This window comes from Meriones unguiculatus, chromosome 2 (assembly GCF_030254825.1).
Source record: "Meriones unguiculatus strain TT.TT164.6M chromosome 2, Bangor_MerUng_6.1, whole genome shotgun sequence".
In the NCBI taxonomy this organism is placed as follows: domain Eukaryota; kingdom Metazoa; phylum Chordata; class Mammalia; order Rodentia; family Muridae; genus Meriones; species Meriones unguiculatus.
Window position 1 is genome coordinate 94,447,852 of NC_083350.1, and position 144,179 is coordinate 94,592,030.

General features: G+C 47.4%; 2 protein-coding genes and 1 non-coding gene across 6 annotated transcripts; 1 reads left to right on the plus strand and 2 right to left on the minus strand.

The window, feature by feature from the left end:
* Nucleotides 1-38,363: 38,363 nt before the first annotated feature.
* Nucleotides 38,364-116,672, minus strand: Txnrd1 (thioredoxin reductase 1). 4 transcript variants are annotated; one of them, XM_060377839.1, is made up of 16 exons: nucleotides 116,359-116,672; nucleotides 108,575-108,664; nucleotides 87,736-87,796; nucleotides 60,400-60,522; nucleotides 59,085-59,157; nucleotides 58,361-58,480; nucleotides 55,748-55,890; nucleotides 55,155-55,270; nucleotides 53,135-53,360; nucleotides 50,948-51,040; nucleotides 50,382-50,458; nucleotides 49,885-50,041; nucleotides 49,694-49,801; nucleotides 47,649-47,744; nucleotides 46,001-46,135; nucleotides 38,364-40,048 (listed from the first exon to the last, which is right to left on the minus strand). In XM_060377839.1, exons 4-16 carry the CDS (start codon nucleotides 60,484-60,486, stop codon nucleotides 39,986-39,988), a joined length of 1,494 nt encoding a protein of 497 aa, XP_060233822.1. In that variant the 5' UTR covers nucleotides 60,487-60,522; nucleotides 87,736-87,796; nucleotides 108,575-108,664; nucleotides 116,359-116,672; the 3' UTR covers nucleotides 38,364-39,985. The 4 variants fall into 4 exon arrangements, with proteins under 4 accessions (XP_060233822.1, XP_021496611.1, XP_021496610.2 ...); XM_021640936.2 differs by lacking the exon at nucleotides 87,736-87,796; XM_021640935.2 differs by lacking the exons at nucleotides 87,736-87,796; nucleotides 108,575-108,664; nucleotides 116,359-116,672 and adding exons at nucleotides 62,147-62,487; nucleotides 77,139-77,229.
* LOC132652658 (small nucleolar RNA SNORA40) lies at nucleotides 62,961-63,088 on the plus strand. The gene has a single exon (XR_009590237.1). It is a non-coding gene; the product is annotated as a small nucleolar RNA SNORA40 (small nucleolar RNA).
* Nucleotides 67,586-75,988, minus strand: Eid3 (EP300 interacting inhibitor of differentiation 3). The gene has a single exon (XM_021640939.2). The coding sequence runs from the start codon at nucleotides 68,908-68,910 to the stop codon at nucleotides 67,687-67,689; it is 1,224 nt and encodes a 407-aa protein (XP_021496614.1). The 5' UTR covers nucleotides 68,911-75,988; the 3' UTR covers nucleotides 67,586-67,686.
* Nucleotides 116,673-144,179: the final 27,507 nt, after the last annotated feature.

The following is a 144,179-nucleotide window of genomic DNA, read 5'->3' on the forward strand; positions in this document are numbered from 1 at the left end:
AAGAATGCTCCTATGTATTTCCAGCTTTCCCTGATGAAAATCCAGCTCCTGGTGCTGATCTGTGGATTCTGGGTAAGCAGACTGTCTCCCGTCTAACCAGTCCCTATTCACAGCTCCTGGTGCTGATCTGTGGATTCTGGGTTAGCAGACTGTCTCCCGTCTAACCAGTCCCTATTCACAGCCGTTTGCCCTGGGTCAGCCACACAGGCCTTCTTGCTCTTGAACAGGGTAGACACGCTCCGCCATAGGGCCTTTGCATTTCCTGTCCTCTTTGCTGGAAGGTTCTGCTCTCCGTATCGGCATACCTATCACCCTTTTGTCCTCCAGGTCTCAGTGCAAAGGTCTTCTGCTCTGGGAGTCTTTCCTGGCCACTCGAATATCACAGTGCCCACTTCCCTACATGACTGTTTCTAGCCCCAACTTTACTGCTCTCTGGAGAACTTAAATTGCCATTTGGATTGCATGTGGTATACATATAGAATCTACAGAATATCGTATACGTATGCCTGATGTTCCATTTCAGATGTCTTTTTAGATGCCGTGATCACCTAGTCTGGGTTACAGGTCAATCCACCCTTGGGTCACACTCCCATTTCCTGCTACCTCATTGCTCAGGAAGGGAAAAGACTGATCCATCCCTGGTCGTTCCCTGCAGCTCAGCGTTCTCTCCATTCCTGTAGTGTGCAGCACCTCCCCTGTGGCGTTCAGCCCTGAGCTCTCTCCAGAATGGCCTCAGGGGAACTCTGCCCTAACCTAGGGCCTGACTCGTTGCCACAAAACAAGAATGGTCTATGAAGGTATTCCCTTCCCCTAAATCTGTTTGATTCTTTTTTTCTTGGTTGGTTGGTTGTTTTGTTGTTGTTGTTTTGTTTCCTAAAGCACAGGTGGTGAGAGAGACAATTTCAGACCTAAACCAGTGTTTTAGGCACTTAACTGCCACTGTAACGCACCCATCAAACTTAATATGACAACATCTTGATTTTCTAGAATGTTCGCTCTGGGCAACAGTTAGCTCCTCCTCGGCGACTTTGCTGTCTGTCATTGAGAGAAAGAGTTCTCTCAGACCACACAGCCTTCCTCACTGACGAACACACTGTAATAAGCAGCTCACAGTGTGTAATTATAAGTCCCCGCTCACACATGCTACAGGGAACATTTTCTTGGGTGTTAGACAACATTTAAAGACGCCTTTGTTTTGAGTGGGGTGGGTGTTAGAAAACAAGATTCTCTCCAGCCCCCTACCTAGACACATGATCGAGATGACCGAACTCCCAGGTGCCAGCTTGGTAGGGGGAGGGCGGGCTTTATTAGGTCCGTGGTCCCTAGTCAAGGAAGCATTCCGTGCCTCAAGAGCTTCAGCCGGGACTAGAGACGTGGCTCAGCAGTCACAAGCACTTCTTTTTGTTGTTGTTTGTTGTTTGCTACACAGGGTTTCTCTGTGTAGCTGTGGCTGTCCTGAACCCAATTTGTAGACCAGGCTGGCCTCAAACTCAAAGTGATTTGCCTGCCTCTGCCTCCTCAAGTCCAGGGATTAAAAGCATGTGCCCCACACCCAGCTTCAAGAGCACTTCTGCTCTCCAGAAAAGTTTGGCTCCCAGAGGGCCTGACAGCCACCTTCTGGGTGCACAGAAACGATAAACGATTTTTCTAGTTAAAACTTTGAAAGTGTCAGCCAACTCACTTTGCGTATCATTGATTTCATAAACAAGAGCTCATTTCTAATAACATGGAGGTGTTAGCCACAGTGCCACACGTAAGCTCACTGCTGCTGTTCTCTAGGCTAACTGGTGTTGATCAAGGGCACAATAAACAGGGACTTTCAGCCAGCACCACCAATAACCCAGCCCATCTGCTGACAGTTCATCATCTGCCCCCGGATTCTTACCTGCTGTAGCCTGCTGCAGAGGCTGTAATAGCAGCTGTACCCTGTCGGGGCTGGAGGCTGCAGATCCGGGCCTGGTGAATGCCTCCCTGATGGCTCTGACATGAGTCTTCTATTCCCGCATGACAAACAAACAAATACCTCTTCTACCATCCAAGTACTAACCAGGACTAACTCTGCTTAGCTTCCAAGACTAGGCATATTCAGGACGGTGTGCCCACAGATGAGGGCCCTTCCTAAGAGCACTAACCTTGCCCACCAGGCCCTCCCAAAGACCTCTCACCCAATGCCATGTCCTGGAGGACCAGGCTTCAGCGTCTGAATTTCAGGTGGACACTTTCCTTCTCCCTCTAGCATTAACACACGTTTATTTCACACAATCTATATACAGCTGAATGTCCTAAGGGTAGAATCCAGACCTTGTAAATATCAAGACCCTTGTTAAGTCCTCTCTTCCCCTGAGAGTCCATGCATAGAATTTAGGGGTCTGTGATTTGAAGTGAAGAAAAGTTACACCTTTTTACATTGACTTCCGTAATTGCAATGCCCATGACTTCCTCCTCGTGTGTCCTGTGTCATACCACGGCTGTTGTGTCTTGAGGCAGCGCCAACACTTATCGATTCTGCATTATTGAAGCCACTGGCCCGTCTTTCACTAACTATATCACGGGATCTCTGTACTCTATGTCAGTGCTGCTACTGTCCATTAATAGCTTGATAGATAGGCTTTAATCGTTCTGGCTCTGTGTGCATGTGTGTGCTTGTCTGCGCTTGTGAGAGAGCGTGTTACTTTTGGCATCTACAAGAATTTATTGCCAAAGGAGTTCGTAGCCCCAGAAATGCTCTCTGACAGGCTGAGAACCCTTGGGACCCACAGCTCAGCCACCAGCACATTGCCTCCTTTCCAGCCTCTGGTGGAGAATTAGCAGTGTAGTGTTTAAAATTCTGGCCCACCAGCAGCGCCTGATATTCTTATGGCTTAAAACCATCCTACCAAGATTGAATTGGGTGATGCAGACTCAAAGATGGTGATCCCACGGAAGAAGTTTGTAGAGAATCTGTCCTACAGGGTAGGATCCAGGGTGCGGAGTGGTGTTGGAGGGGAGATGTGAATGGTCCATACTCATAGCTCGGGTCTTGGCCTGTTGCATGCGGCCAACCCCAGGGAAGAAAATATTCCGGGGTGAAGCAGGGTCTGCAGGACTCAGCCTCAGCCAACCCACTGCTGGACAAATGCTTTGATCACACAGGGTCTTTGTGGTCCCACACCATGGTGCCTACCTCTGTCGGTAAATGGCTCACTCACCCTCATTAGCCCTCCGCCATGCCTGGCAGTTCGTACTCCCTCTACTACCCAACCACATAACAGATCCGAGGCTGGGAGCAACCGGAGAGGTAACAGCCTGGCTTCGGGTGTAGCCAGGACAGCGGAGGTTGGGCCTCCCGGAAGATCTCTTCCCTTCCTGTGCCCCAACATCTCAGGCTCCATTTCTAAAGCTCCACCTGTTCTTGAGGCTGTATTCCATGATGCAAGGCCTTTCTCTATCTCACCCCCTTTCCTCTCAGAATCCACTCCTCGATTTCACTTCCCATTTCTGATTCAAGCAGTGCCCTTTATGGAGAGCCAGCGATACCCCCTTGTACCCACGAGGTCCCTTCCACCCAGGCCCACATCCCAGCATCCTCCTAGCCGCCTCATATCTGGGCCCTTCAGGTCCTTTTCCAATGTCACATCAACTACACACCCTGGTTACTGCGACATGCCCCTGCTTTCTCCCTCTCTCCCCTGTCCCCACTGACCAAGTAGACACACCTTCACCTACCAGATGAAGCACCAAGCCCTCCCCAGCAGCTCCCTGGGAGGCAGACCAAGCTTGACACCATCTCCTGCCTCCTACACCCACATCAGCCCCGTGACTTCACTTCCTGTACCTTCAGGTACCTGAGCTCAGCCGTGGTTTGCAAACAGTACATGGAAAATCCAGAGCTGTTCAGAGTCGACTGCCCCTCTGAGCCATGTGATGGAGTCTTGTGAAGTCTCACTTCATGCTTCATGGGATCCAGGGCACACACACCCTCATCGGCCACTTCTCCATCACTTAGTTGCCATCTCTTTCATCATATCGACTGTCACAGTATTTCATACCCTTCTGTAGTAGCCCGATGCATTGTCTCGAGTGGTACTTACATCCTCTAATAACAGGAAGGGTGGGTGCAGCTTGGGAAGGAGGAGAAAGAGAGCACGTGCTTTGTTTATTACATTTTAATGCACACGTGTGCACGCGCACGCGCACGCACACACACACACACACACACACACGTGTGAGTGATGGTGGGGGTGGGGCACACAGGAGCTCAGAGGACAACTTTGTGGAGTTGGTTCTCTCCTTCCACCTTCCCAGGATCTAATTCAGGGCACTTGACTTGTGAAGCAAGAGATGCTGTCCCATTTATCTGATGATCCATGTGACCAGCCCTTCATTGTTTCAAATTCTGTTTGTCATTGTGTGTGTGAGGGCATGGTGTGTGTGTGTGTGTGTGTGTGTGTGTGTGTGGGCATGGTGTGTGTATGTGTGTGTGTGTGTGTGTGTGTGTGTGGGCACACATGCCATAATGACAATACAGAGGTCAGAGGACAACTTACCAAGAGTCCCTTTTCTCCTCCCACCTTCATGTGATGCCTGGGGGTTGAACTCAGTCGCCAGGCACCTGTACCACTGAGCCATCTTACTGACTCACTGGTACAGAGTCTCCTGTACCCCAGACTGGCCTTGAGCTCACCAAGTAACTGAAGTTGACCTTGCTCGTCCACTCCTGAGAGTGGGGACTGTGCACTTAAACAAGTGGCTTAAGCTGAGGCCTGAATGCAGGGCCTCGTGCGTGCCAGAGGCACCCCTCTCCTAACTGAACTGCACCCCAGCCCTAGCGACATAACTTTCCCAACAGGACACTGGTGCAGCTCTGCTTTCTCCTCATCTACCAGCTTCTTCTGTGTCTGCTCTATAAAGCAGGCTTCACTGGTCATGTGTGAGTAGGAAACACGGCACACGCAGAGGTCAGAGCCAACTCAGCTGCAGGCTTCTGCCGAGGTGATGGTCCTTACAGATGGGCCACAGCTGCTCTCTGCTCAAGACTCCCTTCACGTCCCCATCTTTGTTTCTGATCACTCTTCCCACCGCCCCCATCACACTGGACAAAGACACACGGTGCACTTACATACACACCAGACACAGACTTACACACACTCACTGGCACATACACCGCAGACACACACCAGACACAGACTTACACACACTCACTGGCACATACACACTCACTGACACACACCAGACACAGACTTACATACACTCACTGACACATACACACTCACTGACACACACCAGACACAGACTTACACACGCTCACTGACACATACACCGCAGACACACACCAGACACAGACTTACACACGCTCACTGACACATACACACACTCACTGACACATACACCGCAGACACACACCAGACACAGACTTACACACGCTCACTGACACATACACACACTCACTGACACATACACCGCAGACACACACCAGACACAGACTTACACACACTCACTGACACATACACCGCAGACACACACCAGACACAGACTTACACACGCTCACTGACACATACACCGCAGACACACACCAGACACAGACTTACACACACACCCCAACACACAGCTCTCACCCTCTCCATGTACGCCAGGACCAGCTGCTGAGTGTCCGTGACAGGGATGCCGCTGAAGGACAGAAAAGTTCTGACCTTCCCTTGGGGATAAAGGGAAGCTTGAGGCATTGTGAGGACCGTAAGAAACAGGTCGGTGCCTCTTGGGAGAGCCCTGCCTTTAGTGGAAACAGGTTCCAGATGTGTGCACCTGGAGCCCTGACAGCTTCCTGCTCCGCCCCTCAGCTCATCGGTTCAGGAGGCGTGAGGGAAATGACTGCTGGGGACACCCTCTGTGAGACAGTGGCGTGGGGACCTGCCTGAAGTTTTGGCGCTGACTGAGATCCCGGGGGAGCTGCCTGATGGCTGGGAGCCACACTAACAAGGACAGACAGGTGTGGAGCGCACCTGCTGTGGAGGCCTGAGGAGGCAGAGCTGCAGGTGTGCAGGGCACACTGGAGGCAGCCGGGAGCTGGGCAGAGAGGTCGGGGAGAGGTGGGGTCTGCGGCAAGGCAGGAATGTGCCTGCCTCTCTCCTGAGAGCACCCCTCTGGCCGGACCAGCTGGAGGAGAACACGCAGTTAACAGCCTCCCTGGGCACCTGTGATCCCAGCACGTGGGAGCCTGGATGGGCAGATCGGGAGCTCAGGCCCAGCCTGGTCTACACGGCAAACTTTCCCAACCAGGGCTTCATAAGCCCCTGCCTCAGGTGAAACCTCCTCCAGAGAGTCACTGACTCACTGGTACAGGGTCTCCTGTACCAAGGGGAGCTCAGCCCCACCTGCAAGGACCTTTCAGGCTGTGAAAAGAATTTGAAATTGGTTTGCCTGCTCCCTCTAGATCAAGGTCAAGTGCGTATTCTGGGAGCCTGTGAAGTATTCTGTGATCCACAGAAGCTCTGGAGCTTAGTGCTCTGTGTATAACCACAGCACATGTGACTCCTGGATGTCAGGGATCTGTGTCCATCATCTCCGCAATCTCCAACCCACCTTTCGACAACTTAACTGGAACAAGGGAGTGATCCGAAAACGAAACAGAAAACAGCACAGCATTGTGTCTGCCTACTTTATATGGAAGAATTGTTGCATCACACAGAATAATGAGCTGTTCCGGGGCAAAGTGACAAGCAAACTCAACTGCGTAAGCTAGAGAAAAAGTAAGTTGTCATTTTCCATACTGGGAAAGTATAGGAAAGTTAAGGAACTAAAAATCTTCAGCTATAGCTGGATCCAGGGGCTCCAACAATGGGACCAAAAGCCTACTTCTATTTTCTACTTGGCTTTGCTGTATCCAGCTTCAGCCTACACATTCACAGTGACAGCCTCTGTCCATCTGTCCAGACCTGGAATGTAAGGTCTGAGGCAACCTGAGGTAAGAAACCCTCTGCCTTAGTAACAGCCTTCCCTTCAGTCAAAAGGAGGGCCCCAGCCTGCCTCCCCCAGACAGGCTGGGAGTAAAAGGCTGAAGCGAAGCTCTCATCAGAAAGAGAGCAGAGAGGAGCCTGAGCAAAGATGAAGACCTTTGCCACAGCCATGAGACAGCCCCGCTGTGCCTCCTCAGCCTGCACACTGTAGAGAGCACTCGCTTGCCTGAGGAAATCTCCCGAAGCCCCGTGTGAAAACCGTGAACTGCAAAGCATTATGTGTCCTAACTCTACGTTGGAGACAAGCATGCATTCTCTATGATGCCTAAGTGCCTAAAATAAAGACAAGATGCTAGTGCAGTGTTCAGATTCCTATCCTGAGAACTAAGGGAATGCACTATCCTTTTAATATATGTAAGGTAACACATAATGTTTCCTGTGTCAGCTTGACTGTGTCAGCGTGCCCACCTGTTTGGCCCAACATGATTCTGGATGCTTCTGTGACAATTTTTTGTTGCTGTTGATGATATTAGCATTCAAATGGATGTGCTCTGAGTGAAACAGGTGGCGCCCCTAACGTCAGGTGACCCTCACAAAGCCACCGAAGGCCTTGGAGGACAAGGCCCCTGAGAAAGGACTTCTGCCGTAGCCTGCCTTTGAGCCTCAAGCTGTAATTCTTCTTTGGCTCTCCCTTAGATTTGGCCTCTACAGTCCTGTGAGCTGAAGATCTGCTTGGCCTCTGCAGGCCCCACATGCATAAACATACACTCAGACATACACACCCTGCCCTACACACATACAGACACACAAACATACATACATACATACACACACAAACACACGCTGCCCTCCCTTGGCTTCACATACATACATACATACATACATATGTACATATACAACACACAGAAACACACATGCCCTGCCCTGCCCTACCCTGGCTCTAGATACATACATACATACATACACACACACACACACACAAACACACACACTCTGCCCTCCCTTGGCTTCACATATATACATACATATTTACATATGTAATACACAACACACAAACACAAACACACATGCCCTGCCCTGGCTACATACATACAAACATGCACAGACACACACATACACACAACACAAACACATGCGCTGCCCTCTTCTGGCTCTACACATACTCATACACACACACACACACACACACACACGCACACACGCCCTCTCCTGTCTCCGAAGGCATCCACACACCTTACATAGATCCCATCCCTCCCTTCTGTGTCTCTTAGGCCCTTGTACAGTACAGCTCCTGCCTCCTTTTCGCTACTCCTGGGGGCAGCAGCAAGCATGAAGCCAGAGGCCAGCATCGAAGTCCTGGACCCCCTAACCGGCAGGCTTACCGCAGGCAAACCCATTCTCCGTGAGGCGGGATGCCCTGGCCTCTAACATGGATGGGGACCCCAGTCTCCACCTGGGGTGAGGGAGCTGCGGCCTGTGCTCAACGCTCCCCACCCCCTCCAGCTGGCTCCTATGTGCTGGCAGCAGCTTCTGGAGGCCAAGTGTCACTGAGTTTTCTACATGAGAAGTCTGTGTAAGACAAACAAACAAATAAAATAGAACCCTCTAGAGCTCAGAGCCTTTGCCACAGATGCAGAGATCAAAAGCAGCGCCGGCTTCATCTGCCCACTAAGGAACCTGAAATGGGAGTGGACCTCCTTCCTCACTTTAGTACAGAGCTAGGGCTAAAGGGGAGCAGGCTTGGTGCTGACAATCAGGCGGCCCTCCCTCTGGGGTTGCCTCCCTGCCTCTGGGGTGTGTGTGCGTGTGTGTGCTTGTTTTGTTTTGAGACATGTTCTCACTCTGTAGACTGGGCTGCCTGGAACTCGCAGAGATCCACATGCTTCTGCCTCTTGAGTAATTAAAGGCATCAGCCACCGCACCTGGCTGCCTGTGCTCTTCCTTTGTGCACTGAATACCTGCTACAACAGGAATACAAATACAACTGGAAGTGAGCTGTTCCCTGCAAGCCGCGCACCTGCGCCCCTGGCCCATCCTGAGAGGCACCCCACCTCTGTACAGGCAGAGGCTCAGGGAACTCTCCAGCAGTGTCCTCAGTTTCCCCATTCCCAGCGCTGCACATATTCTCTGGTGGCTGCAGAGCCACTAGGGTGACCCTAAGGGCCTGGAACAGGAAAAGTAAGCTGGAGGTGGGCTGCATGCCCAGCACTCAGGAGGAGGAGGCAGGAGGATGCTGAGCTGGAGGCTAGCCTCCAGCTTGTTCATAGCAAGACACTGTCTGAGAAATAAACTAGGCAAAGGCACTTGCTGCCAAGTCTCAGGGCCTGAATTAGCCCTTGGGAGCCCACATGGCGAAAGGTGAAAACTGACTCCCTCAAATTCTCCTCTGACCTCCACACTCAGCCTATGGCACTCCTGTGTGAGCGTGCACACACACACACACACACACACACACACACACACACACCAAATAGATAAATATTTGAAAAAAAAATTATATACCAGAAAATTCTTCCATGCCCTGTCCTTCAGTGGAACTGTTCTGATGTCCCCAGCCCCAGGACTGAAAAGAAACCCCAGGGCTTCTGCATGATGCCAGAATGAAACTCAGAGATAATTTCACCTCTACACACATACAGTCTCAGACAAATCAATAAAATGTGTCACTGTAACACAAAGGAAGAATAAAATAATTTGGAATGAAAATAACAGTGATTCAGGATAAAATAATACCCATGCATTCAATCACCCAACAAACATTTACAGGCACCTCCAGCCAGGCTCAGTAGCAGGCCAACAAAGCCAGCAGAAAGTGGGGTGCTTACACGCTCTGAGGGCAGGGCGCCAGCTCAGGCCAGGCCTGTTTGGAAGTCCTAGAGAAATGACTGGGTGCTTGAATCTCATAGAGTTGCTAAATCCCAGAAATATTGACGAGTGAGGTTGGGCCAGTTCTCAGGACTGGAAGTCAGGAGTGGATAAATCCCTTCCCTGTGGAATTGTCCCAGGCAGGACAGCAGGTAGCATGAGATTTTAAGGAGCTGGCAGTATGTGGAGACCTGAGAATAAGAGTGAGGATTGTTATGTATCCCTAAGAAACGGAGGTTGACAGAGCAAGAGAGCTGTCACCCAGGGAGGACCTGCTCTAGCTGTCTCAGGAAATGCCCTCAACACTCCCCAGACGCCAGGACTAAAAGCCACCCGCAGGCTTGTCAGCTCCCTCCTTCTCCACCCCAGGATTTTCATGGGCTCACGCCTACACCTCACACTCGTGGTGATGAGACTCCTCAGAGAAGACAGCCCTGCCCACTGTCCCAAAGCCCCTTCTGCTCCCCCTCACCCTTACCCCTCCTCTCTACCCATGGATGGTACCCTCTGTGCTCATGCCTCTGCTACTTTAGTCATAACTGGACAGGACCTGGGTCTGCATCTTGAGCACCCAGGTAATACACGTGTTTAAGATGTCACCCATATATATGTATGTATATTAATCTAGTGACATTCCAGAACCAGCTCATGAAGTTGTGACATGATCTGACCCCACAAAGGTGCTCCATGATGCTGTGTTGGAATCTTAAAGTCTGCCACAGCAGGAACATCGCAGGTACCTCACAGCAGACATAAGGAGCAGGTCTCCACTGTCAAAGAATGGTTCCCAAGAAAATGAGCCCTTGCTGGCTCTGCTGTGGTCCTAGTGGGCCGGGGGAGTGGCATACAGCCCAGCCAAGCGCCTTCTATTTGTTCTCCCTGCGCTCCATTTTGATACAAGTATGCAAATTAATTACTAATGACACCAGAGCCACCTCAGCTAAAGGATAACATTTTTTTTCAGTCCTAGTAATTAAAAAATGGCAACCGCTAGTCATTAAAATCGGGAAGCAGATAAATAGCTATGGTAATCATCCCATTTTTTTCCTTCAGAGAAAACACAGTCGTTTTCGATAAATATAGAAAATAACTAATTATTGCCAGAACTACTCATTAGGAATCTCTATTCCCAGTCTCATTTCTGCAAACACCATCCATTGTTTAAAATAATCACTAGGAAGGGCGAGGGAAACTTCTCATTACCCGCTGATGGGCACTGCTTGTAAGGAGGAATGAAGATGCCAATGAAGATGGGAAGATGGGCATCTCGGTACTGACCTTGACAAGTCACAGACGATCCTGCCCAGTGTGGAGAGAAAAAAAGAAAAGAGCACCCAGTGTGTCCCGGCGTGGCAGCCACAGATGGCCGTAGGTTTAGAGAGCTAATTAAGAAAGTGGTAAAGCAGTGGGCAGGTGGAGTGTCCCCTCGGCCACACTGATGTTGTTCATGTCTAACCTTGACTGAACCATGCTTCCCAGGAAGGCTGCCCCTAATGGATTCCAATGGAGCCATTTACGGCTCCCCCTCAGCTCCTGAAGCATTGACTCCATTTAAAGCTCCCGTATTCATCTCCATTCTATTAGGAAGCCAAGCCAGCCCTGGCTGGGGAGGGTTTATCTCTGCCCAAACGCCTAGGGCCATGCTGTGCTGCCCTCCCCCCGGCTAGGGCTAGGCTCCTCCAGGAGATGGGATGCCCAGGAGCCAGAAAAGGGCAGTTACAGGGGACAGTGGGACAGCCCTTAACACCATCCCGGGCCCCAGAGCCCAGCACACAGACCCTCGGTCCCTCATGATCTAAACAAGACACATCACACACTGACAACCCTCATCCCAAATACCTGGGACCAGAGGAGGTTCTGGGTGTGAACGCGCTCAGATGGAGAGGCTTTTGCATGTACCTAATGAGACATCGTGGATGGGAGTCGAGACCAAACACAATTCATGCTTATTGTTTACACATCTATACATGTAGCCAGAAGGTAATTTTATGCAATATATCACTTTATGCAATATAATTTTATACCGTGTCATGTTATAATATATTTATATAACTTGACCATGAAACAAAGTAGCACAAAACGCTTTCCTTGCAGCTCGATATTGGCATCCGAGCAGCCCGGGACTTGGGGTGCTCAGGGAGGCTATCGAGTGACTGCAGAGACCCGTGTCCAGATCGGGGCGCTGGCCCTGGATCCCAGCAGGACCCCTTCCTCTCGGGCCATTGCTTTTCCCTGTGTGAGGTGGAGGGCTCACAGTGGCACGTGGAAGGCCACAAGAACATCTGTGATGCTCACAGTACCTGGGGATGCTGCCGTTTGTGGGCCTCGCAGGGGCACGAAGGTCCTGCAGTGCTCAGGCAGCCTTGCACAAGCTGTCCGCCTTCTGTGTGACTGAGACACCCCACCCCTGTTCTTGTGCCCACGTGACCCTCTAAAGTCACTGGACTTTAAACTCTGCTCATCTCTGGCCAAGAAGTATTGCTCTCGGGCTAGTTTAGGCCCAGGAAAAGGAGTTTTATGCAAAAGAGTAAAATAAAAATGCTGAAACTGTGGTGGCGCACACCTTTAATCCCAGCACCCAGGAGGCAGAGGCAGGCAGATCTCTGTGTTCAAATCCAATGTAGTCTACAAAGCAAGTTCCAGGCCAGCCAGAGCTACACAGTGACACCCTGTCTCAAATATACACACACACTTCCAACACTTCTTAAATATGTTCCACGTAGCAGGTAATAGGCTGGCTTTGGGGGCACACCACAGAGCCAGACAGCATGGGACTCAAGGCCTAGTGTGTTCAAATCTGTGTTTCTAGAACAGACAAACATTATTATTGCACTACCTTGAAGTTCAGAGGGGCTGGAGAGATGGCTGTTCTAGAGGACCTATGTTCAACTCCCAGAACCCTGGTGGCTCTCAGGGGATATGATGCCCTCTTCTGGTCCCTGTGGCTACTGCACACATGTGGTATACAGACTTACAGATGTAACGCACACACACACACACACACACACACACACACACACACACACACACTGAAAACCCTGCTTGTACCAATAAGAACCACTGGGTACCAGGCTCACTCAGGACTCACACAGGACTATTCCAGCATCTCAGAGCTCAGGTTCAGCAGGGTGGTTAGCAAGCTGACAGGCCAGAAGTCCCGATCATAAAGGGATAAAGCCGGTAATGTGAGCAAGTGAGAGCTGCCGTCATCACGCGTGTGCTAGCCTGGAGAGCACTGCACATCCATGAGGGTGTGTCAAGGAGCCCACTTGCCACTGTTTCTCCTTGGTACCTATTCTACCCGGAACCGTTTCTGTTGCTGCTGCCATTTGGCTTTAGAGACAGGTTCTCAGTAGGCAACCCAGGCTGGCTTCAAACTCACCAACGTCTGCTGGGGTAACAGGTGTGCATCAACAGATCTGGCTACTTGGCCTTTTCATTTAGCCTGTTTACAATCATTAAGCCAGTCTTTGTCCTGAGCAATCACTAAAAATGTTAATGATAGGAAGTGGTTTTGTGGGTCTTAATACCATTGTTGTTTCAAAACTCTGTTGAAAGCCTAACTCCTGCTGTGATGGTGAAAGGCGAGAGGTTATGACTTGGGAAGGAACTGGGGCCCTGAGTGTCTCAGGAATGAGACTAGTGCCTGCGTTTGCTTCTCTTCTTAAGACTTATCACCCAACAGATGCAGTGACGGAGAGGCACACGTCTCACGGTTTCTGAGTGTGCCAGCATCGTGGGGAGGGGGCAGCTGCTTCGTGAGAAATGGCTGCTTGAATCCAGACGAAAAGAAGCAGTTGTGTATCATGTGGCTCCTTCCGTGCCTTTCTTTACTTATTTCCCCACTAAACTGTTTCCTACGGGTGTTACAGCACAAGAGAATCAACCTTTGGAATGGATCTATTTACACAAATACAGACTTCAATTTTACGAGAGACCAGAACTGCTAACCACAGGGGTCTCTTTTCAAGCTCGTCTCTAGATTCTTCTGGTCAATGTAATAACGTAAGCAGTAATACTGACAGAGTTGGGTCCCTCGTCCTGGTGGCAGGGTATAACACACGGTTCTTTCACTGCTCTGACAGTATTTACTGTGTTTATAACTTGCTTGAATGTACTACTAAAGGCATCTAGATTTATCTACATCTCAATCAACACCCCCTCCCCCGGATATCCTGTGCTTAAAAGCGGGGAGATGTCGGAACATGGTCCAAGAATGGAACTGTGTGAGGAGGTTTCTGAGAGCTTGTGAGAACAGTCCAAGAAAACGAGAGTCCTGTGACCTCAGTTTCTTCAAACACCGAATTGCTCTTGAAAAGTGCCTCCATGCCCCTCCCAGGCGTAGCAAACAGGAATGAGTTTACTCCGGATTATTCACTGTAACTGGCTAGAGTTTACTCCGGATTATTCACTGTAACTGGCTATTGTTATTTGTTTATATGCTTCTATGGAAAAACATGGGTTGTTTTGTTTTGTTTTCCCCAGGAAGCTTGTGTGTGGCTTGTCTGCCTCATGTCCTGGGCGTGAACATTTAGCTCACATGACTCCTCTTAATCCTAGGAGCGTTAACCGGCTGGCGCTCTGAATAGAGCTGGCTATTGCCTGAGACTTTAATCGGCCTCATTTATCGGGCCCATTCTCCCAGGTCCTGCCTCCTTTAGAGCAGTGAACATTCTGCTTTGCTTTCCTGTTGCCATGTTAGAGCAACTTGACCAAAAGAAGCTTCAGAAGGAAAGAGTTTGTTTCTTGTTACAGCTTATATCATCAAAAGGAGCCAAGGTAGGAGTACAGGGCAGGAATTTGCACAGAAACCATGCAGGAATGCTCTCCCAGGGTCACACTCAGGCCAGCTGGTTCCACCCACAATGGCTGGGCCATCCTACACCAAATAGCAACTTTTTTAAGTGTCCCACAGGACAATCTGGTGGAGGCGATTCCCCAGTTGAAGTCCTTTCTTCCCAGGCTTATTGACAACCAAGATTAGCCACCAGGTAGCCCCAGGATTCTTTCCATCAGCTAACGAGTGAGAAACAAAACAGCTAACAGATCCATTGCTTGGAATCCATTGATACGACACTATCTGAGAGCCCCAGTGCCAGCACGTGTGGTTTGTCACTGGTCGAGAGGAAAGGAAAGCGAGAGCTGGGACTGTCTGTCACGCCTCAGGAATTCCTCCTGGGTGAAAAGGAGGCTAAAAACGTCAGTGTCCTGCCGCAGGTGACATAGGCGTTACTAAGCCAAGCTGGGATCCACACCCAGATCAGACCAGCACGGCGGCCACCGGTTACCCTGCTATGAGGGTTCCTACACCCTCATGTCCACCGTGCTTCCCTCAGACAGGCTAACTGCGCACATGCTGAGTGCCTCAAGCCCTGCTCACCGTTTCTCATGTCCCCAGCCCCGACACCTTCTGCATTTCCTATGATACACAACAAGACCACTGATCATGCCAGAAACCTGGACTTTCTCCTAGGTCCTGGCTGCCAGGAACAGGAAAAAAAAAAAATCCCTCTTATAAATGGCTGGGACCACTGGAAAGTGCCCCTTTCCCTACAAAAACAAGTCTGTAAAATCAATTCTAAACCCAGAACTCAAGGCAGCTGGATTTGCATCAAGAACCTAAGTCCCTCAGCTGCGCTTTGGCGGCTTGATTCCACCTGGATCAGTTACTTTTCTCCCTTGCTGTGACCAATACCCGGCAAAAGCACCTTACAGAGGAAGGACGTTGGGGGCTCTAAGTTCAAGGCTGCAGTCTTCCACCGTACAGAAGACATAACAGCAGGGCTACGCGGCATCTGGCCGAGTTGCACGTGCAATGAGGAAGCAAGAAGAGGGTGCTGGGATACAGCTCGCCTGGGTCCAGTCCAGGACCTCAGCCCGCATAATGGGGATACCTGCGTTTCAGGTGGGTCTTCCCAGCTAAATTATAGTGCAACTAGAAAGTTCAGCCCAGACATTCCCAGCAGTTCTTCTCCCATGTGAGTCTGGTCTCCTAAAACGTTGACAGTATTAACCACTCATCAGTCACTAGTGGTCCCAAGATGGCTGCCCTAGCTCCATTTCATCACACACAGACAGCAGTGTCTGCCCGGTGGTCTCTAAAGACGAAAGCCCTTCCAGAAATGCCCAGTGGCAATTTCGTTCCTACCTCCTGGCCACAACCACATTGAATGCTGTTGCTAAACCAGTCATGGGTAAGGAGTTCCAGTGGGATCTTTAGAGTTGCCATGTGAACTGAGTTTCCTCTGGGGTTGGGTGCTCTTGGATTTGCTTCCAGAACCAAACACAAAATGATGCCATCTTGAGATGGAAGCTGGGGTGGGCAATGGCACTGCCTGAGCAGCGGCCCCCTCAGCAGCCTCCATCACTTCCTCCCTCATTTCTCCTCTGCCACTGCTTGAAGAGCTCATCTCCTTTGTTTCCTTTATTTCCACACTGGACTTTGGAGCTCCATGTAGGCCACCAGCTACTTAATTCAAAACCTCAGTAAGCTAGACATACTTCTAAGAGCGACCAATTTCCTGACCTACTGAGTGCTTCTCAGAGGCTGAAATGAAGTGTTCTTTCTCGGTTCCAATGGCTTTACTATCAAACCACTCCCCAAATCTTTCCCTTCTAGATATACAATGATCAGCTTTATCCTAGTTTTTGTGCAACCCTCCCCCCCCCCCTTTTTTCAGAAGAAAAGAAGTTTTAAGTAAGATGTTGACATTTTGTTTGTTGGTGCTGTATCTTGTTGGTTTCTAGAGATAATTATGACTCGAATTATTTTTGAAGCTGCCCTAATTAACTTTGGTTTAGAGTGCACCATGGAGCTGGAGAGATGGCTCAGTGGTTAAGAACACTGACTGCTCTTCCTAAAGGTCCTGTGTTCAATTCCCAGCGACCATGTTGTGGCTCATAATCATCTATAATATGATCTGATGCATGTAGGTATACATGCAAATAGAACACTTGTGTACATAAAATAAGTAAATAAGAACACTCTCAACCCTTAAAAAAAGCCAGGGTGCACCGTGAGAGAGACATCCCGGGTGTCAGCAGCTAATTGCCACTTGGAAAATGCACAAAAGATATAAACAGAAACAGAAATAGGTGTGTATTGCGCACAGTAAACCAAACTTGCGCTGCCCTCCTCCTCCACCGACACCCCCTCACCCACATTCATCCACTGTGTAAGTGGTCATTCCGTTCTTCCAGGTGCCCAGGAAAACCCTTGTGTGTTAATTATGAACTGCTCTGTAACATCTCACCAGTAATCAGAGACCTTGAAAATGTATGTATGGACTGCAGGCTCCTTGGGTGAAGAATCTGAACCTGGCCTGCCTGGCCCCCTGCTTTAGGACCCTCTCTGGTTGCAGTCCCACCCTTAGCAGGAGCAAGGACTCATCTCAAGGCTCAGCCAGGGCTAGAGCTGCAGACAGCTCCATGGTTGTTGGCATGACTCCGTTCTTCCTGTTACTGGACTGAAAGCCTCGATTCCTCCCTGGCCATTGCCAGGGGCTGCCCACCCCTGTTTCCTGCCACACAGACTCCCCTAAGGCAGCTTGTTTCCTTGAAAAGTGCAAGCTAGGCTGGAGAGATGGCTCAGTGGTTAAGAGCACTCGCCACTCTTCCAGAGGACTCAGGCTCAGTTCCCAGCACCCCATGCTGGGTGGCTTACAATGCCTGTAATTCCAGCTCTGGATCATCCAGTGCCCTCTTCTGCCTCTCCAAGCACCTGAAAATATGTGGCCACGTTCACACACATGCACATGAATAGAAATAGATCTTAGGAAGGGGTTGGGGTGAGCCAAGAAAGTGAGTGAACTTGCCACCGAGAAGGTAAGTGCCAAGTTTGTAATGGACGTGGGACCCCACTGACTTACCATAAGCTGCTCATGACAAGTCACTGAGCCCACTGCCAGCTCAGCAGATGGAAAGCCACACAAGGACCTCCCTGAGCTATGCCACCACTGGCTGCCAGGCTCCATGGCCTTCTCTTCTCTCCTCCTCTTGCAACCTTTCACACTTGTGCTACCTTCACAACCAGCTGATCCAGCACCTCTGGGTGTTTACTGCTCATTCCTGCCCTGGCCATCTGAACACCCTCTTAAAGCCACATCTGCCCCTCACCGTATCCACCTCTCCACCTTATTTTACAACACTCACCACGTCTATCCATAGTCTAGACATTCTGTCTTTTAAGTGCCTGACTTCTCATCTTAGCATGTAGGGTATTTTTTTGGTGTTTTGTTTGTTTTTGTTTTTGTTTTTCTGTTGTTGTTTGTTTGTTTGTTGTCTATTTTTCAAAACAGGCTTTCTCTGTGTAGCCCTGGCTGTTCTGGAACTCACTCTGCAGACCAGGCTGGCCTTGAACTCAAAAGATCCACCTGTCTCTGCCTCCTGAGAGCTGGGGTTAAGAGCATGTGCCAGCACCTCCTGGCTTGAAAGTAAATTTTAAAGGACACAGATTTTTACCTCTTTTGTTTACTGGTGTGCTCCTCATTTGAGAGAAGGCTGCTGAGCACGCACTACCATACATGGGAACGTGCTCTCTCTCTCTCCCTTTCTCTCTCACTCTCCCTCCCTTTCCCTCTCTCTCTCTCCTCTCTCCCTCTCTCCCTCTCTCTCTCTCTCTAACACCAATACAATGAAGAAAACTTATACAAGACTTATGAAGCCTCCATAAGTATGGACTCCACTTGCTCCACAGGTCCCCAAACCCCAAAGCCAGAACCTCACCCTCCAAATCAAGGGTGGTCTCTGGCTTCACCTTGGAAACCACACTACCTGGGTCTCCTTCACTAAAGCCTCACAGAACACCCTGCCAAGATGCCTGAGGCTCTGAAGACACTATCCATCAATAGACAGACGACGGTCAGGAATGATGACAGCCGGGGATGGCAGCCCAGGACAGAAGGAGCTGGGTGTGGTTTTCTCCTTAATGGCCAATGGCTGAGAAAGTAAATGGGGCTCTTTGTGAGAGAAGCTAGTCAAACTTTTCCATAGCAGCAGCCCCTCAGCAGACAGAAAATGACCAGCCAGCTCTGAGGACTTGACTTGTGGTGTCTAAGGTTGGCCAGGAAGCTGAGAGTTTGTCTACTCCCTTAAATTTTATTTTTAAACTCCTTGGTAACATAGCTGCATTTGTTTCAATACAAAAACAATGTTTTGCTTTTTTTGTTTTGAGATAGCCTACTATGGGGACCTACTACGTGGTTTTGAAATTTTTATATGTATTTATTTGTATGTATTTTCTTGTGTGTGTGTGCGCATAAGTGTGGAAACGTTCATGTCACAGCACATATGCGGAGGTCAGAAGATCACCTGCAAGAATCAGTTTTTTTCCTACCAGAATGTGGTCCTGGGGATCAAACTAGGCTGTCAGGCTGGGTAGCAAGCACCTTTATGCCCGACCCCAGGATGGTGCTAAACATTTGGTGCTGCCACCTCCACCGCCTGGGTACCAGGATTACAGGCTTGGGGTCAGGCACGGTCTCAGGCACAGTGATAATATTTTAAGTTTTCTATACAATCTTCCTGAAGGTTTCTGCTTCCTCCTCCTCCTGCTTCTCCTCCTCCTCTTCCTTGTCCTCCTGTTCCCCCTTCTTCCCCTCCTCCTTCTCCTACTCCTCCTCTTCCTCCTCCTCTGCCTCCTCCTTCTGTTCCTCCTCCTCTTTCTCCTCCTTCTCTTCCTCCTGCTTCTCCTCTTCCTCTTCCTCCTCTCCCTCCTCCCCCCGTTTCTCAGTCAGTGATTACACTGCTGAGACACCAAGAACTTTCCAGGGGTCTGGGTGAGGCTGGTGGCAGCACGTTCTCTGTAGCAGAGTCGGCACCCAGGGCTCCTTGTCTCTTCAAGCACAGACTCACTGAAAGCCCTCAATTAGACTTAACTTACCTAGGCACATCACCTGCTATTTTGGGTTTGTCTGAAGAGGGAAGTATGACTAAGAGAATTAACGATGTGATCTCCAACCCTTCCCAGTGGTTTTCAGCGAGGTCTTGTTAGTGGCCTTGGTATTTTTCCATACAGCGTCATCCTTGTGCCATCCATGACACTGAAGGAGGCGCCTGGCCACCTGTGCTTCCTGGGGTAGGGTTTCTCGAAAACGTCTGGGGCTCCCTGGGCCCTGTGTCATAGTGCACACTTTCAGTCTTAGCACTCGGGAGGCAGAGGCAGGTCAATCTCTGTGAGTTCAAGGTCAGCCTGCTCTATGCAGCAAGGACAAGCAGGACTACATGGAGAAACCTTGTCTCAATAAAATAAAAGTTTGTTGCTGGAGTTTTCCAGACTTGACAGAAGATATCAAACAATGGCAACTCTGTTATAAGTTGCTTCAATGACCACAAGTCAAAGATTGTAAGACATTTTGAAAACTCGCTGCTGAAAACATGGGGTGTGCGCATGTGTGTTATGTACATCTTAAAATCATGAAAGTGGCTTAATATGATTACATTCTCATAAATGCAGCAACCCAAACTTACCAGATTCCCACGGCCCAAGACTGCATCTAACAGCAAGATAAAGAACCCTATAATGGGATGCAAGAGATGGCTTAGCAGTCACAAGCACTGGCTGCTCTTCCAGAAGACGTGGGTTCAATTTCCAGCACTCACAGGACACCCACAACCTGTAGGTTGGTTCCAGGGGACTGAAGCTGCCTTCTGGCTTCCACAGGTGCTGCACGCATGTGGGACACAGACATACATGCAGGCAAAACACTCTACATGTAACATAAATAAACAAATTCAACCAGCTGTGCACCTCCACCCTGTCACTCACTGGGGCGCAGTGTAGACTGGGTGCTTAGTCTTGACTGAGATTAAGTTCTCGGATGCTTCCACCGAGGCTGGCGTGTGCAGGCCACCATCCAAGAAGCTGTGGGGAGGTGTTTCCCCAAGTTTGTCTGATGGTGAATTTGGAGGAGGGAGCAAGCTCAGCTGGTTCTTGTGGGTCAGCCCTTCCCTGATTCTTGGGGTGCTCTTGCTTATGCCTCCAGGCCTCCCCCCACAGGGTGTTACCCCCCTCTGCCCCCCTGGCTAGTGCTGATGCCCTCACCACGTGAACCAGAAGCAAGGATCCTGGGAGACTGTAGTCAACCCTTGTGTGGCTGTGAAATGAGACCAGAGAACGTGTGGGGCTTATTCGTTTGTTTGTGTGGTCTCACTGTGAAGTCCTGGAATTCCATATGTAGACCAGGCTGACCTTGAACTCACACAGATCCATCTACATTTACCTCCTGAGTTCTGAGATTAAATGTCTGTGCTACCGTGTCCCGCTAGGAATGTGTTCGTCAGAACTGGCCCTTTCCAGCTGGTTCTGACAACGAGAGGTCGCCTCTAACAGCTCTGAAATATGTAATGGTAGAAAAGTGAACTCAAAAGGGGTGTGTGTCCGAGGATGGAACACGACTGTGGACAGGGTGGATGAAGAGGGAGTGGCCGTCTCTGAGGAGTACTTTGGTTTTGTTTGTTTGTTTGTTTCTGATCACTGTTCAGAAAGCAGTGTTCTTTAGAAAACGTGAAATTCAGAGTCCACTGTGGAGCAAGCCTCTCGGATATTTTTTTAACTACTCACAGTCCTGCTGGCCTTACAAAGTGATCCTTTTTATTTACTAATTGTGGTTTTCTAAATATAAGGGGTTTTGGGTTTGTTTTGGGTTTTTTTGTTTGTTTGTTTGGTTGTTTGGTTGGTTGGTTGGTTGGTTGGTTTTTTGAAACAGGGTTTCTCTGTGTAGCCTTGGCTGCCCTGGACATCAGTCTGTGCACCAGGCTGGTCTCAAACTCCGCCTGCCTCTGCCTCCTGAGTGCTGAGATTAAAGATGTGTGCCACTACCTAGCCCTAAATGTAATTTTTATAACCAGCATAATAGTCACATAGCCATAATCACAACATGCAGAGTTTTATGAGGGCTTTTTTTTTCCTCTTAAGTGTTATTCTGTAAGCCATTCTTCACAGTTTATGATTGCCATGTCATTTTTAAATAACAGCAGGACTTTGCTTTTTATTGTCACACCAGAGCTTACATAACAAAACTCCAGGGTTTCCTCCATTCTGCACTGTCACTGGCTCCCAGGAAAATCTTTCTCCCAGCATTTTTAGACACTAACTGCTAAAAGGGATTTTCATTTTCTTTCTGGTCCTGTGGAAAGACTTGGGTTTTTTTTGTTTGTTTGTTTTTGTTTTTTTGTATTGCCTCTGTGGTGCTTTTAGAGACATAGAGGCATATGTTTTTTATTGAACCCAAAGGAGAACAGGAGAGAGGGTTTCCTGAGGCCAATCAGTCTCACCAATCAGTGGAAGAGTATCCGTCCTTCAGCCCCACACCATGCCTGGATGAAGAGATGAATGACAGCCTATCTATCCAGCACTGGTAAGCATCCTGGAATCCTGGTGTTCAGAGCCTCCCAGAATCCTATTTGGTCTCTGGAGTACCCAGGGTTGTACTGACTGGTTAAAGTATGGCAGAGGAGCTGGCCTCTCTGGGAAGCTACTGAACTATTTCAACTATGTGGAGATGTGTTTTTAAAGTCTCATTATGGGCTATCTCCCCTGCTTCCCAACTTCTTTTACTCAGCCCAGAAAGAATTCCAGTTAGTCATGGTCCATCAAGGATGCAGAGGTGAAAGAGGAAGAAAGCGAAAGAAGGAGGGGGAGGGGCCCTGATGGTCCCTGAGGAAGGAAAATAATGAACGTGTAAAACACTATGAAGGAAAATAATGAACGTGTAAAACACTATTTGGATTTTTTTTTTATTGGCTTCAATAACTAATGACACACCTGCTGCTCTTATCAGCTTTTGCCTTTATCAGGTTTGATCAGATTAGTCTGATCACCGCTTACACACTGAATATCAGTGCAAATGATCCTTCTCTGTCCTGCTCCTTCCAATGATGGCAGCCGTGGCAGTGCTGACGATGAGAGCAGTGGCAATAGTAGCTGCGATGGAGGTGGCGCTGCTGGCGGTGGCAGTAGTGACAATGGTGACGGTGTGGTGGTCAGATGGCTGGGCGTGGTGATATTCAGGGTGGAGGCGATGAGGGTGGTAATGATGAGGATGATGAAGGTAGCACACATGTGTAACAAGATATTGTCATTCTATGCCACTAAGCTTCGGCAAGCTTTCCCAAGCTCCTTTCCTGTTTGTGAGAGTGGACAGACTCAATCCAGTCATCCTCCACACAACGTCTCTCGATCCAGGCTGCTTGAGTCCATCCTATGGGAAGCTCTCCATGTCTCTGTCACTGTCACCACCGATGAAGAGGGAAGAAATGGGGACCACTGAGCACCAGTCAGCTCTGCCGTATCATACTCGTGGGCTTATTCAATCAGTCCATTCTAGGCCCGAAGTCCATGTGATTTTGACTCTGTAGCTCACTTGGGTTTTTGCATTACAATACATAGGCTAAGTGGCTGACAAATGGCAGAAATAGATTTCTCCACTTTCGGCAAACTGGAAGTCCTAAATCAAAATGCAGGCAGATTTGCTGCCGATTTTTCTGGCTCCTTGGCGGTGCCCCTGGCCGTGTCCTCAGAGTGGAGGAGGCGAGGATCTCTCTGTGGCCACTTCTTTATGGGCACGAGTCACACTGTCCTCTTATCTTCTTCCTGCTGAGACAAAATGCCTGGCAGCATGGCCTAAGGGAGGAGGGAGGTCTTCCGGGCCTGGTTTAAGAAGGGGCTGTGTGGGCATCATGGCCACAGTGGAGGCAGGAGCATGCAGCTGGGGCTCTCCATATCTTAGCGGATGAGAAGTGAGGGGAGGGTGGGGAAAACGCTAGTCCGTGGCTGCTTTCTCCTTTTTCTCTTTTCATTAGTCTGGGATTCCAGTCACTGGACAGTCCGCCCTCCTCCATCAGGTCTGTGCAGGGGTGCCCTTGAGTGCCTGCCCCACTCAGGAGCTTAGTGACCTCCCCCAGAGCCGCACTGAGGTGGAGACTTCAGTGTCTGAGCTGGAGAGGGAAGGAGGACACAGGCATTCTGACAGCAGGGCCTGGTGCCCTTTCCCAGGCGTGTCTGGCTAGCTGTGGTGTTGCAGACCTGGAATCCCAACACTCAGGTGCCAGAGGAAGAAGCATCATGAGTTCAAGACCAGCCTGAACTGCATAGTTAGACCTCACCAAACAAGCAAACACAAAATGAACCAGGGAAACCCAAAACATCCCGAGGTGCCTATTACCACATCCTTTAGACAGCTGCTGCAAAAAACGCTCAGGTGCGGCTCTCCCGAGAAGCCTGTCATGCCTGTGAGTGTGTTGCGCTGTCTCCAAGTTCCCTTCTTTCTAGCAACCCCTGTGCGTAAGCAACCCCTATGCATAAACCTCTGTCAAAATCGCTCCCTAGTTGGGTGCGGTGGTGCATACCTCTGATTCCAGCTCAGAGGGTTGCCAAAGAACTCCTTCCTTTCGTTATTTAGTAATCTATAGACAGGGTCTCATGTAGCCCAGGCTGGCCTCTAACTCAGTTTACATGGATCGGAGGATAACCTTGAACTTTGATACTCCTGCCTCTACCCGCCAAATGTTGTGATTATGGCCATGGGCCAGCATGCCTGGTTTTATGTGGTACTGAGGGCCTCCATCATTCTGCATTAGCACCCTACCAACTGGGCTACATCTCTAGTCTCCCTTCTGTCCCTCCCCTCCTCCTTCCCTCCCGCTCTTCCTCCAGTAAACAAGAATGGTCCCCAAGGCCCCCTGAGTGGGGCTGTAGGCAGTTAGGTGAAACAGTGGATCACAAGGTTGTGCATACAAGCTAAGATATGCTCCTGCCGCAGATGAAGTTACAGCCGTGTTTGTAGGACTCTCAGGCTCACAGATGGAGAGGAGAGAGGCTGTATACAGCCCGTAAGCATGTTCACTGCTTTTGTGTTTTCCTTTGAGACCACACTGTGAATGAATGCTCTGTGCAGACATCACAGCCAGTGCTGTGAACTACACTGGAATTCTTCCCTCACAGCTGGTGAGGGTTCCAATTCCTGAGCGACGGCTTCCTTTCTCTTCCCATGTCCCGTTAACTTACTCCATCTTTCTATCTTGCTTCTATTGTCCTTTTGGGCCACCTTGGAGTCCAGGAGCAACAGGATAAGTCTTCGTGACAAGAGGCTGAAGCCACACCCATCAGGCAGGCCACCCCCAAGTGAGCCTTATCCATGGTGGGAAGGCTTAATCCGAGAGCAGATTTGTCCCCTTCTGTGATCATTAACAACTTATCTGATGACCCTGCAGGACCTGAGCTGAGACAATGACAGGCCGGTGGGTACATGCCACAGGGCCCATGTCCCTAGTCCTCCTCGGACTTAGACCTAAACTTCCTGCATTTCCCTGAGGATCTGCAGTCCCTGGGCTCTTATCTGCCCCTCTCCCCAGGATGGCTGCCAGCCTCTCTCTGTCTTTCTATTTCTGTCTCTCTGTCTCTCTGTCTCTCTGTCTCTGTCTCTCTCTCTCTCTCTCTCTGCCTTTTGTCACTGTTCCTGCCTTTGGTGTGTCAGGACAGGTAGGAAGGCTTCTGTGCTGCAAACACCTACTTTAGGGAGTGAAAGACAAAATGAGTAAGAGTGACAACGATGCTATCCAAACACCCACCAAGAGCTTAGCTGTGTTCCTGCTTGCCTGAACGGGAACCCCACAACCCATGGAGGAGGCTAGTCTCACCTTGATCTTACAGTGGACTGAAGAGATAGCGCCCCCTGCTGACAGGGCAGTCAATAGTCCAGGTGGGATTTGAACACAGCCAGAATCTGGCAAAGATTCCATATGCATCTTAGCCAAGACACACAGCAGAAACTGACTCCAGTCAGCTGGAGTCCCAACTGAGCTCTCTCTCCCTGGATGAGCGTCTCACCGTTAACCTTCTGGCTTCTCTTCCCCACTGCACACACTTATATCGAGGGAGTAAATATTAGTAATGTCTCTTGAAAATGGTTTAGCTCTTAGCTATTTTTAAAAAGATTTATTTGTTATTTTAGTTTTATGTGTGTGAGTGTTTTGTCTGCACGAATGAATATTCTGAGGCCTTCATGCCTGAGGTCTGGAAGAGGGCAGGCCTCCGAACCTGGAGTTGTGAGCCTCTGCAGCCCCCCTTCCCACTGTTTTTAAGGACATGATGTTTTAACTGTTGCGCTGTTTTTCTATCCTCTTCCCTCCCTGTTACAGTGTTTGGCTGGGCAGCAATCCCCAGCTAGACAGGGGCTTGGAGGACACTTTGAGGCAAACACGCTTTGGTCTGAAGTGGGTGAAAAGTAACTTTTATTCGCCTGTTTCAGTTGTCTGGGAAGCTTACTGCTTTTGTCTGCTAACCTAGGGCTAGTCCTGGAAGCTTCCAGCCTCTGTACAATCTAACCTAGGCCTAGAATGTTTTCAGCCTCTGAGACTTACTGCTGAGTAAGCTCACCCTTTCTTGTTCTTGCTGAGCTCTGGGCCAGCTGGTTCAACTCAGCTGTTCTGGCTCAAACTCCTCTCCCAACTGACTGATTCAATCTGGCTTTTCTCTCAGCCTCTGAATTGCTCTGCTTGGCCTCAAACTAACTCCAGCAACCTTCTCCAATCTTCTGGCTATTTCTCATTCTCTGGCTCATTTGTTCTTCATCTGAGTTCTCTCTCTGCAACCTGTCTCTCTATTACTGTCCCGGTAGAACTGCCTCCCCTCTCTCTCTGCATTGTCCCTTAAGTAGCTTCCCTTTCCTCTCTCTTCTCATCAGAGTCAGTGTATCCTATTCTGTCAAGTCTTTCTCTGATTCTTCACTGTTTCTGCCACTCAGTTAGATATCACTTCCAAATATGGGTGCTTCCTTCTACAAACTAACTTTACCTTCATTGCTTGGGACCACCTGAACCTAAGCTTTTCTTTACCTGAAACTTGCTCTATACCAGAGCTGGCCTTGAACTCAGATCTGCTTGCCTGCTTCTCCTGGATTAAAGCTGTGTTAGTATTCCCACTGGACCACACAGACCTAGGTCTTTGGCTATGATCTCTCGCCAGAGAAGCCTATTTATCTATCTATCCATCTATCTATCTATCCATCTATCTATCTATCTATCTATCTATCCATCTATCTATATCTATCTATCTATCTATCTATCTACCTACCTACCTTCCTATCTATTTACTTATTTATAGACCCAGGACTTGCTTTGTAGACTAGGCTGGCCTCGGACTCACAGAGATCCTCCTGCCTCTGCCTCCCAGAGTGCCGCTGAGCCAGCCGGTGAGAGGACTCTTGTCTGGGAGGTGCTCTTCTACGCTGCTGACTTCTTACGGGCCTCCAGCCAGCATCACCTCTCCAGTTTCCTTTCTTTTGCTGCAGGAATGAAGTGCAAGTTCAGCTCTGCAGGGTCCTGGCCGATTCTAGTATTTCACCTGAGAATAAAATGCCCCACAGACCTTTCTAGCCCCATGGAACTGATCTGAACCGCAGGTGGCAAGTGTAGGTCCTGAGTACCACCTAGTGGTGGTACCCAGAATTTCGGTTACTGACGTCCTCTGCTGGTTCTCTAGGAAGGCCATGGAAGCCCTACCTGGCCCCAGGACACTTCAGGGATCGCCAAGGCTTGTCAGTTCTGTGAAACCCCCTGAGTTTTTGCCTGCATGGTCAGGATGGTGTTCTGTTTGAGGTCCAGACTGACTCCATCTGTGGGGCATCCCCTGGAGAGGGTGGCCAAGGCTTTGGGGAAGCAGCGTTCACTTTGATGGAAGAGGAAATTAAAGGAGAGTGAAGTTAAAACACTTTCTGAGAGCATATGTTTGATTGATAACTTAGAATACACCCAATCCTTGGAAAATACAATTCATCCCGTATGAACTATAAATTTAAATATAGCCACAACTGTTAAGGAAATTGAATTTAAAATTTAAAAACTTACAGGAATGAAGTTTCCAATCCCAGATGGTTTCACTGGTGAATTTACCAAATGTTGAAAGAAGAGTCGGCTCAATTTCTACACACTCTCTTTCAGAAAATAGAAGAGGGGACACTTCCAATTCATTTTACAAAGCTAGCATGCCTCTGAGAGTAAAGCCAGAGACAGTACAAAGATCTACAACCACAGCGGCCTGGGCCCAGTCTCATCTGACTTTGAAAGTAGGCTGGGATTTGGGCATGGTGGTGCTTGTCTTTAATCCCAGCACTCGGGGAGGCAGAGGCAGGCGTATCTCTGTGAGCCCAAGGCCAGCCTGGTCTACAGACAGAGTCCAAGGCTCCAAGACAGCCAAGGCTATACACAGAGAAACCCTGTCTTGGAGAAAACAAACAAACAAACAAGACTACCTGGCATCCACGGACCGAGCCCCACTGGCAATGCATGTAACTTTTCTTTGTATTTCTGAATTCTATTTAGTAAGCTTTTGTTAATGAAGTTGCATCCATATTTAATACTGGGATTACAGGCATGTGCCACTCCACCTGGCTGTGTGGCTTAAATAAGAACGGTCCCATGGGCTCATTAGGTGTGGTCTTGTTGAAGTAGGTGTGGCCTTGTAGGAGGAAGTGTGTCACTAGGGGTTAGGCTCTGAGATTTCAAAAACTCATGGCAGGCCCAGCGTCCCTCTCTGTGTGAGGCTGAGAAGGTTAACTCTCAGTTACTGCTCCATCACCATGCCCCCACCATGGCCCTCGCCATGACCCCCACCATGCCCCTGCCATGTCCCCACACAATGATAATGAGCTAAACTTCTGAAACCGTGATCCAGATCCCATTTAAATGTTTTCTTTTGTAAAGGTTGCCTTGGTCACAGTGTCTCTTCACAGCGACAGATCACTGACTCATAAGACAACTCCCAGATAAACGAGAAGAGGAGCATCTTTTCAAATTAATAAAGAGACATGGAAGAAAAACACCTCAGCCAACACACTCAACAGAGAAAGGCTGGAGCTTTGTCCAGAGATTGTGAAGGAGGAAAAGGGCTCACGCTCTCTCCACTCCCACATAGTATTTGGGTGGAATAAGGAAAAAAAAAAAAAAACAGACAAAAAAATAAAACAAACAAATGAAAACAAACCATGGTGCAGAGAGCAGAAGGAAAGGTGCATTTGCAGATGCGGTGTTTGTGGGTGGCAGGCTGTCAGTGCAATATTCAAAACCATCACAGCCAACGAAAACCAAACTAGCAATCAAGTCTAAGGAGGGCACAGTAGGTAAGGATACACAATAACCAATTGCAATTGAGTGTCTGAGTAAGGGACACAGCCTGAGTGCCAAATTGTTAAATACAGTATTGTTTGTGATTACACACCAAAGTTAAACACCTAGGTGTCAACTTATCAATACACAGTTCTTGGGTTTTCTTATGCCCGGGCTGGTCTCAGATCTCAGATCACTAATGTGAATGAAGAAGACCTTGAACTTCTGATCCTCACGAGTGCTAAGACCATAAGCAGCCTACACAGCACAGAGGATCAAATCAGGAGGTCTGTGTGCGCCAGGCAAGCAGCCAGGTCCCACCAGAGCCCACTCACAGATTTCTATGCTGACAACTATAAAATATTTATGAAAGGAATTCGAGAAGCTATAAATACATAAAGAGACGTCCATACTCATGATTGGCAGGTTTGTTGTGATAAAGAAGTTGGTTCTGTGGAAAGCTGCCAACAAGAATGCTTAGCTGTGAATATAATTCTAAACTTTATCTGGCAAAGAAAGGAAACCAGAATAACTCAGACAACTTTGAAAAGAAGAATAAAGCAGGAGTAATCTGTGCCCCCATTTCTAGAGTCATCACGACGTCAACATGATCAAAAGTGGGTGGGGCTTGCAAAGGAAGAGACTTAGAGATCAACGAGAGGGGACCCAAGAATACACTCAACAGACTGTTTGTTTGTCTATTGAGACAGGGTCTCACTATGTAGCCCTGGCTGGCCTGGAATTTGCTGTGTCTGCCAGGCTGTACTCCAAATCACAGAGATCTGCCTGCTCTGCCTCCCCGAGGGCTGGGATTACAGGCGTGTGCCACCACTTCTGGCTAAGAGAAAAAGCCAGTCAATTTCCCTGATGATTGGGAAGAAAACAAAAGGCAAGAGGGTAATGAAACGCCTCGAAGATTGTCAGTATTATTAGTACCGCTGAGTACTGTGCTAAGTCTCAAACTCAGGACAAATGGCTGAGGTGCCTATTCACACATCAAAGTGGACTCAGTCCACCAGCAGCTCCGAGCATCCTAAGTACCTGTGACAGAGTCCCGGCTCCTCAGAACCCTTCAGCCGTGCCTTCTACCCCACACCTCTGCAGCCCCTGAGCCTCACTTCCCTTACGCCAGCTTCTGAGGCCTCTGTGACAACCATTTTGACCACCTGCTCTCTTGGTTCAGCTCTTGGCTCCTCTCTTTGCCTTTTGTCTTGCTCCCTCTTCTCTTCCTCTTCTGCTCTCCCTTTCTCTCTTTTCTCTCATGGTCTGGTCCCTTCTGCTGGCTGTGCTCAGTCTGGACTCTCCCAGATGCCTCTGCCTGGGCTCCCCTCACATCTATAATAAAAACCTTCTCCCAAGCAGACCTAGAGGAGGTCATGTTCTCACTTTCATTCAATTGTGGAAATTAAAAAGTGTGTGCCTGAGAGAGAGAGTGTGTGTGTGTGTGTGTGAGTGATAGAACCTAGGGCCCCACACATGCTAAGCAAGCCCTTTCCACTGTCACGCACCTCCACCTTTTTAGCCTTCCCCTTCGGCCACCGGGTTAACAGCTGTGCTTCACCAGGGCGTGAGGGCTCTGGAGTCCTGGCTTTCTGTGCTAGAGCTAGGAAAGTCCCTTGCAAGTCAGGCACCATTCACTCTGCCAGAAGCTTCCTTTCTGCTTTCCTGTTAGATGGTAACCTGAAGGGCACAGGTGTGTTTTGCCTTAATGTCAACCTTGATACGTTAGACGCTCAATAATCACTTGGAGATAGAAGGAACAGAAGGAGGCAGAGGAGGAAAAAAGATGGTGAAGTCACCTTGTCTCCGGTACTTCCAAATTACTTCCTCCTCCTCTCTTCAGGAGAACCTTACAGAGCTCCTTGCACCACTGTCTGCTGTGAGCAAACATCCTGTGGTGACCTCTGACCCGACTGCGCCCTAGCTTGTGTTTGTAGGGTTTCTCTCAGCACACCCTAAGCTGGGCCCTCTGAGTGGCTGTCGTACAAACCGCACATCACCAAAAGTGTCGGAGCCCAGTACGTGAACAGACGGGTTCTGGGCACAGCCAGCCTAGATTCAAATCCTGGCCATGGGCTACTGGCCGTGTGACCTTGGACAAGCTGTTTTCATGCTTTCTACCTCAGTTTCTTTACCAAATACTACAAGGTCAGGGTCAGTAAAATGGCTCAGCAGATAAAGGCACCTGTCACCAAGCCTGACAACCTGAGTCCAATCCCTGGGGCTCACACAGTGGAAGGAGACAAGCAACGCCTGAAAGGTGTCCTCTAAGCTCCATACAAACCCTGTGACATGCTCACACGTGCGCACAACACATTCACGTGCGTGCACACACAGTCAATCAGTCAAATTCATTTAAAATCATACAGTATCATAGCCGGCACAGAGGTGCACACCTATAATCCCAGCACTCAGGGAGGCAGAGGCAGGAGGATCTCTGGGAGTTTGATGCCAGCCTGGTCTACAGAGTCCATGACACCCAGGGCTACACAGAGAGACCCTGTCTCGAAAAACCAAAATAATAATAACAACAACAGTAACAGTAACACAGGATCAGGGCTGGGGAGATGGCTCAGGGGTAAAATACGTGCTTCACAGGTGTCAGGCCGAGCCTGAATTCCTGGCACCCACAGAAAAGCCACAATCCGAGGTGCACATCTGCAAGTCTAGTGATGGGATGGGGTGGAGACAGGGGCATCCCGGAGTGTGACAGCCAGACAGTCTAGCTGAATAGCTGAGCGTCAGAGTGAGAGAGTCGACTCAAAGAACACATATGATGAAGAGTGATACAGAAAGACACCAACGTCTGTCCTCCACACACACACACACACACACACACGCACACGCACGCGCATGCACACACAGGCTCTGCCACGAATTTAACATGAGCTGCTACACGGAAGCTGTTTAGAACAAAGCCTGGATATAGAATGTTCGGTGATGTTAGCTAGAGTTATGTTAAAGACAGACAGACAGACAGACAGACACCTAAAACCCCACTAAAGAGGCTGGAAATGGCCAGCATGGTGACCTGACCCTGCCGGTGGCTGTGCATCCTGGAAGCCAAGCAGACAGTGGTTTCCGACAAATCTAAAGGTCAAGAGAGGAGAGGGCAGTTAGGGGTGAGGAAGATGACGCAAGGAGGCCGTAGGTCACCACTGTCTATCCCTTACAAATGTCCCGTTTCGGGTGTCCCCATTCGTTTCCAGAGAGACCAGATCAGCCAGTGCCCGTCTACAACTACACTGCCATGTACCTTGTTACTTGAGGGGGCCTGGGAGCTTCTGTTCACCACAGAGTCCTCAAAGGGAACTTTACACAGCTATTGTGATGAGACTACGTGTCCTGTTGGCCCAGTCGTCTATCAGTGCCCAGACCTCCTCACATCCTCATGTCCAGACCCGCGCTGTTCTTCCTGGTGGTTGGGTCACAAACCGGGAAGCAGAATGTCCAAGATGGCTCCCCTTCAAGCGTGTCCCCCGTGCTGTCCTTCCTCAGCCTCTGACCCGAGAGACAGCAGGGGAAATAGAGCATGCTGGATTCAAATCCGGGGTCCCGCTCATCCTTATCCCCATCCTTTAAAACAATGATTTCTCTATTTTTATTTTATGTGCATTGGTGGCTTGCCGGCATGTCTGTGTGAGGATATCAGATCACTTGGAACTGGAGTAAAGACAGATGTGAGCTGCCATGTGGTTGCTGGGAATTGAATGCAGGTCCTTTGGAAGAGCAGCCAGTGCTCTTAACTGCTGAGCCATCTCTCCAGCTCCCATCGCCATCCTTTTTGGAGAGCTAACAAAACAGTGGAATTCATATTCATTTTCTGTGCATCAGGTACTCAATAGCCTGGAACACACACAAACACACAAGCATGTGAACCACACACACTCACACTCACCCTCTACAACACACACACAGACATACAAACACATACACACACATAATTAGAAAACAAAAACAGGCTGTTTCCCGAACACTTGCAGTTAGGAATTATGGACCCTAGAGAGTCAGTCAGCTCCCTGCAAGGGACAGTGGCTTAGGGGAACAGAGAAGGTTGGTACAGGAGAGGGACAAAGTCTCCTGGTTATGAAGAAAACTAGATTCTGTATCTCAGTCTTGACTTGACCTTTGTCTTGACAGACTGGGCCACCCCAGCCAGTGGCTTGTTCTTGTGAGATTTAGTTGCAGAGATGACAAAGGACAAAGCCTGAAGGATGGTGGGCCTGGTGTTGAAGAGGACAATACTACAGCTCTGCCTGCCGTGCCAGGGTAACCAAAGGAACATGGAGAACCAATGCCCAGACTCTCCTGGAGCCACAGGACCACCACAGAGACCCAGGGATTTGGATGGAAGGTTAGCCAACAAAAGCTACTTTGGAGTTTTTCTCAGTGGCCTGAAGTGGCTCACCTGGCATGGTGGCCTGGGCACCCTGCTTCTTCGAAGCCTACGTGGGTGGGGCAAGCGTCCAATCAGTCCTGCTTGGACCTCCCAAGAGATCTATTTTCGCATGGCAAATGAAGGCCTACTCAAACTCAGGGGCAACCCACCAAGTCCTAGCCAAATACCCACAGCTCCACAGAGAGCCAACGTCTCCTCCAGGACAGAGGCAGTGTGGGAATAGGCAGAGGCTGGGTGTGGGGGAAGGGGCAGCAGGTCAGGTCTGCCAGGGCAGTGTGCTAGAGAGGCAACCCCGTGGTCCCCACAGACCTGGGAAAGCATACAACACCCGGCTGTTAGCAAGGCTGGGAGGAAGGGGGAAGGAGCAGAGCAGGAAACAGAACTCCCCGGAGCGGCCTGGGGTCTGCACTTTACAGCCTCACCCACAGACCCCAGCAACTGGCTTGCCAGGGGCCCTCTGCACTGAGGGCCCTTTCTGAGGGCAGCTGGTGTTTGCCAAAAATAACTGCTAGTCAGAATTGCTTTCCACAGAGAGGTGGAGAGACGGAAAGTTCCAGGAGACCCCTATGTAATGGGGCCTTTCATGACTCACCCAACAGATTCTGGGAACAGTAAACACTGGCCAGCTGTTCAGAAAGTCCTGTAGCATCCCCTTCAAGAGAGCTAAGCTGGAGTCAGGTGTAGCATGCTACCATGCATCTGTGTAGCTCAGAAAGGCGACCTCAGAGAGGCCATCTCCAAAGGCGCTGTCGCGGCTGGAGGGTCCCCAGTGAAGCTCACAGACTCAGTCCCCAGGCTGGGGAAATGACTCAGGAAGCAGGAAGACACAGGTCCCCAGAACCCACTTAAAAGCTCCTCTGACAAGGTGTGACGCTGAGGCAGGAGAGTACCAGGAAGCTCAAGGGCCAGTTAACTTGGTGTTCCCGGTGGCAGATCATAGGAGACCCTGCCGCCAAACAAGGCAGAAGGTGAGGACCAACACCCAAGGCTGTCCCCTGGCCTTCACACGTGCAACATGGGACACAAGCACCATAGCATGTGTGGACCAAAACTCATTCACAAACAGCCACTTGTGCATATACACACAACACACACACACACTCAAACTCATGCAACCACTTGTGTGTACACACACACATATATCACTATATAAATATGTGTGTACATCTCTATGTTGAGGGGGAGTGACAAAGTACAATTGTCTTACTTAGTGCGTGCAGGGGGAGGAGGGTAAGTGTGTGAAGGTCAGAGGACGACCTGAGGGAGTTCTCCCCTTCCCTCCTGGGGTCAGCAGGCTTGGTGGTGGGTACATTTCTCAGTTAAGCCACCTTGCCACTCCCTTAGTGGAACCTGTGAGAGGTGGCTGGGGCCGGCAGGCTGAGGTTTCAGTCTTCACTAACACGTCATCCAATGGTGGACAAACGGATTAGTGGCTGTGTCCTTGCTCAGTCCAGTGTTGTTCCCAGGGCAGACACCAGGGGGCAGGGCATCCGGGGCTCAGTAGTCACCAGTGCCACAAGCACGTGACTGAGACTCCACGGCCTACCAGGTCTTCACTCTCCATTCTGGATGCCCCCTTCCAGCGCTGCAAACAGCCCCCCCACCCCCTGAACAAGGAGCGCATCTCCAGGTGTGCGGAACCGCATCCACGGGCTCAACAGGCTGACATTGTAATTCTATCGGTCTGTGCTTTTACCTTCTGAAGCATTTTCAAAGGTTTTTTGTTTGTTTTTTTGTTTTTGAGGCTGTGGTAAATGGCTGGAGAGATGGCTCAGAGGATAAAAGGTTGTGGTAAATGTTGCGCTTTTGTTCATGGTACTTAGTGGTTGAGATGAGCCAGCTGCCCCTACCTCAGCAACGCTAACAAGGCTCGGGATGACATTCACCTTGCTGTGCAGTGACCCTCCCAACGCCAGCTCCCCACCCTCACCAACGCCAGCTTCCCCACCCTCACCAACGCCAGCTCCCCACCCTCACCAACGCCAGCTCCCCACCCTCCCAACGCCAGCTTCCCCACCCTCACCGACAGACCTGAGCATTAAAGGCGTGGCCACACAGTAGCACATATTGGGTTGGTCCACAATCTGATCAGAATAAAGAATATGAAGGGCTGTTAGAAGGATTTATATAAGCAATATAAATCTGCAAGAGGTGCAAGAAAATTGAGAAGGGGCAGTTGCCATAGCAACAAGAGAAAGGAGCATTACAATCTATGCCATGACAGTGTGCTTATTTCAGCCCAAAGAGAGTGTAGAATTCCTACCTGAGCCTGGAACCCCTGTGAGAGCTGGCTGGTGGGGGCGTGGGCAAGTCCAGGCACCTCTGAAGGACGCTGGCCGCAGAGAGGTTAAGACTGAGAAGTCGGACAGTGCTCCTGTCTTTCAGCTTCCAGCTCGCTGCTCAACAGGCGGATCTGCCTGCTAGCTTGCAAAATACTAGCTCACACTGTACAGACGGGGACCTGAGGCACAGGACATTGTTAGGCTTAGACGCCAGCCACGGCAGCCCACCAGCAGACAGAGCTGGGGTTCAAACCTAGGCTGCCTACGTCAGGAGTGAGGTGGAAATTCAACTCGCCCAAGCCAAAAGCCTGTCAGCTTACTGTCCTTGTTTGCTTTTTGTCGCTGTGATTAAGTACTAAAACCAACAGTCCCTCACTGAGGAAAGTCAGGACAGGGCCCAGGAGACAGGACCGAAGCAGAGACACAGAGCAGTGGCCCTCAACCAGTGGCGGCAACGACTATCAGTCATTTTCACCGCAATTCATAGCAGCAGCCAGGTGTGGTGGCACACCTGTAGTCCCAGCACTCGGGAGGCAGAGGCAGGCAGAGCTCTCTAAGTTCAAGGCCAGCCTTGTCTACAAAGCGAGCCCAGGACAGCCAAGGCTACACAGAGAAACTGTCTGGAAAAACAAAAAACAAAAACAAACGAAACAAAAACACAAAACCAAAACCCAATTCATAACAGTAGTAAAATTACATTATGAAGTAGCAACAAAATTTTATGGTTGGGAGGGAGGTCACCACATGAGGAACTGTATTAGAGGGTCCCAGCATTAGGAAGATTCAGAACCACTGTTCAGATTCAGGGGGTGCTGCTTATTAACTTGCTCACTGCCAGGTTCAGCTGGCTTCAAGGACCACCCAGTGGGCGGGGCCATCCACTCCAATCATTTGCCTCCAGCTTGTGTCAGCTGACAACACACACCAATCAGCAGTTAGAGTATGCTGGTTTGAAGGGTACAGCCCCCAACACACTCATGTGTCTGAATGCTTGACGCAGCAGGAGAGGCACTAATGGGAGATGTGGCCCTCTCCGAGGAAGCGCTATCACTGTGGAGCTGGGCTTTGAGGTCTCCTGTGCTCAAGCTACACCCAGTGGCACAGTCTCCTGCTACCTGTGGCTCAGGATGCAGAACTCTCAGCTCCTTCTCCAGCACCGCCTGCATGCCGCCACGTACCCTGCCGTACAGACCACACCTCTGACACTGTAAGCCAGAGCCAGTTAAGTATTTTCCTTATAAGAACTGCCTTGGTCATGCTGTCTCTTCACAGCAACGAAACCCACACCAAGACACCCAAGGCAGGACCTCCCTGGGTCTCGGCGCCTCAGATGGGGACTTCCGCCCTCCCAGGCTACTTCAGCTCCTTCACAGAACTCCCCACTCCCTTGCACCTCAGACGCGGGCTACACTTCCTGCTTGCCTGACTGGAACCATCTCTTGAGTTTGCTGGTCTGGAGCCTCCATCCTTCATTAACAAAAAGGGTCCCCAGGCGTCTTCTTGGGAGACACACAAGCACCCACATTTTGCCAACTATCTGGGCAGCTCTGACCCAGCCAAGGACTTTCAACTGCAGGTAGGAATAGTACATCTCACACACAGGTTCACACTTTCCTCTGTGGTAGTGCTGAGCACCGTACTCATGACCTTTCTACTTCCCAAAGTACAACGTTTCTTGGCCCAATCTCCTCTGTAGCCATCTCCCATGGGTCCTGATCCAAGTGGTACCCACCTGCCAGGCCAAACGCACCAACCTCCAAAGTGCCAGGCCTTTGGCTGAAGCTGAGCACACGAGACTTGAAACACTGGGAAGTTGATCTACCAGCTCCACTCAGTCCCTTGAACACTACAGGGAACTCTGGGAGGAGACAGTTGAGGCTGGAGCAACACAGAGCAAGTGACCTTTGAGGGAACCCAACAGTGTATTTGGAACAAAGAGGAGATGGCAAGTGCAGTTGGCAGAGTTGGACCTACATTACACACTGGAGACCTCAAGTGCTTGGGAAAAGGCAGTTTAGGCAACACAGTATGGTATGTTAGAGATGGCAGCAGTAGGAACTGTTACAGCATCTCAGAGTCCAGGTAGCACTGAACGAGGCTGTGAAATGCTATGTCCAAGGATTGGTGTGCAGCCCAGGTCTGATTCTGTAACTTGGTGTATCACAAACTGACTAAAATCCTGAAATTTGTGACTCACCTCCTGTCGGGGTGCTGAGGATCAAGCTAGCTGTCACTCTCCTGTCCAGGCGGGCTCTGTGAGCATGAAGGCAGCCAGGGTGTGTCAGGCCCTGTGCCTGGCCTTGCTTCCGGGGCATTCGTGGAGCTATGGCAGCCTGCAGTTGCTCAGGGTGAAAAGCAAATGGGAATACACGTGCTAAGGATGCGCACAAGCGGAAGCTTCTGCTCAAGAACGGATGCAGAGACGATGGGGTGCACACGAGCAAAGGATCTTCTACATCAGCTGTGCTACATACTCAGTGAAACCAGGCTGCACTCGGGGCTGCCAGGCGTTTAGCTAGGTGGGCATGCCTACCCTCACAGCCACCGAGCAGGCACCAGCAGGCACTCGGGGCTGGGACAGCCCGACTGTGACTGGATCCCAGATGAAGGCAACGGCAGGCCAGGGAGCACAGAAGAGCCGCCGCCCTGTCAGGAGGCCCCAGCTGATCCTGTCTGACGCCTCACAGGCCAGTTTTAGCCTTCAATGCAAAGGCCAGGGCCTACTCAGCCCCCTGTGGTGTCAACGAATCCCCAACCATCACTCAGTAAGAGAAGACATGCTCGTGCATTAACTAACACCTTTTACTGTTTCACATTTTTTCTTTAGAAAATTTGTAACAAAAATACATGGAATTGAAGTTACAGTACATTGTGTGATTACAAAATATAAACAACGAAGTATATTCCTTCTCGCAGGGCAGAACGTTTCATTCCACTAAGAGAATCACAACATGATTAGGCACAGTTACCCTACACTGTCTGCTGTTCCAATCTCAGAGACCGGCAAGTCTGGGAGAAAAAATTTAAAACATGTAAGACCCAACAGTCAGCTCCCTCGGGTCCCTTGTCCTTTCTCCTCTTCCCAGTGTCTTCACGCTGACAGGATGAGGCTGCGAGGGAGCGTCGAGGGGCAAGGCAGGAGGCAGACACAGTCCCTGAGGTGGTCCAGGAGTGCACAGTGATCGCCACTCCGTAGGGCAGGTGGAGACGGGGGAGGGCACGGGGCGGCCCCACGGCTGTGTGTGGCAGGAAACGCGGTCTGCAGCGCCCTCGGCCGGCGTGTTCAGGTCACACACCCCAGGGCAAACCCACACCGTGAAAGCCCGAGCCACAGCACCGGCAGAGCACCGGCCACCCTGCCGGGTTCCGCCTCGTTCATTGAACAGAAAAAGGAAAAACTATTTTGTGTTTTGTTTTTGTTTTTTCAGTGAAAATCCTTCATATCCACCTGTGTTCAATAACAACAATAATAATAATAATAACTTAGATCATGAACAGCTTCCTTTCACAAGTAGTTACCTCAGAAGATTTATGTGGCTGTGTGTGGAGATACTTGCCTGTGAAGCTTAAAACTAAATCCACCTCACAGAAACAAGTTCAAGGCAAATCAAGCATTTTCCATTGCGAACAATCTCAGCTCAGTCAACCCAACAGAAATCAACCTTCAGGAAAGGCATTTACTGTTGGCAGCCTGTGGGCAGCAGCAGCCCTCTCCACCACCCAAGGGCCATGCGATGGAGCCAGGCAGCTAGCCAAGTCACCGCCCTTCCTAAAGTGGCTTCAGATGCGCACGGTGGGAACTTGCAAAAGCGGACCACGGTTTTCTTTTGGACCTAAGACTTATTAAAGGAGACAATACTACACAGGTAGTAAAACAAACAGTGTATTTTAGTCATAGGGTAATCCGTCTTTCTCGGGGCAAACTTGTGTGGCTCTCATAAGCCAAGTCACAGACTGTGTGGATGGTCGAGCCACGGCATGCTTTCAGACAAAAAACTGATTGCTAACATTCCCTATCTCTAGTATCATTAACCCCATGGTGAAAAATAGAACCGTCATCAGACAGCTTGAAAACGATACTAAGACAATCTACAAGGAAAGGTTGGGCTGAACAGATTCGACAGCTGCTCCGTCACCGCCCACCACTTCGGCTTGAGGCTGGTGACGTCATGAACGCATCCCTGTGATGCACTGCCGAATGTCAGTCTGAGTCCGTCACGGTGACCCCAGTGTGATGCTGCAGCCTTCTACCTGCCACCTCCTACCCACAAGATCCTGGTGGCCTTAGGATTAGGACAGCACTTAAATCGGTGCCAAGAGCCGTCCTGAACTTCACCTGGACGCAGGCAAGGAAGCAAGGCAATGGTCTGTAGTGTAGGCGACAGCATCCACACCGGGGCCTAACCTCAGCAGCCAGACTGGAGGACACTCCCCCCGGAGCGCTTGGTCACCGACAACGTTGTGAATATCTGCGGGAGGAGGAAGAAGGCGTGACTTTCCCAACTCCAGAGCAGGCACGTCCACAGACCGCATCGCACCACTACAATGGCGCAGGCGAGTGTTGAAGTCAGCTGTGTCATGTGTGCACTCACCTGGTGGTCAGGAGGCACTCGCCACCTCGTTCTTACACACTGGAGAGCTAACGAGCTCCTAAGGGACTCACAACTCCACTCTGCAGGCAGCATTTCTTGTCGATCTCACCGGCTCTTTCCCTTGTTTCCTCAACAGCACTCCCACGTCCTTGTTCTGAGGCTACTTGGTAATAACTCAGATGCAGTGAGACCCTTTGGACCAGTCACCTTGCAGGCTGTCCTGCCTTGATGTACGAACGACAATGGCTGGACAGCTCTATTGGGTCCTCCTTGGCTGTTATGGCAGGTGCGCACTGCTGATTCTGTCAGCTGTCGGCAACAGATGCCACCCCCTGAGCCACACTCCAGCGACACTTTCCTACAAGCACAGGGTGCTGGCTGCAGTTCCTCCCTCCGGCTCTTTGTCTCACTACACACTCTTTTACGGTAAAGTTCCTAGGGTTCAATCACCAGGCCATCCCTTAACGACTTTGGTCACAGAGGTTATAGTTCTAACAACAGTTTACATCCCCTCAGTATTTCAAATGTCAGCACAGGCCTGGGGAGCTTTAAACCTGTCCGACCAGGCAGAGCTTCCTTAACGAAAGGCCACGGGGAACTGGGAGAGTGCCCAGAAGAAGCAGACATAGGCTGCATGGACCTTCATTGACACTCTGGAACAAACCTTTTCGACCAAATAATACCTTCATTGGTTCTAAAACCTTCTAATGGTTTCTTAAAACACTGGCTTATTTATTTGAGACAGGACCTCATTCTGTAGCCCACACTGACTTCACGCTCACAGCAATTCTCCTGTCTTGGCATCTGGAGTACCAGTAGTCACTGATGTGCCATTGTTTAGTAGAAGGAGATAAGTGCAAGAGACTAAGGTCATCTTGAGGTACATGGACCAGAGCAACTGGAACGAATACGTTCCTTCAAGAAAGGGGATTTTCAACCCTGAGAAAAGCCTTTGCCCTGGCTTAGCCTCGAGTAGAGACCCAGCTGCCTATAAACCACAGCACACCAGCAGCACCGCAGACTCCAGACCTAAGTACCAAAGGCCCGAGCCTTAAACTATGACAAATCCACATTCAAAACCAAGGAACTACAACAGGGAACTCATCTTTGTTAGCAAGGATTTAGAATCCCCAAAGTAGTCATCCCTTTTGTAACTACGTAAAATGTGCATTCACACCAAATTCCACAAAGCTCATTAGCACCCTCACAGTCAGCACTGACACTGTGCACCAGCCAAACTGTTTCTGAGAAGAAACACAATTCGTTAAAAAAAAAAAAAGCGTTATGGAAGAAGATAGGTGACAATGTGTAATAATGAAAATAGAGTAATGGTACTGTGTACAATTTACGAGATTATCAGATGAGCTCTTCTCGGTCTTAATGATGGGAGAAAAGAAATGAGCAAATTTATGTTTCGTTTTGGTTTAGAAAGATTGAGGTCTGGATAAAAGCTAACCCATCAAAAAGTGGGAGCATTAGCTAGACCCTGTGGTACACGCCTGTAATCCTAGTACTCGGGGTGGTAGAGGCAGGTGGATCGTGAGTCTGAGTACAGCCTGGTCTACAATGTGAGTCTAAGACAGCCAGAGCTACACAGAGAACCCCTGTTTTGAAAAAACAAACCAAACAAACAAAAACCACCCCGCCCCAAAGTGGAGCTGTTACCTATTTTCTTGTACTGATGGCATGCTATTAAAAAGAGAAAGTAGGGCCATCACTGACACCAGACCAGCGAAAGGATGGAAGGCTATATTTTACAGAGATTTCACTCACACACACTTGGTTTACAATCTTTAACTGTCTGCAAGAAAACACTGTGGAGGGCAGCACACGGAGACAGGACAGGGACACAGACAGAGGTCACCTGCTGCAGAAAGCTTTTGCCCGGAACTTTCCAGTCTTGCCTAAGCTCAGCTGTGCCCCAAGAGGTTCCTACCCTGTTTAGAATCAGGGTATACTGGACACTAAAGAACAAAACAACTCTGATGGGCTTTAAGACAGGCTTTCTTGTTTATTTTTGGAGAGAAGGTCTCACTGTGTAGTTCAAGCCAGGCTCAGCTTGGAATCCCCCATTTCCTTCTACCAGGACGGAGCGTGTGCTGCTGCAGCCAGCCTTGCTTTAAGACGTTCTCAAGGGATCTTGGGTGCTCTAGCCCAGACAACAGCAAGTGAAGTAAGTGGACCAGCTGAAACCACCCTGGGTATATCACTCAGGCACCACTGGACCCCCAAGACCTCCAGTCAGAACAAGAGCACAGTCGCCTACAGACTGCCTGAAGACGACCGCTCGGCTGAAAAAGGTGCCCATGTCCGTGGTAGTTACTCCTTTGAGGTGAATGATGGGCAACACCGTTTCCTGGTTTTCTTTAGAGGCAGCAGGAAAAGTGCTGCACTTCAAGGCAACCTGGATGCCATGGCCACTGGTGCCACGGCCATTTGTGAGGACTTCACGACAGCTCAGACCAGGTTCTGACTTCATCAATGGACTGGCATTTGTGAAATGCAGTAAAGCATATTAGGAAAATGAAAACTTGAAAGGCATGTAAGTTAGCCTCCAATTTTCTATCTATTTTTTATCTATAGATAAAACTGTCAGATAGCTCAGGACTCTCAAGTCTTCCTCTCTATTCAGCCCTTCTCTCACAGGCAGCAGCAACCGTGCCGAGGACCACCCAGGTAGCACGCCCGACAGCCAGTGTCCAGACACCTAGAGGCAAATTTCATGTTTCTGTATCAAGCCCTTTCCCCATAAGAGACTTCTGTAGTCAGAAAAGCCTTTGATTTTCCAAAATTTTAACCAAGCAGAGTTCACAGGCAAGGATGAAAAACAAAACGACAACAAAACCGCCAGAGGCAGTTGCACAAAACCCGCGTGCAGCTTCCATGGCTGCAAACACCCAGGAGGCCATCAGCCAAGCCGCACCTTCTGTGTGAAGGGCCTGGGGAAGAGCGGCCACCGCTGCACCGTCTCAAATGCTTGCATCCTGCATGCTCTGTGAGAGGCCTGTCAGTCACACACCAGACACCGCTCCCAGTTTAGCTAGCCTTGCTGCCGGCCAAGCTGAAGGCTAAGATGTAGCAGCCCTCACTGGGCAGCAGTTGCTGTGTGAGAGCACAACTCGGGCTGGGCAACCGTGGGCCACATCCTTGCAATCTGTCCTCAATGTCCTTGTCTGTCACCAGGAGATCCAGCCCTCAGCTTCCTTAGGAAAGGGACAGAGAAGCCAACTCAGGGAGAACACGGTGCCTGGCACACAGTAGGCCCTCGTGTGCCCAGTCAGTCGGAGGTCCTACCAACACTTCTTCAAATCTGTCTTCAGTGTCTCCGTGTCTGCCCGACACCACCTCGCCCGGCAGACACCACCATCACCTCCCCTCGTCTCTACCTCAGCAGCCACGTCACTGCACGGCAGCCACACTCTCATCATTTCACTTCCCAGTGTGGCAGAAGCAGCCTGGGGACACTTCTAGGCTGGTGAAGGTGGAAATGCTGGCGGTGGGCAAAGCATGGCCAGAATGGTGAGAGGATGTATTTCTAAAATATTTTTACTATTTATGTATACTACCTAAAAGATTATTTACATGTATATGCAAGCAAATGCCAAGTGTGTGTGGGCACCAAAGCCCCCTGAAGCTGGAGTTACTCATGGTTGTAGAACATCCTGACATGGGTGCTAGAGGCTGAACTCAGGCCCTCTGCAGAAGGGGTGTAAGCTCCTAACTGCTGAGCCATCTCGCCAGCCTAATTTCTGTTTTATCACATAAGCCTGTTTGTGGTTCATTGATACACTCTTAAAAAAAGAAGCAAAAAATTCGCTGGTACCTTCCCCATGCAGGCAGCCTGTGTCACCGCACTGAATGAAAGATATTGCCAAATGGTATTAATCTAAGCAGGGTATGGTGAAACATGCCTTTAATCCCAACACATAGGAAGTAGAGGCAGGTGAATGTCTGAGTTTGAGGCCAGCCTTGTCTACAAAGCAAGTTCTAGGTTACACAGAGAAAATATATTTTGAAAACACAGTAGTATGAATAGACTCTCATCTTTATAATTGCCTGAAGATTACGGTTTTTTTGTTTTTGTTTTTTAAATGACAAAACCAGCAGCTTCCGGTGGAGAGATGGCTCAGAGGTTAAGAGCACTGTCTGCTCTTCCAGAGGTCCTGAGTTCAATTCCCAGCAACCACACTGTGGCTCACAACCATCTGTAATGCGATCTGGTGCCCTCTGCTGGCATGCAGGTGTACATGCAGGCAGGACACACACATTAAACAAGCAAGCGCAGCTTCTATGACTTGTGCTCCAATACCTCTGCCGTGCTTGTATGGAGAAACAGGTTAGGATTCTGTTTCCAATCAAGCCAGTCGGCATCCACCTGGGGGAGGGTACCATTCCTAGTGACAGGAGGCAAAGCACACAGAGGTGCAGCGTGCTTCCCTGTCTGTGCTTGTTTGTTCTAAACAGTCTCCAGCCTTTGCTGTGTACAAATCCATTATGTAGCTGACGATGACTTTCAACTTCTGATCCTACTGTCTCCACGTAAGTGCTGGGATCACAGGTGCGCGCCCCCATGCCCAGGCTGTGGAGTGCTGGGACTGAACCCACGGCACGCTGAGCAAGCTCTACCAAGTTACACGCCAAGACTTTATGTGTATCATATGCATGGGTCTGTGCACACCCATGTGTAAGCATGCTTGTGTGGAAGCTGGAGTCTGACAGGTCAGCTACCTTCTTGGACTGATTTCCACCTTGTATTCTAGACAGCCTCTGCTGAACCTGCATCCATTCCCTGACCCTTTGACCTGGCCCTGGCCACACTCCCTTCTGGGTTACAGAGGCGTGCCACACCAGTGTGCCTCAGGTCCTCTTTCGTGTAAACAACTTTACACGAAAAGTTGTTTTCGATAGCTCCTCAGCCCCTCCCTTTCCATGTCTTTTAAAGCTGAGTATGTTCAACAAAGAGTTCAGTTGTACAAACACAACTGGAAACAGAAACCAACCAGTTATGAGCTGCAGATCATAGATAATCTAGCAAGAATGCATACACACATACCTCCTACATGTGAACACAGAGAACAATGTATGGCTATGGCACACAGATAAAAGCTGCCATTACTAACCCACACCTAAAGCACCTTGATTAAATCACCTTGATCCCTATGCAGTACAGTATTCAGGCCTGGATAATCAGTGACAGTGAGCCAACAGTGACACCCGGAGCCCCATACCAGGCAGTTTCCAGTTTCACCAGCATTTATTTACCCAAGTGTTTTAAAAGCATCACTAGCCAGTATTATTCTCGGATGTCCACAGGCTCAAGAGGCAGAAGCATCATCAGCCTTGAGGCTTTCCCCAGACAACTATCACAGAAGGTAAATAATCACCATGGAAATACTTTAGGACACACAGTAATAAAAGCTGTGGGGTTTTTCGTTTCATTTCCTCCCTTGAAACAAGGTCTCACCGTGTAGCCCTGGCTGGCCTGGAGCTTTCTGTATAGACCAGACTAGCCTCCAACTCACATCTAACTGCCTTTGAGTCCCAAATACTGGAATTACAGGCATATGCTACCATGACAAGTGATAAATAAAAGGCTTAAGGCCAGTTTAAGTCGCTCTCAGCCATTGTCTACCTATCTGCAGGACAAAAGCCTCCAGCTTTCACCAGCAGCAGTAAACACAAAAAAGGGGACAGTCAAGTCTCATCTGATGCCATCAATCTCCGCTACAGGTCAGGCCAAACACAGCAGCAAGAAAGCCAGTGAGTGCGGGCCTGCCGCCGAGTGGCAAATGTGGGCATTTTCAAGGCACTGGGAGCGCCGTGACTCACCTCGGCACAGACGGGGTGGATTCCGATTGTGCTGTCCAGCTGCTCTTTGGTCAGTCCACACTTGAGCGCAGCTGCGAAGCCCTGCGTCACTTCTCCCGCGTTTGGACCCAGTACATGAAAGCCCACGACACGCTCCTAGGATGCAGAACAGTGATCTGGATCAGCTGGTCTCTCTCTTCTCTCACAGCCCGGGCCCTTCTGTGGAATATTCAAAGAAACCCCTCACAGAAATGGCTGCCTTACGCTGTTAAAGCCTAACTGTGTGCTGTGGAAGGTGATGATCCCAACACGGGCAGGTACAGGAAACAAGGGACCATCAAGCAGGGGGAATATACTAAAGAGAGGAAAAGCTGGAGAAGTGCAGCGCCTGCAGCTCCTCGAGAGCAGACGGCAGTGTGCTCAGGTTCTCTGCTGGTCCTGGCGCCTGACAGACCATCTGTGGGGGCTGAGACTTAGAAAGTCACTCAACTTTCAAGACCATTTAGCTGACATTCTGGGCACAGAAAGAGCGACTCAGATATTGCCCAGACCCCTCCACAGGCACACAGAAGGAAAGTGGAAACTCAAATACCAGTGTGGGATGAGTTATTCTGGAGAACGTCTAAACCCTAACCCGGGATGAGAAGGCGTGTGCACGCCACTGTTCAGCACGTGTGCGACACTAAGCGCTGTTTAACACAAAGACACTGTCACTGTCAGATGACACTCATATGCACCATGCCTTGACCAAATGTATGTCCAAGGACAGAGAAAATGACGTCTGCATAGTTCATGAGGGTTAGCCTAGTACTTTCATGTACTGACTGCCTGCCTCAGTGATGGCTTTGGCATCCAAGGCAATGTCCTGAAACTTTGGTACTAAAAACAAAAAAGAAAAAAAAAGTCTGCAACTGTCTCATCTAAAAAAGTTTTTAAACGAAATAATGTGTCTTCATTACAGACAAACACTAAGATTATTTTAATAATCTAAGTAAGTTCTTTGGGTGTTTAACATGAAAGTTTGGCCTTATTCCTATTTTTCCTGAAGACATTTTAAAGCCAAGCACAGGCTACATTGAAAATAAATTGAGTTTCTGATATGATATTTAAGAAGGTGTATGTCTGTATACACACATGTGTTCTGGGATGTAACATAAAATGCTGCTTACTGTGTGGACACAGAGAGTTTGAAGACTACTCTGTATTCAACTGCCCACACTGTGGGCCTGGAATCACTGGTAGGCGGAGACTCTGCCCCCGGGCTTGGTCACTGCTATTCAGTGTATTTCCATCTCCACACGGAGCCCAGTGAAGTCAGGCCTCTTCCCACCACAGCCTTCTCCACAGAGACAGCTGCCGATGACCAAAGCGGCAGCACACCTGAGTGTCTTTGTGTTTTTGTTTGTAGGCAGCAGAGGACTGCACTGCTCCTCACTCATCAACACAAAAGAGCTCCAAACGTCCCTGTGTTCTGACTGCCTGTAGTGGGGCCCTGTACCAGGAAAGATGAGTGGACAGCAGTAGGAGAGCGAAGCCCCTTTCCTTAGGGGGGCTGGGGACACCAAGAGGTGAAACTCTAAAGGAATGGCACACACACAGCATGGTCACAGCTGAGCTCAACATGGTCTCAAAAGCTCAACATCCCCTCAAGGCTTGTCACTGCACTTACATTGTCTCTGAGATTACAGATTATTTTTGCATAACATCGGTTGTTGTCTCGGGACGGAACTGTCCATTCCAACGGCCAAAAGAAGCTGTGATAAACCTGGGGAGACACAGGCACAGTTCTGACTCGTTACCTGAAACAGGAAGCTGTCGAGCAGCAGATGCAGAGGTATGTAACAACACACACTGTTAATAAAGTTCACAAAATAAACCTGACTTGCTCAAAAGGTAAGTAACCTGTAGATGCCAAAGCCCCTCTGACTAATCTCACCTATTTCAACACTGGTAAACCTTAAGATATCAAAGGGACCGAGAAGACGAAGAAAGAAGCCACATGATCACTGTCTTACACCAAGAATACCAGCCAGGCATGTGGTACACGCCTTTAATTCCAGCACTAAGGAAGTAAGGGGAGGTGGATCTAAGTTTGAGCCCAGACTGGTCTGCACTGTATTGATGTCTCAAAAATAAAAAATAAGAAAGAAATAAAAGAAGCTAGAAAGGAAGGAAAGAAAGAAACCAGAAAAAAAAAAGAACGAGAGAAACATATACAAAGAATTGACCACCTTGTTAGCTTAAAGCAGCGGTTCTTAGCCTATGCACCATCACCCCTTTGGAGGTCACATACAGATATCCTGCAGATCATATATTTGCAATTCATAACAGCAAAATTACAATTATGAAGTAGCAATGAAATAACTGTATGGTTGAGGGTCACGACATGAGGAATTGTGGTAAAAGGCCACAGCAGTAGGAAGGTTGAGAACCACCGGTGCAGAGAATGACAGCTGTAAATGAAAGCCCAAGAAATGGCAGGGCAACTCTAGCAACTCTCTAGCTGCTTGTTCTCGTGTTCCTGTGTGCAGTAGCCTCTTCCTGGGACAGCACAGGAAGAAGGAGGTGCAGGGGAGCCAGAGGGCGGACTCTTTTTGAGGTGTCTCATGGATGACAAACAGTACTGTTCCCTCCTCTCCCCACCAGCCTCAGGATAAGTTAGGGCACTAGATCAGTGACGTGAAATGCAAAAGCTCACACGCCACAAAATGACACAGCGAAAGGATTATCATTCCCAACTGCTACATTACAGACAAAATCTGTGAGCAGTTGTTGCCTAGTTCCTTAATTAAGTTGTTCAGAATTTTTACAGTGCAAACATATCACTTTTGTAAGGAATATAGCAAATCAAAGTAAGAAAATCAGACTACCTATACGAATGTGAATTACTTACTAAAAACCTTAAGATATAAATACTTAAAAAAATTGGGGAGGTAACATTTTTGCAGGTCTGTGTGTGTGCCCATAAAGATACCGAAGAAGGCCACTATTATATACAACGTATTATCTATCTATCTGTCTGTCTGTCTATCTATCTAATACAGGCCACTATTATGACTCGCCGCCTTATTCTCTTGAACCTGGAACATGCCATTGTTTGGTGAGGCTAGCAGCATTCATCCTGTCAATACTGCTTGCACCCCCACCCACACACCTGGCCCAATGCTGGGTTTAGAGCAGGGCACACCCAAACCCAGCATTTTATAGAGTGCTGGGGATCTGAACGCAGGTTCTCACACTCGCACGACGCGCTTTAAGTGCTTCTAGGTTGACAATCTCTCCTCAAATGCACTTACAGAAATGGCCAATGGGTCAGAATCATTCACAGACTAGAACACCTGGGTTCACCTCCCAGCATCTCTTTGGCTCATCTACAACTTTTGCCTTCTAGTGGCCACTTGACATACAGCATATGAAGTTACAGAGAGGATGGATGAAGCCATCCTTGCACGCACCTAGCAGCTCACAACTATCTGTCACTCTCATTCCAAGAGATCTGATGCCTTCTGTCCTCCAAGGTACATACGTAGTACAGAGACAGAGGCAAAACATCCATATACGTGAAATAAAAACAAATAAACCTTTAAATAATAAACTAACTTTTAAAATATTTCATAAACATGCTCACTACTCTATTTGTAATTGCACTTTTCTGTACATTTGAAACTACCTTGAATCTTTGCAAAAAAAAAAAAAAAAAGGAAAAGAACTCACTTCAATATTTTCTTCCCCAAATTTCTCTACAGCTTTTTCTTCAGAGAGGCCGCAACAGCCATACTCCAAAGGAGTAAATACAGTTGTTGGGACGCTTTCATAGTCACACTGTGTCAAACAGAGAAAAAATAATTAAGAAGGCCACATGATGACAGAAACAGCCTCTTGGTGGGTGCCGGCCCAACGCTCACCTTGACAGTAGAGCCTCCGTAGAGCCTCTGGGCCAGCAACCTCCCGGCCTGGATGGCAACGGGCGTCAGCTCCAGCTTCCCCTCCAGGATGTCGCCAATGGCGTAGATGTAAGGCACGTTGGTCTGCTCCTCATCCGTGACAGGTATCTTTCCAGTCCTGCAACCAACCATCAATTGCCACTGTAAGTCAAGTAAAACTGTATCCTCTTCCTCTCCAGAACAATGCTCTAGTTACTGAAACCGTAACAGTGCACAGGACTCGAGGAGCTTACAAAACTCCTTGCCACGACTTTAAAAACCAAGTATTAAAAAAAAAAAAAAAAAACCCTGTAGCAAAGTGGTTAGGGGTGAAAATCCTAAGTGAGAACAGCCCCCCCACCCCACCCCCGGCAGTGCTGAAAGAAGAGCTTTCCAGGCAGTGCTCACTCCTGGGTGGACTAACGTCAAGAGGCAAAGGCGGAGAGCAGCAAGTCACCGCACCACGTCGGCCTCCTTACTTTTCATTTATCTTCACGCCCACAGTCTCTAAGCCGATAGTTCTCGTACAAGAATCTCTTCCAACTGCCAGCAACACCTGGAAAAATAATGAACTATTACAAACCACTGTGAGAACCACTTAACCCCAGATCTGGAAAGCACAGTTCATTAACAAAATTAATTAAAACCTTCTTTATTTTTTTAAAGTCTTTTGAACAGACACAGCAAACATCTCTTGGCATTTCTTAAAAGAGAGAAAGTTGCTGCCTTAATTAAGTTACACAAACTTAAAAAGAAGAGCACAGTCCATGGCTAAATCATTTCCTAAGTGACAGCCTGAAGAGGCAAAAAGAGAAGACCATGAACAGAGAAAGTCTAGCTCATGAGCAACGTTTGCCTATTTATGGCCACTTGACAGAGGGTAGGGTGGTCGAAGCCATCCTTGTGCCAAAATAAATCCTGGTATCAGAGAAACTGAGCTGTCTTAGAAGAAGCAAAGAAAGGGGCATTTTAGCAAGAGGAAAGTCATTTAAGTATGTAACAGCCACTCGGTAAGGACTGTGCTTGACCTGGGCCCATTCCTTACCGTGTTAAATTCGCCTTCAAAGGTCTCCTCACTGTTCGTGGACTGAGCGGTTACCTTGAATCGGCCTGGTGTCCCTGCTTCAATTTGCTCAACCTATAAAAATAATCAAGCGTTGCTATGAAATAGACACAGGCAACGGGGAGAATGGTTTCTTCCCTCTCTATCTGCTTCGTCCACAGTGGAACCAAACTCAGCCGTAAGAGGGCCTGACACCACCTCCCCAGTGCAGCAGCACCTCCATGAGCAGCTTTCCTCTGCCTTACTAACAGTTTGCTAGAGGCTTTTCCTCAAAGTCTTCTCTACCCTCCCTCAAGACAGGGTTTCTCTGTGTTTCCTGGCTGTCCTGGACTTGCTTTGTAGAACAGGCTGGCCTCAAACTCAGAAACCTGCCTGCCTCTGCCTCCCTTAGTGCTGGGATTATAGCAGTGTATCACCATGCCCAGCTCTCAAATAATTCTTAAAACAGAGAACTATGGAGGAAAAAAGTGGAAAAGAAGAAAGTGGAGAAAGCATAGCACATTCCCTAAGACGGATCCCATCACTCAGTGCTGTCTCCAAAGTTAATCATGATCTGGGAGCAACAAAATTTCAGAGCATCCCTTAGCACTTACAAATGTTCAGCTTTCACTGACAAAGAACAGTGAAATATGTGAAAAAGCAGAAGTCAGAGTTAAAAAGCCCTAAAAGAAAAATCAGTGGAAAAGATGTGTTTAAATAGAAGTTCAACGCTTGCTACGGATACAGGAATGGGGAGAGCAGCCTCCTGCAGAATGAACACCCCAACCTGCTGTGCACACACCGCTCCTGACAGCCTGTGGACAGACTAAGGGCATCACACAAGACCTGATGGTGCACCAGCTCCCTAAAGGGCTACAGCTTCTTGAATGCTGATGTTATTCGGGAAGATGCGATACTTGAGAAAAGCAGGTACTGCCCGCAGCTGTCTCCTGAAGCAAAAACATCTGTTCCTGAGCCAGTGTGCTCAACCTTCCTAACGCTGCAACCCTTTAATACAGCTGCTTAGGTGCGGTGACTCCCAGCCACAAATTCATTTTCATTCCTAATTCACAACTGTAATTTTGCTACTGTTATGAACCATCATCTGTGTTTCCCTACAGTTTTAGGCGACCCCTGTGAAAACGGTCATTGGATCCCAAAAGGGGTCATGACCCACAGGTTGAGAACCACTGACCTGTAAGAATGAAGTATTCTAACTTCCAGGAAATCCAAAGCTCAGCTCTCACAGCAGGGTCAGGCAAGCACGTTAGACTCACGCTGTATCAGTGTTCTAGCTCCTTACACACACATCACCTCACAGGAAATATGGAGCTGCTGCCCTTATTCTCAATTTACGAAAGAAACTAAAGCTTGGAGAGGGTAATTCCCCCTGGCCACAAACTGGCAGAGCATTTGACAAATGAGACTGGTCCCAAACTTTGTATCTTGTCAGCACTAAGAGATTCAGTCACACTAACTTTAATTCACTGAGAGAAAAAACAGCCAGCCTAGCATTTCTAAACTTTACCAAAACCAAGCCACTTTCCCGCTCACTGCTGGTCTAAGATGCTAATGGATGGACTTGATCTTTGTGTGTGCGTGTGTGTATGCGCGTGCCGGGTCCTAGTGTAGAGGGAACCTAGAGCCTTTTTTGCCCATTAGGAATGCACTCTACCACTGAGCTGCCCCAGCCCCACTACATCACTCTTCCACGGCAATGGTAACAAAGTCATAACATAACTTGGTGTATTTTAGATCCTTTAAAGCAAAAGTGAGGGAGCCAGCCCACAAACAATTATTTCCAAGAAAACAGAACCATATAACATAGTACCTGTGATGACAATGCACCCTCGGAAAACACTTTATTGCAGAAGGCAGAGAGGGGAGAAGGGCCACTTTAGTCTAGTGTTTAGGTGTGTGTGTGTGTGTGTGTGTGTGTGTGTGTGTGTGTGTGCGTGCACAGTTCAAGAGGGTAACAGTACTTAGCAAGACAGACGGGCGGGGGGGGGGGGAAGAATGCAGTAAGTGGAGAAGAAGGGAAGAGGGATGGATCTGAGACAGCCGTCCAAGCCCACGCTTGTGATAGGACAGCGCTCCTGACTGTGTACAGTCCTCAAATACCTGCACCTACCACCCATCTTGTCTTTTTGCCTGTCATAAAGCCAACAACCTCACAGAAAACCCACTTACTTTAACTGGAACGAATTGCTTTATAAACTTGATACCATGTTCTTCCATGTGTTCACCAATTTTGTTGGCCATGTCCTGGTCAAATCCTCTAAGGAGAATGGACCGAACCATTACTGTGACGTCTAAGCCGATCCCCGCAAGAAATCCTGCACATTCCAAAGCAACATAGGATGCTCCAACCACCAGGGTCTTACCCGGGCAGTAAGGCAAGGAGAAAAGATCATCACTGAAAAAGTTAAGGGACAAAGGAAAAAGAGGAAAATGGTCACATATGAATCATGATGCAAGTAATTTCCACTGTCCTAAGAAACGAGAACTTTAATGTTATCAACTTTGGGTAACACAGTCCGCATATAATGTGAGAAAACTCTACAAGGTCTTAGATACTATTATTTGTTGGAAATACCCAGCGGGTTTTCAAACATACTGGTGGCTAAACACAGCCAACCACGTGACTTCTGGTAGCAGACCATACCCGTCTCGTGCCATTTGGAAACATTAGCCATTTGCAAACCCAAACCCCCACTGACGTACCACTCAGTTTCATTCCTGGGTGGAAAATCTGTTTTGCTTTCTACCTGGATACCCAGTAGCAAGGGCAGGGGGAGGGGGGGAGAAACACTTTGAAAATCTAATCTAAAATTACAAAATTTTAACTCAACACCAATTTTATAAGTTGGAAATACAGTAACAGATAAGAGATCATAGAAGTGGCCAGATAGAGTAGTTTGCCTTCAATCCCAGCCCTTGGGAGGGAGAGGCATGAGGGTCTCAGTCTGAGGCCAGCGAAGTGTCTAGAGAAAGACTCTCTCTCAAAAACAAACAAAAACAGAAAAAAAAAAAAATATGTCCTGGGAGGTAGAAGCAGGAGGATTACGGCCTCAAGGTTGCTGACAGCACCGTACTGAGTTTGAAGCTTGCATGAGCCCTGCCATAAGCCATCTCCAGCCCCTCACTACCACAATGATGAGTTATCGGGCACAGTGGCACATGCCCGTAGTCTCAGCTCTTCAGGGTGCTGAGGCAGGGAGGCTACCTGAGCCCAGGGATTCAAGATCAGACTGAGCAGCAGAGCAAAACCTACTTCTAAGAAAATAAAAAACAGGCAGGAGCTTGCTAGGGTGTGAATGTCTGTGTGTCCAAACATCAAAATTCCTGAGAATACTCTACCAAGTGTGATTGGGTTAACAGGTTTTTAACAGAAGATTAGGGCATAAAAAAATTCAACTCTCAAAAATGAGCAGAGTCTCTTAAGAGAAGCCCAGAGCCATGTCTCTACCCTCTCTTCCATAGAAGGGTGTTGCCTGTAATGAACTAGGAGCAGCCCTGAGTCTGTACACCACAGGCAGCGCGGGCAGAAGCATCAGAACTGCCCCTCCACCAGGCGGAAGTGGCGCTTCGGAAAGAAGGAAGCCAGTGCATAGGCCGTTAACTCAACCAGAAAGCCCCAAGCCAAAAAGCACCCAAAAAGGCAGAGGCTGGCAATGTGTCTTAATGACTTTATAATTTAAAACAGTTTTGGTAGTGTTATCCCTTGATGGGGAAAAAAAATTGACACTCGTTTTGGAGGGCTCTTACACAGGGTACTGAAAGCACTGGAGGAGACGGGCACCGGGGCAAGGCCTCTGTGGATAGCCATTCAAGCTAATCCTTTCCGTTTCCACTCCCTGGTGTTAACATAGAACATGATTCGTGCTTTACAAAAAGTAAACTCACAGATACTTGACCACACTTTACAAATGTGCCTGAATACCCACCTAGTTTTTAAATACATAAATTAATTTCAACTGCAAAGAGAAATGTGACTATCTACATTATGTCAGTGGGATGGGTTAATCTCCATGGCAGGACGACCAATGCTTTTATTGGTCATCAACTTTTAAAATGTCATCAGTCCGTTACTCTTTCTCCAATACCCAAGAAAAAGCACGGCAAAGAATTCTTTCCTCCACCTGAGAGGTGAACTAAGTGGGCACAAAGAACAAGCAGAAGGTCAGCGTGTGCCACCAGTCTCTCCCACCTGCTGATGCAGTACTCTTTGTCTCCAGGGATGCCCAGGTAGCGAGGCCGTTCACCGGTGGCGATGAGAAACCGCTCTGCTGAGTAAATTTTCTCTTTACCCTTGTTATTTGTTGCCTGCAAAGGAAACAAAGTCAGCGCCACACAGGACTGTGCCTTAGAGCCTGACAGTCAGCACAGGGCGGCCACACAGTCTCCATCACACAGGACTGTGCCTCAGAGCCTGACAGTCAGCACAGGGCGGCCACACAGTCTCCATCACACAGGACTGTGCCTCAGAGCCTGACAGTCAGCACAGGGCGGCTACCCAGTCTCCTTCAGTTCTCACAACAGAAGAGACACTCAAGGCTGAGCAGATGAATAAAGAATGCTAGCAACAGATAGAAGCAAGCCTCAAATGCAGGTGATCTGGCCTGGGACTGTGGTCCACCAAGCCCACAGAAGGCCCCATGAAGCACTGACAATCAAGTGCTAAGCAACCACTGGACAATCAAGTCACAGTAGCCTTAACTTTCACACCTTACTTGACTTTTTAGAACACACCAATGAAAGCTGTTTCAAAAGCACAGGGGAGGACTGTAGCTTTATCATTACCTTAATCCTATGAGGACCAACGAATGTGCCGTAAGCATTCTCATAGACAACCTTCTTCTCCCGAAGAGCTACCCGGTAGCCCCAGTTCAGCGAGCCGATGTAATTCTGCACAGATTCTATCATTTTCTCCCAGCTGTGCTGAACTGTGTAAGAAGAGAGGCTGTTTAGTCCTTCCAACTGCCCACTGAGTTCCTCAGCGACTTCTCACCTGGAGCTAGGCAGTTCCAACCCAGAAGACGTTCTCTTGGAGCACAAAAGCCACTTGTCATGTTCAGGATTCAAAACCACAACTCAAATTCTCTTCTCCTCTATTGAGACGTGAACTGATAGTTTACTCTGGGTTATAAACTGGTTTGTGGTGTGGTACTACTACAGCGTAACAGCACATGCTCAGTAGGCACACTGGCGCCATGGGCCTGCTATCATTGTGATCAATCAAGTTTTACTGAAATCTGGCCAAATTCATTTACATATCATCAAGCTGTTTTCACACTATTCTGTGATTAAATTAATCCTCTGAGGCAAGACACTAAGTACTAGTTTCCAAATTTTGAACTGATAAAAATCCATCTTTTTGGATAGGCACGTGCCTCCCCCAGCACTTATGAGGGCAGCTGAGCACTGTGTCCCAGGCCAACTTGGACTTGAAAGTAAGACTCCAGTCTTAAAAACAGCATGACTGCCATACCTGGTGGCACCCACTCCAGCACTCTGGGAGGCAGAGGCAGAAGATCTGTGAGTTCAAGGCCAGGCTGGTCTACAAATCAAGTCCAGGACAGCCAAGGCTACACAGCAAAGAGCCAACAACAAACAAACCCCATGACTTTAATAGCAGCACTTGGGAGACAGAGGCAGGTAGAGCTCTGAGTTTGAGGCCAGCCTGGTCTATAGTGTGAGTTCCACAAAAGCCAGGGATACACAGAAAAGGCCTGTCTCAAGGAACCAAAACCAAAACCAACCACCACCAACAAAATCAATTTAGTCAATAATCACTGCTACTAATGACTTGAAAATAGAAGACAGACACACTCAGGAGATAGAAGACAAGCCCAGGAAAGCTGTGGTTTAAGAGGAAACAACAGACTTCTCTCATGAAAACAGTCTCCATCGCACTGATTAAGGAGCCTGCCATCGAACACACAATGGAGGCAGGCCTATGACAATTAACAGTCTGCTTCCTGAATTGGCAAGACTGCACAAAAACTGGTTTGTGGCTTTATGAGAATAAACTACAGACATTCAAGTCACACATGACAAAATGTAAGCACTGGAGCCAACTTTAAGAGATCAGCTTGGGAACTAGATATGGCAGACTACTGGCTGCGCTGCCTATGGGCTACATCTGAGCAGGCGTGTCTACATGGTCCTTGGTGGATGCATCAGTCGCCGCAGGGTCCTCTGGGCCTGGATATTTTGGCTTTGTTGGTCTCCTTGTGGAACTCCTGTGTCCTCAGGGTCCTTCTAAGCAATCTCCCCACCCCTGCTCTCTGCCCCAAGTTTGGCTCTGAGTCTCAGCATCTGCTTCTATCCCCTGCTGGGTGGGGTCTTTCAGAGGACATCTATGGCAGGCTCCACTCCTGTTCCCTCTCTTCCACCAATTCCAGTGTCTATCCTGTTTGCCTTCTAAATGAGAATTAAGGATCCTCCCTAGGGTCCTCCTTGTTGTTTGGCTTCTTTATAGATTTTAATATGTTTATCCTATATTATATGTCTAATACCAAGTAAGTATATACCATATGTGTCTTTCTGATTCTGGGTTACCTCACTCAGGATGATCTTTTCTAGTTCCATTCATTTGCCTGAAGTTTTCATGATTTCCTTGTTTTTTATTGCTGAGTAATATTCCATTGTGTAAATGAACCACCAATTTCTATATCCATTCTTCGACTGAAGGACATCTAGGTTATTTCCAGATTCTGGCTATTTTATGAACAAAGCTGATATGGACATCGTTGAGCAAATGTGGAGCATCTTTCAGGTATATGCCCAGGAGTGGTATAGCTGGGCCTTGAGGTAGCACTAGTAAGGAAAGCATGGGCTGTCTCTGACATGGACTCCGTTGTCTGCTCTTTGATCACTTCCCCTTGGTAGAGCAACCTTCCCAACCCACAGAGAAAGATGATCCAGGCAGTCCTGATGAGACTTGATTGGGTAGGGTCAGATAGTCCCTTTCAGTGGAATAGGGGTAGGAAACCCCCTAGGGTAGGGGGATGGGACCGGGAGGAGATGAGGGAGGGGGCTACAATCAGGATATAAAGTGAATAAATTGAATATAAAGTGAAAGTGAATAAATTGTTTAAAAAAAAAAAAAGAGCACTGGCTACTTTTCAAGAGGACCCAAGTTCAATTCCCAGCACCCACACGGCAACTCAGACCTGTTTATAACTCCAGATCCAGGGAATCCAACACCCTCACACAGACACATGCAGGCAAAACACCAATGCATATGATTGATTGACTGATAGAGACAAAATATATACAGAGAGAGATCTGCTCACTTTAGACTCAGGCCAGCTTGGGCTACGGTGGATCTCAGAACAAAGTTCCAGGTATCTGGATGGTATTCTGTAAGACCACAGCTCAAAAAAAGAAAGCCCCTCCTTTCCCCCACACCTGTGTCCTCAACACTCCAGCCATAGTTGCGTGAGTCCTTCAGGGCTTGTCCTAGCAAAGCTGCCTGGTGCATCAGTTTTTTTGGTATGCAGCCCACGTTCACACATGTTCCTCCGAGACCTGCAACAACACACAAGTCAGTTCAGAGCCTGCTGCCGAACCTTCGAAAAGCCAGGTATTAAGACACTATTATCACTGTTCTTGTTTTTACTGCCCCATCCTCGCCCGCAGTAGTGGGCGCCTCTTCAGAAACCCATCGCTCAAGCCCTCCTCTACCCGGGAGGTGGTCCCTCACCACTCCACACCAACAGTGCGGTTCTTAACTTTTGTTTCCCACTCAAGTGTAAGTTCCACAGGGGCAGGACCTCGCTCCACAGCGAGTTCACTGCTTCAGGCCCATGCTTCTGGTTCACAAGTGATCGATACACACTGAACAAATAAGCAGCCAACATGTAATTCATCAAGACTCAGAAAGGCTATGGCTGTCTTAGGTATCTGAAGGCAGGAAGTAAATCTGGAGAAGAATGCTTAGAAAGAGTCACACTCCACTGTATTACAGCAGATCACGCATCTACCTTCCCGCCAGCCTGTGGTCAGCTGACCCTAAATCCACAGCATTTAACCGGATCCCCTTAATTCAACTGACATGCGAGCACTGTGCTTTTGTCATTTTTAACCGTCGTTGTTTTCGGTTGGGTCTTAGTACGGCACCTCGGAAACTTACCCCATCTAGTTCCAAGAGGAGTTGGTGTGACAAAATCCAAGACCAGCACTTTCTTGTCAAATCTGGCTGCCTCCTAGGAAGCAAAATTATTTAAATGAGCTACAGCAGAAGTAATGGGACCGAGCACCCGGGCTGTTTCCATTACGCTCTAAGACTGGAAGTACACAAACAGCCACAGACCCGCGTCTGGGAAGCTAACACACAGTGCTGAGTAGTTCAGCTGCAGGGCAAGCACTGAGTCGCCCGGTCAGCCTCAAAGCTTACAGACTACACCTGTAAACTGTTAGGAACAGCCAGCAGGCCCTGGATGACTCCTGCATGGTTCCTCTCCAACAAAACCAGACACAGCACAATCCGAGAAACTTTTCCCCTTTCCAAGCAAGTGGTAAACACCTAGCAAGGCCAGCTAACTGAGAGCCCAAGGCACCTGTCTCACCCCGCACCCTGGGAGGCAATCTTTAAAGGACTTCTAAGTTTACCTAGTGCTAGACAAGCCAGAGTATGGGAGGAGCTTTTGTTTTCTTTGTCTGAAATCGAAGACTATTTCTCACAGAGTAGGTGTGGTATACTGGCCACTGAACCTGCAAAGGTTACTGAGAGCAAAGCTGTGTGTCCTTCATACGTGCCACAGCTACAGAACAATGCGCCAGGAGCTGCTGCTGCAGAGTCACTTCAGCCAAGTGACTTGCTTCAAGGCAGAGCCTGCCTGCTCCTGATCTGGGAGGCTTCACAGGCCACCTTTACTGGCTGATACAGGCAGCATGTTAGAGGGCTCTGACCACTTCCACCTGTTAAAGACCCTGCCGGAAAAAGCAGCAGGCCTGAAGATTGTTCACGTAGGCAGCTTTCTGCACCTCATGCCAGGGGGCCAGAAGCCTCACTCAAGTGACTTTCTTTCCTATTTGCAGATCCTCTTTCCAGTAAGGCCCAGGACTGACTGATCATTCTCAAATTACCCCATATACACCAGAGGCAAATCACTTTTAATCAAGTTAAAGAAATCTAACTCTTCACTGGAAAAGAGTAATTATAGAGAGATCATCAAAGTGAGAAAATCCCAAATGTTAGTTAAAAGAAAATGCATGTAAACTTTGAAGCATTTCCACACACCTTTACTATCCTTGAAAAGCAACAAAGCGATTTAAAATGAAACAAAGCATGCCCTAGACATCACTGGGCTTTTAACTTTTACAAGAAGATTCAGCATTTCAGTCTGGAAAAGCAGCTTACAAAGTGGTCCCTTTATACATCCTGCTAGTTAATGGAAAAACGCATGCCTGCCGCCACCCACACAGCACAGCACAGAGGGCCTTGCCTTAGCTGCTGCCAGGCCTCCCGAGCCTCCTCCAATGATGATCAGGTCGAAGTCATAGGACCCAGGAGGATCCTCAGGGCCATTCATCGTTGGCAGCTTTTGAAGTTGGCCTTTTTTATGGCGCTGCAGGAAGACAACGTAAATGAAAGCATTTAAGTGAAAAGTGGCAATATTCAGAAAGCTTTGAAAATCTTTCTTTAAAGAAATGCAAAGGCCACTTTCAAAGGGATCATGTCTCTCACTGCAGCTACATGTGGAAGGGGAATCAATATGTCGGTTCATCTAGGCCATTATCACAGAGCACTGCATCCCAACACCCTCTCTCCTATCCCTGCTACCTACTTTCAAGGGTCCACATTGTACACACTGACAGCCCATCCAAACCGACTTACAGCCCAACTAAGTTTGACACTTCTCTCCCAGAATCTAGTGTTTTACAGGCATGTCTGATTAGACGTAGTGCATTTCACTGTGATACGTCAGTATATACTGACGTTCCAGAGATATCTTTTCTCCTTACCTAATTTTATTTATGTATTTATTTGTGGGGGAAGGCATGGTTGTGGAGATCAGACGAAAATTTGCCGGAGTCAGTTCATCAGCTTGGTGACAGACACCTCTGTCTACTGAGCCACCTTACCAGGCCAGGCCCCCTTCACAGAAGGGGTTTTAAAATAGGTTTCCTTCACTTTGAGGGCAACAGAGCAAAACACAGAAACAAAAACCTTCTACTGAAATTCTCCCAATTGTTAGAGCTGTTAGATATAACTATTCTGCCTATTTTTTAATTTGTATTTATTTTTATTTTATATGCATTGGTGTTTTGCTTGTATATTTGTCTGTGTCAGGGCATTGAATCCTCTGGAACTAGGGTTACAGACAGATGTGGGCTGCCATGTGGGTGCTGGGAATCTGACCCAGGTCCTCTGGAACAGCAGCCAGTGAGTGCACTTAAGCACTGAGCCATCTCTCTAGCCCTCCACATGTTTTTAACAGTGCCATCAATGTAATTTAGCAATCACCTTTAGCTTCTAGTCAAAGATGGAACCAATGGGTTATGGTCGTAGAAGGGAGTTTAAATAATGAGCGCAATAATATTAACAGCAATGTAAAGGCGGCCAAGTTACAAGACTTTATCACGCTGTGTGGTTGAGACTCAGAATCCAAAAAACCGCTCCCCAGTATTGGTCTACTTATAAAGGTAAGTCTCTGCCCCCACAAGGTACTTTAGCGGTTTGGGGTTTTGCTGTTTGAGGCATGGTCTCACTCTGCAGCTCTAGCTGTCCTGCAACTCACTGTGTAAACCTGTCTCTGCCGCCCGAGTGCGGAGCTAACGGTGCGGACCACCGTGCAGAGCTTCAACCCCGTGCGCGCCTTCTACCACCAGCCCTTGAAGACATCTTAAACGGGACCCTGCCAAGCTCACTGCTTTACCCTACATGTCTAGAGTTCTGTTTAGTTTTTGTTTCCATATTAGTATGTATCGACTTCATAAATTTAAACAGGTGTTAAGAAAAAAAAATTCTTTAAATTTTAAAACACCTCTTCATTCTAGTATATACTGGAGTATAGTTTTATATGTAGCTATTTATAGTCTACATTGGTTTGGAACACCATTTTAGTAACACATTCATTATTAAAATAAAACCCTGGGCTAATGGGGTTAATGACTGAAAAGTCAGTAAGCACAATAAAAAATATTTTTAATCCAATTTTACCCCTGATAGCTAAAAAGCCCCAAACTTACCAGCCCAGACTGCGTATTTTTCTCCTGCCTACAGTCAGGTGTAGAGGGTGGAGGGCAGAGTCGGGAGTGAGAACAGGACATCTGGGGAGTCTGGGGTGTGGAGGGGGGTGCTGTCGAGGAGCGTGAGGTAGGGAGCGCAGGCCCTCGAGTGGCCCTCAGCAGCACAGGAGGCGCACACAGTGGCCAGGGCACTGCTGGCAGAAAACCTGGAAAGCCCCAGCTGGGGTGGGTCTGCGCCACCCAGACAGCCTGCACACAAGGTCTAACTCGAGAAGCTGGGAAGCACAGCCAGCACTCATCAACTGGCATGACGACCAGGGCTTCTCCTTCAATGCAGGCCACTGTGGGGGGAAAAAGCTGGTAATGACAGCCACTCGGACCAAAGGTTTAGGTGAAATCACACAGCCAGTGCGCCTCCTCCCCGGCAGGTCAACAACAGCGTGAGGCCCATTTGTTGCTTTTAAAGGATAAACAAAAACAAAAACTTAGCAGATGTTCTTTTTTAAATATAATTATTGTGGTGCTGAGGCAATAGATGACCAGTTGAGTGCATTATTTTTTCGGAGTCTGGTTCCCAGACACCAGCATTCTCATGCATGCACACACACACACCTGTTATACATGGGGGGGGAGGGTGGAAGGGGGGGAGCAGTGGTTAAAACACTAGCTGCTATTCCAGGGGACCTGGGTTCAATTCCCAGCACCCACAAAGCGGCTCAAAACTGCCTGTAACTCTACAGACAATGGGCAGACAAGTAATACAGACATCCATGCAGGCAGACACCCACACACATAGAAGCAAAATAACTCATGTAGCACTTAAGTGTGCTTTTGTTCAACTGGTGGACAAAGACATAGAACACAGGTGCTAAATTAATCCTCTTCTGCAACTGGGAATCACTGTTCAGTGTGAGTTTTAAAACATACAGGAATATGGACACAGAGAACAGCACAAAGTGAGGTCAGTGCTGATACTGAAGTTAGTGACAGGAATAGTTTGTAATTGTAACTATAGAGCGTGGGTAGCGGCAGTGGCATCTGCCAACATACGGACACAGCATTGTGAATGCAATTGGAATGAACACAGCCTGAACTTAAGAGAGCATCAGTGTCAGCAGCAGTCAGACTGTGTGAAGCAAACTGAAGACGCTAATGCAAAAAGATCTCTGATGGAGAACTCTGAAGCTGTCACAGATGTCTGTCCCCAATTCACTCAGATAAAAGAATCCAAGGGTTGCAGGCTGGTGACAACTAGATCAAGCCTTGGTTCTTTGAAAAGGGCCATTTTAGAAATCCTGAGTGCCAGTGACCTCAATTCACAGCAAGGCTATCACATTTGAAACCCCATAAATACTTACTGACTTAAAAGATTAACTATAATAATCTCAAACTCACTTTAACTGCATGTTCTTAGGGAAGATGGGAAGAGAAAAAGAAAAACCTGTTGTCCTTGGAGCCAACCTCTTGCAACACCTAAGCAGAACAAGTGAGAATAAATGCACTCCTCCCCCGCCACCCCCAATCCTAAAAGGCCATAAACTGTCTCTTCCAAAGGTTTATAGTGTTCTTTACCAAAACTCTGAATCTAATATGGGATTTTTACAGTTCAAGCTTAAAGTAAGATTGTATCAGCCAGGTTTAAACAAAAGCACAAGGGAATCTCTAAGGTGTAACTGGCAAGCTGTGGGCATGTGCGGCATTTAGCTGAGCCTAGAACTATCCTTTCATTTTAACCCCACTTAACAACTGGCTGTCAGCTCTAGCTAAATGGTTCCCCTCAAAATGTAATCAAATGAACAGCTCCCCAGGACAGCTACCACACCTGCTGATATCCTGATTTTGGTCTAGCCAAACTCATTCTGATTAGACATCCAGCCTTCAAGACAGCTTGGGTAGTCCTGTCTTGGGTATTGGGTGTTTAGCGATTGGTTACAGCAGTAGCAGCAGGAAATCAGCATAGCCAGGACACTGCAGAGCCCATTCTCGATGGCAGTACTCCACCACTCTCCTCCAGAGACCAGAGCAGCGCAGAGTGGGTATCCATCGAAGTCAGCTAGCAATGTGCATTTCAAATCAGTTGACGATAAATCCCCCCAGAACAAAGAAAGGTGGTGGCGCACACCCTTAATCCCAGCACTTGGGAGGTGGAGGCAGGCGGATCTTTATGCGTTCAAGGCAGCCTGGTCTACAGAGGGAATTCCAAGACAGCCAAAGCTATACAGATAAACCTAAGAAAACAGACCATTACAGAGAAGTCAACAGGGAAGGAGGCGGCACTGTAAAATCTGCTGAGTGTCCACAATGTGACAAGATATTGTACAAGACATGTTTTGTGCACATTAAATCCCATCAAATCCTCAAGATAGTCAGATGTCATTTTTATTTCAGATAGGACAGGCTATGGCATTAAACTTGTCCAAGCTGGTGAGACAAATCAGCAGCCACCAAGCTCAATTTAATTATTCCTGGGACCCATATTGTGGAAAGAAAACCAACTCCAAGAGTTGTCCTCTGAGCTCCAAATAACCAAATAAATTAATTAAATCAAATAAATTAATTAAAATGTTTTTTTTTAACATGGAAGAAACTTGCCTAATGGGACAGTCGTAAAAGTGCTTGCTGCACAAATGACCTGAGTACGATCCCCAGATCTCACAGTAAAGGGACCAATTTCAAATGCTATCCTTTCATAGTGACACAGGCTATAATCTAAGCACTCAGGAGGCAGAGGCAGATGGAGCTCTATAAGTTTGAGGCCAGCCTGGTGCACATGGTGAGACTTGGTCTCAAAAACAAAAGGCTGTCCTTTCACTTCCACAGACAGAAGCCTGTGCACACACATTCACATACATCACTCTCAAATACACCTTTCATCTCTTGCTTTTTCTGATATACCTAGTAACAATACTTAATCACACACACTTTTCTAATTTAATCCTGTATTCTATATTTAGTTTTCTGCCTGTACATGTGTGTACCTGGTGTCACCAGAAGACAAGTTTCAGATCCAATAGAACTGGGTCAGGTGGCTGTGAGCTACCATGTGGACACTGGGAACTAAGCCCAGGTCCTCTGCAAGAGCAACAAATACTCTATAAGCGCTGTCTCTCCAACATCAAGAGGAAGGACTTGTACTTGGCAAACCAAAACCAGAGTCTGATAGCTGGGGGGTTGCCTGATCTACAAAGGGAGTCCAGGATAGCCCCAAGGCTACATAGAGGAACCCTGTCTTGGAAAACCAAAACTGGGATTTAAGGGAGAATTGTCTGGAATGGTTTTTTTTGGTTTTTTTTTTTTTTGCTTTTTATATCCTATTCCTTTGAAGTTTACAGTTTAGGGCTGATGTAAGTCCTTTGATCTTAAAGGGCCTTTTTAATCAATAAAGTTCTAACTTGGCAGCTTCTTTGAATCTTCTAATTTAAGATGTTGAAAGCAGATTTGCAATCTGGTTAATTTCTGTATCTCCTATCACCCAATTCTCTTTCAAAGGTACCTAGTTTGAATCCAAAATAATGCCAACAAACTGCAACACCACAACCACCAAAGGCACAAGCAAGAGGCCCAGCTGATCTTTATCAGAAAGTCTCTCTCCGGAATGGCTTAATTTTCTGTTAATGTTTTTTGGGGGGAGTGTTACTGTTGTTTGGTTTTTTGAGACAGGGTATTTCTGTGTAGCGTTGGCTGTCCTGGACTCACTTTGTAGACCAGGCTGTCCTCAAACTCATAGCGATCCACCTGCTTCTGCCTCCCTGAGTGTACCAGTGTGCCCAGCTTCTGTTAATGTTTTTAAGCCATCTCTGTATGTCAAAAACCACAATTTGGCAAAGGCATCAATAAAGCAAGGTGCTGAGGACGAACTGTCAGGGTTCTTTTAACAATGGCAGTATATTCTCCTTCCAAGAGCTATCTCCTGAAAACCCCAGGAGTCTGCTGAGATGCCAGCATGAGCAGCAGCAAGACCAAATGATGCTCCTTCCACCTTAAGGGTGGCCAGTGTTGGCAGAGGTTAGCACTTCTTCACGCGAGGAAAGGGGGAACCGCCACTACAGAAAGTCTGTTCCCGAAAGGCTTGTTCCCCTGTATTCTCTATACATTGCTGGTATTGTGTGGCATTTCTCCACATACAGGTCCTGGTATCATTTGGACATTGGCATTTCCTCCCCTGCACTACACCTTAGATTTAGAAGGGAAACTTGTTATCAGCAGCAGAAATTTTCTACCAACAAAGACTTAAACTCAAAAAAGGACACGAAGGTGCTCATGGACATGTCCATTGCCTCTTCTGGGGTGATTTTAATAATCTAAATTTTCTACATTGACCACCAAACAATTTACATGAAAGCACTAACCAGTGAACCACATCCCCAGTTGTCCTGTGCTTTACAGTCTTAAAACTGTAGCACCAAAAGAAAGAAAACAGAAGTTCCCAACATGCAGTATCAAGAGCATGGCCTCCTCTGATGCTGTCTTCCAGCAGCAAAAGGCTACACTTGTCAGTACTCGTCAGTACGAGTGCTCAAATCCCATTTCCATCCCGCAGGAAACTCAGGCCCACAGGAAACCAGGCATTTGTGGCACAAGTACTCGGGGTGGATGAAGAATTCTTGCTATACAGGCCCAGATACAGAGCAAAGCCCTTTTTGGGTTTTGTTGTTGTTTTAAAGTTAATGGGACAAATATTTAGAGTTGTTACATGTTGAAACTGATTCTGAAGCACACTCTGTGCTGGTAAAATCCAAAGAGAAAACGTGGTGACAGATTAACCAGAGTTAAGTCTTGCAACTAGATTCAATAAACACCGGCCACCCCTGCAAATACTGGTGAGGTGACTACTGCCAGCTTACATTCAAGTTTTCTGCACATTCTCTCCTGTCATAACTTGTCAGTTCCACACATAGACCCTTAGTTTCTTACCTAGAGTGCCTTTCTGCCCAGTGTGGTGGCACACAGCTTCAGCCCCAGCAAGCAGGGAGGCAGAGGCGGAGACAGAAGCAGGCAGATCTCTGTGAGCGCCAGGACAGCCAGAGCTACATGTTGAAGCCGTCTCAAGACAAAACAACCCAGAAAGCCTTTCCCTACTATCAAATGTGGACACACTTTTCAAGCCTTAGTTGTTTGAGTGTAAACAGTACACAAACACTTTACGTTCATTTAGCCAAAAAAAAAAAAAAAAAAGTTTAGAATATGGTGATCTACTATCTGAAAGGAAGTATGGCATTTAGGTTTTTCTAGTCTTAATATTGCTTAATATTAACTACTGACTGATTTTGTCCTTTTCTCACTCTTTCCCACATCACAGTGAGTCCTGGGTTTAGTTTCTAGCAAACTGGCTTCCAAGAAACTCAGGGGTTTTCAAAAGACTTCCCATAGGCACAATAGTGAATTTTTAAGATTACAACCTCATACGCTACCAAGGAAAATACACTGCACAGTAGACAATTTGCTCACAAAAACAGTTTACTAGACTATGTGCTTCTGTTTAGATTCTACTTTGAGAAAGTTAGTACAAGACAGAAGTCATACACTACAAACAAAAGTCTTTAGTATGAGTTTTTGATCATAGCCTCTGAAATTTCAAAAGTGGAGACAATATTTTTCCAGTCCTGCAAACTCAAAGATATAACCCCTTGTTTCCTGCCATAAGAACAGGAATCATTTTCTTCACCCACTTGGTTGACATTAGTTGGCTCTAAAATTGGCAGTCTGTCTTGGTCAAGCCTTATTCTTGCGAAGCCATCTCTAATGATAAAAGAAACATAGAAGATATTCTCCACAGTGCGAGAAAACGAGTTTGGATCAATCACAAACTCAAAATACGATACTGGAGTATCAGGGTACTTTTGAAAGTAGGTCTGCAGCAACCCCAAGATTCTTTCTACTTCTTTTTCTGTGGTCTCCTGATTAGCATGCATGTCCAGCTTCCTCAACTTTGTAGGCATATCTCCATTTCCTTCCATTTTGCAAGCTCTTTTGTGATGGTCAAGCCGGGGCTTTCGTGCAGAACGTTCTGCCTTGAACGAACCAAAAATGAAGTGGAATGTTTCGGCTCGCTGCATCCAGGACGTGGCCTCCTTCTGCAGCGTTCCCCAGAAGGAACGCGCTATGCTTTCGTCGCACTCGCTCAACTCGCCACACTCTTCTTCCACCCAGTTCAGGCCCACAAACACCAGCAGCGCGTCACAGAACGCCACGTGATTAAAAAAGCTCATATCCGAGTTTAACTGCTTTGCTTTTTCTTTACCCAGATCAGAGGCCAAAACCAGGAACTGGGCATCGAGGGCTGCCTCTCTGGTCCGGCTCACTCCGTCGAACAGCACGTTGGCCTCCTCCAGGGCCTCGGTCAGCGAGTTGCTGGCTGTGTTCACGATGTCCTCGCGGTTCTGCTGCACGGTGTAGATGAGCTGCCGGTACTGCCTGCGGATGCTGCGGCACTTCTCGCGGTCCACCGCCAGCTCCAGGAGGTCCGGGTGCATGTCAGAGGCCCCGGGGCTCAGGTCCTCAGAGTCACTGTCCAGGCCTTCCTCCTCGTCGTCGTCGTAGTCCTCATCCTCCTTCTTCAGCACCTCCTCCTCCTCCCCCTGCTTCACCAGGTACCGCCACGCCAGGCTCCTGACCTGATCCTCTCCTTTCTCCTTGCCTCCAGTCAAGAAACCTTGTCCTTTAGACATGATGGTGGCGCGCAGGTAACAGCTGAGGGCAACCAACGGTGGCTGCGACGGCAATGGCAGCGGTGGAGACCGTTGGAACCGCTGCTTTCTGCACATGCGCTAGAGGCCCCGCCCCTCACTCCGTGACCACGCCCCCAGCTCCGGACCGGCCCTCTGCCTGAGCGGAAGTCCATGCTAATTCCCGCTCACCACGAGGGACGTACACAAAAGCGATCTTAGAAGCGTCTCCACTCAAAGTGGAAGAACAGTGGGCAGGGTTCTGCAAGGGAGCCGTTTCTCTGGAAACCCGCCAAAGGCTAAAGAGAGGCTTTTATCCTCTACAGGGGGGCAACCCCTGAATCCTGGGCACGGGAGCAAACCATGAAGATTTTCAGCACCATCTGTGCTATCTGCTGGCTGAATAATATGCTTTGGAAAAGCTACACGCCAGCTCACTGGAGACCCAACGGGTTATCAGGGCACAGCGAGATAACAAAGGAAGGCGTAAGGAATATTTTGTTTCTAAGTCCAACAGGCACATGTCCAATTCGCAGCCTGGGGTCAGTGGCTGAGGTCCGGGCACAAACAACTATGAGGAGACCCTTTTTCTTAAAGCTTGGGGGAGGTTGTTCAAAGTTCCTTGCAGTGAAGATCAAAATAACATCTATAATTATATTAAATCATTCCAAAGTCCTTATTCAACTGCAATAATCTCTTTTATCCAGGAGCAACTCAGAATTACTGGGGTTGGGCATGGTATCAGCACAAGCCTTTAATGACAGCACTTGGGAGGCTGAGGCAGAGAGAACGAGTTCAAGGCCAGTGTGGTCCCTAGAGGAAGTTCCAGAACAGACAGAGCTACACAGAAAAACTCTATCTCAAAAAAAAAAAAGAAAAGAGAACAAAACTTTTTTCTTAATTAAAAAGTTATTTTGTACATGTAAGCATTTTGCATGTATGTATGTGCACCACAAGCATGCCTGGTATCTGAGGTCAGAAGAGGGCATCAGATTCCCTACTTCCCAAGGAATAAGGGCTCTTTGATGCTGAATCATAGTTCTAGCCCTTAAGAGTTCAAGCCATCCTGTCTAGAGACATGTCTCAAAAGGGAGGAAAGAGAAAAACCACATAAAATATAGCTCACCCTTCAAGAGTCTTCCCAGCACTTCCAGAGAACACAGGTTTGGTTCCCAGCATCCCTTGCCTATAACTCCAGTTCTAACACCTTCATCTAGCCTCCATTGGTAACCATGTACACACACATACTTAAAAATAAATCTTTAAAAGGCAAACCACTGAAAGTGAGAAAAAAGAACCAATCCAACAAATTTGTCCTCTGAGCTCCACACACGGACCATGGTGCTCTTGCCTGCACATGCACTGCCCTCTGAACTCAACATACAGACATAGTACTTAAGTCTACACATATACCATACACATACCATAATTTTAATTTTTAATGTGCTGGAATAACTAAAAGACATGGTTCAGAGAATAAGAGCACTTGCAGCTCTTCAGGAGGACTGAGTCTCACAACTCCCTGAAACTATACCTCAGGGGATCCAACCTCTTCTGGCCTTTGCAGGCACCTGCACATACATGGGAGACATTCACACCATCACAGATGCAGACACATCCCTAATTTAAAATTTACAACAGACTGGAGGAAAGCCTGTGTCCCAGTCTTCATCTACCTGGCACTGGCTTAGACAGGCTGCTACACCTTCAAGCCACGGCTGTGCCTCATCTGTAAAATGGAATTATAAAAGTACTCAAAGTACAAAAGTAAGATTATAGGGGCTGGAGAGATGGCTCAGTGATTAAGAGCAGCTGCTGGTCTTCCAAAGGTCCCAGGTTCAATTCCTGGCACCCACGTGGCAGCTTACAACTGTCTATAACTCTAGCTCCATGGATTCTGACACCTTCATACCAAGGTATAGAGAATAAAATTAAATAAAATTTTAAAAAAGATTATAAAATCAATCAGTGGGGTTTTAACTACTGAGCAAGTACTTACTATGTTCCAAAGTACCTCAAATAGATATACATCCCCAACCCGAGACAGGGCTTCTGTGTAACAGAGCCCTGGCTATCCTGGACTCACTTTATAGACAAGGCTGGCCCCGAATTCACAGACATCCACCTGCCTCTGCCTTCCAAGTGCTGGGAATAAAGGTATATGGTACAATGTCTGGCTGTCTCAAAGATACTTTTACATACAAAGTAGTAGTAATTTACACTTGCCCAATATGCACAAAGCCCTGGGTCTGAGGGATCCTCAGCACCAGGCAAGTGCACACCTATAATCCTAGCACTTGGGAGGTGGAGGCAGGAGGATCAGCTTCAAAGACAGCCTGACTCAAAAATAAATAGGAGGAAGGGAGAATAATACATTTCAAAGGTTAAACTGTCAGAGAAGAATAAACACAAGCATATTCTTCTGTAACAAATGTATTGGTGCAGGAAGAAAAACTGCAGTAAGAAATTGAAAGAAACCACTAAGGTTTCAACCAAAAAAAAGTATGCTGAGAACCCTGAAGAGTAAACCCATCTGACAGCTATTCCAAAGCAGATCCAGAGTGTCTGGGTTTGCACAGAAAGGTGTTTTTTCTCATGGCAGACTCTAAAGTACCGTAGCCAAAGAGAGGTTGAGTAACTTCTCTTACACATAAAATGGATTATACTATTGTACGGTCGGTGCTGGAGATCAAACCCACGGCCTTCCTTACAGCTGTCAACCACACAGCCAATGAGCTGTACACACCCAGGCACAAGGCAGCCGTGCACTCATGAAACAAGATAAAATGAAGATCAAGTCACACTAAATAACTTGCATCTAGACAGTGAAGTATTTTAGAATATTTAAACCTCTACCCTTCCTTTGTGGTAACAGTATGTACTTCTTGACACTTTCAAAACCAATTACAACCCACATACTCTGGAGGTCAGACACGCCAAGAAAAGCATCATTCTGGTCAACACAAGAGGTGGAACACTGGCTGTCTGTTGGAGAATGCAGAAACCAGCAGACCTGGTTTCAAATCAAATACCTGCTCTGAAGGGCCACAGAGACGGCTCTTGCAGAGAACCCTTGGTTCCTAGAACCCACGTCAGAGGACTTGTATCTATAACTCCTGCTGCAGAGCTGATGCCTCTGTGGTCCTCAGGCCCCTGTACTCACACACACATGTACACGTATAAATGTGGACATCTTAAAAAAAAATGCTTTCTTAATTGCCACTTAATTTTCTCTCTAGGAGTTTTGAGTCTCCTCATTTGCAAAGTCAGTCTACTGGGCATTCCATTCTACCTTAAAACCTGTTACTTTTTTTTTCTTTCCTTTTTTTCAGTTATGGAAAAATATTTATTTGTTGGCATACATTTTCTGGTAGTTATGGACTGGAGCCCGGGCTTGAGCATGTGAAGCAGTCCCTCTACCACTGAGCTACACCCTAAATCTTAACAGAAGTGTTCTTAAGTGCATATATTACCATACGGATCTGTGTTAGAGATAAGAGGGTAACATAGCTTGACGCTGACTGCAGAGTCAACTAGCTAAAGTGACCTCTTTCTTCCTGACTGACAAAGGCCCACCTGCCTGAGGTGCTAAAGGCACTGAGACCATCAGTTATAAAGTCCTAAATTGTGTCCCAATGTGCTACTCAGAACCAGTTCTCACAGCTCAGAGTTAGGTGTCCGACAACCCATCTTCAAAGAGATCAGAACCTTCAAACTTAACTCCCTCAGGGAGCTATGTCCCCCGCCACTTAGAATGAATACTTACCAAACGAGTATAGGAATGAAGCATTAATGTGTGGAATGCCTATGAAGAGCTAATAGAAAAGTCTATCATCCTTATTTAGTAGGCACAGTGGAATGAAGTCTCACCCAGCAAGCCTCACATGAATGGAGGTCTACTGTATGCCAGAACTATGCTAGGAATACTGGGATCTACGTGGGCTCCATCCTGACTCATGAGCACATGCGTCAGACCTAGAGCAGCCGTGTGTCTCAAAAGCAGTAACAAAGCCAGAGAGGTGTGAGCAGAGCAGAGAGTGCTGTACAGCCCTGGGGTCTGGCCCCCTGCAGCCCTGCCTCTGCCAGCTATATGATCTCGGCGTGCCTGTGTGATCTGGAGGCCTTCATTTTATTTTCTGCAAGACTGGTGACACCATATCCATCTCGGGCAGCTGTGAGAACTTAGAACCCAGCACACAAACAGCTGTTACTATCACCAATGGGCGTATCCATTTAGATGGGGTACTAACATACCCTTGGAAACACGGGAATGTAAAGTAAGCCTACCTCTCCACCTTGATAAGCAAGCCAGAAAATCAGTTTGTGGGATTCCTAAGGATTTGCAGAGGTGCTGTGGAAACACAACTATTCTCTGAACAGGCACTCACCTGGAAGAGTGGCTTTGGACAGGAAGAGACACCAGGAATTGAAATAAAGAAACTGAGTAGGGAACCTAGGGAACTGCAGGTGTGACTAGTCCCAGGAGCCTGGGAGTAGAGCAGACGAGAAGAAAACCCCGCTGGCCCTGGCCCAAGAAAGCACATAACAGCTCATTGAAAACTCAGCCCTTTATGGTAGAAGATCTGGCAGCAAGCAGCAGCCCTGAGAAAGGCGGTCCAGGGCAGGTAGGGAGGGAGTGTTCAGGGGTGATGCTGCCTGCGTGAGAGTGTGAGGTGAGCTGGGCCAGAAGAAATAAGAACCCTTCTCCCATGACTGTCAGGAAAAGCCAGGCTGGTGCTAATCCAACAGGGTGGGCTTGGGGACTGGGGACTGACCACAACTGGGCTCCATGTGCTTGGGTGGGATTCTCTACCGCCTGCCTGCTCTCTCTTAAAGAAACTGAATCTCATGCAGCCAATTTCAGTCTCATCAGCTCGGCCCTCTCCTCAGACCTCTGAAGGCTTAACTGTGGTAGTACTCCAATGGGTACCGTCTCACTGACCCTGCCCTTTCTTCTCAGTTCCACCAAACAAGAGGCATTTAAACAGGTAGTTCCAAAACTCTGGCCGTGGAGATGGCCAGTGTGGAAAGCACCAGCCACTATGCCTGACAGCCTGAGTGCAATCCCTGAGGCCTGCATGGTGGAAGGAGACTGCATCACACAAGTTGTCTCTGACCCTTACACACACCAGTAAGTGCACCTGCATGCACGCACACAAATGTAGTAAAAAAAAAAAAAAAAAAATTAAAACCTCTGGAATCTCAAATTCTGATTCTTGTAGTCCTGCCTTAAAGATAAAATAAAATGCTGCCAGGCTTGGCAGTATACACCTTTAATCCTAGCACTCAAAAGGGCAGAAGCTGAAGACACTTAGTAATTCCATGGCCAATTTAGGCTACCTAGCCAGCCTGATCTACATAGGGAAACTGCCTGAGAGAGAGAGAGAGAGAGAGAGAGAGAGAGAGAGAGAGAGAGAGAGAGAGAGACCGTGTATGCTGGTGCATGCCTGTGATCCCAGCACTCAGGGAGGCAGAGGCAGACGGGTCCCTGTGAGTTTGAGGCCAGCCTGGTCTACAGAGTGAGTCTAGGACAGCCAAGGCTACACAGAGAATCCCTGTCTCAAATAAATGAATGAAGAAAGAAAGAGAGGGAGGGAGGGAGGCAAAGAAGGAGAGAGAGAGAGAGAGAGAGAGAGAGAGAGAGAGAGGGAAGAATAAAATCTACAACAGAAGAGCTAGGAATGCAGTGTAGCTAACTGGCGGAACACTGGCCTGTGTAAGTCTGGGTAAGGCCTGGGTTCTACCCCATATCACAAGCAAACACACCAAGATGTTGCCCTGGGGATAGCTGTATGGTAGAGCTCTTACCTAGAATGTTTCCAGCTCTGTTCAATCCTGGCACATGTGCACGTATGTATGTACACACACACACACACACACACACACACACACACCGAGGGAGGGGAAACATTTGGTCAAATTCCCCTTTAAACTCCTCACCTGTGCCTACAGTCCTTCTGAAGTTCGCCCTCTCCTCTTCTTCAACACTCACTGTGGCAAGTGGCTCAAAGTTCTCAAGCCAAACATCTTACCTGTCCCCTCCCATTCTTTAAGAAAATACAAACTACAACAGCTAGCTGACTTAAGCTCCTTGTATGTAGTAAACGTTAAGTATATATGAACGCCATTCATGGCTCTGTACCTCACCAAACCCCTGAAATTAGAGGGTCATCTGAAATTGAAAAAGCCAGAGAGGCATGTCAATAAAGTTAATTCCAAAGCTTATAGAAGTGTTTTACTCCCACTGCATGGATAAGATCATATAGGAACACATGATTGTAGCGTCTTAATATACATTTACAATGCAGGTAGTCTCCCAGGGGAATGCAGTGCTCGGCCTTTGTGTTCTTTCACTTGCAAACAGGTCTGAGTGATGCAACTACTTTAACTAAGGTAAAAGCTTTCATCCTCTTTTAACTAGTTCACACCCATTTGCTATTAGCCTTTCAAGTCCAGTTCCCTTCCCTCATTCACTCTGTTAAACTGTGTTTCTTTTAAAGCAGGAAAGACTTTTTAAAACGCGCAGTAATTGCTAATATCCTTGAGAGCACATACATCTGTTTTTTACACTTAGCAGGCCTCGTGTTCACTAAGAAAGCAATGTTCCAGGATGTATTACTTTTGGAATTCACAGAAGGGCTGGTGAGATGGCTCAGTGCGGGAGGCACTTGCTGCCAAGAAAAGAGTCTGGAGTTTGATCCCCAGGATGCACGAGGGGGAAGGAAGGGAGGGACCTCACAGTGTCCTCTGACTTCAACACACTGCCTGGTGTCTCATCATGCATTTTTTGCAATTCTGCAGCCTGTCACCCCTCCAAAAAAAAAGGGTTGTCCGGCATACTTGCCACTGAAGTGTAGATCTCCGTTCCTTTATAGCCACTCAACTGTTAACTCTGAGCTAGAGAAATGCCTGATGGGAAACAAATGCAACCCAAGGGATTCCTGGTTGCTCCATGCCTCAGAGAATCAGGAGGAAGGTGATGCGGCGGCCTGATGAGGGAGGGAGGGATAAGCATTTCCTGATGCCCTTATCTCAAGACTTCCCCATGCCACCCACCTGCCGCTGTAAGCTGGGAAACCTGAGCAAAGGGCACTTTGAACAACCACTTTAAACGGAAAGGCTTGTCTTGGCTCTTCCTGGTTCAGGGATCTGAGCACGTGGGTCGGGAGCCTGCAGTGGGTCGGGAGCCTGCAGTGGGTCGGGAGCCTGCAGTGGCCCGGCGCCGGGGCCGGGGCCGGGGGCCGGGGATCGATCCCAGCGCCTACCTTCAGGGCTAGACCGTGACCAGCGGCCTGCACCGGTCACGCCTTCGGCCGGCTCACCACCTCCCGCCGCTCTCTGCTCGCCCGCGCCGCCCTCTGTGGCACAAAGCAGAGCGGCACTGAGCCTTGCTCCGGGCGGGGCTTCCGGGACGACCTCGGGTCGCTCCCGCCAGCGGACTCCGACCCGCCAGCGGCCGGCCAGCCGGGCTCCCGGGCCCCAGAACTCGGAAAGCTCCCAAGGGCGGCCACAGAACACTGACAGACCCACTGTGGTCTGGTCTGGCTTTTGGTCGCGACACCCTGGCTTCCTGGAATCTGAAACCGCGGCCCACAAGGATGCTACCCATCCATGCTAAGGATGAGATCAGGGCAAGACGGTCCTATTTCAGAAAGGGGAACTCGGAAAAGTCTGGGGCAAATGAAAACGGAGCCACTGACACCAGCAGTTAACATGGCCGTGGTGATGTATAAACATTCAGTCTTTACAACTGTACTTCTACATGCAGTACCACGTCCATTTCACGGGTAGGGAAACTACATGCTGCCAAACGACTTGAGCAAGTTGGAGCAGCCGCTCAACACTGCGCAGGACTCGAATCCAGAGTCTACGCTTAACCGCGAGCCTGCACTGCCTCCTTCAGTTCGGGGAGGGCTGCGCTGCAGTCCCGGCTGCCCTGTTTAACAGCCTGTGTCAAGAAGGCCAAGCCACTTGGAAACCATGAACCCTACACATGCGTTGACAATTTCAGAGGCTTAGGACGTGGAAACACTGTAAATGCATATTCCTCACACTGCCATAGAACTCAAAAGGGGCATCTACACCCATGTTCTCTAGCAGCCTGCATGCCACCAGCAGACAGGGGCCAGGCCCAAATCTTCTGCTTTGTGACCGGGCTGTCCTCTGCACCCCGCCGAGACTTGACCGTAGCTCGTTCCACACAAGCCCCAACCCTTTCGGCTACTCCCCAGGCATCTCCAAATCACTACACCGAAGGGATGCTCCCAGCAGCCGTCCCCGGCAGCCCCGGCCCCCAGAGGTCAGCTCGACGCCGACACACAGCTTACATGAACAGAAGAAAACAGCAGCTTCTCTCGCCCCGCGGCGTCGGCGTCCCACACCTCCCGCCTGCACGCAAGGCCTGACGGAAGCAAACTGAGGATAAAGAGCTGCTGGCTCCTAGTGGCTCCAGGAAACCACGCCCTACTCTCAGTAGGCGGGCGAACTGCCAGTGTCAGAATGACAAAGCAGAAATCCAGTCCCCGTGCAGCCCTGGCGACCTGTGCCCGGCGGCTCGGCAAAGTGAGAGCTCCTAATTGGACGGACCCACATCCTGCTCCTCGGAACCGCCCCAGACCCAAAGGGCGCCACTGCTATTCAAAGAATGTTGGGAACCAGAGGGAGTAAGGAGAGTTAGTGTGACGTAAGCTAGCCTGAGCCCTAAGGCGCTGCTCTCTACACAATCTTGCACAGTCACATAAGGAACTTTGGAAATATTGACGCCTTACACACACAGACACACACACTGATGTTCTGATGCCCCTGTATTGGTTGTGACCCTGGCGACTAGGTTTTAAAAACTCCAAAAATTATTCTAATTGACAGCATAGTGACCCACTGCCCTAAGGCGATGGATTAGTCAAGTCTGGTGATTCCCTAATGGAAGTTCCCTGGCTTTTTAAAGCTGTGTACACTTCATCCTTACTAACCCTGAAAAGAAATGACTAATTCCCTTACAGTACTTCCTCCTCGTCCCAGGCAGGCTTGGGGTTCACTTTAAGGAAAACAGTGTATTTAGCACTTGGCACACCACCCCCAGCTTCTGCGAAGAAGGCCTTGTCCTCTGTGCCTCCCTGCCCCTAGGTTACTAAGAGTGCTTGCTGAGGGCATGAGGAAGTGTCGGACCCACGACTCTGGCTAACGGCAGGGTGAAAGAAAACTGGTGAGAAGGTTGCTGGCTCCTCACAGCCACACCCCCTGCTAGCCGTGGGCCTCCTGTTCCTTCTAGGATCTGCCAAGGGGAAAGTCAGACACTTGCCCAAGACACTGCCCTGGCTTACCAACACTTGTCCCGCGCTTCTCACTACTCTTCCCGAATGTGTGCTTGGACCAGAGCAGCCCGTGATTCTCAAGTGTTGGGGCTGGAACAAAGCACTGAGCTCTGCAGTTTTCTGGACCACAGAACGGAAAATGTGAGGAAAGGAAGCTGGGACTCGGGGATAGTGCCTGCCTTTACCCTGGAGCCTCCATGCCAAGCTCTAGATTAAGCCTTCCAGTTGCCTCCTCTCAGGTATCCATAAAGATCATGAGATCCTTATCCTTTTCTCTCTTTGGTGTTTCCAGATAGGGTTTCTCTGTGTAGCCTTGGCTGTAGACCATGCTGGCCTCTAACTCCCAGAGATCCATCTGCCTCTGCCTCCCTGAGAGCCCCTCACTCTTAAAAATATAGGCAGTGCAACTTATTTCATGAGCATGCCGGAGTAGGGAGAGGCTTTTAAGTTGCTGAAGTCACACGATATACCTAACGAAGGCCATGATTATAGGACCCTAATAGCTTGGCCCTGGAAACGCCTTCCATGGACTGAACAGAGGAATCACAGTGGGGATTTTTCTAACAGCATATTAGAAAAGACGACACGACATAAGCCATTTCAACTTCCCATTGCTCTTAAGATAGGCAAATTATAATGCAGGCAACTAGAGAGCTTCCCCTTTGTGGGGAGACACAGCTCTGGCCGGGCCTTCTTTAGTTACTGGCTGAAGGAGGCTCACCGCTGCCACGTCTCCTGTTATCACCAAACACCTCACATCGTTTTGACCGGGCTCATGCTCTGAACTTTCTTCCCTGAAAGCCTGTATAGTCCATAGGCCATCAACGGTGGAAGAGTCACCTCCTCATTCCCTCTGTAGCCCCAAGTACCTACTAATAATGACATATTTTCTAAATCTATCAAAACTTTTGAAAAGCAAGCCTTTGTTTGGTTTCTTGTTTCCTGAGAATGTGTTCCAGAGTAGATATTTGGAAAATCCCTTTCTGTGTCTGAACTGTCATCTCCGCTAAGACCGTGCCATAGGTCCCACTACATTAACAGTGCTCCGCTTGTAAAACGTCCACCTACAGAACACGCTGAGCTACAGTAATCACTGTTCAGCTTCTCTAGACCCCTGAGATCAAATCCAGGCTTCTCAATAGTACAGCCTATCCCACCACCCCCCACCGCCACGTTTTGGGTTTTTGTGTTTTTTTGTTTTGTTTCTTGGTTGTTTTTTGTCTTTTTTCTTTCTTTTTTTCTTTTTTTTTTTTTTTTTTTTTTTGGTTGGTTGGTTTTGTCAAGACAAGACAGCCCTGGCTGTCCTGAACTCAAGCAATCCCCCTGCCTCTGCCCTCTGCCTCCCCACACCACCACCTGAGACAAACTTTGTTATTGCTGGCTCTCCACATGCTCTGTACCCTGCTTAGGCAGCAAAACATTGTTGGAGAAACACATGGGGGTAAAGTGATTTCCACTTAAAGGTCAAGGCCACAAACCTCAAATCCATCCTCAGCCCTGCCCAACAATCCTTTCTCCCTGTCATATTTTCCCTGCCACAACGATGCTTCCATTTTCTTCTTTTCTCCAATTTCTAACAGCACTCCCTCTGCTCATAACCTACTTTCTCCTCCAAGAAAATAGGACTGACCAGACAGAACTTCCCGGTATTTCCTCACAGTCAGAAAGCTACTGAATTCTTTCCCATGGCTCCAGGTAGAATCAAAGCAAGGTCCTTCCTGCCCTGTGTGCAGCTCTCACCAATTCTTGCCTTTTCTATTCAACAACTTTTTTCATTTCTTTATTTATCATCAATCAATTTCTTGTTCTGTACCTGATCATTTCATCACACAAACATACTATACATTCCTTATTTCATAGAAGAAGCCCTCATCGCTTCCTTTCACGAGGAAATGGGGTGAGGTGAGTATTGAAAGAGCTCTCGCCATAGAAGGGAGTAGGAAGGCAGTAAACTATAAGAATATGCCTGTGGGGTGAGACTACAGAGAAATGAGGGCCCAGCCCACGGGAACAAGCTCTGGAAAACCTTTCTAAAGAGAGGAGACAAGAAACAAAGAAGCCAAGCTGGGAGCCGGCTGCACTTGTCCAGCCAGGGAGCCAGGAAGAAAGGACAGAAAGGAGGCACAAAACCCAGGAGGAAGCTGCTTTGGTGTTTGAAGGTGGAAGCCATAAAGGCTTGGACTAGTGGGCGTAAGCTGCATCTGAAGGTAAACAGGTTTGCAAACCAGTGGAATGAGAGCTGTCACAGGAAGGCTGGGCCTTGGCGGTTGGGTACATTGGGTAAGTGGTGGCACTCTAGGACAGGGACCGTCAAGGACAAAAACTGACAGTGTGCAGTTGGGCACGGTGGTGCATGCCTGTAATCCTAGCACTCTGAGAGGCAGAGGCAGATGCATGTGGATGTCTGTGAGTTTTAGGCCAGCCTGGTCTACAAAGTGAGCCCTGGATAGCCAAGGCTACACAGAGAAACCCTGTCTCAAAAAAAACCAAAACCAAAACAACAACAAAAAAAAAAAAAGAAAGAAAGAAGAAAAGTTATAGTTTGGTATAAATCTATAGTCTGACTTGAGAGTTCAATTTTTTTTTTCTAAATGGAGATTTCCAGTAGACAACTGAATATATAGATCTGGAGATCAGAGCTAAAAGTAAAACTTGTAGAGAAATTAGGAGAGTCCAGTACAAATTACATCACCTACTATATGTACTAACTGGACTTGGTGACATATGCCTTCAATCCCACCGCTAATGAAGTGGAAACAGATGTCTATGAGGCCCAGCCTGGTCTAAAAAGTGAGTTCCAAGCAAGCCCAGACTAGCCTGTCTCAAAAACAAGTAAACAATAATATTAAAAATACTACATATATTGGGATTTTCTAGAAAAAAAAAAAAACAATCAGTGTATAAGGGGGAAATGAAGTTAAAAAGAAAATCAGCCAACTGGGCACTTGCCTGTTGTCCTAATGTTTGGGAAGTGAAGTCCAGAGGGTCAGGAGATTGGGATTATCCTTATCTTGGGAGTTTGAGGCCAGCCAAGACTACAGGAGACCCTGTCTCAAAGTGCAATAAAGAACTGGCTCAGTGATTTAGAAGGCCAACAAATCTACAGCCCATAGGCTGGGGAGCCAGCTGGCACTCTGCAAGCAGGCTGCCTCCTCTTCGGTGGGCCTCTGGCTTTTCTCTTGAGAGCGTGAGTGGGACAGCGCCCAGACATGCTTTACAAGATAATCTACTTGACTCTGAGTCCACTGATTTCAACATTAATTATACTTTAAAACACCTTCATAGCAATATCTAGTATTTAGCTAAACAAGCGGGTGACCATCACTAGGCCAGGTTGACACATAAACTTAATTCTCATGCTGTGGTGCAAGATGAAATCTCCCAGGGAGTTCATATATCTAGGGAAATGATGATGGCCCAGAAACAGAGCCCTGAAGACCAAATCACAGAGAGAAAAAGGAACCGGCCAAAGGGAAGGAGCTTGAAGGATGGGAAGTGCCCTAGTTTAAGGAGGGTGATCTACTGGATCCAGTGCTGCTGAGGAATCCTGTGAGATTGAAAACGATAAGGAACAGAACAGGAGCTGCAGGTGGTCAGTAGAGCCATCTCTTTCATTCTAAAACAGGGAAAAGCAGGGAGTGGGGAATGGGGCCTGGAGACAGATGTGTGATGGGCCAACAGTGTTGGGCTCCTCTGTGGTTTTGTTCCTCCAAGAAGGAGGTGATTATAGCATGCTGTCATACTGACATACTGAGGGAATACTCCAGACCTGGTGATGTGGCTGGTCTGCAGGAGAAAAGGACAAGGTGACTGCAGAACCGACTTCTTTGAACATGTACATATTATTCAGTGGGACTCTGAAGTAAAACCCAGGCTCTGTCTAACCAGAGACAAACTCTTCCACTTCCCAGCTCCTTTATCTCCTTCCACAGGATCCTCTGTGGTCCTTCCACCTCCTCATCTCACACAGACCTCCCCTTCACCCCAGTCATCAGCCTTCCATCATCCCTTTAATTACAGTGCCTCCTCTCACCACAGGGCTTTGCTGACTCCCAGGTGCTCCACAAACCCAGTTCAAACCTGTCTCCCTTGAGGATGCCATCAAAGAAGCCCAGTCCTATGAAACGTGCTCCATCACTGGACAGTCATTCTGCCTGATACTCACATAGTTGCAATTCTACTTTATGATCAATGATCAATGGCAGCCTCCTCTGGTATAGTGCAACTCTCTCTGTGACAGAGATGTTTATCTGTACTCACTCTCCCACCTCAATGCATGTGTGACTACTGAGCTCTTAAAAGCCAGGGCATGAATGTGGATCTGTTTATTTGGTTTCAGCTTGACTGACTGAAGTGTAAATAGCTGCAAGTGATTAAGGGACTACAATTACTGCTCTCACCTCTCTACACCCAGCACTTTCAATGTCGTGTGCACACACAGTAATCAGTCAGTAAATATTTGTCTAGAAATTAAATCTATAGGTTGAGGATATTAGTAGTTAATTTATAAAGGTTGTATCTTTTCCAAAGAGGGAGAAGACATGACAAACGTCAGGGGTCTCCTGTGGTTCTAGAGGGGTGATTTCACTTTCAAGAACTTGATCTATCTCAGGGGGAAGCTGGGACAACAGTGAAAATATTGGGTCATCTGAATGAACCCCCCTCAGTAATCTGTTTGGGAAATATCTAGGCTGTGGTGAGTGCACAAACGTGGTGGTCCACAAGGTCCGATGAATGCGCAGAGGGGAAGGAGATACTCCTGTGGGATCGCTGTTGAGGACTCATCGGTCGAACGGCCTCAACCCATAGCCTGAGTTTGATGTTCTCCACTGGAAGAGGGGAAGAAGACGTCCTCATGAAATGATCAGAGTTACCTTTTCAGGTGGAGAGCTGGCTCCGTGGCTAAGAGCACTGGCTGCTCTTCCAGAGGACTCGGGTTACTTATTCAACTCCTCCAGTGACTTATTTAACTCCTGGAGCCTTTCCTTATCAGCAACAGCAACCTCTGCTCACAGAACTATGATTAGCTCAGTGCTTACAGAATTTACAGCAGGCTTGTGGCCATCACTGTTTGAGGCTTCCCTCTATTACTACTATTCTGTGAGTAACAAGAGGTAATGAAATACAACAGAACACCATTCCAGCCAGGTGTTATGACACGGGAAACACTGTTCTTCACCAAAACCCCAGAAGCACAGCTTTTCACTTCTCAAGTTGGTGCACAGTAACACTTAAAAGCCTATCTTTATTTCTTCCTGCTCACTAAGAACCAGGAGGCCATTAACCTTGTAGGGTTATTATGTACTGTTGGGCTCAATGGCTCCAAAACTTCAGAAACGCTCAGACTTAGATTTAGAAACTGATCCTAGTAGTCTGTTCCAAGAAAATAATCCTCGATGCAGCAAGAATCTACATAAAATAAAAATACTTCCTTCCTGTTATTGTCATGTGAAAAAGAAAAGGATGCGAAACGGCATGTCGGCTCACACCTGTAATCTCAGCACTTGGGAAGCTGAGGCAAGAGAATTGAGAGTTCCATGTGGGTCTGGGTTTGAACAGTGAGCACTTGTCTCAAAACCAAAATCCTGGGCTAGAGCCTTGCCTCAGTGGCCAAGAACACCTGTGGCTCCTCCAGAGGACCCAACTTTAGTCCTAAGCACCATGTCGGGTGGCTCGCACCTGCTTCACCGTAACTCCAGCTCTAGGAGACCTGACACCCTCTTCATACCCCATAGTGCGGCACGTGCGTGCCCTGCACATGGCATCCAGATAAGCAGGCACACGCATACATACACGTAAATAAAGTTTTCATTTAGAAAAGGGGCACGGGGTGCTGGAGAGATGCCTCTGTGGTTAAGAGCACAGGTTACTCTTCTGGGAGTCAGGGGTTTGAGTCCCAGAACTAACACGTTAGCTCACAACTGCTACTCCAGCTGAAGGCAACCTTTGACTGCCGTGGGCATGCAGGTGAGGCAGACATCCAGACAGGCAAAACACCCACACACATGCAAATGATAATAAAACAAAAATTACCAAAAAATAAAAGGGGCTGGCAAGATGGCTCACTGGTAAAGGCACTTGCTATATGAACCTGATGACCAAGTTCTATCTTAAGAACTGCTGTAAAGGCAAAAGGAGAAAACTGAACCCACAGAACTGTTCTCTGACAGGAGTGTATGTTCCAGAGACCCGAGGAGGGCATCCTCCACCTCACCCCTCTCAGTAAACCTGGAGATAGTCTGCTAGCCAGCAAACCCAGCAGCCCTTTGTCCTCCCCCACCTCCCCACAGCACTGGAATGACAGCTAGATGCCGGTCATGACCAACTTTTCATCCCTGACCTATTGAGCATCTCCCAAGCCCATCTCTACTTTAATAAATATTTGTACAAATAAAACCTCAATATTCAATGACTGTGTTGCAGGATATTTGACTATTATACACAGAAAACCTAATTGTTAGCAAAACATAAAAGCTTAAATAGATGTCAGATGCAGTTAGGTGTGACCTGAAGAGAAGCAGCTTGGGTGTGCCTCTGAAAGCCTCCATGTACAAGTCTGCTAGAGAATGGAACGTTCCTATTTTAGGGCACGTTGCTCGGGAGCAGTCCTGTGGTCTTCGCTCTATGACCCTGAGGCAAAGCCAGCTGCACGGCCTGGAGCTACCCCACTTTAAAGAACACTACTGACTTAGCTGGAGTCACCCACCAAGACAGTAACATGGTGCAGCTGCCAAGAGTACAAGGGGGAGCTAGAGACCTCTGTAGCAGTTAGAGCTGTGAGAGCTCTGCCTTGGCCTGCAAGAGCCCACAGGAGGACCGCTGAGGAAGAGACAGGGATGTTCTCTCTGGGCTGGCAGGACAGCACAGAAGAATTCTAGGAAGAGAAACGGAGACTTGCTCGGTAGAATCACACAGAGATTTCTAAAGAGCTTTCGGTGTAGTTACAGAATCAGTCTTGTAAACAGATATTTTGTGTTACAGTTCAAAAAATAAAGTTACCTCACTGAGCTCACCTTAGTTCACACCTCCCGTGTCTCTATTGGTATAAATATTAGATAATTTAAACGGATATTACAGACTATCTTAAGTTTCATTTTAAAAAAATAAATTACACCGAGAACTGAAGAGATGGCTTGGGTAAAACACTTGCTTCATCAGCCTGACCTGAATTTAACCCTTAAAGCCCACAAAAAAGCCAGTTGTGGTGCCACACAGCTGCTATCCCTCCACTCCTACAGAGGGGTGTGGCAGAGACAGGACAGGCTGCTGAAAGCTCACAGGCTGGTCTGGAGCAGGCTTCACAAGTGCAGAAACAAGAGAGACACCACTTCACCAGGGAAGGGGGACAGTTCTCGGAAAAGTTGTCCTCTGAGCACATGTACTATGGTGCACAAAAGAAGTAAAAATTCATAGCTAAACCCAACTTCCAGAAATCCTCACTTCTGCACGATAAAGCCCCCGGCTGCCTCCCTACCCCCTCCTCTTTGATTCACTCCCAGTGGAGAAGCCATGATACGTTGTTACAGACAGCAGACTACACAAAGACTACCAGGGAGACAGATACTGACAAGCTGGATGACTTTAAGAATGAGGTATGCCTCGTTCACCTCTCCTCTATTGCCAGCTCGGGCACTTGAGCAGATGCCCAAAACACATCTGCTGAAGGGACAAACAACTGCGTGGTGAGGTCAGAGCTCTGTTGGGGTGCCTGTGCCTGGGGGGAGCTTCATTTGCTTACGGAGAGCAATCCCTGCAGAGGCAGCCCTGAGAGCAGACAGGTCTGGGCCTGATGCCCGCAAGAGAGAACAGGTTCCTCAGCCACCCGCATCTGCTTCCCCCGCTGTAAAACAGAATTCAGTCCAACAACCACATAGTCTGTTGTGGGGATTAGGTGAGAATGAGAGGCCCTGAGATGAAAAGGGGAAAACATCAAAGCAGGAGCTAAGGGTGAGCTACACAGGAGCCCTCAAGCTAGTGACGGGTAGTGTCTGGGCAGATGCTTTGGGCAGTCTGTCACTCAAGTACTCTCAAAACATAAATCTGCTTTCCACACTTAACAGCCGTAAGAGGCAGCCAATGTGCAACAATATTAAGTTCACGTTCACTGATATTGACAGTCTGCCTGCTCTTCAGGCTAAAGACACTGGAATACTCCACCAGGCAGAGCCAACGCTTCCTGTATCAGCAAGCCATTTGAGGGGCATCTCATCCACAGGCATGGCTGAGATGTACCTGGCATGGAGGCCTACTGCCCAACCTCCAGTTTCAAACGCCACCATGACTTCCAGGAACACCTAACACAGCCCCAATAGCACGAGCATCATGCCTAAGGCAGGGGGGGTGCGCCAACGCTAAGGTAGGTGGGATACTATAGCAGTCAGAGGAAGCTACCAGCATGCTCCCGGGAGAGCTAGCCACCATGCACAGTAATGTTCTACATTTCATTTCCTCATCATAAGCAGGTGATACCACCACCCACGCCACTGATGGCATTTCCAGGACTTAGTCGGAGAACATGCACAAGCCTCTGGCACAGAGAGGATCGTGTCAATGATTGAGCGTGGGTGCTCAGAACGTAACCCGAGTCCTCTGGAAGAGCAGCCAGTGCTCTTAGCCACGGAGCCAGCTCTCCACCTGAAAAGGTAACTCTGATCATTTCATGAGGACGTCTTCTTCCCCTCTTCCAGTGGAGAACATCAAACTCACCATGCAGGCGGTATCCTCTCCTCGCTTTGCCACCGTTGCTTTTGCACAATCAAAGCCAAAGCAGTAAAAATGACAGGTAACATGTCCTGAGGGTGGGTCTGAGTCTGAGGGTCACCAGAGGCCACGGACACCCCCAGGGCTCTGAGAACCATACTCTACCGAGCCTTCTTTGTTCCCACAGCAGCCTGTGCTCACACCAGAGGGATAGGTGGAGGAAGACGAACACTGTTGCTTTACTCCCTCCACATGCCCAGGCCTCCACTTCCCTTTGAACTACTAGGCACAAAGGCTGGTACTTTCTGAGTACTGGGCATTTGGCTGAATTCCTACTTTTGGCTGGAGTCCTTGGACTATCCTGACCCATCAACAAAGCCATAGCACCATGGTTCTAGAGGCAACTTTCTATTTTCCTCCACCAACCGTTCTTGCTGTAAGAGTGTAGAATCACACAACAGTTTCTCATGGCTTCTTCTGTGGAGCTTGAGCTTGACTGATTTTCATAAGACCCTGACAGGACACCTGAATCCATCTTAGTTTGTGTTTGAGTCAAATATTTTTCAGAATTATTTCTAAGAGGGAAACAAGATTTGTAAAATCAGTTAAGTCACACCATGAAGGCAGCAAATACTGCAGCAGGAACTAGGTTCTGGATTATCAGGCAGAGTAACTTCAAGAACAGGAAAGACCAAGTTACACCATGGCTACACTAGGTAGAGGCTGGGGGTAATATGATTCTCCTGTGGGAGCACCTTAACAGTCACAAAGAGGAGTAAGTCATCAGCCAGGAAGGCCTCAGCCAACAGTAAAACCCTACCAAAACAAACAAACAAGCCCACAAGCCAGGCAGAACAGAGGACATAAAACACACAATTAGCATCACGGTTTATAAAAACAAACAGACCCTTACCTGTTTGGTCAAGTTGAAGCAAAAAACAAGGGACACACATAGATTTAAGTAACGTCTTTTCCTGGAAGAAGTTGAGAAACGGGGAGAATGAATGACAAGCAAGATCACAACCAACAGAAAAGAGTCTCACCCAGCTTTGTGCCTTCCTCTGCGCCAGCCTTCTCTAAGAACTCTCAAGTCCGGTAGAAAAGGCTCACCATACATCCTTATTCACAGTGTCAGGATGCATGTGTGTGGGTCAGAAGACAGCTCCGTGGACTGGCTTCTCTCCTTCCACCAGGTGGGTCCCATGGATGAACTCACATGGTCAGGATAAGTGGCAAGGGCCTTCACTTGTAGAGCCCTTCTGCCCACCCGCTCTCCAGCTCATTTTTATGTAACTCAAGAGATTCTCCCTATTGACAGTAATGATCTTTGATAGAGCATTTGAAGTATGTTGATTTTATTCTATTGTATTTAATTACCTATATGGCTTTGTAAATGACATTTTTACATGTTTGGGGACTCAGTGGACCCAACCATGAAATGGGTTTATAATGAGAATGTTTTTTTGTTGTTGTTGTTGGGTTTTTGCTTTGTTTTTTTCCAGACAGGGTTTCTCTGTACAGCCTTGGCTGTCCTGGACTTGCTTTGCAGATCAGGCTGGCCTCAAATTCACAGTGATCCACCTGCCCCTGCCTCCCAGAGTGACAGAATTACAGGCGTGCGCCACCATAGCCAGCTAATGACTGTGTTTTTAAAAGCACTAGGATACTTAGTGTTTCCCAAACACTATATGATATTCCAGGAGGGAAAAACACATCTTTAAAACATTCAAATATTCATTTTTAATATTTTGGCCAAAAATCTTCAACCAACACATCCATTAAAAAATCATATGCTTTTCTAACTATGGTGATGCATGCCTGTTAACCCAGGACTAGGAAGGGTGAACAAGAAGATTATTGTAAGTTCAAGGTCAGTTTGAACTTCATAGTGCCTTCCAGGCCAATATGGGCTACATAGAAACACAAAACAGCGTCTTCAGAAATGGCTCAATCAGTAATGTAATTGCTCTGCAAGCGTAAGAACCTGAGTTCCGGGGGCTGGAGAAATGGCTCAGAGGTTAAGAACACTTGCTGTTCTTCCAAAGATCCTCAATTCAATTCCCAGCAGCCATATGGTGGCTCACAACCATCTATAGTAAGATCGGGTGTGCAGGCAGAATGCTACATAAATAATAAATAAATAAATAAATAAAAGAACCCAAGTTCAGATCTCCACAGCCCACACAGTAAACTCAGCACGGCAGTGCAAGTCTCGATCCCAGTGCTGTCGAGGCAGAGACAGGCTCTCCTGGAGTTCACTGGCCAGACGTTAGAGCTGATCAGTACAGCCCAGGTTCAGTGAGACCTGTCTCAGGAAATGAGAGGGAAGCCAGGCGTGGTGGCATACACACCTTTAATCCCAGCACTCCGGAGGTAGAGGCAGGCTCTGAGTGAGGCCAGCCCGGTTTCTACGAAGGGAATCCAGGACAGCCAGGGCTACACAGAGAAACTCTGTCTCAAAAAAAAACCAACCAAACAAACAAACAAAAAAAAAAAACGAAAGAAAGAAAGAAAGAAAGAAGGAGGAAAACAATTGAGAAAGGCACTTGGCATCAGCCTCTGTCCTCCACACAAAAGCTCCTGTGCATATGCATATATGCACACACACATATACCACACACCAACACACACACCACAGAACAGAAACAAGCCAAAAACATGAATGCTCAAGACTGTGAAAATTATACTAGTAAAAAACAACATTTTACTAAATAAATAAAAGTTACTTTTACCAAATTTACACAACTGAATAGCATTTGAATTTGTGATAAAAAAAGAGACTGCTACAAAGCATTTACATACAACCCACAAAGAATCTATCAGTAATACTTTAGGAAACTGTAGAATCATATCCTTTATCACACAGTAAAAAACATTTAAAGGCCTAGAGTTCATGGAAATCATCAGTCAAGGGGAGCGGGAGGGTGGCTCAGCAGTGAGAACACTCGCTGCTTTTTCAGGGAGCAGAGCTCAGTTCTCAGCACCCACAGCAGGAAGCTCGAAACTGCCTGCAGCTCCAGCCTCAGGGGATCTGACCTTGCTTGCTTCCTTCACAGGCAGGAACATACAGCACACACGAGAGAAACCCTGTCTGGGGGGGGGGGGGCCAGGAAAGGGCCAACTGAGGTTATAGAGTGAAACTCTCGTCTTGAAGAAGAAAGGAGGCTGGGCAGCGGAAGAGGAAGAACAAGTAAAGAGCTGATATTTAGAGAAGCAAGTTGGGCAGGCAGCTTAAAGCGCTAGCCGTGCAGTCCTGGCAACCTGAGCTCTGATCTTTACAGCCTGCAGCAAGTCAGAAGGAGAGCACCGATTCTAAGTTGTCCTCTGACTTTATACCCACATGCACCCATACACATCACACACAGTGATAACACATTTTTAAGAGTTCATGTTTGCCAAGACAAAACCAGAATCTATTTGTCCAAAAGACTTGGGATTACTCAGATACGGTATTTAAAAAGGCTGTCAAGGAACCTGTACTTTCTAAGTACATACACGATGAACACTGCTTTACAGGAGAACGCCCTCGTAACAGACTTATTTACAACAGGGATGAGTAAAAGGGCAAGCCCCAACTAAGTGGAGAGCTAGGAAATAGTGACATCTCTAGAATTGACGGATAGGAGATACTAAGGATGAAAGTTATTACAGGTCAAAGGTCGGCAACAACTCCCTGAGAATCCACCTACCCATCACTACTAGATCATCCCTAGATCACGACATCCAGAGAAGTAGCACAGCTTTCACAAAGAACCAGAGCGGGACCGGAAGTGGTCAAAACCTGAAGCTGTCCCAGACAATAAACCATTCGAGGCAAGCGCCCAGGGTGGCTGCTGATCCCTTAGGGACAATTGTACTTGGGATTCACTATATTTGGAATTAATGCTGATTGGTTTTACTTGGATAAAACCCAATATTGAAGGGCCTGGGGAGGTGGCTCAGTCTGTACAGTGCTTGCTGTCCAAGCCTGAGGACACCCGACACCCACTGAAGAGCCTGGCTCAGAAGGTTTGGAACTCTAGCACTGGGAAGATAGAGAGGGACAAATCCCTGGAGCTCATCAGCCAGCCAGGCCGGCGATTAGCATCAGTGAGTGAGAGACCCAGTGTCAAGAAATAAGGTGGAGGCGAAGGAGGAAGACACCTGATCCCGCCTCTGGCCTCACACACACACACACACACACACACGTACGCATGATCAAACATAAGCACATACATGTACTTCACTCAATGGTCAGATATTGGAATTAAGTCCAAGACTTTCGTCCTGATAGGAAAGCAGAAAAAGTACGTAGTTGTTTTTTGGTTGTTTTTAACAAACACTTCCATGGCATTTTCTGTGTGCCAGGAGTATTTGTGGCTTCTATAAATATTAACTACTTTAAACTCACACTAAAATCATGACATAACTACTATTACTATACACATTTACTGATGAGGAAACTGAGGCATACGAGGCTTAGCCATGATCACAAGGGTAACAGCAAGCCACGAACCAAGAGCCAAACTCTAACTTTGAAGTCCAGGATCAAACCTATTATTTGGTAACAAATAAGATCAGAAATCTTAATAATTATAGAGCTAACAGAAACCAGTCATCTATTAGTCTAGGGCCATCACCTTTCAGGTTTTTTTTTTTTAAGGTGAAGGGTGGAATCTTCAGGCAAGGTAAAGCAGGGTCGCCAGAGAGAGATAGCTAGGTGAAGACTTCACAGCAGAGTTCCAGTTCTCAGCCCTTGTCTAACTCTCACAACTTGTACTGCCTGTATCCCTCATTCAGTATTCAGCATGCTATCCTCTCTATGCATTCTCTCTCTCTCTCTCTCTCTCTCTCTCTCTCTCTCGTGTGTGTGTGTGTGTGTGTGTGTGTGTGTGTGTGTGTATGCGTATGCACGCGTGCGTGCTAGAGTAGGTTTGGAGGCCTGGGGTCAGAATCAAGCATCTTCCTCAATCACTCTTGCTTCCTGCATCACCATCATCACCATTACTATTATTTGTTGTTGTTATTTTCAGACAGGGTCTTACAAAGTAGCTCTGATGGGTCTGATGGGTCTGGAACTCACCACAGACCAGGCTAGCCTTGGACTCACAGAAACCCTGCCTCCGCCTGCCCCTGCCTCCCAGTGCTGGAGCTAAAGGTGTGGTGGTTCTACCTTATTTTTTGAGGCAGGGGCTCTCATTGAACTAGAGCTCAGCAGTTAGATCCAAATGACGGGCCAGCGAGCCCAGATCAGTCCAGTCTGTCTCTGCTTTCCCAGCACATGAATTATACACAGCATGAGGCTTTTTACATGGGTGCTAAGCGTCTGAACTCAGGTCCTCAAGCTCATGTGACAAGCACTCTACCAACCCAGACGTCCACCCGGTCCCTACTTCCCTTTTTAAACCATACATTCTACCTTCTCAGTTTGCTGACAGCCCCTCACAATGGGATTTATGTCTTCTACCTGTTAACTTATTCTCAACACACTGCGCCCTGCTCCCTCCTCCTTCCCCCTCCTCCACCCCAGGATCACTGCAGCCTGAGGTGGCAATGACACAGGCTGTGCTCCCAAGAAACAGATAAAAAGATCCCCTGAGCACAGGTGTTCTCAGTCTGTACACCTTCCATTTTTGTACTTGGAAAGAGAACACACACATTCACACAAATACCCACACACATTCACACACACATGAGAATGAGAAAGAGAGAAAATGAAAGAGAGAGAATGAGATCATGCAAGTGCACATCAGTTCCTAAGACCGAACCTAGACAGATGGTTGGGCTCAAGAAACCACTGGCTTGCTAAGGGTTATGGCACACACTTTTAATTTCAGCTCTTGGGAGAGCCAGAGGGAGGTGGTTATCTGTGATTTTGAGGCCAGTCTAGTCTACTTAGAGTCCTAGGACAGCCAGGGCTACATAGAGACACTCTCTCAAAACAAAACAAAACAGAAGCCACTGGCTTGGGTGGTGTAGGTCAGAGGATCAGGAAGTGGAGGTCCTGCTTGGCTACATAAAACTTTCAAGGCCTGTCTCAATGTGACAGTGACAAACACAATTCCTTTGGGTCTGGGAAGGGAGAGGAGACTGTATGAAAGTGAAAAGTCTTGACACTTCAGCACCCTCTGACACAGCAGGCCAGCTTGTCCTGAAGCCTCACCTTCACCCTTCTCTCTGTGGTTACGGCTACTCCCAGCTGGATTAAACCAGCTGCCCAGGGATGTGATCACTGTCCCTTTCTCCCTGATAAAAATCTAAGCTTATAAACCAAGTAAAGGCACCGGTTTTTTCATAAAGTCACTTTCCCCACAATAAGCCAGAACAAGAGATAGTAGAAAAAAAGCTGAAAGCACCCAAAACCTTAGTACGTATTCCCCAGCGACAAGCTCAGAGAGTATGCAAAGCAACCCCACCACCTCCCTAGCCTTGGTGGCCTTTACCACACTGCGCTTCGAAAAGGCTCAGAAAACAACTGCTCACGCAAAAATTTATCCTCAAGTCAATATTCACGATTCCACTGAAGAGAGGTGCGCAGCTGCAAGCCCTTTCAAAGATGCAGCCCAGTTGTTCACACTCACAAGCCTGTCAACTCCCCAGCTGAGAACGACTTGGCTGACAGCCTTACCTCAGGACAGCGTTTGCTGGTGGCCACAGCACCAGTGCTCAGCCGCCAGGCTCTGGAGTCTGGAGGAGTGCTGGTGGAGCCTGCCAGGTTTTGAATGAAGTGATGATCCTTAGCTACAAGCATTGTGAACAAAGATGGTGATTATCAGGAAAGAAAGCAGGATGACACACTGGCTAATACCAGGGTCAACCTGAGAGCTGCACAATTTCAGCCCAAGGACAAAACACTGGATGCAAGGAAGGACTCCAGCGAGTATGGTCCATGGAGCTGTTCTTCCCTGGAGACCTCTCTTCGGGGTCAGCTTGCCACACTCTGTCACGAGAGCCTGACAGGCCGTGATATGAACCGCCCCTGGGAGCCTTAGGGAAGATCTGAAGACCTGGGCTGCACTGTCCCATCAAGCTTGGGGGTGAGTGCAAAGAGGGCAAAAGAAAGATGCAGAAAAACAAACAACTGAGTCATGATTTCCCCCAAATGACTTCTAGACAAACTGAAAGGATCTTCAAACTCCCGGGAGCAAGACTGAAAAGCAAGACAAAAAAATAAACAACAACAACAAAATGCCTTCCATTTTCCATTTCCTCCCCAGGATGCTGACAAGGCCCAATAAGGCATCAAAGTGAGCAAGAGGGACAGGGAGAAGGCATAAGGTGGTAGAGTGCCTACCACACAAACATCAGACCCCCAGCACCCACGTAGAGACGGCACAGCCTGGCACATGTCTATAGGCGTTGTACTGCAGTGAATCCCTGAAGCTCACTGGCAGGCCAGCCTGGCCAAACTGGTGAGGAAGGAAGAGGCCAGGAAGAGGCTGTCCCAAAAAGCAAGCTGGAAAACAATTGAGGAAGACAACTCTGTACTCTACACACATGTGCACACACATGTGCAAGTGCGTTCACATGAACACATGGACATACCTGCATCCACAGGCACACACGCGCGCGCACACACACAGGAAAAGTGAGCATGGGGCTAACAGGATTGGCTCAGCCAGTAAAAGCGCTCGCTGCCCAGCCTGACAGCTGGGTTCCATCCCTGGAACCCACATGGCAGAAGAAGAGGGCTGATCCCCCCAGTTGTCTCTGACCTTCATATGTATACTGTAACTCATGCATGACGGCCACACACACACATGCACACACATGCACACGAACACAGTCAATCAATCAATCCTTTTTCTAAAGTAGGCACAAATCCAGCTTGGTGACATGTCACTGCTTCACAACGACACTGTGGCCCAGCACCGTCAATGCCTCTGACAGCCACCTCTGGCTTGTAAAAACCTCTCTTCTTCTGCCCTATCTTTAGTCCTTGTCTGGGGTGATTATTTTTAGAACTGGAGCATTTTTCTTCAGTCTTCTCAGTATTTTCATAGTTGATACTTGTATTTGCTCAGACCTATGGCAGTAACACACACCAGTTGGGACTATAGCAATGACACAGCGAGTGCCTCGCTTATTTTCATGCCAAGTAATATTCCCTTGTGTGGTTGTATCCAATCTATCCGTCTGTTCAGTTAGTTCGTGGACAATGGGGCTGTTGCTGCTTTAGGGCTATTATGAATATAGCTGCTAGAAACATCACCTACATGAGCCTTTCTGAACAGTGTTTTAAATTCTTTTGTGAAAATGCCTGTAAGTAGAATTTCTTATATGATAACTGGTAAACTTCTCAAAGAACCCGAACTGTTTGTCAGAGCAGCTGCCCCGCCTGCTTCCATAGCAGTTTGTGAAGCAGTCTGCCCCACCCTTTCCAGAACGAATTGTGTTAGTTATTATGGCCAGCCTATCCACCCGAAGGCTGCGCTCCCGTCGGTGTTCTGAGACAGGGGCTTACAGGTCCAGCCTCAGACTCACTCTGTAGCTGAGGGCGGCCCTGAGCTCCTGACCCTCCTCCCTTCTCCTAGGTGCTGGAATTAGAGGCACGCGCCACGACGCTGACTCACTGTGGTGCTGGTTCACCTCCCTCAATGGCGAGTAATCTAAACACATTTTCATGCTTTTAAGATTTGCTGACTCTTTGGAGAAAGGTCTGTTTGTCTTTGTCTTATTTCTCTTGTGTCACTGGAGTTCCTCATGTAGTCTGGACCCAAGCTCTCCATTAGAGAGATAATTTACAAATGTTTCTCATACTCTATGTCTTTCCATTGCATTTGATGATGTCTTTATAAGGTTTTGGTTTTTTTTTAACTTTGTTTTGTTCTGTTTTGTTTTGTTTGATACAGGGTTTCTCTGTATAGCCTTGGCTCTCCTGGACTCACTCTGTAGACCAGGCTGGCCTTGCACTCACAGAGATCCACCTGCCTCTGCCTCCCAGAGTGCTGGGAGTACAGGCACATGCCACCTCTCCTGGCTTCCGCCATTACGCCTGGCTTTTTGTTTTGTCTTTGTTTTTTATTATTTTGATAACATCAAATTCACTTATTTTCTTTTCCTTTTTTGCTTGTTCTTGCTGTGTCATGTCTAAAAATGACTGGGAACCAGTCACAAAGGTCAAGAGTTCTTTACTGCTTTTCCTATGAATTTTACAGCTTTATTTTCATATTTAGGTTATGGTCCATTTGGGTTAGTTATTTTTATCTAGTGTGAGGGAAGGGATCTAGCTTCACTTTCAGTGTGTGGATTACTGGTTTCTTCAGTATGGCTTATGGAAAAAAGTTCTCTGTTGGCATTTTTGCCATCCTTGGTGAAAATTAATTAGCCATAAATGAAAGGCCTATGTTATTAATCATCAGGTACACCATAGCTTCACTTAGGCTGAATTTAAGCCAAATCAGGTCATTTTCTCCAAACAGGAAGCCAGACTTCCATCTTTCATTATGTACTCTCTAAAGTATGTGTTAGACTATGAATATGTGTTGTTTTTATAAAAGCAATTTTAAAGTTAACTAATTAAAAATAATCTCTATCACCCAAAGCCAAACATTAGGCAGAGCTTGGGGAACCCTACAGAAGAAAGAGGTAGGAGCCAGAAGGGTCAAGGACACCTGGGCTCACAGGAGCTCACAGAGACTGAACTGAGCTCACAGAGACACCCAGGGAGAGCTTGAATGGGTTTTTACACCAACCATTTAAAAGTACTAATACTCAAACTATAGAGAAAGGGGCTAAGGAAATAGCTCAACGGGAGACACCTCGTACCTAGCATAGACAAGAGTCTGAATTCAATTCTTGTTACTGTAAAAAGCAAATATGGATGGGGGGGTGGATGGACAGACAGACAGATTGATAAAAGTGCAAAGTGACATAGAAACTTTCTTGGACCTCAGATACTGGTGATGTAGTTTAAATGTTTATGGAAAAATGTCATATGTTGAAATGTTTACTGCTCAATTGAAGGTTATCAGGAGGCAGGTGTCAGTGAAGTGAGTAGGCCCCTTAGGATACATACTGGCATAAACCCCTACGTGCTCCTTGTCCCTTCCCACAGAAGGACACAGCAAGACTATGAGCCAGGAATCAGGAATTGGGACTTAATCAGCCATGGGATCTGCCGAGACACCGCTATTGGAATTCCTAGACTTCAGAATGTAGGGAAAGAATGGCACTGTTTATAATGGCACTTTACGGTAATTTGCTATAGATTAGGCCTGAAAAGCCAAGACAACAAAAAATGGATTCTCAAAGAAAAAGTAAAATCAATCCCATTTAATGACAGGCTCCCAAGGAGCAATGCGGCTTCTATTTGTCACGGAATACACCAGCTCAGACTCTAGTGTCGGTCTTGCACAGCTGGGACTGTAAGACAGGCCTTTCAACACTTGCATCAGTACAAGCATGGCTCCCTGGGTCTCATCACAACCTCCCGAGCCACAACTGCAAGGCAGGAGCCCACACGCATGTGCCCTTGTATGCACACACATGCTTGTGTGCAGGTATGCATTCATTGTATTTTCCCCAGATGTTCTAATCCACACTCTTAATCAAGAACTGTCAGGCTGTCCCACCGATGACACCCCAATTTTTAAATTAATCTTTGGTGTTCGTTTCCTCTTTTTCACTTTGATTATGCAGAAGACAACACAGAAACAAGGGCTTCTGGTGGTGGCAGCTATGGAAAGAAGGTCGTGGGATATCATCCCTGGAGAGACTTTTGGAGTCAGTAGGCCAACTGCTCCTACTGAGGTCAAGGCAGGTAATTAGCTGGTGTCAGAATTTGCTCAGCCACTCAAGCTCCTAATTCCATTATGCCTGACTGACTCCTCCACCTGATGACTGACTCTGCCAGAGGGTGATGATTCCTTACATAGCACCCTGCCAAGGACACTGCCCAGCTAACTATTAAGCTTGGATACCTGCCAATACTCAGATCCTAGCACAAAGGGACATCACAAGAGTCTATGATTAAGAAAAGCTGCAGTCTCGCTAAGGAGAGACTGTCTACCAAAATAAAAGGAAAACAAACAGATGATGGATACACTTACTTGTATGTCTACCATCTCTCTATAAATCATGTTATTCAACTAATTAAAATCACTAGAATTGTCCCTTAAAATTTGCCTGTAAAACAAATTTTATGAGTTTGCCACTTGTTTATCATTTTTGTGTCCAGATTTTTCATCAATCATTAAAAACAATTTCTATTTAATCTTTAGAAATTTCGCACATGTATATAATATATATTAATCATTTTTTTTCAATTTGAAATAAAATTCGAAGCAGCATTTAAGGAAATATATTAAGCAAATGTTGTAAGAACATCATAGAAGCAGATGGTCAGAAAAAACTGTAATTATGAACTTTTTCTCTACATTTTTACTCACAATCAACCTCTAATACATTACCCACTTCTAAACCCAAAGGTAATAACAAAATATGCTCCATAATCTTATTTATAAAAATCAGCATGGAGATCAACAGAAGAACTTGACTAGCTCAGAAATAGACAAATACAGAATAACTTATGTACAAAGCCATTAAGAGGAAATGTGTAAGGCTGTTTGTTTTTGAGACAGGGACTTGCTAGCTTCACACCTGTGACTAGTAGTCATAGGCTTCGGCCTCCTAAATTCAGGGATTCTAGGTATGTACAAGCACAGCCACATCTGGTGAGAAGCTGAATTCTTAAATAATATGGTAATAACATGATGATTTGCTAAAAAGGCTTTTTTTTTCTTCATTTCAGTGGCTTAGAGTTAGCTTTTTCATTTATTTATTCACTTTACATCCAGATTGAAGGCCCTCTCTCCTCTCCTCCCAATACCCCCACCTCTCCCTGCCCCCCCTTCTCCTCAGCAAAGGGGAGGCCCTTCATGGGTACCAACCTGCCCTGGCTCACAGCAGCAGGAGGGGGCACATCCTCTTCCTCCCCGCTGAGGCCAGACAAGGCAGCTGGGCCGGGGGAAAGGGATCTAAAGGCAGGTGACAGTCAGGCCCTGCTGCAGTTGTCAGGGGCCCACAGGCAGACCAAGCTGCATGTGTCTAGGTGCAGCCATGCATGCTCTTCTGTTGGTGGCCAGTATCTGGGAGCCCTCGTGGGGCCTTCTTTTTTTTTTTTTTTTTTTTTAACCTTAGTGAAAAACTATATAACTAGGAAACTTTCTCTGGGTTTCCAGTAACTAAACACGTGACTGGAAGCCTTTCCTAGGTAAGCTTCTAGACAATAACTTCGTAAATTTAAAGGAAAAGAACAGCTACATCAGTGAACTTCAGCTGAGCAGAGGTCTCTGGAGAGCCCGCAGAGGTCTCTGGAGAGCCCGCAGAGCTGAGCTGCTGTGGCCCTGGAAGCCCCAGGGTGGAGAATCTGAAACCTTCCCAGCCCTAGGGCAGCCTCAGAAAAGTGTCTTCCCATGTGCAAACTGTGCGAAGACTTAAAGGTTCTCTCCAGGACAGCGGAGAAGAACTGAGCAAAAAGGGCCCAAAGGTAAGCTGACCTGTCAAGGCCAATACCGCAGCCGTTTTGTGCTCTGATCTGCTCTTCTCAAGCGCGGTTAAAGTAACAGCGCACAGCTTTGGACAAGCTCCCGTTTAATCTGCTCCACAGCTGGATTCCATTTTAGGAATTCTTCTGTGTTTTGCCTCATTTTCAGTACACAATCATCAACACAATTGCCACAGCCCACGAGATGCCACCTTTTTTTTTTTTTTTTTTTTTTTAATTACATCAACTGGTTTTAAAAAAAGGGCCACAGGCCACAGTGCTTGTGGAGGTCAGAGGACAAGCCACAGAAATGAGATCTCTCTTTCCACCATGAGGACAGAACTCAGGGCTCAAGCCTTTAACCCAAGCATGTGAGAGGCAGAGGAAACAGAGCTCTGTGAGTTCAAGGACAGCTTGGTCTACATCATAGTGCGTTCTAAGCCAAGCAAGGCTACACAGTGAGACCTTTTGTCAAACAAAACAAACCAAAACCCAAACAACAACGACAAAATCTCCAGAGGACTATTACCTGCTGAGACATCTCCCAGACCTCTAGTTAATCTTTTAAACTTTTTGAACAATATAACTTCAAAAGATACCAGAACATTCATACACACACACACACACACACACACACACACACTCAAATGTGTCTTTCTTCACACACAGACATATGCCTACTTTTTTTTTTTTTTTTTCTGATACAGGGTTTCTCTGTGTAGCCTTGGCTGTCCTGCACTCACTTTGTAGAACAGGAACAGGCTGGTCTCAAACTCACAGCAATCCTCTTGCATCTGCCTCCCCAAGTGCTGGGATTACAGGCGTGTGCCACTGCACCAGGCACCAACCCTTAAAACTGCATTAAAAACTGCTTCTTGGGAGCTGAGGAAATGGCTCAGTTAAAGCACTGGCCATGCTGATGAAGAGCAGAGTTTGGACCCTAAACAGAGTTGCTGGGGATGCTGAGGACACAGGAGGATCCCAGGGCTTCCTGGCTAGTCTTGTTAAACCGACGAGTTCCAGATTCAGTGAAAGGACTTGTCTCAAAAGGTGAGGTGGAAAGTTAACAGGGGAAGCGTCAGGATCTGATCTCCACACACACACACACATTTACATGCATGCATGCACGCACGCACGCACACACACACACCAGCTTCTAAGAAGCTCCAACTTTGCCTCATAAAAAATATGCAACAGGGGCTGGGCATAGTGGCGCACACCTTTGATCCCAGCACTCAGGGAGGCAGAGGCAGGTGGATCTCTGTGAGTTCCAGGCCAGCATGGTCCACAAAGTGAGTCCAGGACAGTCAGGGCTATATGAAGAAACCCTGTCTTGGAAAAAAAGAATGTGCTGCAGATTATACTGCAAAACCCTAAGAACATTTGTAAGGTAAAATAAAAGAATAGGGAAAATATTTAGGATAAAAATAACTCAAGAAACAATAAACTGGCCACAATGAATATAAAATGAATAACAAATAAGGACAGTTAATTGATCGGAAAGAAAATAGTAAACTAGGACAAAAGAATCTATTCTATCTTATTCGAAGTGAAAATTAAAATTGACAGTAAAATGCAAACTGCAAACTGGCAGTGTTGGCACATGTGTGCTGAAGTGAGTCTCCAGACCCAAGAGGGTGGAGGCGACAGCCACTGCGCATGCCCATTGTCTTCCCGGATGCAGGGACAGAGTAACGCTGCCTCCAGCCGGCTCTCTCCTTCCCAAAGCTAAGTAACAAAGCTGCTGCCCCAGCTTTCCAGCTCTTTTCACCCTGTCCCCGGTCCAGCCCTCAAGCTGTTCTTCTTACATCATTGTGCTGACAATTTGGTTACAACATCACTTGTCATAAAAACAAAACAAAACAAAAAACTCTAGAAATGACACATGCCTGGCTTAAGGCGGATGGCTAATTACAGAAGTCTCTCGAGGCACAGTCGTTTCCAGTGCTGTAAACAGCTCAAGATTCAAAAAACGGTGGGGATGGTTTAACGCACTGTTAGACAGCACAGAATCCCAGGTGACAGACTCACGGCCCTGAGAAGGTCCTACCACAGAACAGTCAAGCCTGGGAGTTCCCAGCACAGTGCGCTTCTGAATAGCTGCCTGCTTCCTCTAACTTAAACACTGCAGGGTGTGAAACACCCTCTTCTGGACACTCTTAATGTCAAACTGTTCTCTCTGATTTAAGTACGCACAGAATTCATTCACATCTTTGTTCGGGAAGAGAGAAAACAAGGCGACCCAACTACACATGTACTAAAGGAAACTGACTCCAGATCGCTCCTACTCAAGGACGAGGCTTCCTTCTGTGTCTTTGTTGTTCTGTGTCTTTAACACCATCCCCCATGTGTCCCCGCGCCTGACCTGATCTAGGCAAATGCAATACAACTGAGCTAAATGCTCAGCCCTGAGGTTCAAATCTTTTTTTTTAAAGATTTATTTATTCATTATTTATGCAGTATTCTGCCTACAGGCCAGAACAGCACACCAGATCTCATTACAGATGGTCGTGAGCCACTGTGTAGTTTCTAGGAATTGAACTCATGATCTTTGGAAGAAAAGCCAGTACTCTTAACCGCTGAGCCATCTCTCCAGCCGGAGGTTCACATCTTAATGCTGCTTCCCCATACTAAAATGAGTGTTTAGCCCTCATGGCTGCCACCCATGAAAGCCTATTAAGAGCCAAACAGTGGACTAGGCCCCCTTGAGTGAGTCTTGGTCAGACTGAGCACATATACACAGGGTGGTGAAACTGCTAACATCTCTCGAGATACCTGGGTCACCCCTCGCTGGCCGTGAGGAGAGGCCCTAGCTCGGCAATGCAGGGCCTCCCCAGTCCATAGCCTATCCAAGACATTGAGGAACTAGAAAACAAAAAGGTGCTATTGGGGGAACGTTTACCTCCTGCTATGAACCATCCCTGAAGTGTGGAACGGAACCACACTAAACATGCACTCTGAACTTGTGCAAATTTTGAGTGCATCAGCATAGCTGAGTTTCCAAGGGTGAAGGGGTCAGTGACACAGGAGAGCAATCCAAATGTTGGAAGGGGTCTCCTTTGAACTAGTCATCTTCTATGTAATCCTGCAAAATATAATAACCTGACCTGGGCACGATGGTGCACACTGTAATCCCAGCACTCGAGGAGGTAGAGACAGTCTGTGAGTTTGAGGTCAGCCTGGTCTACAAAGCAAGTCCAAGCAAGGACAACCAAGGCTACACAGAGAAACCCTGTCTCAAAAAACCAAATGTATATACATACATGTGTATGTGTATAATACCAGCTACAAACTAAAATTTGTGAGGCTTAGTTAGATTGTGGATCAAAAAAATTGAGGGAGGACAACTGAGTGAATTTTGATATAGGTTATATTTGACGATGTGATTAAGGCAACATTAAATTCTTTGGGATTATGTAGAACATTACAGTTCTTTGGAGACCTGCAAGGATATTTAAGGAAGAGAGCTCTGATGTCTGAAATGCATTTCAGACGGCCCAGGAAGAAATGTCTGTGTACCTGTGTGTGAGCGCAGAAAAGAGAGAGAGAGAAAGACAGGGTGGGTACAAACAAGGAAAATAAACAAATGCAGTAAAACTGGGTCTGGGTGAGGACAATATGGTGCTGACGACATTTGCAGCCCTTCTGCTGACTGAATGAACTGCCAGAATTGCTGGCTGGGGCAATAAACCTCAAAAACTTTCCTAGCAAGCTCACAATGACACATTCTTATTCATATCTTTGGGAAAACCCTTCTTCCATCTCCCCAGCCACAGCCCTCCTGTCTGGGTTGAGTCTGGAGAGCTCTGAACTGAAAACCTGCAGGCGTCAACTGAAAACCTGAAAACTCTCTAGGAGTGATCCTGGTTTTCCACGGCAGGCATCCCGGTGAGTTCTCATAAACACCTGTGCCAGTATTGTCACCTGGACACCTAGGAGGCAGGTCTCCGTGAAGGGCTGTCTGGATTAAGGCTGGCCTGAGTCTGTCTGTGATGGGCTGTCTGGTTAGGTTAATTGATGTGGGTGGGCCATTACCTAAGCAGGGAATCACAGACCTTGCAGAACAGAGAGGGCAAGCCGAGCATCAGCAAAGCGCTTTCTCTGCTTCTTGGCTACAGAAGCAGTGTGACTGTTTCGAGCTCATGCTGATGTGGCCTCCCAACAAGGACAAGCTGCAAACCAGAACTGTGAGCCGAAAGAACCTTTCTCCCCTGAGTTGCTTTTGTCAGGGACTTTTATCACAGTAGCAGGAAAAGAAACTGAGACAGTACTAAGGATGAAAGTTTGAAAACCATTACCAAAAAAGCTGGACGGTGTCACACACCTTTAATCCCAGCAATGGGAGGCAGAGGCAGTGGGTCTCTATGAGTTCCAAACCAGCTTGATCTACAAAGGAAGTTCCAGGTCACGCAGGGCTACATAGCAAGGCCTTGGCTCTAGAAACAACAACAAAAAAAACCCTAAATAACCTGAAAAGCTCTTCTCTTGGATGTAAAATGAACACCAACTCACTTTTCTTCCAAAGTTCCAAAGACTAACTACAATGCAGTGCTCTAAAATACTCCCCCCACTCCCGTGATGGATTTTTCTACTGTTAAGATTTCTCACAGGATCACGTAAGACAAACGCAAGAGCAAAAGAGCAACATCACTTCACTCCTAAGGAAGAGATTCTTCAGCACCTCCTCTCTCTTGACCCCGGTCCATCTCTGAAGGATTCAAAGCAGGGGTACTTGGGAGGAGCACCAAAGGACCAGGGGGTCTGTTTTGTGATCTCGGGAACTAACAACAGAACAGAAATCCAGTTAGACATCATTAGAGTCACTTATTAAGACTTCTCGGAGGACGAGGTAAAGGCCAAAGGCTTGGGCCTCTCCAAGGGGAGAAAGAATTCCTAGATTCCCAGCTGGGAGATGAGGGAGGCAAAGGGGAGCCCAGCAAACTCACAGCGGCAAGGCTGCACTTGCTGGAACTTGTGTGATTACTCCAAGTGTGATAAAATTTTTAACAGCACCCTGCTCTGTTGTCACGGCTTTCCAGCTTGTAGGTTTGTCACGCATGTATTTTGACTCTGTTGCCTACGGTGGAAAGCATCCAGACAGCAAGAAGTCAGGAGAAATGAAGGATTTCTGGAGTCCCATTGCCCCTGAAGGGTAATGTCTCAGTTCAAGAGCAAACAATTCTGCCCGCACATGGCTGTTCTCAGAAGACTCCTCTTACCAAAGTGATAATGGTAATAGAATTTTATTCAGCCCACAGACACACTACATATTATTACTTTTGAGTCTAATGAGGCCCCATGAACTGAGAGGTCGTTCCATAAAAGACCTAAGAGTGGGGAAGCTTACACGGATAAGCATGGCCCAGTGTACAAAGTGAAGAGGGGGTAATTATACACGCACCTTAAAGCCTGCAAGGGATGAGACATACTAGGAAAAGAAAACAGAAATAGGCATGGCAACACAAGGAGGAGGGCCAAGGACTCTGTAATAGGCACGAGGTTGAATTCTGAACGCTGAAAATAATGAGTACATATTAATGTTTGCATTATTTGTCTATTAAGTTGGCAAAATGCCTTAGGACGAGTTTCTAGACTTACAACAGTTTTCATCCTTACAAAGAACTCATCAGATTAAGTGCTGACTCTGTCAGAAGCAAGCTCCATGAGGACTGCAGTGGCCTGGTTATAGCTCTTGAGAGATCTCACTGCAGGTTAAAACTAGGTTGTACTGGGATAGGCCTGGCGGGAACTTCCCACTTGATAAGCCTGTTCTCACAAGATTGCAGCCCAAAACCAGAACTCCATGGCTGCAGATCAAGAACATATCCAGAAAGGATAAGCACTCTTCCAAAGAACTGGTTTGTGAAACTGTTAGCAGTCTCTCTCTCTCTCTCTCTCTCTCTCTCTCTCTCTCTCTCTCTCTCCCCCCTCCTTCCTTCTCTGTCTGTCTGTCTCCCTCCCTGTCAATGTCTCTGTCTTTCTGTCTGCCTGTCTCTCCCTCCATCCCTCCCTCCTTCTCTCTTTATCCTTCTCTCTCGGGAGGTTGGAGGGTTAGAATTTGAAGGACCAAAAAGAAGGAAAAGAAAAACAAACTTCCATTTATCTGACTAAATTTTTTTTGGGGGGATGCGTGTTGAAACAGGGCTTCTCTATGTACCCTGGCTGTCCTGGCACTCTCTCTGTAGAGCAGGCTGGCGTCGACCTCACAGAGATCTGCCAGCATCTGCCTCCCGGGCTCTGGGATTGAAGGTGTGCACCACCACTGTCCTGCTAACCTGGCTATAAAATTAATGCCAAGAAGATGTAATCATTGTAAAGGTAACACTAAAGAACTCTGTAAATGTCAGAAACATGAAAAATTTAAATAAAATAAATAATTAAAAATTTAAAGTATATCACCTTTTAAAAGCATTTCAGAGAGCTGGACAGTGGTGGCAGGTGGATCTCTGTGAGTTCAAGGCCAGCCTGGTCTACAGAGTAAGTTCCAGGACAGCAAAGGCTACACAGAGAAGCCCTGTTTCAACCCCCTGCCCCTCCAAAAAAATTATTCAAGAGGCTGGAGAGATGGCTTAGCAGTTAAGAGGACTTACTGTTCTTGCAGAGAACCCAGGTTTGGTACCCAGCACCCACATGGTGGCTCACACCCATCCATAAAACTCCAGCTCCAGGGGATGTGAGCCTTTCTTCTGGCACGGCACACACACAGTGCACAGACAAGCCGGCAAGACACTCGTACACAGAAAATGCGAATCAAATGCAGAGAGATGGCTGAGCATGCAGGGGCTCACAGCACCAAAGGGAAGACTAGAGAAAATAAAGAGTTTATTCATAAATAAAGAACTTAAATTTTATTTCTTATTGTTTGTTTATTTTTGAGACAGGGCATCTCTGTGTAGCCCTGGCTGTGCTGGAGTTTGTAGTCCAGGGATTGTAGGCCTCTGCCACTGCCACAGTGCCTAACTAAGGGACTTAAATTTAAGGGACACTCCCTTCAGAAAATGACCCCAGATAGAGAATTTTAATTTTTACAAATCATTCCACCCAGATCCTTTTCAAATACATCTGACAATATTTGTGCTTCCATGTGTTTACCGCTGTAAAATATGTCCTTCCTTGTTATTCTGAGTTACCGACTTGCCCACATAAAATGAAGTGGGTGAGGTGAAACCTTAGTTGTTATTCAGACAGGCATCCTGGCAGCCAAGATGGGGGAGGGGCATGTCTTAAATAATTTAAGTGAAATTACTTTGAATATTATGTAACTTATAAAATACTTGGTATTTTTATTTGGAATTATCATATTCATTATACCTAAATTTAGGGGCATGGTTATTTGATTCTCTTTTTGTCGGATCTAGAGAACCTGAAAGGCTTCCCCATCTTCTTCACCTGGCTGGTGCAGAGACCATGCCCCAGGGGTGAGGAGACCACGACCTGGAGGTGCTCAGGAGCTCGGCTAAGGCCAAGAAGCTGCTTGACGGCTGTGTCAGGGCTGGAACTCCATCCTAGTAACCCTAATTTTCTTTCCACACCATCACATGGCTTGTACGTCATAATAGGGAGTGGTCATATACAAGTTTTCTGGAGAGGCGGATGATATCAGAGCAGCCTTAAGGGCGACCTGTTTTCTACGAGGCTCCTCTCGTTCAAGGTTATGTCCCAGGGCTACAGCTGAGGTGGTGGACATGAAGAGACTGAATTCCCTCTGCTTTCCAACCAAAGCTCAGCAATGCCAAGCAGCACTCAGGGCGCTCAGACCCTAAACCAGCGGTTCTCAGCCCGTGGGTTGCTACCCCTTTGAGGGTCATAGATCAGACATCCCGTATATCAGATATTTACATTATGATTCATAACACTAACAAAATTACAGCTAGGAAGTAGCAACAAAATAATTTTATGGTTGGGGTCACTAAAGAGTCGCAGCATTAGAAGTGCCTTCAACACTTCTAAGCCTAGTTCTTGGTCATCCTGTCACCAAACATCAGGTTAAAATGTCCTGATGTGTCCTCTTACTCTTTTCCAGGTTCTGGCCCATCTCCTCGTCTTTGGAGGGGCTGGAGGAGTCCAGGCTCTCGTCAGCTCGCACGCTTGCCGCCTGTATGCGTGTGATTAAGAACCGAGAGCCGCTGGACTTCTGAGCCTCATCTTCCTCCTCTGCTTGTTGCAGTGATTAAGTGACCTGACACACGGGCTGGGAGACGGCTCTGTGGTTAAGAGCTTGTTGCTCCTGCAGAGGGTCCAGGCTTGATTTCTCAGGACCCACATGGTGGTCCTCACCCATCCATAACTCCAGTTCCGGTGAGCCAATGCCACCTTCTGACCTCCATGGTACCCAAGAACACTCACACTACACAGACATAAAAGGCAGGCAAAACACTCACACAAAACATCAATATAAACAGAAAATAAATAAGGATTTAGAGGAGTTTGTATATGTAAAATGCTTAGTGTGGAGACTGTGTCATGGCACATTCTTGACAAATCTATTGCTTTTCACTGAGTCCCTAAAGCTACACATCACTCTAGGAAATGACTGTGCGAAGGCACACTCACTCATCGATACCCAGCACCTTCAATACTAACAGGTGGAAGATTCCTAAGTGCTGAAGGGAGCTAAGGCAACAAGACTAACAGGACTAGACTAGTACTGGGAAGTGTGATGTCACATATGTCAGAAACACTCCAACGTCTCCAGCCTTGGCTGGGATGGCGCTTAGGAGGCAGAGGTGGGCAGCTTTCTCTGAGTTCAAGGTTAGCATGGTCTCTACATTGTGAGTTCCAAGCACTGTCAGAGCATCAAAATAAATAAATAAATATGAAAAATAAAAAGCAGCCAGTGGTGCGCTCACCTAGTGCTCAGGAGGGTCTCTGAGTTCAAAGCCAGCCTGGTCTACAGAGCAAGTTCCAAGATAGCCAGGACTACATAGAGAAACCAACACAAACAAGACCAACAACAAAAACAAAACAAAAAAAATTTTAAAAAGAAAATTCCCATATTGGCCTGGGAAAATGGCTCAGTAGATGGAGCACCCATTATGCAAGTATGAGGACCTGAGTTCAAATCTCAAGAGCCCATGTAAAGCCCAGTATACCCACAGGAAATAGGAGGCGGAGGCAGGAGAATCCCTAAATGCTCTCAGGCCACCCAGCATCTCATATACAAGTGCAAAATAAGAAATTCTGTCTCAAAGAACGTAGAAGGACCTGCAACCAATGTTGTCCTCTGACTTCAGGTAAGCTTACTCTTGCCCACGCGTGCACACACACAAACTCCCCACTCTCTTACCTTCATTATAATGTCAATTTGATCTGTGTGAGCTGTCCCGTCCACAGGAACTCAGGAGATCCGAAGCAAGAAGGGTAGATAAAGAAGTTTCTAGAAAACAAAAACAGAGGTTCCTGGGTTGATCACAGGGGAAAGAAGAGCAGACAGAAGGAACAGCCCTGACTGTTCAAACATTCCCTCATCTGCTGTGCACCATGCAAGACCCAAAGAGGAAATTCCCCTTGCCCCAAGAGCTCAGCCAGTGGTATGTGCTACACTGTGTCCAAAAGTGCCACCCAGAAAGGGCAAGACTCCTGCTCTCTGGGGAATTACAAAACTGCCATTGAACTAGCCTTTATATGGAGGTCAGTTTGCCTGGCAAAGAGGAGAAAAAGAATAGCTTAAACAGAGGAACTGAACATTCAAAAACTTAAGTGAGCCAGAAGGTGGTGGCACATGTCTTTAATCCCAGCAGAGGCTGGCAGATCTGAGGGAGGCCAGCCTGGTCTACAGAGTGAGTTCCTCGACAGCCTGGGCTACACAGAGAAACCCTGTTTCAGAGAAACAAACAAACAAAAAACTCAAAACCATGAGTGACAGAGGCCGGAAATGTCAGAATTTGGGAAAGTGCAAGAAGGAACTGTTTAAATTCACAGGCATGTCCAATTTTTTGACATCCATCTACAAAGTCCAACCTTAACAATCATGCAACTGAGTTACAAAAAATTAACTAAATCACACACAAAAATCTCAGGTATTTTTTAATGTATATGGATGCTCTGCTTTCATGTATGTCTACATGCTACCTGTGCATGCTGCCTGCCTGTGGAGGCCAGAAGAGGCTACTGGGTCACATAACTGGACTTGCAGACTGCTGTGAGCTGACAAATGGGTGTTGGGGGCTGTGGAAGCGCAGTGCTCTTAACTGCTGAGCCATCTCTTTCAACCCCACACTCCAAGTCTTACAACATCGCCAGTAACAAAGTTCACTGGCAGTCACGTTTGTATTTAATCTACTGAGAAAGACTATTAGCTAGTGCTGCAAAAAAAAAAAAAAAAGAAAAGAAAAGAAAAGAAAGAAAGAAAACGAAAATGATCTCAAGCAATTCCCTCTCAACTGACCTCTACCTCCTCCCTCCCTCCTCTCCCCACACCGAGAGCCAGAGAAACCAGGTGCCGTTCCTACGTTCCTACCGATGCTTCACAGACACTGTGGCGCCAGGTGCAGTGTCGCATTCCAGCACCTGGAGCAGAGGAAAAGCAGGAGGTCTATGCAAGACTGGGGCCTGCTGGGTCAGATAGAGTTGCAAGCCTGCTAGGGCTAAGGCATGAGACCATAATTTTAAAAAAATTAAAGAGGAAAATCCCAGCAACAAGCCCAGGGACCAGCTTGTTCCTGTCTTGAGGACTGTCTGCGAACGAAGCTTGCCCTAGCAGGTGATCCAATATAAAGTTTCTGATAAATGATACTTGGGGGTTGGAAGTTCACTGCTAATTTCTTTTCTTCTCCCATTCTGTCTTGATCTCTCCATACAAAGGAGAATAAAATCTGGTCCTGGCCCCAGAAAGCTGATTCCTTCTGCACTCTTAAAGCAAAGCCATGCTTAGGAGCACTGTGGCTACTTCTGATGCTATCCTCAGTAACTGATCCTGACACTAGAGAAGACAGCATCTTCAACAAATGCTGCTGGTCAGCCGGGCATGGTGGTGCACGCCAGTAATCCCAGCACTCAGGGAAGCAGAGGCAGGCAGAGCTCTGTGAGTTCAAGGGCAGCCTGATCTACAAAGAGTCCAGGACAGCCAAGGCTACACAGAGAAACCCTGTCTCAAAAAACTGAAGCCAACCAACCAACAAACAAACAAACAAACAAACAAAAAATGCTGGTGGTCAAACTGCAGAGCTGCATGGAAAAGAGTACAATAGACCCATACCCATCATCCTGCATAAAACTCAACTCCAGATGGAGGACCTTAACCTAAGACCAGTTACCCTGACTCTGATAGAAGAAAAGGTGAGGAATAGCCTTGAACTCACTGGCACAGAAAAGAACTTTCTGAATGGATACCAAATAGCACAGTCACTAAAACCAACAATTAAAAAGTTGGGCCTCGTGAAGCTGAAAAGCTTCTGTATGGGAAAGGGCACCACGATCCAGACAAAGCAGCAGCCTACAGAACAGGAAACATTCTTTACCAATTATACATCTGACAGAACATTAGTATCTAGAATACATAAAGAACAACAACCACAAAAACAACAATACTGAACATCAAGGAGATAAATAAACCAATTTAAAAACGAGGCAGAGTTCTCAAAAGATGAAACACAAATGGCTGAGAAACACTTAAAGAAATGTTCCACATCCTTAGTCATCACGGAAATACGAATAAAAAAATACTCTGAGATTTTTATCTCACACCTGTCAGAATGACCAAGATCATTAAACAGATGACAGCTCATGCTGGTGAGAATCTGGGGTAGAGGAACACTCCTCCATTGCTGGTGAGTGCAAACTGGTATAGCCACTATGGAAATCAGTGTGGCGGATCCCCAGGAAGCCACGCATCAACCTACCTCAAGATGCAGCTACCCCACTCTTGGGCACATATCCAAACAACTCTCCATCCTGCTACAGAGACACTTGCTCACAGTGTTCACCAATGTTCTGTTCTTAATAGCCAGAAACCGGGAACAGCCTAGATGCCCATCAACTGAGAACGGATGATGAGATTGTACTGCATTTACACAATGGAATATTAGTCAGCTGCTAAGAAAAATGAAATCTACAGGAAAATTAATGGAGAAAATACCCTCCTGAGTGAGGTAGGCTGCCCATCCTTCTCCCAGGTCAGCGTACTGCTTCCTGCTGAGCCCGGCTCTTCCTGACACAGGGGCATCTGAGGTGAATGTCTGTGCACACGCCTTACGCAGCACTCACCCACGGCAGACGCCTCTTGCACCTTGCTCAGTGTTGGCGCATACTCAGGGTGGCGCTCCAAACACAGGTGAGAAGTGGAAGCTGAAAATCATCTCACCGTCGGTTAAGCAGACAGGCATAAAATATGCGCTTTAAACATCAAACATTCAGGCAGGTGAGGGGGAGCAGGAGGGATGAGTTAGAAGTAAAACAATGACACAAGGATGAAAACGCCATAATGAAACCTACCGCTTTGTATGCTGAGTAAAAAAAAGAACAAGAAAGGATGTGGTGGTGTATGCCACTGGTCCCAGCACTTGGCAGGCAGATCTCTCCGAATCTGAGACCAGCCTGATCTACTCAGAAAAGTTTCTGGTGCAATGACTCAGCAGATATGAATAGCAGAGGCTCCTCAGAAGTCCTGAGTTCCATTCCCAGCAACCACACGGCGGCTCACAACTGATGCCCTCTTCTGGCATGTGGAGCACATAAAGATACAGCACTGATACGTAAATAAATAAATCTAAAAAAGGAAGGAAGGAAGAAAGAGAAAGAAAGGGAGGGAAGGAGGGAGGGAGGGAGGGAGGAAGGAAGGAGAGAGAGAGGAAGGTAGGTAGGTCCCTGGTTGACTTGGGTGGTGGCGCACGCCTTTAATCCCAGCGCAGAGACAGGTGTGAGTTCCGGGCCAGCCTGGCCTACAGAGAGAGTTTCAGAGTTACACAGTGAGGCCCCAGGTTCTCTCCTCAGCACCCAGATGGCAGCTCAGAACCATCCACGTGTGATTCCAGTTCCACAGTATCTAATGCGGTCTTCTGGCTTTCATGGGCATTGGGCACCTGCATCGCCCACGTGCAGGCAAGAGAGCCACACACATAAGATAACAAAGTAACTTTCCAAAGAGATAAGAAAAATTATTTTTAGAGTAAACGCCCACTATCACTTCACATTAATGGTTAAAGATTAATTTCACCAGAAGCTCGGGGCTAGAAACCAAGCTAGAAGGAATTCTCACTCAATTGTTCCCTGAAAGAAAGGTACACAGAGCTCCAACTCCTCCTTTCAAGAATTTAATCTACTATAAATCTAAACTGAACCTTCAATATTAAGTAACTTAAAAGCTCTAAGTAGTCTGTGCACATACAAAGAATCAAGTGAAAGGGTCAAACAATGGGCAAAGACTTATTTAAGCTACAACATTAAAATAGGTGAAAAAGCACCTCTTTTCCCAACTGCCCAGCAGATCATGCAATATTAACCTCTGACTGGGGTTCCCAGTGAGTAGGTCAGGATGTGTAGTTCCATGCCAGCAGCCCATTTCCTCTCTCCACCTCTGCTTCAATGAGGCTCCCTCATCACCATCCCTATCCAAAGCACCCATACCCTGCCTTCCTGGCCCAGCACCTAAGACCCAGCTAACAGGCTCAGGAAAGGGAGTCTGTAACTTACACATCCCCACTCACATGTAATTGATTTCTGCGAGTGCTCCTGAGGTCATCTTTGAGAAACGCTGCCCCTGCCTTGCTGGAGAAGCTGGCCAGTGTTAACTGAGCCAGGTTTTGGACAGGTCCTCACTTGTAAGTACCCTTCTCCAAATGGAGCGCATGGATGCCCTGGGGCCCCCCAGTAAGGCAGTGGGCCAAGAAACCGTGGGAGTTAAAGTCAGTAAGCACTGAGATGCATTCCTGACCCCTGAAACTCCAGCAGGAAACATTTTTACAAGCTAATTAAGAAGGAATGGGACATGTTATAGCAAAAACGCCTGCAAAATACTAAGCAAAAAAATAAATTAATTAATTAAAAAAATCAACCCCCTCCATCCTTCTCCCCAAGCTGCTGGGGGGGCCCTCTCCCTTCCTGACACACCATGACATTGCATTTTCTCCAGACCGTATGTTCAAGGGCTGAGGTCACGCCTTGTTTATCTGACAGTGCCTGATAAATAATAGATGCCTCGGTGCAGAATCATCCAGTCACTGAGACACTGTGTCACCGGCAACCTGACCCACACGGCAAAACGCTCCACGGAAGATTCCGGGTGCTCACCTGGGTACCAGCTTCTTGGGGCTTCACACAGCTGAGAGCACATCCTGTGCGTCAGCATTTCATAACGTCCCTAAGCAGCTCGTCAGCGCATTCCAGGGAAATGGCATTTAGAACTGCTTATAAGTATACAAGAGGCACGTCTGATGCTCATATATATGTGAGGACCTGAGTTCAGGTCCCCAGAAAGAGGAAGAGGAGAAGCCAGAGAAGTGGCTGAGAGACGATGAGCACTCGGTGTTCTTACAGAAGATGTGGGTTCGGTTCCCAGTACCCATGTTAGGTACTCACAATCACCTGTAACTCCAGTTCCAGGGGATGGGATGCCTGCTCCTGCCTTCTTCCGGCTTCTGGAGGCACGTGGTGCACATACAGACAAGCAGGCACACACACATACGCGCGTGCACATACACACACACACACACACGTAACTGTGATTCTGGCAAGAGGGAGATAGAAATGGTCTGGGATAGTAGAAAGAGCCTATCTTAAAAGATGGAAGGTGCCTGAGGACCATCACCTGGGGTTGTCTTCTGATCTCGTGTGCTACACACACACACACACTCCTACTATATATACTGTTAGAAATCAGAGAAGGTGGAGGCTAGGGACTCACCTCTATGACAGAGTGCCTAGCAGGGAAGAGGAGGAGGAGAAACAACTACAAAAGGAGAGGTGGGTGCCCTGGCATGGAGGCTGTAAGGGGGGGGGGGAAGCACTGTTCCCTGAACACGGCGGCCGACTGTACTATAGCTACATAAATGAGCACACCTTCCTGTACGTGCAATACCTCAGTCAACAGCTACTTTATAAACTGAACACACCAGTCCTGTAGCTCAGGGCTCCCCTCAGCCTGGGCCAGAGCCTCTCTCTGCAGTGGTCCACAGTCAGGGCTCATAAAAGGTCAAAGTGCTGAGGTCTCAGCCCAGTCAGTCATTCATCAGCACACACTCACGCACGCACACACCACGGCTCAGGGAGCATCACTGAAGAGAGGTAAGAAAGAATGTTAAGAGCTGAAATATCCTCTGGACATGACCTGACAAGGAGCTGTGAAATACTGCCCCTTGGACATGACCTGGCCGCTGCCCTTAAGAACTCACTGAAGCAGTTACCTGCACAAGGTCAGGTCAACACGATCAGTCAACATTCCAGCAGAGAGCACTAATTGGACTCTGGGGGTTATACTCGGGGGCTTGGGAGAAGGGGGAGGAGTCGGCAGTGAATATGCTCTGAGATACATTATTTGCAGGTATAGTTATCAAAGAATTAACTGAAGATATTCAATTAAAATGTGAATTTGAGAGTGTACTTCACTGGGTGAGCACTTACGAAAGGCCCTGAGTAAAATCCCCAACGTTGCCAGAAAAAAAAAAAATCTGACTATATTGAAAGGATAAGCAAAATGTAATTTAGACTAAGAACGGACTATTATTTAGACTAAAAAGGGAAGGAAATCTTGTCACACAATATAGATTAAATGGAAAGACATTCTGTTGTTAAGTGAAATAAGCCAGTCACAAAAAGACTTTATCTTTTTCCTGGACAAGGAAGTGGTCAGGTTCATAGAAACAGGGAAGAATGCACTGAGTAGAAACTGACCAGAGGGACCAGGAAATAGGAAGCTTCCTCTCATCGGATTGCAGAGTTCCAGGTATGTTTGCCACAGTGCAAATTCACTTAACACTATTGAACTAACTACCTCCACATGGTTAAGAGAGTTTCTTTGTTTGTTTCTGTTTTGTTTTGTTTTTGAGACAAGAGTTTCTCTGTGAAGCCTTGGGTGCCTTGAACTCACTCTGTAGACCAGGCTGGCCTTGAACTCACAGCGATCCACCTGCCTCTGGCTCCCTGAGTGCTGGGATTAAAAGCATGTGCTACCATGCTTGGCCTCTTAGTTAGGATTTCTATGGCTGTGATAAAACACCATGACCAAAAGCAACTTGGGGAAGAAAAGGGTTTATTTCATCTTAACAACTCTCAGGTCACACTCCATCACTGAGAAAAATCAAGGCAAAAACTCAAGACAGAAAACCCTGGAAGCAGGGACTGCAGGGTGGCCGTGGAGAATTTCTGATTACTGGTTTTTTCACCACTGCATGCTCAGCCTGTTTTCTTATACACCCGGGACCACCTGCCCAGGCCATGGTGGCACCAACAAAATGCTATGGGCCCTCTCGCATCAATCATTGACTAAGAAAATGCCCCACAGGCCAATCTTAAGAAGGTATTTTCTCCACTGGGGTTCCCTCGTCCCAAATGACTACAGCTTGTATCAAGTTGCCATAAAAACCAGCAAATACAGTCAGTAACTGTGGTTTTGTTTCCAACTGTATATAACAATATTTAGGGCGCTGGAGAGATGGTTCAGCGGTTAAGAGCACTGGCTGTTCTTCCAGAGGTCCCGAGTTCACTTCCCAGCCACCACATGGTGCTCACAGCCTTCTATAGTGAGACCTGGTGCCCCCTTCTGGTGAGCAGGTGTACATGCAGCAGAACACTGTACACATAAAAAATAAATAAATCTTAAAAAACAACATTCACAGACAACTAGTCAAGTGACAGCTCATGGAAGTCAGGGGACAGGCATCGTGAGGTACCTCACAGAATGCGATGTGGAACTCCAACTCCCTCAGGGTAGGGGGGAAGAAACGGAAGTGGTGGCCACATTAGCTACCTGCCCTTCACGGGGGAACTCGCCCGAAGACCTCCCCCTCCCCATCCCAGACGCTCAAGTCTTCTCCGTCCAACATGCTCTTCCTCCTCAGTCACCCTGCCAACCTTCCCTCGCCGGCTCTGCACTCTCAGGGGCCGGGCACGGGGCTCAACTCCCCTTAGGGAACTTACAAAGACGGGGGAGGCGGGCGACCAATGGTCACAGCCAGAACCCCACAGCCCAGTGGCCTCGGTCGGACCCGGGCGCTGCCCCGCCGGCTGGGTCAAGCTCTGCGCACGTTTCCTAACTCCGCGCCTCGGTGCCTTCGCCTGTGCCCGGGTGACCGGACACCATGGCGGAAGGTGCTCGCACCGGCCGGGCGGCGGAGGCCGCGGCGGCCAGCCGGCCGAGCCACCAACGCCCTCGGGAACCCGTCGGCGGCCTGCGCCCCTCTCCGCGCCGCCCGGCCGCCGACCACCGACGCTCCGGGCCGCTCCCAGGCGTCTCCGGAGGGCGCGCTCCCCGGGGCGGCGTGCAGGGCGGCGGCTCGGCCGTACCTGACGCACCCTCGCCGCTCCGGCCCTCCGCCCACCGTCCCGCCTCCCCGCTCGCGCGCTGCCCCGCACGCGAGGGGGGGAGGGGGAAGGGGAAGGAGGGGGAGGGGAGGCAAAAGAAGAAGAAGGGGAAAGGAGAGGAGAAAGACAGGGGAAAGGAGGGGGGAGGGAGAGGGGGGAGTGAAGGGGGAAAGGGGGAGGAGGAGGAGGGGAGGAGGGGGAGGGGAAGAGAAAGAGGGGGAAGAGAAGGAGGAAGAGAGAGGGGGAGGAGGGGAAGGGAAGAGGAAGAGGGGGAGGAGAAAGAGGAAGAGAGGGAGGGGGAGGAAGAGAGGGAAGGGGTTCAAGGAAGGGAGGGGGAAAGGGGGGAGGAGAGGGGGGAAGGAGAAGAGAGAGGAGGGGAGGGGGAAGACGGAGAGGAGGAGAGGGAGGAGGAGGAGGAGAAGGAGGAGGGGTCTGAGCATGCCGGAGGATGGCCAGGTGGGGTGACGCGCGCCCCTGCCGGCCAGGGAGAGATAACGGCCAGGGAGAGATAACGCGGTGGACAGGCTAGCCCGGAGGGTGGAGGAGAGCGGAGAGGGGTTGGGGGAGGATGGGGTGGGGCCAGAGGAGAGTGGGAAGGGCGGCTGTGTTTAGGTGGCGTCACGTACCCTTGGTTTTGTTTGTTTGCTCTGGCTTCTTAAAAATTACGTGTCTTGGTGCATGTGTGGAGGTCAGAGGAAAACTCAGGCCAGGCAGTGGTAGCTCACGACTTTAAACCCAGCTCTCCCGAGGCGGGGCAGGAGGATCTCTGTGAGTTCCAGGTCTACAGAGTTCCAGACAGCCAGGGTTACAGAGAGAAACCCAGTCTTGGTAAAACAAAACAGGACAACTCAGGAATTAGTTTTCTCCTTCCATCATGTGGCTCCGGGGATCAAATTCGCTTTTATTACATACTGAGCATGGTCTAGCCCTGTTTTGTTTTTGTTTTTTTTACTTGTTTGTCTTTTTGAGGAAGGGTCTTGCGTCTAGCCTGGGCTGACCTTGTAAAGCCACTCAGCTACCTGCTTTCTTTTGTCACCACAGCCTCATCCAGTGTTTTTGAAAAATAAGCTGTATATTTTTATGTTTATTTATGGAGACAGAATCTATATAGCCCAGGCTGATCTCAAATTAAGAATCCTCTAATTTCTGCCTCCTGAGTGGCAGATATGGTTACAAACAGGCATGCACTATTATGCTTAGTCTTGATTTTATTTTTCTTTGCCCTATTGGGGAGAAGTGGATCACATGTGTGCACACAGCGTCCATGAATCCAAAGATTCATGAATCCAAAGGCAAGCATCTGAAACCTTGCCTTTCAGTAACCCACCTACCAGGGGCCCTCAGCAATGACGCACTGAATGTTTTGATTTATGACTATCTAATCATTAACCCGAGACTAGAAACGTTTGCATAGCAGATTCCACTCTGGAACATGTTACTCCAGGCTAGCTGTGTTCTCTGAGCAGTCAGTCACACTGTCTCGTTCCCTTTCAGGTAAAAGTTGGGTTTGCATTGACCACAGAGAACCTTGTAGTCGCCCCTTTGACCTCTGACTCCTATGGCCATTCCTTGATTCAGGAATATAAACCTCAGCAAAATATCATCTTTGTGCTTTCGTCTTTGATGAATTCCAAATGCCTAGAGAGAAGGCCTAGGAGAGTACAGGAATTTGGTATTGAAGGAAGGGAGAAGGAAATGCTATTTTCAGTAACAACGATAGACTGGTCCGCATTCTGTGCTGCATCTCAGCTGCCCATTTACGGTTTAAAATGTCGACGCTTCGTATCTGGTGTTGATTCTCCCTCTGGTGTGTGTGTGACGCGTTTATGTGTGCACGTTCCCACGTGCATGCAGGCACCTTCCTCACCAGCCACCATGTTTTGGTGTTTTGGGGCAGGGTCTCTCGTTCCTGCTGCCCGAGGCTGCCTGACAGCCTGCTCTGTTCCTGAGATTCTCCGGTTTCTGCCTCCCATCTTGCAGTGGGGCGTGCGGGGCTTGCGGACACTCACCCTGCCCTGCTCTGCTTGCCGGGCCGGTGCAGCACCTTTCCCGCAGCCGTCTCCGCAGCCTCTTGGTTTTCGGTGTTTTAAGATGGTTTCGCTGTGTAGCCAGGCTGGACCCAACCTTGCAAGCCTCCTGCTTCAGCCTCCCCAGCGCCCAGATATTAGGCATGTGCCATCTTCCCTGCCACACTGTCGCTCTTCTCAGAAGATTGCAGATCGAGCGCAGTGAGCGTGTCTGTGTCTGAGGCTGTCCTGACACAGTGCCGAGGGGGTGCCCCATCTGTGGCCCCACTAGTGAGGAACGGGAGCGAGTTCTTGACCTCAGCCCCTCATAAGAGCCCTCAGGCACAGAATCGCTGCCCTGGGCCCGTTGCGTTGTCTTGTTTTTCTGTCCTTCATTTAACTGAAGTACATTAAGCCTCAGCCCTCCCCACCCCACCCCACAGCCCTGCTCTATTCAGGGGCAGGAAAATGTCTAGCTCAGGCTCCCGGCTTTTAAGGAGCTTCCAACCCGCTGCGACCTCCTGAGCTCACGCAGCCACCAGGTCTGCGACAGGTATGGGTTTGTGCCTGGGCCAGTGTCCTGTTTTTTTTCCTGGACCATCCCAGGCTCACAGAATTCTTAAAAACACTGGGTGGTTGTTTGCTTAAATACAGAAAGCAAATACAAAGCTGGACCACAGCTTCTCAAAATAAAAACGTACTGTGCAAGGGAAAAGCAAACCTTAATGATGACCTCACGCAGGTGCCGGGCGGCTGTTAAAATGGTAGCTGACATTAGGAGCTAGGACCTTGCAGAGGCAGCACTCCCTGCCTAGGGCTACATCTCTTGTTCCGTGCTACATCAGGGCAGTGGCTTTAGATTTTTTTTTTTTCTTTTTAGAGATGGAACCTCAGAACCTCTATGTAGCCAAGGGCGACCTTGAACTTCACATTCTCTGAATGTTGGGAACTGAACCCAAGGCTTTGTGTGTGGGAGGCAAGCACTCTACAAATTGAGCTACTTCCTCAGACCCTATTTTTTCATTTTTAACATTTATTTATTTATGTATTTATATAATATAGATGTATATTATATATTAAGATTTATATAGTTATAATGTTCTGTCTGCATGTACACCTGCACGCCAGCAGAGGGCACCAGATCTCATTATAGATGGGTGTGAGCCACCGTGTGGTTGCTGGAATTGAACTCAGGACCTCTGGAAGAGCAGACAGTGGTCTTAACCTCTGGCCTTCTCTCCAGCCCTCATTTTCAGTTTTTTGAGACAAGATCTCATGAAGCCCAGGCTGGTCTTAAATTCCAGATCTCTTGATTGCAGGCATGCATCACTGTAAGCCAGCCAGAGATTTCTTTTTTTTAATGCAATTTATCCTAAGATTACAAATATCAAAATTCTGATTGTGACTTTTTTCTGTTTAAAAGATACATTTAACTAAAATGATGGCTTTTCTGTTTTTTAAGTACAGAGACAAAAGTAACAGAGAGTCATGTGATAACCTGTGTCATCCATCGTTTCTTGGTATGTGTAAGCCAACAATTCTTTGGATACTTAAAATGAGGCAGTACCTTACAAAGCCTTGTCCTGTGTCACCTCTGAGACCACTAGTACTATTCTTGTTTTGCCCAAGAATTCTGATGGTTTGTCCTTGGCCAGGATCCCAGGACTCCACACTTAAGTCCAGATCCATTGACCTCCATGAGACCTATCACAATGTCTGCCCTCTAACCCGGTGATTCTCAATCTGTGGGCTGCTACCCCTTTGGGGGTCAAGCGATCCTTTTACAGGGGCCACATATCAGAGGTTTGCATCGCTATTGTAGCAGTAGCAGAATTATAGTTATGAAGTAATTTTCTGGTTGGGGTCAGAACAATATAAGGAACTGTATTAAAGGGCCACAGCGTTACAGAGGCTGAGAACCGCTGCCCAAGCGCTAGCATGAGAAGCCCTCCTCCTGGAACATTTGTTTTGACTTTTAATTTAATTATAAATGATTTGTTTAAAGTGCATCAAAAGCCAGGACATTGCTGTTTCGCTGTTTCACGCCAACATAATTAATTCTCAGTTACAGACCTGGCCTTGCCCCTCCTTGGAATGACATGCTCCCAGGGGACCAGCTCTCAGCTTTCCCCCTGCCATGCCCAGGCTGCTTGTCAGCCTCCTTTGCCATTACAGGCCAGCTTCCTTGGCACTTGACATTGAAACTCCCTGAGGCACAGTCCTTGAGTCATCTGGCCTTCAAGCTTTAAATGTCATCTTTCCAGTAATGACTGCCAAATTTTTATCTCCTGCCATGACCTTGTCTGTGGTTCAGGCTCATGTGTCCAACTGTCAGCTTGCATTTCCACCTGAATGTCTAATAAATGCCTCAAACCCAAGGTGTCCCAAAACCTTGTCTCCTCCTCAGACCTGTTCTTTCCATTGTCTTCCCAAGGCAGGAAAAGGGCAGCTTGGGCCCAAATCCCAGCAGTCACCCTTGCCTTTCTCATGCCCCACACTCTGCTTGCCAGGGACTCCTCTTGGCTTTCAAGTCACATTTTATTTATTTTTTTAAATGTTTAGATTTATTGTATTTTATGTATGTCTTAGTTAGGGTTTCCGTTGCTGTGAAGAGACACTATGACCAAGGCAGCTCTCATAAAGGAAAATGTTTAGCTGGGTCTGGCTCACAGTTTCAGAGGTGCAGTCCGTTATCATGGTGGGAACATGGCGGCCTGCAGGCAGATATGGTGCTGGAGAAAGAGCTGAGAGGTCTACATTTTTTAAGACATTTTTATTTATTATTTATACAATGTTCTGTCTGCATGTATACCAGAAGGGGGCACCAGATCTCATTGTAGATGGTTGTGAGCCACCATGTGGTTGCTGGGAACTGAACTCAGGACCTTTGAAAGAACAGCCAGTGCTCTTAACCTCTGAGCCATCTCTCCAGCCCAGAGTTTTACATCTTGATTCACAAACAGCAGGACTCTGTGCGCAACACTGGGCCCTGAGCAAATGAGACCTCAGGGCCCACCCCACAAGTGACACACTTCCTGCAACAAGGCAACACCTACTCCAGCAAGGCCACACTTCCTAAGAGTACCACTCCCTGTGGGCCAAGCATTCATACGCATGAGTCTATGGAGGCCAGACCTATTCATACCACCACAATGTGTATGGCTGTTTCGCCTCCACATACTTGTGTACCACATATGTGCCCGGTGGCTGTGAAGGTCAGAAGAGGACACTGGATCGAATCACCTGTGTAGTGGTTTGAAGAAGAGATTGCCACATAGTCTTCAGCATTTGATTGCTGAGTTTCCAGGTGGTGGCACTGTTTGGGGGAGGGGGAGGGGAGTGGCCTTGCTGGAGTTGTGTCGTTGGGGATGGGTTTTGAAAGCTTAAAGATCTGGCATTTTGAGTTCACTCTGCCTCTTGTAATTTAAGATGCGAGCTCTCGGTTTGCTGCACCAATCGCATGCCTGCCTGCTGCCACACTGCCAACGTAATGGTGATGGACTCTGCATCTCTGGAACCGTGAGCCCAAGTAAACCCTTCCTTCTGTGGGTCACCGCTGTCATGGCACTTTATCACAGCAACAAAAAAGGAACTACTGTAGGAGTGTGTGTGTTACCGCAGTCCTGGGGCCCTGGTAAAGGATGAGCTTGTCCCCCAGCCCATCTCTTTCCTCTCCCTCCCTTCCTCCTCTTTTTGGTTTGGTTTGGTTTGGTTCTGTGGTCCTGGCCGTCCTGGAACTCGCTCTGTAGATCAGGCTACCCTCCAACTCAGACACCCACCTACCTCTGCCTTCTGAGAGCTGGGATTAAAGGTGTTGCTCGTGTGTGGTCTCTTCACCTTCTGCCCTGCGCTGAAGCAGTGAGAGGATGCTCATCAGATGCTGCTCTTTGACCTTAGACTTCCCAGACTTCAGAATGAAAAAAATAAAACAAAACTGTTCTTCTTAACTGCTGTGGTGTCAGGCTGTCTGTTATAGCAGCACACAGGACTGAGACAGCTACCAGTCTCTAGCACGAACCCGTGCTGGGAGCTTCTGGGTGCTGAGTGGCCAGGCAGCCTTCCTACAGTTCTTGCTCACTCCCTGCCAGCCATACTGTATGTCCTTCTTTTGCTTCTCTTTCAGCACTGGACTCGCTAGGGCAAGTGCATCTAGAATATTTTCTTCTCTTTCTATCGTGGCATTGGGCATGCTCACAGAGGGCAGAAGTTGGCTAGAAAAGGCTAGGAGCTGGGTGGCCTCAGGACTGCACAGAAGATTGCCAGACCTTGCCAAGAGCAGACCTGCATCTCCGTCACCTTCCCTCCCGCCGCCACCTCGCCCCCACTCCCCGGCGCGCCTGGCTCTGTGCCTGAGAGAACCAACGTCAGCAATGCTAGCGAGCATCAGTCATCAGTTATTCATTAACAAAACACTCCGACCCATTGAGCTTTGCTCTGGAATTCAAAATTATGAAACCGTATCCCCTGAATCTCGTTTGACTGATATTACAATTGTTGTTTCTGAAGTTGCTTACAGGTTCCGTGTTGCCTTTCAGAGGCCCTAAGGCAGGGCCACCTGTTGGCAGAATGACCTTCAGTGAACTAACTGTGCCATGCAAAAGTATGACAAAGCAAGCCCTGCTTGCCTTATGGTCACTGTTGATTCCCTGATCCTGAGAAAGGCACCCAAGGGTCCCTCCACTCCAATGACTCTGGTTGGGATGGGTCCACCCATGCCTTCCAGGCAGGCAAGCAAGGTGGGAACCAGGCTCTGTTATCGTGTAGACCTCATTCAAATACGGCTGTGACACTCACGGGCTGTGGTCCTCACGGGTTGTGTGACACTCACGGGTGTCTGAACCTCTCTGAGCCTCTACCGTCTTATAGAATGTCAACCGCAATACCTTCCTTGCAGTGGAGGGTGAGATGAGGTCAAATGCACTCAGCATGTAAACAGCACACAGCAAAGTTGAGGCCACAAAGGGGCTCTCCCTTTCAGGTTGGCGCTGTGCAAGGCCCCTCTGAGAAAGATGAAACCCACTCTCAGAGCACTGAGATTAACAGACAGACTTTGTTGCTGCATTTCACGGCTGAGGAAACTGAGACACGGTCTAAGATGGAGCAAAGCTACACACACAGCTTCTTTGTTACCTTCCCTGGGGGCAAAAAGGGCAAACACTCCACCCACTTCTATGCTGCTTTCATTGTCAACAAATCCCACAATGCTTTGCCCCATTTAGAGTAAAGATACAGTTTAAAACTCATGTGTATGTAGACACACACACAGAGACACGCACACACGCATACCATATTTGTAAACCAGTGGAGTCCAAGACCCTCTGCCTTGTATTTTAAGACAAGATCTTTCATTGAACCTGGAATTCATCGATTCTCTAAACTAGCCAATGTCTCTGCTCCCCTATTGAGAATACAGGTGTATGCTGCTGGAACTGAATTTGGGGTTTTCTTCTTGTTGTTTAGTTTTGTTTTTTAGATGTGTGCTGGGAATCGAACTCTGGTCCTCACACTTGCATACTGAGTACTTTACCTACTAAGCCATCTTTGCCAATAGGTACCTTGACGGATCTTCTTGGTTTTGTTGTTGTTTTGAAACAAGGTCTCATGTCGCCCAATCAGGGCTTGAACACACTATGTATCTACGGATGACCCTCAATTCCTGACCCTTCTGCTTTCACCTCCTGAATGTTTGGGGTTACCGGTGTGAGCCACCACACCCTGTATGGGGAAGGAACAACGCTTTCTTAGGGTTGGTTCTGCCTTCTAACACAAGAGCTTTTACCTCTGCCTTTTTAATCTCTTGTCCCTCAGTGATTCAAGATTTGTACTGACTACTGCTTTTTAAAAATAATGGAACAAGCTGGGCATGGTGGCACATGCCTGTCGTCTCAGCATTCTGGGAGGCAGAAGCAGACGGATCTCTGTGAGTTCGAGGCCAGCCTGGTCTACAAATAGAGTCCAGGACAGCCAAGGCTACACAGAGAAACCTTGCCTTGAAATACGAAAAAGAAGGAAGAGGAGAAGGGGACTTAGCTAGGCAGTGGTGTTACATGCCTTTAATCCCAGCACTTGGAAGTCAGATCTCTCACTTCTGAGCCCAACCTGATCTGCAGAGGGAGTTCCAGTAGAGCCAAGGCTACTTAGAGAAACCCTAACTCAAACAAATAAAAACTCAACAAATAAAAACTCAAACAAATAAAAAACATAGGAAAGAAAGAAAGAAAGAAAGAAAGAAAGAAAGAAAGAAAGAAAGAAAGAAAATAATAATGGGGGCCTTAAAAAACAACCAACACACATAAAACATGAAGTTTCTCCTGCTTAAACCCAAGCCCTATTCTCCCTTCCTTCTGGATGTTTCTCACAAGAATCTTTGACTTTACAGTCAGAGGACAGATGTGAGGTGAAAACTAAGACCCTCTCCTGTTCTAGGCAAAGCAGAAATTCTTGGAATGATAATGAATGTCAGTCACCTTCAGGAAGGAAAGAAAAAAAAATCACATTAGTCTTAAAGAACACTGAAGAAAATGCAGGTGTCCCAGTACCAGGGAGTAGAGGCAGGAGAATTAAGTGCTTAAAGACAACCTCAACTCACAGTGAATTCAAGACTGATAATCTTATCTACCTGATACTATTATCTCAAAAACAAACAGAGGAACACTGAAGACAGAGGATGATAGGGAAGATTAATGCCACTCTCTGTTGTACAACACTTTCTTCTGCTTGCAACATCCTTCCTGGAAGCTCCTTAAACACAAAGGTAAACAATCAAAATTGCTTCAGGAAGTCCCTGAAACTGACCAGATTCACTACCCCTTCTCTGACAGAGTAAACAATAAAAGCTGAGAGTCTATCTCAGAACAGAGCCAAGCTGTAAAGAAGACTCTCAGCCAAGCCAAGCTGAAAGACCAGCTATCTGAAAGAGTTAGACCAAACTAAGTCACTAGAACAGATATTTTTCAATATTTTGAGTGCACCGTAGACTTTGCAGTGTGCTCCAGGTTCCCAGCTTTTGTGAACTGTCACCCATGCTCAGGCGGCTTTTGGTGATTGTCTTAGTTTGGGTTTTATTGCTGTGAAGAGACACCGTGACCAAGGCAACTCTTTTTTTTTTTTTTTTTTTTTTTTTTTTGAGATAGGGTTTCTTTTGGCTGTCCTAGAACACATTTTGTAGACTAGCCTGGCCTTGAATTCACAGAGATTTGCCTGCCTCTGCCTCTGCTGGGAAAGAACATTTAATTAGGGGCTGGCTTACAGTTTCAGAGGTTTTGCCCATTGTCCTCATGGTGGGGAGCATGGCAACACGCAGACAGACATGGTGCTAGAGAAGGAGCTGAGAGCGCTACATCCTGACCCACAGGCAGCAGCAGGAGACTGTCCCAACACTGGGCATAGACTAGGAATACATATGAAACCTCAAAGCCCACCTCCATAGTGACATACTTCCACCAGCAAGGTCACACGGTTGATGATTATTAACATTTAATATGGATTTATCTTTTAGTTAAACAGCAGTTATTCCTAAACCAGTTGTATACCCAAATCACCTCACAGAGACTAGAATTTATTTAATTAACCTAGAGCACAATGCTGGGCAATAATTACCTTATCTTAAACCTCCAAACCTGCATAGCTTCCTCCCATTCAGATTTCCTACATTATACTTCCTTTTTAGTCATATCTTAAGTCCAGTTCATTTCTCCTGATGTTTCCTGGTCCTTTCCTCTCAGATCTCTCCTCCTACTTGCTTCTTTCTCCTCTCCTCTGGACCAAAATGTCCCATCTTAGTCTCTCCACTGCTCAGCATTGGCTGCTTGTTTTTATTGGCAATACAAAGAACAAATGGTGGCATGTTTACACAAACTTGAGACAGTTCATTCTAAGCACCACAATGCAATGTCCGGAATGAAACCAGATAGTGGGGTAGAAATCAGCATTTGAATGAACAAGGATAAGTGTATACATTCCACAAGAACATTATATCAATTATATCACAGCTACTCCAAAAAGGCCACACCTCCTATAGTGCCACTCCCTATGGGCCAGGCATTTCAATACAGGAGTCTATGGGGGTCAAACCTATCTAAACCACCACATTGACACAGCTGTCTTTGAGTCGTTTCTGCTCCTGTAATCAATCCCTCACCCATATTCCTGTAGGCAACTCCAATAAAACCCACAGTTCACCAAGTTGGACTTTGGCAGTATTCATAGTTTGGTCTGTTGTGGGCTCCCTATCTGAAGAGAGTGGACATGTGCGCAGTGTCTCCCCAAGAAAAGTTTAGTCACACAACACTATGTTGGAAAAACTGGAATTTTGTTTGTGCTTTAAAAAGGATATTAATTTTAATCACGTGTCTATGTTCTGGAGGACAGTCTTGTGCAGTGTTTTCAGATGCTGATTTCAGTGTCCTGAGAGCTGGTTACCACCCAGCTGTGGACATTGTTATGTATGTTGAGCCATCTCCTGTATCCATGTGATTATCCCTGATTGGTTAATAAAGTTGCTGACTGCCTGGGCTGGGCAAAAGAAAGGTAGGCGCAGCCAAGTTTCCTTGGTTTAGGGTTTCAGGAGGACCACAAAGAAAGGACGAGGAAGATGGAGCTAGAGAGGAGACAGGAGGTTGTCATGGGGTAACCAGGAGCACGTGGCCTGATGGAGCAGAAGAAGCCCAAAGGGAATATGTGCAAGTATTTGGATGGGAAACAGAAAGGTAGCATAAAGGGTTAGTATCTGTCCTCCTGTGGTGCTTTATGGCTTATTGTAAATCTAACACGTTTCTGTGCCTTTTATTTGGAAGATAGCAGGTTTTATGAGCAACAGCTGCTATAATAATTTCTGGTATTAATTAATTAATATATAATATATTAATATATATAGAATACATATATACCAGAATGATTTCTGGTATATATTACTTAATATATACAGAATAATTAATTCATTGTACATGGAAATGTGCCTGAGAAGGCCACATTGGATCCTCTGGAGCAGAAGTTACAGGTGGTTGTGAGCCACTGGACACGGATGCTGGGAATCAAACTCATGACCAAGCTTGCACTGTGCCATCTCTCCAGCCCCTTCTTCGTCTCAGCCCAGGCTGGCTTGGCATTCACTGTGTAGCTCAGGCTAGCTTCCTCATGCTAGAAGCTTGGGAGAGGACTCAGGTAACTTCCCAGCTGTCATTTCTGCTTCCCTCTGTCTTTGCCTTTCTAGACTTTGCACATTTATTACTTTATTTGAGTCTCCCAGAACCTTGTGTAGTTAGAGAGGTGAAGTGTGTTCTTCCCCAGCTTATAGATGATATACGGCAGAATGGGGCTCTCAAACTATATCTCCCGCTAACATGGCTGCACCTCTTTAAAACCCAGAATCTGAAATCTACAATAAAGGCTGCCATGTCTCGAAATAAACTACTGATACAATACAGCAACTCCTTTCTACCAAGTCCATAGCAGTTTTATTTGCAATCGTCAAAAACCAGACAAAACCTGTTGTTCTACTGACAAAGCATGAATAAGCAAACGTGATGTATCCATTAAAGAGAATATACACTTGACTTTACTTCCATTTCTCAGCATCTCAGGTACCCACATCCTGAAGCCCTCAAGAAGGAGAGTTTGAGGCTTGTGTCTCCCGTCTACATTCTTAGAAATCACCTGCTTTATAGAACTTTTGTTTGGCGACTGGCACACTCGGTATCAGGACAAGCGGATCTTGTTTAGCATCAGGCACACCTGGCAGCCATCTAAACAAACACTCACTATCTAGGAACTTCTACATGCACCAAGGAGAGACCCTCAGAGAGGCATATTCTGTTGGCCTGGATGACAGCAAACATGTATGTTGGGGACCACCCACGGGGCCAGATGGGAAGGAGAGGTGGGTGGCAACGGGAACCGAGAACAGCATAGTCAGACAGGAAATGGGGTCTCCATCCTGGGACTGGGGGACCTGGATTCTGTTAGCTCTAAGAATGAGCCTGGGAGCAGATTTTCCAGAGGCGCCAGGAGGAAACTCAGCCCAGGCGTCAGGGGAATGCAGCCCTGGGAGGCATTAAGTAGTCACTGTAAATTGCTAAGACTGGGATAATCTAACAATAGAAAACAACGGGCAGTTTTTCCCTAGTTTTCCAGGAGTCAGGCACATCCCATTTTGTTCACTTACCCAATTTGCCTTACAGACATTCATTTCCCACAATTCCTCACTGACATGTTTGCTGACTAACACACACCTGGACACACATCACTTCATTCATGCTTGTGACAATTTCTTTCTCATCCTTTCTCCTCAAGTGAAAATTCACACATGAACACGGTGGCCCCATTCAGCAGGTATATGACATCATGTTTGGGTGAGGATATTTTCACTTACAAATAACAAATCTATTTGAAGTGCCTTAAGGGAATAAAAGAGGAAAGGGGAGTTATTACAGAGATCATCTCAGGAAATTTCTAGTTTAAAAAGTACAGCTAGGACCCTTAGAGAACACACCATGAACAGCTGGTCTTCATGTCACCTTTGACCTCCACGTCATTCAGTTTGAATGAATGAATAAATTTTGCCAGAAAGCAATTCAGTCGGGCCATTAATTTGTCAAATCGTTCCATGAAAAATCCCTGGGAATCATAGATAAAAGGCAGTATTCTGTCCTGCAGAACCAGTGGCTGGAGTTGGCCTTACGGGGGCAGCAGACCACTTCCCAGAAGGATTGCCAGACTTGTGCCTAGATGAGCCAGTTGGGGTACCAAAGAAAAGCACCAGAGGCCAAGTGGCTGGCCAGGCTCTTAGGAGCCGTCACTGAATGCTTCAGCATCCTAGCAACAGACACGGAGAGGGCTAGCCCATCAAGGTGTGTCCACAGTCACGAGTATAGGTGTGGTGTTCCCAACCGAGTGTGGCTCGGGACTGGGGCTAAAGAGTTCATTTGTGCCTGGGAGTACCCCAGCGTGCGGAAGGAAGCACACAGCCCCATGACAGACTCATTCCCTCCACCTCTCTCAGCCAGGACACACGAAGAGATTGAGAAGAGCTGAGGGCCTGGGGGACCCAAGCAAGTCTTTAATCTGGTGGAGACAAGGACAGAGGGATGGAAACAATGATGGTCATGTGATCAGGCAAAGGATGGAAAGTGCCGGAAGCATGGCTAGACTAGAGAGAAAGGACTGTTTTGAGGAAATTGAGTTTTGAAAGAGAGAGGGGAGCAGATCTCGAAAGGCTGCGGCGCCCGTGAAGGCAGATTTCATTTAGAGGGAACCGGAAGCCGCTGAGGGTTACTAGGCAGGAAGGTGTTGCCTAAGGAGCAAACTGGAAGATCTCCGGGGTGAACCCTGGAAGGCGAGTGCCTGAGGCAAGTGGTGTGCCCGGCGGGCACTGTGGACACAGAAACAAAGCATTTTAATAGCTTTGTTTTGTAGCAATGGACACAAGGTAAGATGAGAGACTTTGGGGGTCGGGGGACTCTGCCATTGGAGCGGTTACATAGCAAGAGTGTGCCATGTGGCCAGGAGAGTATAAGCTCCAGCCAATGAAAGGTGTGTTAGATTGGTGTCCTAGAATCTTTGGTTTCACGGAGATGGCTGTGGGTGTTGTGTCCTCAAAGGCAGCTCGGTACACACGTCTCAAATGAGTAATCCTTGAAAGAGGCGGGACTTGGCAACTTGAAGAACTACAGAGCAAAGGAAAATGTGTTAGTCAGCTTTCTGTTACTCTAACAAAATACCTGAGATAATTAACCTAGAGATGAAGGTTAACTTGGCTTATAGACCTTTGGGTGTCACTGCCTTGGGGTCTGGGGTGCAGAAACATTCTGATGGGAAGTACAGGATGGAGCAAAGTGCTCTCCTCATGGTGCCTGAGGAGCAAAAAGAAAGGAAGGAACAGGGTCCTAGAGTCCTTTCCAGAGCATGGACCCAGTCACCTAACTTCTTCCCACTAGGCCTACTTCTCAAAGCTTCCACACCAGACTGGGACCATCAGTCTCTGAGAGGTGATCAACACCTAAACGATAGCAGAGAGTCATCGAGCCTCCGGGACATCCTGTCTCTCGGACCCTTCCTGATCAGTTGTTCATAACTAGGCATCTAAATGATTTGACTTCCATCACTATTTCCCCTGTGTGCTTTCTCTGCGCTAAGCTGGTGCTTCATCCTCCCTTGCGGCAATGCCCTGTGAGCTAAAGCAGATACCTCAGCACTAGCTTATTTCTGTCACTCCTGTTTCTTCTATAGTTTTTCTTTCCCAAAATGGCTCCTTCATTGGCTTTGTCCCCAAATCCTCTACAAAGAGGAGTTCTCTCCTTTCAGAAAGGCCTTTGGAAGCCCAGATGGACTCTACACTGATATCTCCTTTAGGATTGCTCTGTTTTTCTTAAGAACCAGAAGGTAAGCTGGGTGGTGGTTACACAGGCCTTTAATCCCAGGACTCAGGAGGCAGATGCAGATGGATCAATGTGAGTTTGAGGAAAGCCTGGTCTACAGAGTGAGTTCTAGGACAGCCAGGACTATACACACATTGAAACCCTTTCTCGAAAAGCCAAAGCGTGCAGGGGGAGGCAGTACCAGATGGTGGGCTGTCAAGATGTCAAGATGGCTCAGGTAACAATATTTTCTGTATAAGTGATGGTCTGAGTTTGGTCCTTAGAGCCCATTCCAAGCTGGAAGCAAAGTGAAACCCCCCAAAGCTATCATCTTACTTCCACACTCATGCATGTACATATACACATATACATGTATACACATGCTACACGTACACACATGCACAAACTGACATCCAAAGCTTCAGGCTTCTTTCCAGTTCTACTTCATCTCTGTGCAGCACCACAAAGTACTTCTGAAGCAGAAATTTCTGGTTTCTTTGAAGACTGAATTTTGTTGTGTGATGTTTTGCTGTGACCCCTCCCATGGAAAGGGGCATGACTTTGGCCACTGAGAACACCGTGGGTGGACGTTGGGGAGAGGACATATAGAGAGGCCATGGCAGAGTAAGATGCCCTTTTTTGGATGGACATCGCTGCACTGATCTCCATGCTTCTACACTTGACTTCACAGAGAAAAACATTCCAGAGAGCTTCTCCGGGCAATCCAACTTGGTCTTGCGGCTTTCTCTGACTTCTTGTTGCTACTCCATGTTGGCGTTTGGACTGGACTGCTGGTATCCTGATGACTGTATCTAATAATCCATCGGCCCTGATCAGCAGGAAGTAGATAAAAGAGAATTACAGTCCTTTTCCCTATTAATCTCCTACCTAAGGTTGCGGGGTGTTGGAAGGGAGGTAAAGGTGCTCAAGAACCCTAAAGTAGGTTTGGTGAAAAGTCTAAACCCACAACCTTTCATGCTTACAGACTTGCACAGAAGGTAGGAGGAAGAATAGAGCTGCTCTTGAGAACCTACGAGAAGGCTATTGGAACACCACCAAAGACCCATCTCATGTGTGTTCTCTATCTTGTGTTTTGAGGGTGGGTTTTATTTCTGATGCCTAGTGAGTTGCCTTCTGCAAGAGAAACAGATACATGTAGATACATACATATACACATACACACATATACATATATACATATACACATGTATATAAATATATGCACACATACATGTGTGTATAGTTATATATAACTATACTGCATGGAGACTCAGGTGCAATGGGTGTAAATGGACCAGATTAATTGAAAACATAATTTACTGGCTCAAGTACAGGAAAGCACTTGACTCCAAGCACAGCTTGACTGAGGTGCTCAGATGACATGAACTCAGGCTTCCTTTTTCCATAAGTGAGCCATCTCTCCCAGCAACAGGGTACTCCTTAGCAACCCAAATGTACACCTGCTTGGCTAACATCCTCGTGGGAAGGAAACCACATTTCCAAATTGGCAGAAAAGTCTTGGGTGTTTTGTTTGCATTCTGGAACAGGCTCTGTTATTTCTCTGTTGCTGTGATTAAACGTCCTGACCAGAGCAACTTAAAGGAGAAGGGATTTGTCTTGGCTCACAGTTCAGGGGTACAGTCCGTCACTGTCGAGGCAGCAGGATGCTTGTGTAGTCATATCACTGCAGAGGATGACCATGCTTGTGTTCAGCCCACTCTCTCCTTTTGATATAGTCCAGGATAACACACTAGGGACCAGTGCCACCCACCGTGAGCGGAGCTCCCTTCAAATAACAGTTTCCAGATAACCCACCACAGGCATGCCCAGAAGCTTCCAGATGCTTCTAGGTCTCCATAAATTGAAATTTTAGATTAACCCTCATGATTTCCCAACAGCCTCAAACTCAAGATCCACCTGCCTCAGACTGCTGTGTGCTGGGATTATGTGTGGCTCCACTGTGCCTGGCTTTAGAGGCATCTTTTCATGGTTTTGTTTCGGCTGTGTGTCTGATCCTGAATCTGAGACAGGGTTTCCCTGTGTAGCCTTGGCTGTCTGAGACTTTGAAGACCAGGCTGGCCTTGAACTCACAAAGATCTGCCTGCCTCAGCCTCCTGGAATGTGCTGGGATTAAGGACCTGTGCCGTCACCCCTGGCTATTCCTTTTACTCTCCAGGGCACAGGGCTGGGTCTACAGAGATGGCTCACTGTTTAAGAGCACCAGCTGCTCTTTCAGGGAACTCGGGTTCGATTCCTACCCCCCACACGGTGGCTCATAGTGATCTGTAACTACAAGTTCCAGGGGATTTTATCATTTTCTGCTTACTGTGGAACTAGGCGTGCACATGGGTGAACATACATACGTGCCAGGAAAAACACATAAAATTAAAAAGTGTGTGTAGTGGGGGTGGGGTAATGAAGAGATTACAGTTTCTTGCTGTGGGGAGGCTGGTGTGGAGAAATAGTTAAACCCACTCTGACTCCATGAGGCAAGTCTGCAGATGAAGGAAGGAATGTTGGGCATCCAAACACAACAGGCGTTTCCTCGGGGAAAGTTAGAGTAAGCTGTGGAGTAGAAAGCACAGAAAGGGTCAGAAGTCAGGCCTGGAGAATCAACTGCGAGACAGGCTTTTCCTGTTTTCTCTTTCCTTCATTTCTTCCTTGTGTAACCGTTTGGGGAACAGCTCAAACTGACCCCAGAAGGGAAACAGGGGACCAGAAGAACGTTAGCATGGGGTAGACGACGCTCAGCCTCTGAACAGGGGTTCTTACAGCCCTCACAGGGGTTTGTTTCAGCACTCTTCCAACCGTCCCGTCATTGGTGGCGCTTAACGAGGAATAAACACTAGAAATTCCTTCGTTGCAGTCCGGCATGTTTACCGAAGCAGATAAAGAGCACAGAAGTCGGCATTTTTGCCTTTTTTTGTGAAAGAGGATAATTGCAGGCAGCTGTTTGACCAGATACTGTTAAGTAACCATTTTCCTCCAGGTGTTTGCTGTAGCTCTGCTTCCTCTGTTCCTATTCCGACTTTTATTTCCTCCTTCAGAATCAGGGCATTCCATCAAGGAGTTTATTTCATTAAAAAAACAAAAAACAAACTTTGTTTTCACAGGTGTGCTTGCTTTGCCTGCAGGTGTGTCTGTGTGTCCCATGCACGGTGCCCACCGAGACCAGATAAGGGTGTCTGGTCTTCTGGAACTGGAGTCATAGGTGCTTGTAAACTGCCGTGAGGGTGCAGAATGGGCTCCCCACCCCTCCCTCTCTTCTTCTTTCTCCCCCCTTCTTTTCCTTTCCTTCCTTCTTCCTCCTTTTTGTGTAAAGGTTTCACATAGCCAAGCTCGCCTCAGCTCTTTACGTAACCGAGCATGACCTTGAATTATTGATCCGGCTGCCTCCACCTCTCAAGTACTGGGGTTACACACTTGTGCCACCACTCCAGGTTTTGCATTGCCAGGAACTGAACCCCAGCCCAGTGCAAGCATCCACTCCTTGAGCTACACCCCAGCCCCTGAGCACAATTTCTAGTCAGGTCTGAAAATGAGAAGAAGGGAAATAGCCATGCAAATGAGAAAGTTGGCCAGTTTACAGCATCTTGGCAGGGTCCATTCAACACCGGAACCATGCCTGGGCCGGTGTTGAGAACAGATCCAGCAGAGACCTCGGGGCATATTATGAAACACCTTGAACCTTATGCCAAACTGTTTGAGTTTGATTTTATCTCTAGGTTTAGGGAGCAAGGGAGCATTTAATCTTTCAAATTGAAATTCTCAAATATTTTAATGATAATATCTCTGGCAGCTGGCAGGAAGGTAGGATGGGATGGGGCAGGAATCCTGGCAAGGAGCCCAGTCCATGGCCAGGTGGGAGTTTGGACAGGAGACAGTGGTAGAAGGGGGTGGCGTTCCGGAGCTCAGGTAGAATCTATGGGATTTGGCTTGGCAAACAGTCCCTGTGGGGGACAAGAATCTGAAGCAAGGAGCTACTGCCCTCCCCTGGCAGGTTCTGGCCAGACTGAGTCGTGTTGAACAGCACGAATGCTCACCGCTTCCCAGAACAGAGCCTGCTGCTGGGAAGCGACATCAGGAGACAGGCGTTTCCTGCAGCTCCAGCACAGCTTTTCATCCGTCCCCTTCCCAACCAATCTGTCTTTGGCTCCTGTGAAGTGCTGTGCCCGGTGCAAACTGGAAAGGGGAATGGCATCCCTTCTCTCTTGACAGCACTTCCATGACAGCAAAACAACATATGCGGGACTGAGACATACAAGCAAGCTGGGAGTGGAGCTCAGTGGCCTAGCCTGTAGGGAGCCCTGGACTGGGGCCCCCAGTGCCACACAGACTGGACACGGTGGCGAGGCTTGTGATCCGGGCACTTGAGAGGCAGAGGTTGGCATTCTGGGCTCGATGACAACAAATGATGGGCAGTAAGCAGAGAGCGTCGGGGAACGGAGTGTGGGAGGAGGAGCAAGAGTTCTGAATGAGACTTTCCGGTCACTGTATGTGGGGAAGACACCGTCCAGCCTCACCAGACCCTGAGGAGCACTTCCACCCCGCACCTACCCGCACCTCTTAGTCGAGCTTTTGAAGTGATAAGAATATTTTCTAATGCTTATATGGGTAAGAATAGAGACGACAGCTGGATGTGGTGCGTTGTCTCAAGAAGGGCTGAATGAGGGTTCAGCGGCGCTCTTGCAGAGGATCTGGGTTCAGTCCCGGCACCCACAGGGCGACTTTGTAACTGTTGCTAACTCCAATTGCAGGTGCAGGCAATCCAGTGCCCTCTTCTGGCCTCGGTAATACATATGGTTATACATACACGAAGGCAAAAACACTCCAACACATAAAATAAACAAACCTTTGGAAAAAAAAAAAAGATTAGAACCAGGCACAAAGGTGCACGCCTGTAATCCCAGCACTCTGGGAAGCAAAAGTAGGAAGATCTCTGTGAGTCTACAAAGTGAGTCAAGAACAGCCAAGGCTGAACGAGAAACCCTATCTCAAAATAAATAAATATTAGATATTTTAGGACATGGATAAAATTAAACTGATAATTTCCAAATGTGTCACGTTGTCTCATAATCAAATTCTGTATCTTTTTACCTAACAAAGTAGTTGAGGACAGCTAAAGCAGCAGTTCAGCTCTGGCTAAAACAAATGAATCGTCATGTCCTCCTGTACTGATGGAAAGTAACAGAACGCCTTATCCCAGCACTCGGGGCGGGGGCGGGCAGAGGCAGGTGGATCTCTGTGAGTCTGGGCCAGCCTGGTCTATATAGTCTGTATAGTCAGTCCCAGCAGAGCCAGGGAGACATAGAGAGACCTTGCCTCACTCACTCACTCAATCTATAAACAAATGAATACATGTGCTATCCAGCTCCTTAGAACTCAGAAACTAGTCCCCAGCCTTTCAGAATCTTTACAGCTGGAAGGGAATCTGTTCCCCAAGAACACTGGAAGCCCACATCTCTTTAACTTCTTCTTCTTCTTTTAACTTGAGAATCACGTTCCACTTTTTAATAAAGACTTGCGGTGGTGAGTTTACTTGCCTTTGGGTACAGATTATAAATGATAGAGTGGAATATCACACTGTTGTTTGTTTTTTTTTAATGCCAAGCTCTACCCTCTTCCGAGCTGAAAGAATAAGTATCATTATACCAATAGCATACATTCTTGGTAGCCTAAACTATATAGGAATATGCAGATTACAAGCCTCCTCCATCCTTACTGGATCAGGCTTCTTTGGCTACTTAACCGACAGTCATTCTTTCCAACAGAACTCAAACCTTTTTCAGCATTCCATTCTGCCACACTCCAGCCACATGCTTCTGGCAGAGTGGGAATTACCCTAAGGTCCTGATTGGATTATCTTTAAGGCAATCAAAGTGATCTCATTTCCTCTTGCTAGTTGTTGGCATGCGTGAGCTCATGTGACACACACATATAAAGTCAGGAGACACCTTGCCTTTGAATGAATGTGTGAGGATGGCCCCTCAGACCTCAGCTGTAGGGAGCATGCCTGACTGATGGCTGTGGGGCTTAACGTCATGCACCCCAGGAACCAGGTTCAGCCACTGGTTGGCAGGTTTATGTCACTTGAAATGCCCTTTTTACATGTCAGATTACTCTGCTCTTACTTTTTCCAACCAGAGCTACTCTTTAGTAGAAGAGTTTTTCAATATAATATTTTATTAATTATTTTGGAATTTTATATAATGTATTTCGATTATTCATTCCCCACTTCTCCCCCAACTCCTTCTAAACCCACTTTTATCTCCCTACCATCGGTCCCCAACTTCATAGCCTTAAAAAAAAAATCACCCTTTGAGTCTAGAGCCTGGGGCCACTTAGCAAGGGCTGCACTTGTAAAGGACTGACTTCCTCAGCCAGGGGTGAGGGCTCAGGAACCTCTTCCCCACCACAGGTTCAGGAGTGCAGGGTTCAGGAGGTCCTGCCATGTGCAGGAGACAGTTTCCACTCAGGTTAAACCTGACCTCTGGCTCTTACAATCCTAGTATCCCCTCTTCCGAAATGGTCCCTGAATCCTAGAAGAGTGGGTGGGAAACCAACTTTTAATGAACACCAAAGGCAATCAAATCACGTACTTTTAATTTATTTTGGTACCAAAAACAAACAAACAAAAAAAAACCTCTACTGTTATTCTTCAAGATCCATCTTTCTTCTGCACAGACAAAAAAGGAAGGCTGATGGGAACACAATAAGATTCACCATTAAAAAAAAAAAAAAAACTCTCCCATAAAAGGTCACCATTCCTCTACCTTTCAAGTCTTTCTCTTTTTCCTTCATTTTTTCTTTTTATTTTTTATATTTTTTATGTGTATGGGTGGTTTTCCTGAATGTATGTTTGTGCACCACATGTGTGCAGTGCCCCAAGAAACCAGAAGAGGGCAGAAGATCCCCTAAAACTGGAATTACCAACAGTTACAAGCAGATGCTGAGGACTAAAGGCTGAGTCCTCCGCACTCAGCAGCAGCTGGCACTCTTAACCACTGAGCCATCTCTTAATCCCCTATTCTTTCTATTTTTTCAGACAGGCTCTCACTCTGTCATGCAGTCCGATCTGAAACTCATTCTGTACCCCAGAGTGGCCTTGAACTTACAAAAGTCCTTTTGCTTCATCCTCCTGAGATCTAGTCCAGTGCTATCTGTCTAGATGATTGTTTCCGTTTCCTGCTCACCAGTTTGAGGCAGTTCTTGTGACTTCCACCCAGCCTTTCCCACCATAACAGACCTCAATCCACACACAGGTCAAGGAAGAGTGGGGGCCTCCGCTGTAAAATATATCACCCCAACTATGTGTACCAGAACTAACAAAAATCACTAAATGGTAGTTTTGAGGACACACTGGGCCAACGTAAGCCAACATCAGCTCTTTTCTAACTGGTTCTGAGTGATGCCCTGGGTCTCCTGGAATCAATGCCAGCTCACACCCAGCGCCTCAGAGTCCCTGAAGGAAAATATCCCTTTCTTCAACAACAGTATGATAGTCCACTTCCCTTCACTTTAGCAAAATAGCCAAGAGCATCAGTTCATATGGAGGAAGGGCTGTAGATTTGGAGGTGTCAGTCAATGACCTATTGGGCCATGGCAAACGGCATAGTAGTCTAGGATCCTGTGGCAAGGGAAACCTGTTGACCTCAAGGCCACTGGAAATGAGGAAAGAAAGCATCTGGAGTCCCAGGGTCCCCTTCAAGAGTGTGCCTCAATGACCCCATTCCCTTTACCTCTTTAGGATTCTACTGCCTCCATAACCACAGAGCAACAACCAAGCCTTGATACACTGGTTTCTGGGAAGCATACCCATGCATATCATATTGGTACCCCAGTGAAAGGCTACATATGGTACCTTTGAGGAAAGCTGGGTGAAAGATTGACATCAACTTTCTCTAATGTACCACAGTCCCTTTTCCAGGAGACTTGGCCTCCCTTTCATTTAAGGAATATAAAGTGGTTTTGAGAACTGATTGATGACTCTGATTCCTGTTTCTTGGCTTCTATTCACTTGACCAAGGTTATTTGTATTTGTACCAATCAAGTACACCTGTTTTAGGCTTCCTGTCTATTTCACTTCTAGGAATGAGCACTTAGCCAGTGCCACAGGCCTGGGCCAGACTTTTCCAACCATTGCTTTCACTCATGATGTCATCCACCCTGCCTTTGGCAATTGAGTGCTACCAGTTGGCCCCTGTGCCCTGGGATCCAATTATTCTCTGTGAATTTAGTTTTGTCAGATGAGCCCAGTTCCCAACTGAAGCACCTAAGCCAATTCGGAACAAGGGAGTGCATTCATTCTGTAGTGATGTATTCCTCCAACTACGATCCCCCCTGCCCCTCACACACACTTTCTACCTGTACTTCTTACCAGCAAGACTATAGTACCATGAATCCATCAAGGGATAACCCATTCATCAGGTCATTGTTATGATCTAATGTTTCTAGAAATATCACACACACACACACACACACACACACACACACAGATGTTCTTCACAACCAGTAGGCTTTTGCTAATCTAATGAAGCTGACAATTGCCCGGCCCTCGGGGCTTCAACGTGGGTTCCTAAGGGAGGAGAGTGGAAGGAATGGGGGGAAGGGACGAGAAAGGCAAGGAAGGAAGCCAAGTTTGTTTGTCTGATCAAAGCTTCATTTATTAGAAATTTTTACCCAACTTATATAGGGAGAAGGCAGGAAAAGGGGGGGAGGTAATCAGCTGCTGCAGGAGACAGGAAGAGTGCTTTCATGTGTTAAATAGGGTACCTGCAAGATACCATAGGGATGTTTTCTCACGGATGCTCTAACAAACACAGTCTATCACCCATGAGTTAGGGTCCTAGATAACTTTTACTAAATAGCTTTAGGTCTCCACTAAATGACCTTTGCTCACTATTTGGCTTTGGCCTAGCAAACACCTTTTGTCTCCACTAGATAGCTTTGACTCACTAATTGACTTAGGCTTCAGTAGATAGCTTTGGCTCCCTGCAGACAATCAAGATACCCAACTATTCTTTTTCTTTTCTTTTCTTTTCTTTTCTTTCCTTTCCTTTCCTTTCCTTTCCTTTCCTTTCCTTTCCTTTCCTTTCCTTTCCTTTCCTTTCCTTTCCTTTCCTTTTCTTTTCATTTTTTTGAGACAGAGTTTTTGGTGTAGCCTCGGCTGTCCTGGACTTGCTCTGTAGACCAGGGTGCCTCAAACTCACAGAGATCCACCTGCCTCTGCCTCCCGAGTGCTGGGACTACAGGCATGTGCCACCATGCCAGGCTACAACTATTCTTTTTACAACTGTATTTACTTGAAAACATCATTGATTAAGAATGTTCTGGAAAATTCTCTAGAAAGCATTTTTAAAATGTTGCTTTTGGAGTTAGTTAGGTGTAATTTGTTTAATTTGGCTATTAGTTTAATTTGGCTATGCTTTCTTAGGTCTCAGTAAATGTTTTGGAATTCTTTCTAAATGAAAAAATAATAATTAGAAATATCTAGTGCCAAATACTGTTCTAAATGTTATGTTCATTTAATTCTTTCTGTGAGGTTAGGGCATTTGGCATATGTTTAGTGTGTGGATTACCAAAGATGAGAAAAACAAAGCTCAGGCCACTCTGCCAACAGTGAAGCTAGGATTTGGACACAGGTAGGCTTTGCTTCATAATTTTTGTTTTTCCCCTATTGTACTAATCTGTAAGTTATATTAAGTTATATGAAGGTATTTTTATGACTCCTATCTTAGAACAATTATTAATAGAATGCTTTCTACTTATTTGATAGTGTAAGTAAACTTTTTCTTAACCAATCTTTTTTTTTTTTAATAATTTGTTTAATTTTATGTGCATTAGTGTGAAGGTGTCAGATCCCTTGGGATTGGAGTTACAGACAGTTGTGAGCTGCCATGTGGGAAACTTTTTCTTGGTGAGCATTGTGTGTGTGTACGTGTCACAGTGTGCATTCGGAAGTCAGAGGACAACAACGTAGAGTTTGTTCTCTCCTTCCACCTCCGTGTGGTTTCTGGAATTTGAACTCAGATCCCCAGGCTTGTGTGCCTTTATCTGCTGAGCCATCTAGTTGTCCCTTCTTTAGAGCAATACTTATTTTAGAGCAATACTCTTTTTCTTTTTTTTGCAATACTCTTTTTCAAGGGTCCAATCATTTTCACAGTTAACCAACTTTGTACATTCAGCCATGCCTGCTGAGACTTAGAGTAGAAATCAAAGTAATCTTTTTGTGTGTGGGTTTTTTTTTTTTTTTTTTTTTTTTTTTTTGAGACAGGGTTTCTCTGTGTGGCCTTGGCTATCCCAGACTCGCTTTGCAGACAAGGCTGGCCTCCAGCTTGCAGAGATCTGCGTGCTTCTGCTTCCCGGAGATCTGGGACTACAGTGCGCATCACTACCCCTGGTTCACTGTTAACTCTTCATCCTGACCCTCTCTGTCTCTATCCTATTCTGTCAGACTTCCTGGATTTTTATCATCCTGGAGGTCTGCAGTGTGCCAGCTTTCGGCAGAGCTTTCAGATGCTGGCACGAGTGCGCCAATGTGACTGACTAAGATGTACACGTAGCTGGTCAAACATTACTTCTGAGACTGCATGCTTCTGGATACGGGGATGCTTCTGGAAGCTCTTGAAGACTGTAGAAGTGTCCTGCCTTCTCCCCTGTGGAAGAGCTACCCAGGCCACTGAGGGTCCTTCTGGGACAGGGAGGGGAAGGAGAAATCCTTGTTCTTTGTCCTTGAGCCAGAACTTTACCCTTCTTCTGTACTCAGACACTGGGGCTCCTGCTTCTTAGGCATTTGTACCCAGATTGACTTACAGTATTGAATTTCCTGCTTCCTCACCTTGGTGATAGTGTCCTGTGGGCCTCCTTGGCCTCTATAATCCTGGTGAGCCAGTTTCCTATAAACATTCATAGTACTCTCCTCTCTGTTTCCCTCTGCTTTCCCCCTTTCTCCTTCCTTCCCCTCTTCTCCCCCTCTTCCTTCCTCATTGTTTCTGTTTTGTTTTTCTGAAGAATCTCTCTCTCTCGGTTTTTTGAGACAGGGTTTCTATGTGTAGCCTTGGCTGTCCTAGACTCGATTTGTAGACCAGGTTAGCCTTGAATTCACAGAGATCCGCCTGCCTCTGCCTTCCACGTGCTGGGATTGCAGGCATGCCACAGTACACTCAGCTTTTCTGGAGAATCTTAACTAATATGATTTCTCAGTGCTTCTTGAATGTACCTAAGTTATTTTGGTCCTTGATTGTCTCTTGAGGGGCTGGTATTTATTCTATCACTAGCTAATATGTCTTGGCTTTCCCTCCCCTAGCTCTCTAGATTGGCAGGCCACCTTTGGTCAGGACTGATGGATCTGGGGTAGGGAAATCCTGCTGGGCAGGGCTGTCCTGACCTCAGAGTTTCTTCCTAAACCTCACTTTCTCAATTCAGTCTATACCCTGAGAAGGTTAGAAGGTTCTACCTAAGGGGATTCTTAGATCTTGTTTCTCTCTGGCAACCAACAAGGTGTGTCAATAGCTTAGCTAACGAGTAATAGGTAAAGAGATGAGCACATAGCCAATCCATAAATCCCTTCAACACTGGTACCATTGGATATATATGATATAAAACCATGTAACACAGGTTATGTTGTCCTGGCTCCTTAGTGCTTTTCAGCTATTTCATCACCTACTTGAGGAATTCTCTACACTATTTTCTTTTTTCATCCTGAGTGTGTGTGTGTGTGTGTGTGTGTGTGTGTGTGTGTGTGTGTGCAAAGCACAGGTACCAAGCCAGGTGTGTGGAGGTCAGAGAAAAACTTGTGGGAATTGGATCTCTCCTTCCACCCTGTGGGTCTCAGTGATGAATTCAGACCACCGCACTCTGACAGGTGCCTTTGCCAAGACAGCCCAGCCCAGCAGGATTTCCCTACTCCAGATCCATCAATCCTGTCCAAAGGGTGACCAGCCAAACCAGAGAGCTAGGGGGAGGGAAAGCAAAGACATATTAGCTAGTGATAGAAGACATAGTAGCTAGTGGTAGAATAAATATCAGCCCCTCAAGAGACAATCAAGAACCAAATTATGTAGGTTTGGATGCAAACATACAGCAAATATATGTGAAGGGGGCATGGAGAAATAATGTTTGTCCACACTTTTTAGTTTTTAGGAAGATTTGTTTATTGATTTCATGTGTATGAATGTTCTGTCTGCATGAATGCTTCCGTGTCCGAAGAGCCCAGTATAGATGGTTGTGAGCCACCATGTGGTTGCTAGGAACTGAACTCAAAACCTCTGGAAGAGAGGACAGTGCTCTTAACCACTGAGCCATCTCTCCAGCCCCACCCTGAAGTTTCTGATTTCTTTGGAAACTCAGTTGTGTCACGTGAATATGTTTTCTCTTTTGGTTCCAAGTGTGTGTGGAAATGTCTTCAGCTGCCCCCAACACACACACACACACACACACACACACACACACACACAGAAAACCGCCCCTGTGAAGACACCTGCCCCCAACACACACACACACACACACACACACACACACACACACACACAGAAAACCGCCCCTGTGAAGACACCTGCCCCCAACACACACACACACACACACACACACACACACACAGAAAACCGCCCCTGTGAAGACACCTGCCCCCAACACACACACACACAGAAAACCGCCCCTGTGAAGACACCTGCCCCCAACACACACACACACACACACACACACACACACACACACAGAAAACCGCCCCTGTGAAGACACCTGCCCCCAACACACACACACACAGAAAACCGCCCCTGTGAAGACACCCGACGTTTGTCAGCTGGAAACAACCCCCTGCAAGGGGCATGATTTTGGTAATCTGGAAAGCATCCTCATGTGGACTCTGAGAAGGGAGAAATAGAAGCCCACAGACAGTGAGGCAAGGCTGTTTGCATCTCTACATTTGGACATGATTCGATTCTGTTTGCTGGTTTTCACAGAGAGAAACACTCTGGAGAACGTTTCGTGTTGCTTTGGTGCTTCACAGGACTTGTGCCATTTGGGCAGTCTGTCCGCCTTTGCTGGGTGGGACCACCTCCGTTGTTGCTGTTTGCTGCTG

Excerpts from the sequence above, each read along its gene's own strand:
- Txnrd1 (XM_021640935.2), bottom strand. The coding sequence starts at position 62,455 with ATGCCAGTTGATGAGTGCTGGCTGTGCTTCCCAGCTTCTCGAGTTAGA. Across the intron at positions 55,271-55,747 it reads TTGGTCCTCATAGGATTAAG|GCAACAAATAACAAGGGTAA; the intron begins GTAATGATAAAG and ends TTTCCTTTGCAG. Across the intron at positions 40,049-46,000 it reads TCCACCCCGTCTGTGCCGAG|ATATTCACAACGTTGTCGGT; the intron begins GTGAGTCACGGC and ends CTCCTCCCGCAG.
- Eid3 (XM_021640939.2), bottom strand. The coding sequence starts at position 68,910 with ATGTGCAGAAAGCAGCGGTTCCAACGGTCTCCACCGCTGCCATTGCCG.